This window comes from Cricetulus griseus (genome assembly GCF_003668045.3).
Source record: "Cricetulus griseus strain 17A/GY chromosome 1 unlocalized genomic scaffold, alternate assembly CriGri-PICRH-1.0 chr1_1, whole genome shotgun sequence".
NCBI lineage: Eukaryota > Metazoa > Chordata > Mammalia > Rodentia > Cricetidae > Cricetulus > Cricetulus griseus.
The window spans coordinates 158273389-158417567 of record NW_023276807.1 but is presented as its reverse complement, the minus strand read 5'-3'; the positions used below and the strand labels follow the sequence as shown (position 1 = coordinate 158417567).

At 41.6% G+C, this 144179-nt stretch overlaps 1 protein-coding gene, 1 long non-coding RNA gene and 1 pseudogene across 7 annotated transcripts; 1 reads left to right on the top strand and 2 right to left on the bottom strand.

Moving 5' to 3' along the window:
- The first annotated feature begins 23865 nt into the window (after positions 1-23865).
- On the top strand, positions 23866-129434 carry LOC103162502. 6 transcript variants are annotated; one of them, XR_004772494.1, is made up of 9 exons: positions 23866-24606; positions 75391-75523; positions 83526-83770; positions 84452-84646; positions 88792-88907; positions 92388-92481; positions 122826-122886; positions 124877-125000; positions 127391-129434. It is a non-coding gene; the product is annotated as an uncharacterized LOC103162502 (long non-coding RNA). The 6 variants fall into 6 exon arrangements; XR_004772495.1 differs by having other exon boundaries at positions 92385-92481; XR_004772497.1 differs by having other exon boundaries at positions 84275-84646.
- On the bottom strand, positions 42978-43865 carry LOC118237823 (annotated as a pseudogene).
- Cxcl13 (C-X-C motif chemokine ligand 13) lies at positions 71986-77401 on the bottom strand. The gene is made up of 4 exons (XM_027387681.2): positions 77253-77401; positions 75389-75521; positions 72982-73062; positions 71986-72726 (listed from the first exon to the last, which is right to left on the bottom strand). The coding sequence occupies exons 1-4, from the start codon at positions 77311-77313 to the stop codon at positions 72666-72668; spliced, it is 336 nt and encodes a 111-aa protein (XP_027243482.1). The 5' UTR covers positions 77314-77401; the 3' UTR covers positions 71986-72665.
- Positions 129435-144179: the final 14745 nt, after the last annotated feature.

Genomic DNA, 144179 nt, shown 5'->3' with positions numbered 1-144179 from the left:
TAAAATAAGACAAATGCACAAGTATTTGCTCACATTCATTTATGAAAACTAGTAAATCAGTTTAATTTAAAACATGGAATGGAATAGTGATTTCTGGAGACTGGAAGTACAGTGGGAAGGGGACATAAAAGTTGAATAAAATCAAAACAGAATAAGTTGTTCTGCTTTTTCCCCCCTATACCACAGTAGGGTAACTATTCTGCTAAAACAATATCTGATGTATTTCAAAAGAACTTAAGAGTACAAAATTTCCAACACAAAAAGGATTGCTGTCTGTTGGCTTTCTTGATACTTATATTTACACCTGTAGATCAGTGCTGCTGTTGACTTCCAGGAAGCTTCTCATTGCAGTGGTCATCAATTACCATAGAGACTTTAACAGGTCAAAATTCTGAGAAGGCGTGTTGATGACCAGACGGAAATAAGTCTTCTGCATCACTGTCTTCAAGGCTCAGGAACACCACAGAAGAGGAGCCAAAGAATGTAAGAACCAGAGGAAGGGAGGAGCATCATGCAATGTTGTCTTCTGGGCATGACATGGTCTCATACTTTTGAACTTAAAGCAACTGTGATTATGTCCACAAGATTTGGCCTGTGAACCATCCATCATGGGTGGGGGAGGGGCTTACCAGGCTCTACCAAACTGTGAATTTGGTCAAAGAAGTTTTCTTTGAAGTGGTTGGCAGTAACATAACTGGTTGAAGTTTTGAGGATGAATTGCTTCTGAATTCCAAGCTATTCAATGGGACATCTGTATTGCCCCTTCCAAGCCTAAGAGACATAACTGAAGAACATGAAAGGGTAAGTGTTGTAAAACACTGAATGGACATGGCTATTGTACACTTGAACTTGCAGCACTTGGCATTAATCTGTGCACAGTCTATATAAGGTTAGACTCCTTAACAGTCAACACCCTGTGTTGGAAGTGGGGAGGGAGTCATGGGGCTCCACCTCTTCTTGAGGATTTATAAACAGTTAATGGTTGTTAGGGGGGTGAGAGACATTTTCTTCAGCAGTATAGCCATGGCAAGGTACCCATGGTCCTATAAAAAAATCATAATAAACTCATTGGTCATACATCCACACAAAGACACAAAAGTAGGAGAGGTATTTAGAAACAAGAAGGGGATTAACAACAAAAGTGAGAGGAGGACAAGGGAAGGTAATGGGGGCTGAATGTGATTAAAATACAATTGTGTACATATGTAATTAGTGTATGCTAATTGAAACACTTAAAAATGTTCATGGCCTAGCCGGGCATTGGTGGCACATGCCTTTGAACCCAGCACTCGGGAGGCAGAGGCAGGTGGATCTCTGTGAGTTCGAGGCCAGCCTGGTCTCTAGAGCGAGTGCCAGGATAGGCTCCAAAGCTACACAGAGAAACCCTGTCTCGAAAAACAAACAAACAAAAATGTTCGTGGCCTTAAACCTATCTTTTTCTTTGTATAGACTCCAGAGCAGTCAGAAGCATTTACTTAACTCACGTTATCACTCATCCTTTGTCAAGCATAGGTACTGTTGTAATGGTCAGAGGAATGATGACTTAACCAAAGCCTTGCCTTCTCAGGCATGTGCTATGGCTCAGGAAACCACAGTGTACAGTTTCGACAGCTAAGATACCTCTGCATGCCACGAGTTACTGTTCCACTTCTAACCTATAAGTCCTACCACACTCCAAAGGATGATGATACTATCTTAGGGCTCCAGGTCAAATATGTTTCCTTGGACCATCCCTGGTATGAAGAGCTGTGTTGGTGAGAAGCCTTTCAAGAAATGAAAAGGGCTGTAGTGCAGAGGACATCTGCTGCAGGGATTGTTTATATCAGCAATGCTGACAGCCCATGGACGATGACACTGGAGTGATTTGAAATTAAGAAAATAGGAAACGGCTACCATTGTTTGAGCTGGTGGATGAAGGACAGGGTGTCGTTTACCAGAGTTCAAAAACTTAGTCATCTAGAAGGAGCTATAGACACCTATTAGCCATTATTTTGTGAGATACATGAAAACATAGGATTATCTTATGGAATCTGGTACAGAGGAAGTAGCCATTAGGATATGCCATGAAAGCAAAGAAACACTCTGGCCTTTTATCTTCTCCTATCATCCATGCAACCCAGGAAGCCTTCACATCTGCCAAACCCATGTACAAGTTATTTGTCGAGGGAGCTTGGGGAAGGTAGATGCTGAGATACAGTCCAAACTAGGAAAGGATGGGGCAGATTCAAATTCAGGAGGTGGAGTGGAGACAGAGAAGAGAAAAACAAAGAACAATTATAAAAAAAAAAAATCATCAGGTAAATGACAGCATAAGAAAGGTACCCACTCCTGTATTTATGAAATGTATTAGGCCATTAGTTGTAGCATGAATATTACATCTTGTCTATTCCTCTTTATTTCTGGTAACCCACATATATAAAATCACAATAGATAACCTTTTGTGAGTCCTGAAGTTAAAATAGCAAACTTTTAAATAAAATTAGACCTAAGTACTCTTTTATTCTGAGATCCAAAGCACAGCACATTTCCCCCACTATTAGCTTGCTTCTCATTAGTAATGTGTAACTAAAAAGCCAAGATGGCTTGTCTACATTTGGTAGACCAGAGACAATTATGAAAATGAATTGCTAAGCATATGGGGAGGAAAGAGACTGGTGAATCCTGCTTTGACATACTTGTTTCTGCTAAAATCATGATTTTTTTTTTAAATTTTAGTACTTTCACATCTATAAATATTCTGTGGGTGTATGAAGGGAACCTCTTGGTCAGTGTCACATAGTCCTGTTAATTTTTTTCTTATGCCCTAATTTGTGAAAAAAAAGATTTACATATAAAACTAAGACAAATTTGGAAAGTTTGAGTTTAGAAAAAAAGGACTTTATGTTCTGAATATGTGAATTTGTTACTTTGTGGCCAGGAATTAGGTTCATATATGAAACCAGGAATGAACAGTAGGACTTGAAAACTTGTATCTTTCTCCTCCATTCTAGGTCCACTGTTAGTAATCACTAGTCTGCTGATTACATTGTAATTGTTTGTAAGGAGTTTCTATAGGTTTATTATTAGACCCAAGGTCTGTCATCCTGTTTATCACTTCTGTTTAGGATTTAGGCTTTCCAGTTTCTCAGATGCTACCTCTTGGATCTTATGGATATTTAGGAACTTGATCTATAGTTGGGAGATAGGGGGAGTATGTGTGTGTGTGTGTGTGTGTGTGTGTGTGTGTGTGTGTGTGTGTGTGTGTTATACTAGAATAAGGATGGTTATGTATAATCAAGGGCAAGAACTTATAAAATTAGAAAACTTATCTAAGAAACTGGGCATAGTGGTGCATGCCTGTAATCTCAATGCCCAAGAGGCAGAAAAACATGAGAGTCTCCCATAAATTTGAGGCCAGTTTGATTTATGGGGTGAGTTCCAGGCCTGCCAGGTCTACCTACCTCTCAAATACCCTTGCCGTACATACCAAAATCTCATCTCAAGTACTCCTGCCCTGCCACCAAACACTAAGCAAAACAAAACACTTTCCTTGCATCTAAAGTTAATTTTATACCTCCTTTTCAAATTCCAAGTCACAGCAGATGGCCTTAGCTACAACCTTCGATGGCCCTTCCATTTTCTCCATTGCTTAAGGATGTTCCTTAGTTGAAATTCTAATGGGATGACTAGAAATGGTTCTCTGTCTGCCAGGACTGAGTGCTTGGAACACCTGCTGTCTAAATACACATTAAAGAAGCCCTTCTGAGTAGATGCCATGGTCTGTGCATGGAAATACTCAGCTGTCTGTGGAGACAGATGCTGTGTCGTGTGGGCTGTTGATGACTCCACATCCTGAAAACCAATCCTTTCAGTATGTGGCCCAAAGTGCTGAGAGTGCTTTGAGTTGTAGTTTTAAAAAAGCAACCTCAAGACTTTAACCCCTTTCCAGAATGATGCAAATTGCTATACAAAGGTTTTAGAACTACATAGCAGGACCATTGTTCTCTAGCGACCATGTCCTCACAGACCACCAGTGCCCCGTGTCTTCTGTGGCTTTTCTTTTCCTTAGAGGAGGAGCCTTGATGAACAGAGATGAGGGTAGAATCATCAGCTGTTCCACTCCTCCCTTACTCTCCTCTTTGTGACCCAGAGAGGTGCTAAGAAGGGGCTCTGGGAGGAAAAAAGGGAAGGAGGAGAGATAATAAAGGAGTGACACACACACACACACACACACACACACACACACACACACACACACACACACACCATGGTGTGTTTGCTATAGTAGAACAAGGGAAGTCATACACAGTGGAATAAAAAAAAGTGTCTAAGAACTGGAATCAAATGGTTTGCTCCTCCTGTTGGCTGTACATTTGTGCTTTTGGCATGTTGCACCCACAGCAGAGCTATAATGTTGACATTTATTACTATTATACATATATAAACTTGATTTTAGTTTTAATTTTGTTATTGGGTGTGCATACGATGTACATGTGGGCATGCACATGCCATAGTGCATGCATGTGGGGATCAGAGGACAACTCTGGAGCTGACTCTCTCCTTCTACTTCTACTTCCAGGGTTCAAACTCAGGTTGCCAGATTTGCCTGGCAAGTGCTTTACTAGCTGAGCCATCTTGTTGGCCTTCAGCATGATTTTTATACTAACAGTTCTTTTTCCATGTTTTAAAAACATTTAAAAACTAATTTTGTTGTGAAAAAATTAGAAATAAAATCTCACACTCCCAAATAAACCAGACCCAACCAGATCCATGGCTTTAAATATGTGTGTAGAAAATTGGCTGTTTCTTTCCTGATGAACATGAGTATATCTCCAAGTTATTAAATACATTTCAAAACAGCAGGCTATTTTGAAGCCTTGCTACAATATCACTCAATTTTATATTTATTAATATTTAAATTGATTCTAGTGTTTTGCTGTTGTGAGTGAAAATAGGCATGTGCTAGAACGTTTGCATTCCAGTATTAAATTTTACCTTCTGGTATATTACAGGGAGTATTCAGGGAGAGTTTCTAGACAGCTTCCTCCATGACTTCCCTGTGAGCCAGGGCTTAAACTCCTGACAGATGGTGTGGCCTTGAATGCTGTTGCTAACTGAGCATGCCAGGAATTTAAAGAGTTGCCTAAACAGGGTTAACACATGGCCTGTGGGAAAACAGCTGAGTTGGAACAGAATTAGAGGTGAGGAGGTTAGTCACATTTTCCTAAAAACAGACTGACTACATGGCGAAGTCCAGATCAGTAGAAGCCATTGTGGAAAAGAAAACAGCAGGAAGGATCTATTGAAGGGACAATTGCATGAGGGCGGATGGTGCTAGGGTACCATAGTGCTGGCAAATATGGAAAGGGGGAATGGGGAAGTGAAAAGGACAGAAGTACTACTGGAAGTGGAGAATTCTGTCCCCAGAGAAACTGTACCTCCCTGTTTCCCAGAAACATGATTTGGGGTCTCACACTTTGAGCAGTGTGTGGATGTGAGTTGGAGAACTCCTACCGTACCAGGGTATTAGGCATTTAACATGGATCATTCACAGGGAATAAGGATACAGTTGGAAAAGAATAACTGCCTGAAACTCCAACTTGTAGTAGCCATCCTTATCCAAAACCCTGACTCATCTATGGTTAGTAAAGCCTCTAGCTCCCTGTTGCCTACTGTTTCCTCAGTGCTGGCAGTCAAGCCCAGAACCTCCTTCATTCTAGGCAAGCCCTCTGTGGCTGAGCTCTGTCTCTTGCCTTCAGATTCCATGAAGGAAACTAGCTGATGACTGCATGTGCCTCAAGGATCTATTCTTAGTGGAGCACTGTGGGAAGTGCTATGGAAGATTAAAATGACAAAAAGCAAGACAGCTTCAGCTTACAGGTGAGAGTGACAGCGGGATCCACAGATGAACCCACGACTGTAAGACAAGGTAGCCAAGAAGATTGTTTCAAAGAAACTGTCAGGAAGATAAAAGCAAGACAAGGATCCATGAAGGAGATAGTTTTTATAAAGGATGCAAGAAAGGATGTCAAGGGTGTGTAAGGTCATTACCAGTGAAAGGCACCATATAAACACATGCACCACAGTCAGTTTCTCTCATCTGGGTGCATACACACCACATGCAATATGCTGAGGTCTCTGGAGTAAAGAAATCTACCTTCATGTTCTGTTTCTGGTGCAAACCTGTGTCCAATAAATACATTTTGAGTATTTGAAGACTTAACTTACAGAAAGCCTTCAGAACAACACAAAGAAAGGCCATGGGTTTTTCCCCTAGGTAGGTTTTAGTTTGGAGCAGACAAGGTGGTTCATCAAGTAAAAGTGCCTGTTGCCAAGACCGAAGACCCCATGCTAATCACCAGGAACCAAATAGTGGAAAGAGACATAGACAATAAACGACAACAAAAAGGGATTTAGGTTAAAAATTGGACCTACTTCCTTGCTATGTGATATAAAGTAAGTTTGCAGCCTCTATGAGTACTTATCTATAAAATAGGGGTTTAAGTGTAAGCTCTCCAAAACTGACAAGATTAAACAGGAAGACACTAAACACACCTGCATGCTAAGTGTTCTGCTCTTCCTCTCTTCACCCTTGCCGGGACTGGCTGTGTGGGTGCTCATTGCTTCCTAGGTAACAGCAGAGGGCAACATCACCCCATCTTCTATCCAAGGTTTCCTGGAATCAGTCATATTCCTTGCAGACAGGAGTTTTTAGAAATATTTGAGCAAGAGAGAAGGAAAGGAACTCTGTGTTCCAGAAGATAAAGAGGGCAGTGAGGGACAAACCCTGGGAGAAGCTGGGGACAGCTGCCACCATGTCCTGCTGTGAGCAACAGCTGTGTGTGCAGACCTCCCATCTTAGCAATCTCCTTTGCCAGGGCAGGCACCAGTGGGGGTGGGTGCTAATAGAACATCGAGCCATCCTGAGAATCTTCATGAAAGTCCCTATCCTGGGAGGCCAGCTCTGAGAAGTCTGCTGGACTTGGTTTGCTGTGAGGAGTCTCACCTGGCCTGAAGCTGTCCTGGGTTCAGCCCGTGGCTGTACAGTGACTGTTAATAGCATCTTCTCACTCTCAGAATGTCTTGATTAACAAGGTACATTTTCCTCAGCATGTTCTGGTGCATAGATGAACATCCTCATAGGGGCCATACTGTGGTTCTACTGCATGAACCCAGAGGCCACACCAGCCACTGGTCTTGGTCTTCTCTCTGCTTTCTGAGATCTGGTCCCTGCTGGGCTCAGAGGTTGTCTCTCTTCAAGGGAATGTGGGCTGGTAAAAGGGGCTAAGGCATCTCGTGCCCTTCTTTCTGTGAGCAGGGTGGGGCTAGTGAGGATCTCTTGAGTTGCCAGCCTGCTGGCAGCCAGGCCTTGCAGCTACTTGAGAATGACCACTCTTAAGGGGCCAGGAGGGAAGAGAGAGACATAAAGTTCCTTAGGACTGGTCATAATGAAGAAGAGATCCCACCTCATCTGCACTGGTTTTCTGACTATATGTGTCTGGTAAAGGAAAGAAAGCAGTAAACAAAAGATTGGGGGAAACAAAAAATAATAAAACCAAAAACCTGACCTACCAGGAGTCTTTGGATCTTGTTAGAACCACATGTGGACTTCTTCATCAGAAAGGGAGTTCAAATCCTGGATCTACTTACCTTTCCTCTTTCATCCTCAGATTCTGGATCTATAGTTTAGAAATAGTAACAAAAGCATCCCTTGTCCCATGTACTTTTCTAGATTAAATTGTATCCCAGAAGCTCTGGTGCATAGCTATCCACATTGCTGAACTCTGTTACCATTTTAAAAATACTCTCTAAGACCCAGGTTGTCATCTAAGCTATGATGACTGGTTCTCTATAGGTGAAAGAATGGAAACCCATAATAAAATAACCACCCAAGATTACAAGACCAACTTCAAGGGGGCTGGAGATATGCCTCAATGGTTAAGAGCACTGGCTGCTCTTTCAAAGGACCTGGGTTCAGTTGCCAGCACCCAAGTGGTGGCTCACTCCAGTTCCAGTTAGATTAGATGCCCTCTTTGACCTTCATGGGCACTGCACACACATGGTGCACAGACATACATGCAGGCAAAGCACTCACATATGTAAAATTAAAATTTCTAAAGATAACTCTTTCCACCAGCTGCCTGAGTTCTGCCGAGACGTTAGGGCCCCCAAATAACACACAGAGATTAATATTAGTTACAATGCTGCTAGCCAATGACCAGGATTTCTTATTTGCTAGCTCTGTCTTAAGTATCAACCATAACCATTAATATATATTTTATAAAGACTTATCAAGGATGCCAGCTGCATGTGTTCTCTCTTCCTGGGATCAAATGGTGACTCCCTTCTTTACTACATTTCCCAGAATCATCCTCAACTCCTAGCCCCACCTATCTTGCTTCCCTATTGGCCAACAGTGCTTTATTTATCAACCAATAAGACAAACATATACATAGAAGGACTTCCCCCATCAAAATATTTTTAAATCTTTAAGAAAATAAATTCAAGACCAAAACAAGCATTCATTATGCAGAACTCTCTGGCAGCTCCTGCATCTGAGGTCACTGGAGTTAAAGACTCAATTCAGCCGCTGTATAGCAGCCTTTACTGAATTGAGAGTAGGGGGTTAGTCAACATTTGCTTACTGCAAAATGTTTCTAATATAGCAGAATACATCTGTGACAAGCTTCAGTATATGCACCTTTATCAAATTCTAACATTCTTCCATACTTTTCAGAGAAATTAAACATCATAAATATAGTTAAGATATCCTGTGCACCCCATTGTGCTTATTAACTACTGTTACACAGTTTCAAACTTAAATCACCTAATCAAGATTTGAAACTGTTTAGTTGTTGTAGCTAACCTCACCAAAATTATATATATGTGTGTGTGTGTGTGTGTGTGTGTGTGTGTGTGTGTGTCTTTATTTGTTAACTAACATTTGTTTTATCAGCAGTTCTACAAAGTAGCTCCATTTATAAACTGTTTGCTGGGGTGGCAGGGGATGGCAGTGGAGGAGGCAAGACAGAAAAAAGTATAATGATATCTCTATGAAAGTAAAAATACCACAATGAAACCTGTTCCTCAGCATGCTAACTGCAAATTTAATAAAATCTATTTTAAACTAAATATTATAGACTGAAATGCATTAAACAAAAGACGGTATAACCACAAAAGCCAAGTAAATTTGTCCCCAGCGTGGGAACCAAACTGAATTTCAAATAGGATTCACAATAATGAGAGCTGTCGCTTCTGTCAGCATGAACTTCCAACCTTGGTTCCCTGTAGATGATCACAATGAGCTATTATTGGGCTCCCCGCCTTTGTCTCCGAAGCATCTGAAAACCTTCATACACAATTGTTATCGTTTAACACATTGAGACACTCTTCTGCTAATAGAGCCAGCATACCAAAAGTTCATGCTTCAAGGAATAATTGTAATATGATACGTAAGTAGACTTAAGGACAGAAATCAGATGGTCATCTCAACAGAGGCCCTTGACAAAGTTCAGCTTTTTTTTTCCAGACAAAAGCCCCTGAAGAAAATAAGAACGTATCTCAGATAACACAACTTATACATGACAAACCTATAGCCAACTGAATATTAGACCATTGGGGGATGGTAATGAAAGAAATCTCTAAAATGGAGAATAACACAAGACTCCTTGCTCTTACTGCTGTTGGTGAATGTAATGCTTAAAATTTAAGCTGGGAAATAAGTCAAGGGGAAAACATAGGATAAGTAGGAAAAGAAGTCAAAGGATCCACACTTACAGGCAATGTGGTCCTGCACATAAAACACTAAAGAGTCTACCAGAAAACCCTTAAACCCGACACACCTTTTCAGAAAAGTGGTGGAGTACAAAATCAATATACAAAACTCAGAAGCTATTCTGTGTACCAATAATAAATTTGCTGAGAAAGCACACACATGCACATCACACACACACACACACACACACACACACACACACACACACACACACTGATAACAAATTTTACAAAGAAAGGTCTGCTTGGGATGAAGAGATGGCTTGTGGGTAAAAGCACTGGCTGCTCTTTGAGAAATCACCATTTGCTTCCCAATACTCCAAATCCTTGTAACTAAAGATCTTGGGGATTTAATGCCCTCTCCTGGCTTCCTTGGGCAACCATACATGTGTGTAGCCCCCACCTGAAATTAAAAAAAAAAAAAGCTTCCTGGAAAAGAATTAGGAAAAAAAATCACAATATAGTGAATGGCACATGTATGAAAATGTCATAATGAAGCCTGTCACTTTATATTGCTAACTTTTAAAAATTAATTTAAAATATATGCTCAAAAACTAAAGTCTTGTACATTAAAATTGAAAAATGTACAGTTAATAAAATGAACTTCCTGAACGTGTGGAATGAAAACAGCAAAACAACTTGGCAGTTTGCTCTGTAAACTACACTTCTCTGGCTAATGTGTCAGCACTATTCTGCCTGTTGTTCATGTTGAACTGCTTTCCTTGGGCACACAGTCTATAGCAGCTACTCTCCTTTGATGTTAAGAACACCTTATTTTTTTGTTTTTAGTAATCACCTTTTTGGAGTATAAATCGACATCCTTGTAGAAAATGTGTAAGCTATTCATGAAACTTCAGTGAATAACTTGGGCCCGAAAGCAGAATAACATTTGTATTCCATTCTCTCTACTTGCCATGTGTCTCCCCCTAGCAGTAACTGCTATGTTGCTGGCTCTCGGTGCCATCTTTCCACATTACCCACTTTCAGCTTATATGCAACATCATATATTATGAATTTTTCCTGATTTTGGCTCCTTTCCACTGATAATACATTTGTGAAATTCAGTTGTGCTGCATGAAGCAGGGCTTCCTCATGGCTGCAAGGTATTTCTTTGTGGTGCCATAATTGATTTACTCCCTCTGCTGTATTTGTACTGTTTCTTTTCAGCATTGGGCCATCATGAACACGTGTGTAAGTGTGTGTATGCTTGTGTGTGTGTGTGTGTGTGTGTGTGTGCTTATGTGTATGTGCTTGTATATATGCATGTGTGTGCTTGTGTGTGTGCATGTGTGTGCTTGTATTTGTATGTGTGTGTATGTGCATGTGTGTGTATGCTTGTGTGTGTGTGTGTGTGTGTGTGTGTGTGTGTGTGTGTGTGTGTGCATGTGTGTGTATACTTGCATGTGTATGTGTGTGATGTGCCTAGGAATAAAGTTTCTGGCTCATAGGTTAGTCATGAGTTCAGCTTTAATAGATACAACAAAATGCATTCTCTGTTTCTCCACTCCTCAGTCTCTGCTTCCAATACACTTGTGTACTTATCATTTTGTACACTTCCTTTCTAGACGCCTGCCAGCTTTACACATCTTTCTTTTTTTAAATACTTTATCTTTTAAATTATGTTTCCATGTGTATCTGTGGAAAGGGATATGCATATGAACACAGGTGCCCACAGCAGCCATCAATCATCAGATGCTCTGGAGCTGCAGTTGCCTGATGTCATTCCTGGGAACTGAACTCAGAACCTCTGAAAGAGCAGAACAGACTCTTAACTACTGAGTCATCTCTCCAGCCCCTCAGGCATCTTTCAGGCTCTGGGGCCTTGCTTAATTAGCTGATGCAGTAGGTGGCCATCTGAGGGGGACAGCCCCAAATACCTTCTCTTCTCTTTGTAGAGTTGGGGTATGCTTATGTTCTCCAGGAAACCCAAGAAGAAAGGTGCAGTGAACAAATGGTTGGTGACTAATGTGTCTGTAGACTTTCCTAGTATGGCATGCTCTCTACCGCTGGGCTTGTTGACCTGCTTCTGATGGAGAATGGGAAAGGCCAGTCAAGATGTGTCATAAGAGACAGTGTGGGTCATGTCAGACTGCATAGGAAAATGCCTGTTTCCAAGCACAGATTGACCTGGCTCATACTTGGAAATCCTGTGGTTGGTTGGAACTGTGGAGCACAGTCAGGATCTGAGGATGGCAAGCTTGCTGTTCTAGTATGGGACTCAGGAGCATGAATGTCAAGAGAGTATAGCAAAAGGGCACTGACTAGAAGATGTATATGAGTTCTTCAGAGACCACCAAAGCTGGGGAAGCAGGTATGTTGGGATTCTGGCTCCCCATAGCATGTCCAGTATGGTGTCTGCTGTGACTGCATGATAAGAGAAAAATCAGCATTGTCTGAGGTACCCCACAACCAGACTTCTTTGTTCTGGGTCAGAACTAGGAGTGACTCTACAGAAGAGTGAGTGTGGTGTGAAAGATCTGAGCACATTCCATCTATATCCTTCCCTAAACTGCAAATCTAGTTTCATGGGATGGGATGGGATGGGATGGGAGTCTTGTTCAAGTAAATGATTTAAGTCTTGAAATATATGGAACTGAATATTAAGCAAACACATTCTGTTTTAATAGCTGAAAGGAACAAAAAAATTATTGCCTAGGACTAAGATCACATGAAAGGTCCCACAACCCAGTATCAAGAAAGATCCACAGAACAGACTCAAAAGCATTTACTGGAAAAATAAAATGGATGTGTTTACCCTGAAGTCGTTGAGACTGCTCAGTCAAGTTGGTTACATAATCCAACACAGGCTTCCCTGACTGACACTGCTCTGCACCAAGAAGACAGAGCCAGCATCTGTTATGCTCAGCATAGGGCCTGAGACATAGCACTTGCATGCTGGCAGAGAGTTGTCAGCTTATGACATGAATGACTAGTTACTACAGTTTGTACCCCCACTGGAAAACACTGCACAGTCCTAATAAACTCTCTGAAGGCAATCCTTTGCAGAAGCATATTATTATCTTATTCCATTTGTAACATACTTTGAACAAAAATCTCATTTTCCATACTAAAGTTTAAGAAGTAACTGAAGCAAATGCTATAGTGGCTCCACTTTCTTCGTAGAGACTGGCGTTAGCTCATTTATGGCTTATGTAAGGTGAGAAAAGCCCAGACAATGTGCTTAGTGTATTAAACATTTTATTTTACATGCTGAGAGCTTCTTTCCAAATTGATTCACTTTGTAATTAGGAGCCAATTAGGTGGCTAAGAACTGACTATTAGGCCTTTGCATCAGCCTCGGATACCCTGAGGCACTCTCTACCTGGAAACCCACTTAACATACTGGTAGGCAAATACTCTTCTTCCTCTCCTCCATCGTAAATTTGAAAATTCCCAGTCTCATCCCCAGCCATGTAACCCACCACCTTTAGGCTCCCCACTCTCTCTCCCCTCTGTGGAATCTGTAGACCCACTGGGCAAATCCAGATTTTCTCTTTCCTGTGGACACTCTCAGTCCACTTCCCTTCTAGCCTATCCCCATTCTTTTTTATCAGCCCCAAATACTTAGAGACCTGTTCTACCCGGGGGTCTCCAGTGTCCACACCTGCCAGGGACTCAGAAGCATTCCCTACCACTCAACCCACAGCTGCCACACACTCCTAAGATTTAGGGAGGGCACCAGAAACAAAGACAACACCTCCAATTACAGTCATTCCAAACCCAGATGTCTAGACAGCAGCACAAAAACAAAACCACAGCCAGGACACTATGTCTCCATCAGAGCTCAGCAGCCCTATTACAGTAGGCCTGAGAAATACAATGTAACTGGATGAAGCACAAGATAAGGACTTCAAAGTATCTATTATGGGTATGTTCAAGGACCTTATAGAGGATATGAATAAATCCATTCATGAATACTATGAAAACACAAACAGAATGAAATGAGAAAAACTGTTCAAGGCATGAAAGTGAAAATGGAATCACTAAAGAAAACCCAAACTGACATAAAACTGGAAATGAAAAATTTACAAGTTGAACAAAAACCTCAGAGGTAAACCTCATTAACAGAATACAAGAGACAAGGTAGAAGAAATGGATTATCTCAGAGCTGGGTGTTGATGGCGTACGCCTTTAATCCCAGCACTGGGGAGGCAGAGGCAGAGGATTTCTGTGAGTTTGAGACCTAGTCTACAAGAGCTAGTTCCAGGACAGCCTCCAAAGCTACAGAGAAACCCTGTCTTGAAAAGAAAAAAAAAAGAAAGAAAAAAGAAAAGAAAAAGAAATGGATATCTCAGTCAAAGAAAATCATAAATCTAAAACAATCCAGACACAAAACAGCCAAGAAATCTGGAACAGCATGAAAAAAAAAAAAACAAATGTATGAATAATAGGAATAGAGGAAAAAGAAGAATTGAAGGCACAGAAGAAAATATTCCTAACAAAATCATAGAAGATTTCCTTTACCTGAAGAAGGTAGTGCATATAGAATACCAAATAGACTGGACCAGAAAAGAATTTCCCCATGACACATAATAATTAAAACACTAGGTATACAGAACGAAGGAGAATATTAAAAAGCTGCAACAGAAAAAGATCAAGTAATGTATAAAAGCAGGCCCATGAGAATAACATGACTTCCCACTGGAGACCCTAACAGCCAGGAGGGCCTGGGCAGATGTTCTGTAAACTCTAAGAGACCACAGATGCCAACCCAAACTACTACATCCAGCAAAACTTTCAATCACAATAAATGGAGAAAGAAAAGCATTCCACAATAAAAACAAATGTAAACTGTAGACCTTCAAGTGCTACCTAGTAGGAAAACAGAAAGCACTTGAAGGAAAGCTTCAATCTGAAGAAATTAGCCACAACCAAGAAAACACAAGGAATAAATAATAGCAGACCAGCAAATCAGAATAGGGTGGAAAAAATAATTTCAACACTGCTCATTGATAATTCTCAACACCAATTTATCAATAAAAGGACACAGACTTAACAGATTGGATACAAAAACATCCTTCTGCTGCATTTAAAAAGTACACCTTAACAACAAGGATAGACACCATGTCAGGGTAAAAGGATGGAAAAAGATATTCCAAGCCAATGGATCTAAGAATCAAACTGGTACAGCCATTTTTTGTTTGTTTGTTTGTTTGTTTGGTTTTTCCAGAAAGTAACCATTTTAATATGTGATGAAATAGACTTCAAACCAAAACTAATCAGAAGAGATAGGGAAAGGCACTGTTAGATCTCAAACCCAGGATTAAGTCTCATACTGATATCTGTGACTCTCCCAGGGCCCCTCATCCTGAGCCCTACCCTAAACCTCTCTCTCCCAGGATTTGGGATCCTGCTTCCCTTCCCCCAGCCTGATCCCTGTATAATGTGTCAATTTTGTCTATGCCGGTATCTTGGCCTCTTGGCCCAGATACCTCTCTTGGTCAGTGGTTCATCTCTTGCTCTCCCTCTCCCTCTCTTCTCTCATGGTCCAGGTTAGTCTGCCAGCCATGTTCATCCTGGACTCTTCTGTCTGCCTGCTTTTTCTGCTATATCTACAATAAAAATCATCTCCATACTTTAGAAATGGTAATATCTTCCTCCTTCTATTTCATTTTTTTATTCAGATACTACATACTTATCAAATGAAAAATATACCAAGATAATATTGCAATTCTAAACATTTATGCACCAAACACAAGGACATTCAAGTTCATAAAAGAAACTCTACTATAGCTAAAATCATGTATTGACCTCACATGACTTCAGTACCCTACTCTTGCCAATAGAGAGGTATCAAGACAAAAACTAAACAGACATGCCCAAAATAATGTCATGAACAAAATGGACCTAACTGATATTTACAGAACATTTCACCCAAACACAACAGAATATACCTTCTTCTCAGCATCTCATGGAACTTTCTCCAAAATTGACCACATACATTGACAAACAAGTCTCAAGAGATATAAGAAAATTGAAATAACACCCTGCATTTATCTGACCACTATAGGTTAAAGCTGAATATCAAGAAAAGAAATACCAGAAGGCTTACAAACTTGTGGAACCTGAACCACTCACAACTGAATGAACAATGGTCAAGATGGAAATTAAAACCCCTTTATAATTGAATGAAAATTAAAACAATGCACCCAAACCTATAGGACATGATGAAGGCAACTCTAAAGGCAAGTTCATAGCACTAAGTGCCTACATAAAAAAAAAAATTGGAGCACTCTCATATTAGTAATATAATGGCACACTTGAAAGCCCTGAAACAAAAAGAAATAATACCCTAAAGAAGTAGATGGTAGGAAATAATAAAACTCAAGGCCAAGATCAATAAAATAGATAAAAGCAAACAAAATAGAAGTATAAATATACAAAATTAAACCAATACAAAGAATCAATGTAACAAAGACTTGATTCCTGGAGAAAATTAATTAGATTGATAATTCCTTAGCCAAATTAACTAAAAAATGGAGAGAGAAGATCCATATTAATAAAATCAGAGATGAAGGGGGAGGGGGGCTAGCAGACACTAAGGAAATCCAGAGAATCATAAGAACGTACTTTAAAAATCTAAGTTCTACCAAATTGGAAAACTAAAACAAACAGATAAATTTCTTGATATACACCACCTACTCAAGTTAAATCATGATCAGATAAGCAATTTAAACAAATCTGTTACATATCTCCTAGTGAAATTAAAGCAGTAATTACAAGGTTCCTGTGGTAGTTTGAATGTAATTGGCCCCCATAATCTTACAGGGAGTAGCACTATTAGGAGGTGTAGCCTTGTTGGAGTAGGTGTGGTCTTATTGGAGGAAGTCTGTCACTGTGGGGGTGGGCTTTGAGTTCTCATATATGCTCAAGGTACTGCCCAGTATCTCAGTCCACTTCCAGTTGCCTTCTGATCAAGATGTAGCCAGCACCATGTCTGCCTGCATGCCACCATGCTCCCTGCCATGACGATAGTGGACTGAACCTCTGCAATGTAAGCCACCACCACGATTAACTATTTTCCTTTATAAGAGTTGCCATGGTCATGGTGTCGCTTCATGGCAATAGAGACCCTAACTGAGACATCTCCTAACTTTAAAATAAAATAGTCCAGGGTCAGATGGTTTTAGTGCAGAATTCTAACAAGCTTTCAAAGAAGGATTAATGTCAATACTCCTCAAAACAGATCCAGAAGGAATATTGCCTAATTTTTTTTTTTGAGGCCACATTCACCCTGATACCTAATCAAATAAAGATCTGCAAGGAAAGATAATTACAAACCAATTTTCCTTATGAACACAGATATAAGCATGCTCAATAAAATACTTTCAAACCAAATCTGAGAACACATCAGAAAATTATCCACCATGATCCCATTTTGTTTCATCCCAGAGATGCAGGGATGGTTCAACATACGTGAATCAGTAAGTTTAATGCACCAGGAAAGCAAACAGAAAGACACATGATCATCTCACTAGATGCAGCAAAGACCTTTTTTTAAAAAAAGAAAAAACCAATGCCTTTCATGGTAAAAGTCCTGGAAAGATTTGGGATACAAGGGACATACCTAACATAACAGAGGTAATTTACAGAAACCCCACAGCCAGCATCAGTTTAAATGGAGAGAAACAAAGCAATTACACTAAAGTCAGAAACAAGACAAGGTTGTCCACTTTCTCCATACCTATTTAACATCATACCTGAAATCTTAGCTAAAGCTGTAAGATGGCTTTAATGTATCTATCCCAGTGGGTAATAAGTGGCAGCTGGTTGTAGTTCTGACCCATATTACCATTTTGATTTTGGAGTTGAACACCTGTCTATGTACTTACTATCCAGTTGTAGATCCCTGGTTTTAGAAATAGTTGTTCAAACCCTTTGTCCACTTTCATTCAATTGTCTGGAGATTATCATATGGGCTGATTATGAATGATGAGAAAGTCAGAGGGAGACAAACAGGTTTCTGGAACTGAGACCCATATCTTATGTGACCATCAGGCAATAACACCTGCTGCAAGAATGAAGCTAGGTCTTCAAAAAAAAAAAAAAACTAGAACTCACAAAATTACTAAAAGGGAAATGAGCCAGAATTTGAGCAGACAACACAGGGTAGCAGTATCATGATACTTGAATTTTCTACTTTCTGTTAAAAGGCTAATTAACCAGTTAAAGAAGAAGGAAAAGGGAAGGAGTTAAAACCCTGAATCGACAGAGAGTAAAGTTTTCATTTAGATTTAACTGAACTATTTAGTAAATCAAAGATGAAGCTATTCATTAACACCTGGCAGTAACTAAAGGTAAAATAAACAAAGCAAAACCCCTGGGATTGGGGCTGGAGAGATGGCTCAATCAAGTGCCTGTTGTGCAATCACCACACCCCCAGAAAAAGCCAAACACAGTAGTACTTGCTTGTAAGTATAGTACCTAGTCAACACACAGTATAGCCCCCCTTGTGTGTGTATGCATGTGTGTCTCTGTGAATGTGTTTGTGTCTCTGTGTGAGCCTCTCTGTCTCTGTCTCTGTCTCTCTGTCTCTCTGTCTCTCTCTCTCTCTCTCTCTCTCTCTCTCTCTCTCTCTCTCTCTCTCTGTGTGTGTGTGTGTGTGTGTGTGTGTTTGACATAAAGGAAAGTGAGGAATTGCCCTAGGTGGATAGATGACCCCCATGAGACTATGGGATTATTGAGCTGTTTTGGAATGGCTGTCCAGAACTTCAGTAAGAATCATGCCAATCACACTTCTTGGTTTAGTGTTGACTTTCTGAGGCAATAGGGAAGTTCACTAATGAGAGACTTAAGGAAACAAAAGAAGTATGTGCATAGTTATTGATGGGGGAAGTTCTTCTGTGTATGTGTTTGTCTTACTGGATGATAAAGTATTGTTTGGCCAATGAGGCAGCAAGTTAGGGGGTCCTAGGAGTCAAGGAGGATTCTGGGAAATGTAGTAAAGAAGTAGTGATCCACACAGGAAGTGACATATCAGGGAGACTCATAAACAAGGACAAGAAGGAAGTGGGCCCCTTCTGTCTTCCTCCTAGTCTCTGCTCTGGAGTTGCCATGTGATCCACCGGCAAGAGAGGGCATCAGCGGAAGGCATCCTCTATAAGATAAGTCTTATAAAATATATAGATTTATGATAATTAAGACTGAGCTAACAGATGAGAAATCCTAGTCTTTGGCCAAGCAGCATTTGTACCTAATAGAAGTCTCTGTGTATTATTTGGGGCCCTAACTCAGTGGGCAGAACTCGGGTGGCTGTTGGAAAGTGCCCACGTGGTAGAGGGGCTTGGGTGGCTTTTGGAGGAAAGATTTATCATAACAAGTTATGGAGTTAAACACACACACACACACACACACACACACACACACACACACACACACGAAACATAATGAAGGAGCCCACAGGGCCATGGAGAAGTAGAAGCAAGGAGAAGCTCAAAGTAAAGTTCTGGGGCATACATAGGGCTGAGGGGATTAAGGAGCAGGGTCTGAAGAGGGTGTCAGAGGTGAGGAGGAGCAGTCAAGAAGCAGAACAATAGAGCTATTGACAGAACCACTTTGTCTGGATGTTTCTGTTGTCAATTTGATGTATTGGTGTCTTCACGTTGGCCCTACAAATAACAGCCCCATTATTCAGTTTGAAACCCCAACAACCATGATAGAAAGAAGTTGGGATTTCTATGATTTGTAACTTTTTTTTTTAACTGAGAAGCTCTTCAATTTGAAAAAGGGACTTTCCAGTGGAAATAATAGAATGTAAATTGTTTACTTGGCAAAATACCATTGGACTAAGCTAAGGCTCTTCATATATAAGAATATGATAAGCGTTTACCTTCCCAGTGCTTTAGAATGGGGTAACAGGGAAAGTTTTCCTCATTTGCAAAAAGGAAATAAGCCTGACAAATGCTGTACTTAAGAAAAATATAGCCGTGAAATAGGAGCTTCAGAAATCTTGGCCAACTAATGAACAGACTGAGCAAGAGCTAAACACTGGACTCATTAAGACTAGCTTAAGTTGTTAGCCAGTGATGAAGCCTGCAAGTTTGCACAAATAGGACAAAGACTTCATGGCTGCTTTGCTTAGATTTGCTGCCTCATTGTCCTTCCAGGGAATATTTATGGCTAGAAAAAGTACAGAGAAACAGGTGCATACGTGCTTGGAGAAGTGGTGATAAATATAAACAAGAGTCAATATGAGTCTGCTTTTGCTGAATTCTCCCTAGGGGTACATATACTGAATCTTAATTTCTCCAATCCAGGTTGTACCAGCTTGGCATGATGGGGTAAAGGAATAGGTAGATAGATATCTATCCTCTTGGCACATCCATGCTCTTAGGACAATGAGAACTACAAGAGGGACAGAGACAAGCAACTTATTTGAATATTATGTATTTTGACATTTACAACAGTTAACACCTACATAGTTAAATCAGTTGCTTCTAGACTGATGTGGTGAACAGTGCATTTGGAAGATGTTGCTTGATTACACCTGAAAAACAATGCCTTTGAATTTGTGTATTAAGTCCCTATTCTAACACAAAGCCAGGCAATGTATCAAGCTATTTTCCCAGCATTTGTCCCATGGGAAGTCAGGATCCTGAGATGCTTCAAAAACAAAGGCCCTGTGGTCAAATTTGAATAATGTTACATATCACACCTTCTTGGGAATTCATAGTATACATTTTATACAGTGAAGCCTCCAAGAAATTCTGCAGCAAGGCATTCATATTAAAACTATACAGCCCTGTACTTCTCAAACACACTTGACTATAGAGTCTCCTCTACTTACAGTGTTCAGCTTCATAGATGCTGTGTTAAATGGTACACACGAGATACTCAGGACTTAGTGCCAGAATTTGATGACTTGGAAAGGCAAACAGAGACTAAAATTAATTCGCACCTGGACAAAGTGTTTATTTACCAATATACTGAACAGGTGCCAGGCCCTGGTGGCCACACTTCTACACAGAGTCCTAATAAATAAAACATAACTATGGCTCCAGGTGCGTGCTATGTGGAATACTACAGACGTCTACTGAGAGAGCTTACATAGCCTGATGTATAGAGGTTTTCACAAGTATTTTCTCGAAATCTTTCCATCTGCTAAAACTCTACATTCATGCAGCTACTGAAATATCTCTCTGCTCTGGTTCATGTATGTCTCAGTCACCACCTTGTTCTTCCAGACCTCCCATGTCCATTTTCTTCATCTCATGCCTCTTGACTCATCTTCCAGCTGGTAGTGATCACACTTGTTAGCCTCAAGGTTCCGTGTGTCGAAGCTGTAAACACAGATAATCCACTCTCCCTATACTCTTGCTTTCCAAAGTGGGATGCAAGTGACAGTGACACCTTTCTTCACTTCTCTCAAAGTCTTTCTCATGAAGTCAATGTATTTTTAGCAATGAGCTCCCCATATCTTTAAAAGGTAGAACTCCTAATTATATTGAATGTTCTTGAAGACATTTTTGTTTCTCCAAGTATCACTAATAAGACTCCTTGTAGTCAGACTTATGTCTGATAACCAGCTAATTCTCAAAATAAATTTATGAAGTCCTGACAGATCCAGATCTTTAAAATAGTATCTACTCTTCATTTTAACTTATAAAATATTTCTCTTTCAGCGCAGAGAATGTAACTCCATTGGTAGAGTATTTGCCTAGTATATTAGTTACATCTCTGTTTCTGGGATAAAATGCCATGACCAGGGCAACTTTTAGAAGGAAGGTTTTCATTGGGAAATGAGGGAGGAATATGATTAATGAAGGATGACTTGGATCAATATGCACTATATGCTTGAATGTAAATATCACATTGAGTCCCATTAATATCTATTAATTGTTATTAAAAGCTAGTTATTAAAATAAAGAGTGAATGGGGGAAAGGACAAAAGCCTCATGTTCTTCCTTTAGAGTAGGATCTAAAACAACTGAACTCCCAGGAGCAGAGAGAATAATGAGCAAAGGAAAAGGTAATGGGCAAAACTACAGAGTCTCAAACATAGGATATGGTAAACATCATCAATAATACACTTCAAAGTGCCCAGAGGGTGAATGTCAACATTTTATCACAAAACATGGCAAGGTTTGAGGTGATGTATCGATAAGTCAATAAGCTTAACAATGTATTCACAAATCAGTTACTTTGTATCCATAGACACATATAACTACAAGATGTCAATTTATAGTACCATCTTAAAATGAGAAAGAAAAATTTTTGTCTGACTTAGCCTAGATATGAATTAAAGCTTAGCGGGGAAACCCCTTTCTTCAACTTCACCCTACTCAATCAATGCATACATTCTAAAATTGTCTTGAGAAACACTTTAAGGAGATTTTTCAAAGGTTTCTTCCACTGCATCATTATTTCTTGGATTTCCAAAAAGATTTATTTATCTCTAATTTTCATGTGAATGGCTGTTTTGCTTGCATGTATGTCTGTGCACTGCTTGCATGCCTGGAGGCAATGGAAACAGAAGAACCACCATGTGGATGTGGGGATTGAACCTGGGTCTTCTGGAAAAGCAGTCAGTGTGCTTAACCACTGAGCCATCTATTCACTCCCTGCATCATCATGATGTGGGAGTTCTGCCTTTAGCTCTGATCTTCCTCATCCTTTTATTCTTTCTAAAATTGACATGACAATCATTCATATCCTTACACATTTAAATAACTTTTATATTGCAAGGTGTATTTGTGGTATCAGCACTGTGATGTCACAAGTTGATATTGAGATGGAATAACGGAACATTTTGATCTTGCTCAATCAAGCCTTGTGATGAGCCCAAAATAGCATTGTGGTGTTGCCGTGGAGCGCTTTGATGACTCAACGCCACACTGTGGTTTTCCAATGGTCCATTGTGATGTTGCAGTGATGTCTCAATACAGCATTATGATTGCACAGTAGCATTGTTACGTAGAAACAGACCGTTGTAATGTCACAATGAGGTATTCTGATGGAACAATGGAACATTCTGACATCAAAGGCTATACTGTGATTTCAGAAATGGATCATTTCGATTTCATAACTGAAAGTGAACAATGAAGTACTGTGATATCAAAATTCAGCATTCTGAGGATACAATTCAGCATTGGGATAGACCAATCTAGCATTCTGATGCTTCGTAATAAAGCACTGTGACTGTCTACTATGGAACTTTGTAATGTCAGCATTACAATAAATCACCATGATGCCACAATTCCCGTTGTGATGACCAAATCATACATTGTGATATCAAAATTCAGCTCTGTGATATTACAGTGGAGCATTGTACTGTTATAATGCATCAATGTGGTGTTAAAATGCAGGACTGTGATCGCACAATGCAGTATTGTGATCATACAAAGGATTGTTGTCATGGCACAATGGAACATAGATATGTCACAATTCAGTATTGTGATGTCAAGATAGAGCACTGTCATGCCACAATTAAGAATTGTGATATCATACATAGCATGGTGTTACGATGTTACATACAGCACTGTGATGTCACAATAGAGAATTGTAATATCTTAACTTAGCATTGTGATGTGACAACGGAACATTGTGATGTCATAATATAGCATTGTGATGGCTCAATAGGGAGGGTGTCATAATGACTCAGTTTGGAACTGTGATGTCATGATGAGCATTGTAATATCACAGCAGAGCACTGTGATGTCAAAATGTCACACTGTAGCACAAAAAACAAAAGACTCAGAGACTGACACTGGGATTCAAGCTTCAAGCTGAAGATCAGAAAAGCAAAGCGGCTAGGCACTAGCTCTTACCTCTAGCTCAGTCTGAAAGGTGATCCTGGCTCCACTAAACCTCAGACTGAAATCCCAGACTTCACTGCTCCTCAGATTCACTCAGACTGCTATGCTCTCCTCGATGTGTCTAGAGACTTCACTGTCTTTCTATCCTCAATGTGGCTGGAGAATGAATGCCAGCTCTGTGACCCTGTTCCTGTCTTATATACCTCTCATGAGTCCTGGGATTAAAAGCCTGGGATCTCAAGTGCTGAGATCATCTTTGTGCAAGCTATTTCTCTTTAGGACTGGATATATTTTGTGTAGCTCAGTATGGCCTTGAACTAACAGAGATTCGTCTTCCTCTACCTCCTAAGTGGTGGGATTAAAGTTGTGTACTACCACCACCTAATCTGTATAGCTTGAGGCTGGCTTTGCTTTTTGAATCCTCAGGCAAGCTTTAATAAATCATAAATAATATACCACCACATAACACTGTTGTCAAAATGGAGCATTTGTGATGTCACAATTCAGCCATGTGATAAAACAATGGAACACTGTGGTAACACAATGGATCATTTTGATGTGATAATGCAGCCCTGTGATGGCATAATGGAGCTTTGGAATGTCATAATGCTGTGTTACAAAATAGATAGGTGAAGTGTTGGGGGTATGAGAGGAGATAAAGGGGAGGGAATTGAGTGGATTTAGTCAAGACACATTGTAAATGTATATGGAATTCTCAAATGAAAAAGAAAAGACATAGATAGGCTCTTCACATAAGGCCTTTTAGTTGGAAAACTTCTAAGAATTTCTTGAATATGCTAAGGGAAGACAGAAGTAATGCCAAATCAAAAAAGGGACCAAAAAGAAAAACAAATATTTTTTCATGAAAAGCTAATGACTGGCTTAAAACTGAATGGCTTAGTTACTTAAATTTAAAATTTTTTAAATTTAAAATTTTCTAGTTTTTTTTTTTTCTTACTGTTTGGAATTGTATTATAAACCACCTGGAAATGCTCAAGTGCTTTTTTGCCTGCTTGTATACTGATCCTGGGAACATGGAAGAACTCTCAACTCCTTCTCCAGCACCACATCTGCCTTCGTGTACGCAGACCTCTGAATTGTAAGTGAGCCATCCCAATTAAATGTTTTTCCTTTATAAGAGGTGCCATGGAGCCGGGTATTGGTGGCACACACCTTTAATCTCAGCACTCTGAAGGTAGAGGCAGGCGGATCTCTGTGAGTTTCGAGGCCAGCCTGGTTTACAGAGCAAGTGTAGGCAAGTATAGGCTCCAAAGCTATGCAGAGAAACCCCATCTTGAAAAAACCAAAAAAGAAACAAACAAAAAAATACATTTGAATTTCATTAAATGCAACAGAAAAATTTTCAGAGTCTTAGGTGGAAAGTGGTTTTATAACTATTGTTATGTGCCCCTAATTTTATAATTCTTCCATTTCCATAGGCATTTTTGTTGTTGTTTTTTGTTTTTGTTTTTGTTTTTTTCAATTTGTCTGTCTATGTAGCACTGACTGGTCTGACATTCACTATGTAGACCAGGCTGGCCTTGAACTTGCAGAGATCCACTGAGATTAAAGGCGTGTACCACCTTGCCCAGCTTCTGTAGACATTTAAAAAGGAATGGGAAAGAACAGTATCTAGTTGCCCCAAGGCCTGACAGTGGTTAATCAGGCACTGGAAAACATTATTTGTCCTCAGGAATTTCTAATGACACATAGCAAAACTTGACTTTAAAGAATCCTACTAGCTGTTTCAAGCACTCAGAAGGGCTGTATGGCCTCAAGAAAATAGAAATAAGAAGCATCTTTAAGGCTTTCATAGTCCATGAAGCAATAGGAATGCCAAAACGAAGCTCAAGTACAGGTTTTAATTGTATGTTATTGAGAATGATATTAGTCAATATTTATGGTGCAATATGAGAGACCAATATTCTGTGTAGTGACTTATGGCATGTTACTCAAATCTCTGCAGTCATAACTTTCCCAGGAAAAGAATGTTTATGAAAATGTAGAGTCAGCAGACAGCTATTTATTTTCTTGTCTCTTTTACAGCCATGAGAAGGTCAGAAGGAATAAGATTGCTCTGAAATGTTTTAGTTAATGGCCACTTCACAATGTCCAGATCCAGCTACAACTATTTGTGTGTGTGTATTTTTAAATAAGAAAGTGTGGTGAAAGAGTCCACTCTAGAACCGGCTTGCAGGGTTTAGCTGATGGTTTAACTGAGGCTTGCTGCAAACACTCAGCAGGTTCTTTGAGCTTTTAAATTCAAATTGCTTCAATTTAAATTCTTGAGTTATCCATATGTAAAATAGAAGTGGTGATAGATAGTGCTTTCTTTCCTCCTCGGGCTATTATGAAAATCAAATGTGTTAATGTATGCAGAGTACTTAGAAGAGAGACTCACACCTTAATACACTTTGAAAAATATCAACTTGAAAATAATAAGTACATACTAAGGCCCTTTATAATGTTCTGTGCACACTCTTGATGGAGAACAGCTTCTAAAGTGGGTCCCAGCGATCCTGGCTCTTCATGTTAATATCCTTAGGTAACTTCCAGCTCCCTTTAATGTGACTTGGGCCAAAAGACTTGATCATAATTAATGTCCCCTGAATGGGGTGATGAGATGCCATTTCCCAGGTTAGGTTATAAAAGGGGCATTTATGGAACTCTTTGGTCCTTTTTACTTTTTTCACTCTGACAAAACAAGTAAGTCATCACACTGTGAGCTGTCTTACCAGGAGAGGGGGGAGTGGGGGTGCATGTCAAAGAATTATGGGTATCTCTAAGCTAACAGCAATGAAAACCCCAAAACATTGCAAGCCAAAAGCTATCAGAGGACTGAATTCTGCCAAGAATCAAGTAAATGAAGCTGGATGAGGCTTCTCTTTGGTTCCCTCAGAGGATGGAAGCCCCTCGGACACCTCAGCTGGATATTCTCAGATCCTATATCAGAAAACCCTGCTAATGACACCTACATTCCTGATCAACAGAAACCATGACATAGAGTCTAAATCACAAGTTTTTAAATAATATTTATGCAGTAAGTAATATGTAACAAATGTATATTTTGGTATCATATATGGGTGCTTTGTGCTAAAAATATTGGAACTGATTTGGGTATGGGATTTTGAAAAGCTTTCTATTCAATTCCATTCTATTTATCTATTTATTTAGTATGAATACATACACACATGTATGTACACACACGTGGAGAAATCAGAGGATAACTTGCAGGATTAATTTTTCTCTTTCTACCATATGGTCCCTGATTATTGAAGGCGTGCCTTATGCCACTGAACCATCTCATTGATTCAAGACTGGAAATGATTTAAAGAACATGATAATGGGACCCCTAAGGACCAAGCAACCCTGAGTCTGCTGAGATCGCTGGACTACTCCTGCCCCCCTCTGAGCAGAGGTGAGCTGCTTTGGCACCTGCCTTGGGCCCAACTTCTGCCTGTCCACTCTGGGAACTCCTGTCCTGGGGTCTGCAGGAAGGTCGACTCGGCCCCTGAGGACCAAGCAACCCAGAGTCTACTGACATCTCTGTGCTAGTCCAGCTCCCACCCACCTGCACCCACCTTGAGACCCATCAGAGTATCGGACCTTCTTGCACCCACTGGAAGAGAACCTTGGACCCATACACACCAGGAAAGGAAAAGACACCACCTGCACCCACTGGAAGAAGAGATGGGAAGACGACAATATAAGAACACATCCAACAACAGAAAAAACAATATGACACCACCAGAGTCTAGGGAATCTACACCAGCAATACCTGAACATCCCAACACAGATGAAGCAGAAGACAGCAACCTTAAAAACAACTTCATGCAGATGATAGAGACACTAAAAGAGGAAATGAGAAAATCCTTCAGAGAAATGGAAGAAAAGACAAACCAAAAGATGCAAGATATTAAGGAAAGCCAAGAAAATACAATTAAACAACTGAAGGAAACAGCTCAAGACCTGAAAACTGAAACAGAGACAATAAAGAAAACACAAACTGAGAGAATGCTGAAAGTGGAAAAGCTGAGTAAACAATCAGGAACCACAAATGCAAGCATAACCAACAGAATACAAGAGATGGAAGACAGAATCTCAGATGCTGAAGATAAACTAGAGGAAATAAATTCATCAAGCAAAGAAAATCTTAAGTCTAACAAATCCTTAACACAAAATATCCAGGAAATATGGGACACCATGAAAAAACCAAACCTAAGAATAATAGGTATAGAAGAAGGTGAAGAAACCCAACTCAAAGATGCAGAAGACATATTCAACAAAATCATAGAAGAAAACTTTCCCAACCTAAAGAAAGACATGCCAATGAAAGTACAAGAAGCCTACAGAACACCAAATAGAGTGGACCACAAAAGAAAGTCCCCTCATCACATAATAATTTAAACACCAAATGTACAGAATAAAGGAAGAATATTAAGAGCAAGCAGCAAAGGAAAAAGGCCAAGTAACATACAAAGGCAAACCTATCAGAATTACACTGGACTTCTCCATGAAAACTCTGAAAGCCAGAAGGACCTGGATAGATATTCTACAAACTCTAAGAGAACATGGATGCCAGCCAAGACTACTATACCCAGCAAAGCTTCCAATCACTATAAATGGAGAAAACAAAATATTCCATGACAAAATCAGATTTAAACAATATGTAACCACTAATCTGGCCCTACAGAAAGTACTGGAAGGAAAACTCCAACCTAAGGAAGTTAACTACACTCACAAAAACATAGGCAATAGATAGTTCCACTTTACCAAAACCCAAAAGAAAAAGCAGGGTAAATCCACATAAATACTACTACCAACAACAAATCAAAAACAAACAAGAATAAGCACTCAATGGTCCGTAATTTCCCTCAATATTAATGGTCTTAACTTGCCTATAAAAGACACAGGCTAACAGAGTGGATACAAGGACAGAATCCATCCTTCTGCTACATACAAGAAACAAACCTCAAATTCAAAGGCAGACATTACCTCAGAGTAAAGGGTTGGGATAAGATATTCCAATCAAATGGACCCAAGACACAAGCTGGGGTTGCTATCCTAGCATCTAACAAATTAGACTTCAAACTAAAATCAATCAAAAGAGATGAAGAAGGTCATTTCATATTCATCACAGGAAAAATCCATCAGCATGAAGTCTCAATTCTAAACATCTATGCACCAAATACAAAGGCACCGACGTTCGTAAAAGAAACATTATTAAAACTCAAATCACAAATAAGACCTCACACAGTTATAGTGGGAGACTTCAACACCCCACTCTCACCACTGGAAAGGACCACCAGACAGAAACTTAACAAAGAGACAAAGGAACTAACAGAAGTTATGACCCAATTGGGATTAACAGACATCTATAGAACATTCCATCCAAACACAAAAGAATATACCTTCTTTTCAGCATCACATGGAACCTTCTCTAAAGTCAACCACATACTTGGCAATATAGCAAACCTCAACAGGTACAAAAAAATTGGAATAATCCCCTGTGTCTTATCAGAACACCATGCTTTAAAGTTAGAATTCAAAAACAACACAAATTGCAGAAAACTTACCAACTCATGGAAATTGAACAATGCACAATTGCACCATTCCTGGGTCAATGAAGAAATAAAGAAAGAAATAAAAGACTTCCTAGAATTCAATGAAAATGAAGACACAACATACCCAAACTTATGGGACACTTTGAAAGCAGTACTAAGAGGAATGTTCATAGCTCTAAGTGCTCACATGAAGAAACTAGAGAATAGTCACACCAGAGAGTTGACATCACAACTGAAAGCTCTAGAACAAATGGAAGCAAATTCACCCTGGAGGAGTATATGCCAGGAAATAATGAAACTGAGGGCAGAAATCAATAAAGTCGAAACAAAGGAAACAATTCAAAGAATCAATGTAACAAAGAGTTGGTTCTTTGAGAAAATCAACAAGATAGACAAACTTTTATCCAAACTAACCAAAAGCCAGAGAGAGAATATGCAAATTAACAAAATCAGAAAGGAAAAAGGGAATATAACAATGGACACTGAGGAAATCCAGAGAATTTTCAGGTCATACTTTGAAAACCTATACTCCATAAAATTCGAAAATCTAAAGAAAATGGACAATTTTCTGTACAGGCTTCACTTACCAAAATTGAATCAAGAACAGATAAGCAACTTAAACAGACCTATAACCCCTAAGAAAATAGAAGCCATCATCAAAAGTCTCCCAACCTAAAAAAGCCCAGGGCCAGATGGCTTCAGTGCAGAATTCTAACAGAAATTCAAAGAACAGCTAATACCAATACTCCTCAAAGTGTTCCAAACAATAGAAGCAGAAGGTTCATTGCCAAACTCTTTTTATGAGGCTACAATTACCTTGGTACCCAAGCCACACAAAGTCGCAACTAAGAAAGAGAACTACAGACCAATATCCCTCATGAATATTGATGCAAAAATACTGGCAAACTGAATCCAAGAACATATCAGAAAAATCATCCACCATGATCAAGTAGGCTTCATCCCCGGGATACAGGGTTGGTTTAACATTTGAAAATCTATCAGTGCAAGCTGCCAAATAAACCAACTGAAGAAGAAAAACTCACTAGATGATCATCTCACTAGATGCTGAAAAAACCTTTGACAAAATACAACACCCCTTCATGATAAAGGTCCTGGAGAGATCAGGGATAACAGGAACATACCTGAACATAATAAAAACAATATACAGTAAACCAACAGCCAACATCAAACTAAATGGAGAGAAACTCAAAGCTATTCCTCTAAAATCAGAAACAAGACAAGGCTGTCCACTCTCTCCATATCTCTTCAATATTGTCCTTGAAGTTCTAGCTAGAGCAATAAGACAAAAAAAGGAGATAAAGTGGATACAAATTGGAAAGGAAGAAGTCAAGCGTTCACTGTTTGCAGATGATATGATGGTCTACATAAGTGACCCAAAAAACTTTACCAGGAACTCCTACAGCTGATAAACACCTTCATCAAAGTGGCAGGATACAAGGTTAACAAAAAAAAAATCAGTAGCCCTACTATATATGGATGATAAATGTGCTGAGAAAAAAATCAGAGAAACATCACCCTTTACAATTGCCACAAACAACATAAAACACATTGCGGTAACACTAACCAAAAAAGCGAAAGACCTGTATCATAAGAATTTTGAGTCTTTAAAGAAAGAAGTTAAACAAGATACCAGAAAATGGAAGGATCTCCCATGTTCTTGAATAGGTAGGGTCAACATAGTAAAAATGGCAATCTTGCCAAAAGCAATCTACAGATTCAATGCAATATTCACCAAAATCCCAGCACAATTCTTCACAGACCTTGAAAGAACAATTCTCAACTTTATATGGAAAAATAAAAGACCCAGGATAGCCAAAACAACCATGTACAATAAAGGAATGGCTGGATCACCATCCCTGACTTCAAGCTCTATTATATAGAGCTATAGTCCTGAACACAGCTTGGTATTGGCACAAAAATAGATAGGTAGACCAATGGAATTGAGTTGAAAACCCTGATATTAACCCACACACCTGTGAACACCTGATTTTTGACAAAGAAGCTAAAGCTATACAATGAAATAAAGAGAGCATCTTCAGCAAATGGTGCTGGCATAACTGGATGCTGGCATGTAGAAGACTGCAGACTGCAGATAGATCCATGTCTATCGACATACAAAACTTAAGTCCAAATGGATCAAAGACCTCAACATAAATCCAGCCACACTGAACTTATTAGAAGAGAAAGCAGGAAATACCCTTGAATGAATTGGTACAGGAGACCATTTCCTGAACATTACACCAGTAGCACAGACACTGAGATCAACAATTAATAAATGGGACCTCTTGAAACTGAGAAGCTTTTGTAAGGCAAAGGACACAGTCAACAAGACAAAGTGACAGCCCACAGATTGAGAAAACATATTCACCAACCCCACATCTGACAGAGGGCTGATCTCCAAAATATACAAAGAACTCAAGAAGCTAGTCTCCAAAACACCAAATAATCCAATTAAAAAGTGGGATACAGAACTAAATAGACAATTCTCAACAGAGGAATCTAAAATGGCTGAAAGACACATAAGAAAGTGTTCAACATCCTTAGCCATCAGGGAAATGCAAATCAAAACAACTCTGAGATACCATCTTACTCCTGTCAGAATGGCTAAAATCAAAAACACCAATGACAGTTTATGCTGGTGGGAGTGCCAACTCATTCAGCCACTTTGGCAATCAGTATGGCGATCTGGGAATGAGTCTGCCACAAGATCCAGCAATTCCACTTTTTGGCATATACCCCAAAGAAACATGTTCATACAACAAAAACATCTGTTCAACGATGTTCATCACAGAATTATTTGTCATAGCCAGAACCTGGAAGCAACCTAGATGCCCCTCAACTGAAGAATGGATAGAGAAAATGTGGTACATTTACACAATGGAGTACTACTCAGCAGAAAAAACAAAACAAAAACCAATGGAATCTTAAAATTCGCAGGTAAATGGATGGAACTAGAAGAAACTATCCTGAGTGAGGTAACCCAGTCACAAAAAGACAAACATGGTATGTACTCACTCATATGTGGATTTTAGACATAGAGTAAAGGATTACCAGCCTACAATCCACACTGCCAGAGAAGCTAGAAAACAAGGAGGACCGTAAGAGAGACATATATGGTCCCCCGGGGAAGGGGAAAGGGACAAGATCTCCTGAGCATATTGGGAGCATGGGGGAGGGGAGAGGGAACTAGGAGAATGAGAAGGGGAGAAGAGAAGAGGTGAGGAGAACATGATGGGGCAGGGAGGTTGAGTTGGGGGGGAAACAGAAGAGAGCAAGATAAGAGATAGTATAATAGAGGGAGACATTATCGGTTTAAAGAGAAATCAGGCACTAGGGAAATGTCTGGAGAGCTACAAAGATGACGCCAACTAACAATCTAAGCAACAGAGGAGAGGCTACCTTAAATTCCCTCCCCTGATAATGAGATTGATGACTGACTTATATGACATCCTATAGCCCTCATCCAGCAGCTGGTGGAAGTTGAAGCAGACCCCCACAGCTAAACCTTGAACTGAACTGGAATCCAGTTTCAGAGAAGGAAGACTGATGAGCAAAGGGGTCCATACCAGGCTGGTGAAACCCACAGAAACAGCTGACCTGAACAAGGGGGAGCTCTTGGTCCCCAGACTGATATCTGGGAAACCAGCATGGGACTGATCCAGACACCCTGAATGTGGGTGTCAGTGAGGAGACCTTGGAAATCTATGGGGCCCCTTGTAGTGGATCAGTACTTATCCCTAGCATAGGAATGGACTTTGGGAGTCCATCCCACATGGAGGGATACTCCCTGAGCCTAGACACAAGGGGGTGGGCCTAGACCCTATCCCAAAGGATATGACAGACTCTGAAGACCCTCTGTGAAAGGCCTCACCTTCCTGTGGGAGCAGAAAGGGTAGGGTGTTAGTGAGTTGAGGAGTGGAGGGAGAGGGAACCAGAATTGACATGTAAAATAATCTTTCTAATTCAAATAAAAAAATTATTAAAAAAAAGAAAGAAAAAAGAACATGATAATGAAAGGAAAATTGCGTCAAACAAATGGTATAACTCTAGGCCTTGAAGATGTTTCCTATGAATTCTCCTAGTGATGCTGGGTGAGTATGTAAAAGCATAGAAAGCAGGGTCTTAAAGAGTTGTTTGTATACTTGTGTTTACAATAGTATTATCTGTAACAGCCAAAGGAAGTGAACGTCTAAAAATACAATAAAATCTGACAAAGGTTATGGTCAAAGTAACTACATGGACTTTCATTGACCAACATTTATAATCAAAATAAAATATTGAGCTAACAAAATGTCGTATCTAATTAGGAAGATTACTCTCTCTCTCTCTCTCTCTCTCTCTCTCTCTCTCTCTCTGTGTGTGTGTGTGTGTAAAGAAAGCTGAATATTTATTTTAAATTATTAGAAGCTATTACATAAAATTCCCCCAAAGTCAAGATACAACAGTTCAAACATTAAAAACATACAGCCAAATAAGAAAAAGATTTGAATTAAAAAATAGAAAAAAATGCAAGAAACTAATACATGTACTCTTTGAAAATTGTTTTTACTTTTCTAAACCATGTTTATTTCTAATTCTGAAAATAAACTATGTGATGGTATTCCTGGTCAGAAAGAAGGGCATTCATAGAGAATATAACTCCCCTAGACAAGGCATGTATTTGGGGATAACACGAGTAAGGGGCATGGGAGATGGGAAAGTTGGATTACCAGTGTGAAGGGCCACGCTAAGCTAGGCAGTGGATCTTAATCTTGAAAGATGTAGAAGAGCTATCAAACCTTTATAAGTGGGGGAGCAGCATGATCATAGTTACTCCAGTCACTAAGGATCATGCTCTTTGGACCATATGATAATTCTCTAGAGAGGTGATTTGCCCAGGATGGTCATGTCTGTGTCCTCTGAAGGTGGCTGATCAACAATGAAGGGACCAGCACCCCCCCCAGTTTTGGCAGCCATGAGAGGCTAACATGTGCTCGCCTGACCTTGCTGGGCCTTCCCTGGTCACTAGGAGGTCAGATGCCCTCCTTGTGGCAAGGAACCAGTCAGAAGTTAGCTGGTGGGGCTGTGCTTTAAGGCTCTGAGTGTGCCTTACTACAAGTGCACAACAGTGACGTGCAGAGCATAGCAACTGCCCTGGGAAGGCCTATGTTCCATAACAACCAGTTGACAAATCAACATAGGGTAGGCCGTCCAAGCCTGGAAGTGCACCCCTAGACTTTGCCCTATAAGATCCCTGTCTCATGGTTTCTCAGTTTTTTTTTTTTTCTCCAACCATCTGCCATGGTGGATGGATGAAGGTCCTGAGTTAATGGAGTTAGCTAATTAACCAACAGCAATAAAAGACTCCATTTGTTCCTGAACGAATGGGGTCCTTGCTGTAGCTTGTATCCTCGAGTCAATAAAGAAACCTTTGTCCTTGCATTCGGTGAGTCATCTCCTTGGTGGCAGGTTCTTTTGGGGTTCCGAAATCTGGGCACAACAACCTAACTCTATGGAAAACACCAGTCTTGGGATTGATTTCACCTCTTCTTAGATAGCACTCAACACCACTGGAGAGGTGCCAGGTCTAGTGTTCTCTCCTAAAACTGGCTTATTATTGTTCTTTCACAATGTAGTCTCTCCTCAGATATCTCAGCCAACCAAACCTGTCATAAGCAGCTGTGGACTGGAGGATGAATGTACAAAGTACACACAGGTGGCATCTCTTGTCAACTTGCACATCATGGTAAGAAGTGATGTGACGGCTAGTGGCAGCAGAAGCAGGTACAGATATAAGAAGTTCAGTAGGCAGATTCCTCAACATCTAACATCTGACACCTGTGGGAAATCAGTGTGACTGTGAGATATTGGAGTTCTTGCTGTAGTAGAATCCTTGTCTGATTATCTCAAGGAGACGGGTATTCACTAAAAGGACCTTAGTGCTGCTCAGAATTTAAGTAGAGAATAAGAGCTGGGAGCCATACAGTACCTGTGTAGCAGTACACCAGTCAGTGATGGCACACGCTTTTAATCCTAGTACTCAGGAGGCAGAGGCAGGTGAGCTCTGAGTTCAAGGCTAGCCTGGTGTACAGAGTGAGTTCTAGGACAGCCAAGGCTACACAGAGAAACTGTTTCACAAAATAAACAAATAAAAAAAAAAACAGGACAAAAAAGAACTAGCAATGCAAAGAGGAGGGAGTACAAGAGTCTTACATCAAGAAGAGTCACCAGGAGATCATTCACTATCAAGGTCTCGACATCCCTATCTCTAGGGACCAACCTAGTTGGCTCCTAATGAATGTGCAGTATCTCTTCATGTTTGTCTCTCCTCAGGTTCACAATCCCAGGGAATAGTGTTCACTATCTAATTCTGGATGCTGTACCTATAGCTCTAAGAGTGGAAACCAGGATGACTATTTCCCACTTTACAGTGGAAGAAAGTGAAGAGACCAGACCCTCACTCAGCCCCTGCTTTAGCAGCCATGACAAGCTACAGAAAAGACACGTAGGCTTCTGACACAAAGAAACTCCAGATCCTCTGGCCTCCAGGAGCCTAAGGCCAAAACTGAACACAAAGAAACTCCAGACCCCACCTAGCCTTCTAGATACTTGGTTCCTGGGAACTGTTTGGCCACAAAAGAAACTCCAGGGGATACCAAAACCTCCCCTGTAGTCTCCAGGATATAGTTCTTAAAACTATTGGTATCTATGTACAACTGGCCACCTGCAAGTAACAAGACAAAGCCATAGAAACCACAAAATGTTCCCTTTCAGCACTGACCAATGAGAATAATTGGTACACAGGTATTTCATGCCAAAATATGACTTTGAGAAATTCTCCTAATTGTTCCCAAATGTCAACAAATCAGAAACCAACCATACTTACTGATATAATCCTGTAACTTTTGTCTTTAAAACTTAGCAGTAGACAGGGAACTTCGCTCTCTCTAGAGGCTGCTGTGTTAGATAGCCAGACAGGGTCCCTGTCATGGTTGGATGAATAATAAAACTTTGCTTTAACAGTTCAGTGGGTCTGTCTCCCTGGTGGTCTTTGGGGATCTTCAAGACTTGTGCACAACAGAAAGGTACTCACTGGAATAGACCAGAACTATACACAGGATTGGTAGGGCATTACTCTTTAATAACAACAACAGAACAACATGAAAAGTGACAACCTGGCAGGTGACCATGGTTTGAGGAAAAGCCAAGGAGCTGGGTACATTTATTTACATTATTTACTCTTTCTCTTGGGGGAAAAATAAGTAGACATTTTCCAAGTTTGCATGCCTGTACCTAATTTCAAAAAGTCACACAGATATATGTATAATAAAAATTTCCTTAGTTTCACTGCTAGTTAAATACTCATAAGCAATAAAAATTGTTAATTAAAATGTGTAGCACAATTAGGTATCAAATACATTCCTGCTATTTGATAAAGATATGATTTTATTTCCAAATGTCAACATGTTCAGAGCAACATCAGGGCAGATGGATGTCAGATGCTGGGGTGATAATTCTACCTATTTTCAGTAGAATCATCTTTTATAGATAATTTCCTATTTTCTATGACTAGTATATTTCTTGAATTCAGGTGAGTACAAAATGCTCTCTCTCTGAAGTTATTAAACCATTCTTCCATGAGCTTGGCATTATAGACCTCCTGTTACAGATAAAAAGACTTGGACAAAGGGCTCCAATTAAATTTGAAAAGTTCAACCAAGATTCCATAACTCAAATGCAATGGTAATTGTACAATCATTAAATCAGAATCATACAATTTCAGAGGGCAATCAAAAATTTCTCTTAATTTTTTGAACTGAAAAGAATTTCACTTCAGCTAAATTTGTAAATGTCGTGGATTGAGTAATTGCTATTGCTCTGGCACTTCTAGGAGATACACAGCAAAACTGTCACTTTCCTTTGTCTCTGTGAACAAAAGTTAAGTGTAGCCTCAGTGTTGACCCTGCACAAGTAAAACCAGCCAAAGAGATATTACTCACTCACGCATGCAAAGTCCTTTTAAAAAAATGTTTCCATGGGAACCATCAGGAACGGATTCATCAGTAACAGTGATATTTTCTAGATCACATCTCCAAAATTAAAATGGAAAAATTGGCAAAATAATATAGAAATAAAAAGTCAGCCCCTCCAATTAAAATGTCCTTCTCCTTTTATATAAGGCACTTGTCACAACAGTGAAACACAGTATGAGTAGTAGTGACCCTTATGGTAGGAGCAAAGAGGTGTTTTGTTATGTTTTTGGTTTTGATGAGACAGTGTCACACGTAGCTCAGGCTGGCCTCAGACTCTCTATGTATCAAAGATGACTTTGGGTTTCTGACCTACCTGCTTTGACCTCCACATGTTGGGATTACAGGTGTGCACAATTACACTCGGTTTATGGAGTATTGGGTATTATCTTAGTTAGGGTTTTTATTGCTGTAAAGATACAACATGATCATGGCAACTCTTATAAAGGAAAACATTTAATTGGTGTGGATCATGGTTTCAGAGGTTCAGTCCATTATCATCAAGGCAGGGAGCATGCAGGCAGACATGGTGCTGGAGTAGTAGTTGAGAGTCCTATATCTTGCTGTCAACAGGAAGTTGACTGAGACACTGAGAAGTATCCTGAGCATAGGAAACCTCAAAGCCTGCCCTCACAGTGACACATTTCCTTCAACAAGGCCATACCCACTCCAACAAAGCCACACTTCCTATGAGATTATGGGAACCAATTACATTCAGACTACCACACTTGGTAATATTCAATCCCCAGATGGTAAAACTTTACATTTTCAGTTAATTTGAAGGTGCTTTAGAATAATGAGCTGTAGAAATGATTCCTGAAAGTATAGTCATTGGTGCTTTGGACTAAAATAGAATGTATTGTAAGGAATTCTTGAGTGAGAATACATTATTTGGTTAAAAAGATATTTCTCAATAAGCTACTTAGAGTAGCAATGGAGATTTCTGGAAGGTTTAGGTGTAGGCAGAGTTTCCCAGCATAGAATGAAAAGACTCTTGTCTGAAGGTAGTAAGGAAAATGGAAGGGGCAAGTGAAACATAATGCCAGAGAGGATGGAGTGAGACTCACGTGTATTGTCCAATGTCAGCATACTCTGCAGCCCTAGTTATCACCCCTTAAAAGTTTCAACATCTGCCGCTCACTCTAAACTTGAACTAAATAAATGCTCAGAAATAACACAGTCTTATAGCTATTTTTATGTGTTCTAAGCAAATGATCTTTTGAACATTTACTTATTTAAAGTTTATGTGTGTCAACAGTGGGACTACATGTGAAAGCTTGACCTATTCCCAGGCCAATGAACTTTTGAGGTAAGGTCAGATTATATATCAACAAAGAGACAGATAATGTTCAAAACAGGAGAAGTTGCTTGGGGATGAAATTAATTTAGTCAAGTAGAAGTCTAATATGCTGACCATCAGTAAGTGTGAGCTACTGGAAATACATATTTAGTAAGCCAGGGCCACATGGTTGCCACACACCTGACAAGTCAATCTTTAACATCAAGCTTTTCATACCAGTCAGACCTGTGTCACTATGTCTGTCTAAAGTAGGACAAGAACAGACATACACTGTACACTCTGTATCTTTCTGAGCACTACCTGGACCACATAGCACTCCAGACCCTCTCAGGCTCTCTCAGCCTCACCAGCCACTGGTTCTGATTTTGCCTGGCTACTACTGACCCCCGTCTGGGAGCAATCTAACATTGTTTGGCCAAGTCCCTCTTGCCTGTTACTCTTCAGTTACAAAACAGAAATAAGTTTCCTTTCATACTCTAACAAGTACCACCCATTATAACCGAGAGTACTGAGTAGTGCAAAGGAGAGACAGAATGTCAAACCTACATCTTCCTATTGATTATGCCAAGGATATGCTATGGGTGAATCTTTCCCAGGCCTCAGCTCTCATCTGCAGAATATGATATGAAAAGTCTTGCTGGGTCCTCTGGCAGTCAGGGCTGCCGGAAGGGCCAGTCTAGCCGGTTATTTCCCGGGGCTGAGAGGGATGGTGAGTGTCAGTGACCCAGACCCCTTCCTAATCACCAGAGAGAACAACACACGGAGTCGGGAGACTTGTGGAAGCAGAGTCTCACTTTATTGTAACAGGCATGCGCTTATATAGAGTTGAGAAAGTGGGTGGGGACCTCAGGATGGGGTGAGGTATAAGAGCCAATAATATCTCACCATGCCAGCTGTAGCTAGGCAGAGGCAGTTTTGCTGAGTCACTCCTATGCAGAAGTGATAGCTCAGAGACAGGTCTCCAAACTCTAGCTAGGCTCAGGAAATTCCACTAGGCCTTGTGTCCAGGCTTTTTTAGGCCCAACATCTTATGGCTTCATGCACTTGAAACTATTTCAGTTTCTAATGCGAAAAGTGAGTAGAGAAGGAAACATTTCCTGGGATAGGGTGAGCCCGAGGCCAGGAGCAAAGCTTGTTTGAAGTCACCCATTTCTGAGCCCAAAGAGCACACTGACTGTCCGTATACTCTCCTATACTAGGGTTCAGGGAAGAGCTTTGTCTTGAACCAACAGTACTGATGAAATGTAAAGAAGTCTCTTCTGCTTTATCAGAAAGAGAGCTGTATTGCTATGGTCAAGAGACAAAGACATACAGCAGCATAATGCTATGCAAATGTCTCTATGGCAAAGAGAAGATGTCTGAGGTTAACTTTCCACAGTGACCTGGAATCAATACTATAGACAAATAGGAGTATATTTGATAATTAGTGCTGAAAATTAGTCAATATGAAATGGTCAAGTCTCAAGATCCACAGGGAAGCTTACTATGTTTTGTCCCTCAGACAATTAGACCAATGATTTTGAAATATGATTTATAGCCTCATCTCCTCCAAGACCATTTTGTTCTTGTTTTAATAATCGGTTCTTGGAACAGACACAGTCTTTCCCCAGAGGCACAGACACAAAGGCTATAAGAGGATAATCTCATTGAACGATAATTAAAAAATTTCAAAAACCTTTCAAGCAATATCGCTGTCATCAGCGATATTGATGGAATATCGCTGCCATGCTGTTTTCTTCAAAGTGAGAAAAGGGACACGGTGAAGAAAGTATAGAAACTCATGACTGCTTGTTTCTGCCAGGGACAATTCAACCAAAACACCAGTCAAGGATGAAGACAAAAAGCACATTTTAGACATGTAAGAACTCAGTAATTAGTGTTCCCCAGGGCCCTTCTTGAAAATAACTGTTTGTGAGTGTCCTAGGAGGCCAGAAAAAGGGTGTGGAGCTGCAGTTGTGAACCTCCAATACGGGTGCAGAGAAATGAACTCTGGTGGAAGAGCAGCAAGGACTCTTAACCACTGAGCCACCCGGTTAGCCCCTAAAGCACCCTTCTTAAGAAACCAGCTTCAGCTCGCCAAGAGGTAGCTGGGAAATGGATGAGCGAAGCTGTATTTGATTACTGTTGCTGCTGCTGCTGCAGCTTGAGAGGATTAAGTGCTGTCCTGAGCTGCCTCTGTCTAGTATACACAGACTGCTATCATGCTGACAGTGACAGAGACAGTCTGTTTAGGAATAGAACAGGAAAACAATACTGTACTACAAAATCAGCAGATGAAAAAATCCATTAGTGTAATTCATACAGTGTGCTATTTGAGCCCTACTTCTGGGTGAATGCCTGAGTGAAATGCCAGCTCAGATCCTTTTCAGGGGTGAGCAATGATTACTTTGGGGTGCTTTTGCTTAGCATAAAACACAGACACTTGAGGCGGACTGTCATCATTTCCCCCAAGTTGCCATGCACAATGAAGTTAGTGCTGGTGAAACACATTGTAAAAACCAGGGTTTGGTGTCACCACTTGCATTATCATGGCAGACCCCGCACTGAGGAACTGCTCTGAGAATTCAAGTGCCATTCTGGGAGTTGGGTCAACAGAAGACCTAAGGTGTCATGCCCTGAATCTATCCTAGAAACATTTCACTGCAATTCTTTAATTTTTTTCCAGAAAATACCGAGAAAGAAAAATTGAGTAGAAATGACTAATGCCCCAGAGAAAGCAATTTGCTAAGTTAGAACTATCCCAAAGATATCAAAGTTTTTCACTACCCCCCGCCCCTTTTACAGACATGGTCTTGCTGTGTAGCTCAGGTTGGCCTAGGATTTTTGTTCCTTCTGCCTTTACCTCCAACAGACTGGGGTTACAGGCATGCACCAACGTGCCTGACTGGGCAATTGCTTTCGGCCTACTACATTGTGTTCTAGACATTCATTTTCTCCAAGCTCCTGAGCATACACGCTGCCTTCCTATTCAAGCTGGACCAAGTGGATGGGTATAAATGACTTTCTATCTCGCAGAAACAAAATAAAAATGACAAGGAAAGCTTTCTACTACCTGGGGAAACTTTCTTTCTTCTAGGAAATGGAGGCTGCATTTCTTCTCTTCACAGGCCCTACTCTCTGTCATTAAGCTGCTCCTCTATGCTATGCCATTATTTTCTTCTCAAAAAACTGCCAGGAGCACCAGTCACCTTCCAGGGACATCAGTCCACCAATTATGCCCTCACTCGACTGCAGCTTTAAGTTGTCCTTACCCCCTAAAGAAGCTCCAACTTCACCTGTTATGTTTTGTGTCTTTTAGTCACAACAACAAAGTAAGATTTGAGGTAAACACCACTAAGTGGTAGCATTAGTTGAATCTGGTGATTTTTTTTTAAATAAGAATTTGTTGTTTTTTTTTTATGAGCTTTGGGTTTTTATTTTAAGATAACCAGCTAGGAATAATTTTAACTGTAGGAGAATTATAATAAATTATTCAAGATCAATGTTTAATTGTTCAGCCAGGCATTAGGGCTCATGCCTGCAATCTCAAGACATTGGAAGTAAAGGATCAGGAATTCGAGGATAGCATGGAATGCACGTGACAATGCTTCATACAAACAAGAACTATAACCACTTACAGTAAATTAAGCTTTTGCAAGATCTGGACACACTTTCTCTTTGAAAAGCTTGTTAACTTCTGAAACTTTTACAGTAACTGAGTTTAAGCTGGGCACAGTAGTCCCACCTGCCAGGAAAGCTAGAGCTCAGGACTCAAGGTCAGCCTCACAACCACCACCTAGAGCAAAATACAAACCCCTATTTCCAGTTGTTTATGTGGCTTATATAACCATTGAGTAAGTTTTCTTAAACTGAAGTGTCTTGAAATCTGAGACAAATTTTTATCAGTTGGCTAATGGCTTGACCACTATCTATACTTGCAAATGCTGGGAAAATTAATTCATGATCTTCCTTTCTCTAGCTCCACTGCTGATATGCTCCTTTGTGACTACTCAGCAGCTGTCAGTTACATTCTAAGCATCTCCATGCTGGGACTCACTATTCTAACAGTGGGTAGCAGAGCGTCCTTGGGGCTACTGAGTAAAAGAAGCCGCAGCTCTTCAGCACCCACTCCCAGGCCTACTAATCAATCCTCTACACTTGCCCTTCATTCTGACAAAACAGGAAAGAAAGACCATGAAGGACGGACAGTAAAAAAATGTTTTAGCCGGGCGGTGGTGGCACACGCCTTTAGTCCCAGCAGAGGCAGAAGCAGGGGGATCTCCGTGAGTTTAGGCCAGCCTGGTCTACAGAGTGAGTTACAGACAGCCAAGGCTACACAGAAAAACCTTGCCTCAAAACAAAAAACAAAAATGGGGGAAGGTGCTTTTAAGTAATTAAAAAAAAAATCACCTTCTTAAAGACCATCACCATTTGACTTTTTGAGGCGTACACTCCGAAAGGTTTAGTTCCACTGCCTGGGATTTCACTTCAGATCTGACCACAATGATGCGGGGGATCGAAGCAAGACTTGAGACCCTCAAGAAGCCTCGTTTCAGCCTGAGTGGCTCTCAACAAGTCTGCTTCACTGGAAGGGAGTTCAGGAGCTGTAGTACTTGAGGAGATTCTTATCTGTAGGCTTTAGAATTCTCTTATCCGCCATATTCACCACCCAACCAGGAGCAAGACCAAAGAAAATCTGCCTAGGATCCTTCCGAACGCTGAGCATTCTGTAAAGTTCATCTTTTGTAATATTGGGAAGAACGTAGCCATACTTCATGGCGAGTTCAATTCTTACTTCGGGAAACTTGGCAGCGCCAGCTGGGTAACCCCGGTTTTTTGCATCCATGTAATTCGGCATCAGTGCTTCAGGTGGGAGCATTCACTTTGGAATGGGCTGTTCCCGAAGAAAGAAAGAAACAGGCTTGCACAGGATTTCCAGACTTCTTGGGTCATAAAAGGCTGTAGTAACAACACCTCCATTTCTTTCAATTGCAGCAATGGCTAATTCTGAAGCCAGCTGCACCTCAATATTCACTTTTGCTTGAAAAGTATCAGCACCGTTTTTAACCAGCTGGACCCCATAATCCCTTTTAAGTGGTTGGATGGTCACACCTCTCCCATTGACAAGCTAAGTTAAGTCAATAGGTTGTGTTGGATCAACTGGCCCTAAATCAATGAGATACTGCAGTCTCCTGAGACTCAAACTATGTCCTTCCTACCTGAAACTATGTCCTTCATTGAATCCATATTTTGGGATTCGGATGTAAAATGGAGTCTGCCCTCCCTCAAAGCCCAGCCAGGGCCGAATTCCTCTCTGTCTTTCTCCTTTATGGCCTCTGCCACATTTCCTACCTCTTCTCTGATCTCTTGGACATCGTTCCCATTTTCTGGATTCAGCGTTGGGCTTTAGGTTGGCCAGGCTCACTCGTGTCAGGGAGAAGAGCGGGTCCAGGCTGCCCCCGCCGCCGCTCACCACGCCAGCCATGACCCGGGGTTTCGCCAAGGGCACCCTGGAAGTGAGAATTTGTTATTTTAATCTCCTATGTTTTGTACCATTATTACCTTCAGAGGACACACATTCATACACGCGCGCGCGCGCGCGCGCACACACACACACACACACACACACACACACACACACACACACACACACACACACACACACAGAGTTAAGTAGCATTTGTTGAATCTGGTGATTTTTTTAAAATGGGAATTTGTTATTCTAATTTCCTATGTTTTGTACCAATATACTTTCAGAAGGCATACACACCCACAGTCAAGGTAGAGACCATAAATGCAAAAGAGCCTCTGTCTGTGGCAGCCACACAGAGTCACTAATTTTCACACCAAATATGAAGTAAGTTTTGGGTCTAGCTGGCTGAGATTTAAGAAAAAAAGGAAAAGTAAATTTTAGAGGATGTTCTGTTTACATTTGAGTAGGGGATTTCCTAACTGCACTGTAGTAACTGTCAAATGATTTATTCAAAGGTGACCCCAAAAGCTGGCTGGAAGTGAACATTTGGAATTTTTAAAACCTTTTCAGTTATTTTACTAAAAACATGATCAACTGTTATGAAAACATAAAGGGCGTCAAAGTTCATTCATCTGTTGGGTCCTCAAATATCTGCTGAAAGCTCGTGCACAACATAGCGCCAAGGCAAAGATAGGCTGATTTTTATTTTCTACTCTGTTATTTCTAACAGAATCACAGCTGCGATAGAGAACCCACCCACCCCCCTCTCCCCTCTTAGATACGTTCCTTTCCTGGTGGCCTTTATAGCTACTCTTTCCTCCTTTGTCATTCTCCATTCTCCCAAAGTCACCCTTGTATCTGAGATCCACCCTTCCTCCCCTTTGGAATCTAAGCCTTGACTATAATATAACCCTTGCTGGCCATGAATTCACTCCCCCAGCATTGTAAATGTCTTTCCATTTTAACCTCATCAAACAAGTACAGCAATCAGAATAAACCCCTTTCTTGGTCTCAATCACTATTTCCATGACTGCAATCCTGATTCTTACTGTTACAAACTCAACAAATAGGAATTAAGAAGACTAAAAGGAGGGTAAACCACCACCCTGTTTCTAGTTCATTTTCTGTCACCCCTTCACCCTAGCCTATCCTTCCCTGTGACTTACCTGGCTTGTGTCACCACTGACCTTAACATGTCCCCTGTCCTCTATGGGATGTGAACAGCCCTTCAGAGTTGACCAAAAAACAGCTCATCTTTAACATTTGTGCATATCAAGACTTGAACAAATTTTAGAAAAATGAAAATTTTTTCTCCTTTTTAAAGTAATTTTTTATTCAGTAATTTGATGTTTTAGATGATTGAATTCTTTTAAAAATAAACTTAACTGAACATCTTCTCTCTAATGCAAATCCAGTATTCTCCCTTGACCAGGCCAGGCAAGCTGGGGAACCTACAGTAAAGAAAGTGCTGGGCCAATTCTAGTCTTTCTCTTTCTAGACTCTTCAGATTCTTCTGGGTTGGTATGCCAAAAAGCAAGCAAGCAAGCAAGCATTTCCCTCCAACCAAATGGACATCTTTAGGGGGTAGTGGAGTAGGGGCAGAATTCAATTTGGCTATGGGAACAAAACTGAAAAGGACAATCCAGAGAGACACAGTTCTGGTTTGTAGTTAAGTAGCAAGAGGCCACATCAGTAAATGTGTACCAAAACACTTGGTTTGTGGAAGAATTCTTTTTTTAGTGCTTATACTTTTGAAAGTCCACCTCTTATCCAACAGACATACCTGCAGTGTTTGAGGCAGCTCTAAGAGGTATGAATGAACGCAAGACTTGACTGCAGAATTCTCACGCAACCGTATTTACATGCTCTCCAGGAGGTTAGCTTGGCAGTCTTGTGAGAGGTTCACATCAGCAGCTGGTGGAATTCTTGGAGGTGGAACCCATGGCCAGAGGGTGCTGGCTGTGTATTACAAAGAGATGTTGTTAAGTTGTAGGCATGGAAAGTCTGGAATTTTCAGGTTGGCTGGATGGAACCTCTCAGGCAGGAGCTGTGTTTCTTTAGTAGTCTGCAGGCAGAATTTCTTCTTTCTTGGGAAGAACTCAGTATTGGTCACCAGTATTGATTAGTTTCAATCGGGGCTCACCCTGACTATTAGAGACAATTTTCTTACTCAGAGTCTATCAGTTGTAATGCTAACCACACCTATTAAATGCTGCTGTGGCCTGCTGTCCTCTAGGCGTGACATGGCTATTACTCTCTTAAACTGTCAGTAGCTGTGATGGTCCAAAAGAGACCTATGCAAGATTGAGTCCATTCATTTTCAATTATGGTGGAAGGTAGTGGATTAAAAATCCCTTCCTATCCTTAAGGAGTTATACATAGTTAATGGCTACTAAGGGAGAAGGCTTCCAAGGCCATGGTCCACCCCATGGATATATGAACAGTTCTAGAGGAGAAACTTTTCTTCAGTGGTGTAACTGCCATAAATTGCTCATACTTTTTTTAAGTGGCCCCTCATCTACATTTCAGTAAGTAACCCTAACTAATCTCACCATTTGAGCAAGCTAGATTTTTTATTTTTAGATTTATTTATTTTGAATGTGTTTTGCCTTTATGTATATATGTATACCATGTGCGTGTGTGGTGCCTGAGGTGGTTTTGTGAGCTACCATGCAGGTGCTGGGAACTGAACCCAGGTCCTCAGCAAGAGCAGCCGATGTTCTTATCTCTTGGGCCATCGTTCCAGCCCTGAGCAAGCTAGATTTGAGTGAAATGTTTCCTTGGTCCATGGTTGTGCTCTGCCTGACGTGAGTGAAAGTTTGTTCTCTTCAGGACAAGTTCACAGAACAAACAGCTTCATAGTAGTACTTAGATTCATGTTTAATGGAGTAGCTTGGTACTATAATTGATTGTGTTCACTTATAAAACTATCAATCACACTCCTTTCTCCCAAGATGGAAGGATTTGGATGCATAGTACAGTGACAATGTTCTTGGCATTTTAGGAGCAAAACCAAACCAAACCAAAAGAACGAAAACAAAAACAAAAAACCCTGGGCTTCCACAGCTATTATGATAAATCTTTCCACCAGCAACCTGAGCCCCTCTGCCATGTGGGCACCCAAAATAACACACAGAGTCTTATATTATTTACAATGCTGTTGGCCAATTGACTATGATTTCTTATCTGCTAGCTCAGTCTTAATTATCAACCATAATCATAAGACTTATGGAGGACACCGGCGGATTGTGTCCTGTCTTCCTGGGATCACATGGCGGCTGCAGAGCAGAGAGCAGGAGGAAGAGGAAGAGCAAGAAAGAGATTTTCTGCTTATATTCTGAGTCTGCCTGCTATGCCACTTCCTGCCTGGATCACAAGACTTCTTTACTACATTTCCCAGAATCCTCCTTGACTCCTAGTCCCACCTATCTTGCTTTCCTATTGGCCAACAGTACTTTATTATCAACCAAACAGACAAACATATACACAGAAGGACCTCCCCCATCACACAGCCTTAGAAAGCTAGGCTGGTATTGGCCCCCAAACGCTCACAAAATAGATGAGGAATGATGAGAAGTAGAGGGAGATTTGTTAAATGAGGGAAGAGGAATAAATGAAGAGACCCAGTGGCCTCCAGTCCATCTTAAGGGTCCTGGCATGCTTCAGGTTTAAGCAGAGAAAGAACTGGGGGAGAAGGAAGGGACAGGCATAATTTAGCAATCGTGGTGAAAGTGTGGCATGGTTATTATTCTCTCAGTTCTGGTTCTTTGAGACCAAGTCCTTAGAACTGTGATTACTTGAAGGGAGCAATCTAGTTTCCGAAAATGAATGCTTCTGCTTTAGTGTTCCAAAACAAGGGCCTCAACATCATGGATAATTGTTCTCATCTTAATAGAGGTGGGGGGTGTCCCATGAGGTTTTGTTCATTGTAGAATCCAGGGTGTCTCTAGAGTTAGGACAATGATTTACCTGTGTCCCTTCAGCCACAGTAAAGGAGACAAACAGACACAAAGTAAAGGCAAAGACGTCCAACTTTCATCCTGCATTGTTAACATTGTGGGCCTGGGAGAGGAGCCAACTGTTTCTTGAGAGGCAGCTTCCAGTGCCCTTTGGGCAGCTCCTGATGAGTTTTTAGCAGTCCTGCAGATGGCCTCGAAGTAGCCTCATGGTGGAAGAGGAAGGCTTAAGTATTTTCAGCTGGAGTAGGGAGTCTAGCGCTCTGTTTTAAAACTGGGGCATTCATTAGGCAGTGTTTTAGGGACACAGATGTGTTGGTGCATGCCTTTAATTCCAGCACTGGGGAGGCAAATGCAGGTGGATCTCAGTGAGTTCTAAGCCAGTCTGGTCTATAAAGTGACCCTACTACTGGCCTTCCCGTGTCTCTAACTTGCAGATGGCTATTGTGTTATTTCTCCAATTTTGTATCATGTGATCCAGTTTGTCATCAATCTCTGTCTCTCTCTGTAGGTGTGGCTGTATATATGCATATACACATACATATGTATGCGTTTAGTTACTATAGGTAATACTCTTTTTCTTTATGTACACACACACACACACAACACACACACACACACACACACACACACCACACATATATCCGTATCTGGTTTTATTTCTCTGGAGAACTTCGACTTACACAACTAGGAATTGTCCTGAGTTGGGCCTTCAGTGTGCTTCTCATAAGAGATTACGAACACTGTATGTGTTTGTTCCACTACGGTCTAAGTGGAGATATGGCATAGAGGGAATTCAAATATGGCATGAGCTTTTAAAATCATAGGTAAACATGTTCAATGATTTCTTAGGTCCATTTCTTCCATTTACAGGACTCATAGCACCTGCCTTGCATACTTCACCGGATTGCCTTAAAATTAAGTTCCTTCAGTTAGTGCATGTGACCTAAATTAATAAAACAAAAGTTACATGAGTCATTGTTTAGATAAAGATAATGGCATTGTTTATCACACAGGACAGAAAGACAGGACAGGGAATTTATGGGGTGGGGGACATGGGCATGAAAAGGAGCTCTTCACTTCAGAGTCGAGCTGAAGCGTCTTTGTGTTTAATTATGTGCATGTGTAAGAGTCTCTGTGTGGGTAAGTGTACATGTGTGAAGATGCCCACAGAGGCCAGAGGCATCATATCCTCGTGGAGGGGTTACAGGCTGGGGACAGGACTTGGCTCCCCTGCAAGAGCAGTATGTGGCTTAGATTCCCCGAGGCTTCCCTCAGTCAAGACTTTGTTTCCAATCTTCAAATCATGAGGGTTTCTTGCAACATCTCTTAAAAAATAAATCTAGTGTTGAGAGTTTCAGGGTTTGGGGATGTAGGCAATAGCTACAAGTATTTGAAATGTTAAGAAGCTAAACAGATATCCTGGAAACTGACCTAGAAGCTCCCATATGCAAGTAGTCTTAGGTGATTTCTTCTCTGTTTTCCAGCGCTGCACTTTGTCAAGTGGGTGAGATGAAAGAGGATAATCAGCAAGATGACAAAGGCTGGCAGAGGGGATGACAGTAGGATTAAGAACTTAGTGTTTTAAATTCTCCCACTTTGGATATAATTTTTTAGTTTAAAAAATCCAGCTCTCTAGGAATGGATAATACCCTTAAATCTCAGGCTGTCATAAAATTATCAAGTGGAGTAGAGTGGTCCTGGTCCCAAAGGGCATTTTAGAGACTAGTAATAAATAAACTCCAAGTGACATAATCAGCCACCATCAAACACCCTGCAGTATAAAGAAGCTATTAGAAGCCTTCTCTGAAGTCCCATGGAAATGAAAGCTCACAACATGAATTTGGTTCCTGAAGCTAAAATCATGATTATTTTTCTCATCATAACTTTTGGACTTCCATAATATTGCCAACCTTTTTGAGAAGAATTCACCCCCAAAATATTTCTGTAAGGAAAGAGTAATGGACATTTCTGGAGGGACACTGTGTACCAAGAGTTCTGTCAGGTGTTTGCAGCTCCCTTGGTACCTCTCAGGAGCTCCAGAACTAGAGAGTACTGTCACTGCTTGGTAAGTAGGGAAGTTGAGACATAGAGGATCTCAATAATATCGAAAAGACCAGACCATAACGCTGTTGAAGAGCAGAACTGAAATCCAAGCCCATTGTTCTCTGTGCAGATAATACTGGCATTTCTCTTGATAACCCTACACTCCACTTTAACCTGGAGGAGCTGCGTTACTACTGGGCTTGGGCTGTGAGATTTCAAGAGCCCACACCAGGCCCAGTCTCGCTCTCTTTGTATCCAACTCATAAATCAGGATGCAAGCTTTCAACTGCTGCTCCAGCGTCATGGCTGCCTGCCTGCCTGCTGCCATGCTCCCCACTATGATGGTTATGGACTCACCTTCAGAAAGTGAGCCGCCATTAAGTGCTTCCTTCTATAAGTTTCCTTGATGACGGTGCTTTGTCACAGCAGTAGAAAAATGACAAAGACACTGTGTATGCTGACTAATATGTCTGCTGGTAGCCCAACTATCCCATCCTCATGGATGATATGTATGAGCTTCAGTTCTCTTGCCTGGGTGCCATGCTGTTGTAGTTTCTCATTATGCCTGCCTTTCTCTCAGCAGTTAACTCTGTTGCCTCACTTCTATCATTTCTGGAATATGTCATACCACGTTTTACAAAGGAGCAGAGTTCTGTAATAAACTCCTATGGTGTGTTCCGTCTGACCTATGGAGTAGAGTCATTCGGTGATGTGAGAGGCTTTCTCAGCAGTAGCCCCTAGCATTTTTTTTTCAGATGGCATATTCTCAGGACCTTCTCACTAAATGCATTTGTGTGATGGATTTTTATGTATACTATTTCCATTCTAGCTTGCCTGCTTTATGAACTTTTGATCCTTGCTCTCACTGTAGGCCACAGCAGATCTAGAATTCCTATTGCACTGAGAAATGTGGAGTGTGATAGCTGCAGCGTGGCAGAAAGGGCACTGACTCCTTTTCTACCCACAGATGCACCCAATGTCCCAATCAATGGGTCATCTCTACCTGAGAGGCATCAACGCACCAGAAAAGTGAAGACTATCAAGTGGGTGACAAAGCAGAGACACATGAAGGCAGACTCGGCTCTAGACACTTCCCCACACATTTGGGAAACCCTCAGCACTCAGTTTCTCCCTGAAGTGAGAGATTGGACTATACATACAGTACCCTATTTCCAACAGTCTCTATGGGTTGACACCCATCCCACCAATTTTGGGAGTGGAGAAGGTGAGGCATACGGGAATGTTGCCATCACAATGATTGGCAACTACTTCCAGATGCTTCTCATCTTGAGATGGGAGCAGAAAAGGGGTCAAAACTCAAAAGTCCCAATTTGTCTGGAAAGGATTTTTCTCTCACACAACTGCTGCTATTGACAGTCAAGGGGCAACCCCATGTGTCAGGGAAAAGGCTGGACAGGCAAACAGAGAGTTCTGGAAGCTTGACTAAGTACTTAGCACTTCCTGGTCCTTCTCCAAGATGCCCTTATGCTCACTACCAAGATAGAAGGCATTGAAAACATGCCCATTATACTAACATTTCCAGGTTTCTACCTTGATAGCCTTGGGATGCTGACACACTCTAATTTGGGGGTTACCCAAAACAGAGACAGTTGTTTGGAGAAATACAAGGATCTAAGAAGAATGTGGGAATCTCTCACCATTCTCCTGCACTGATTCTAGACTGATAAAATTGCAAGCAGACCTTACACATTTATTGTGTGGAAACAAACACGGGCCAGGAATAGAGAAATAAAGAAACATGTTCCAAATAAATGCAAGGCAAATTCCAACGAGTTGACCTTGGTGAAAAAGGCATGCCATTTGTCAAATTAAAAAAAAAAAAAGACCTAAAAAAATGAACACTGAGGTCAGAATATAAAGGCAAAGACAAATGAGAATTTTAATGAAGACAGACAAAGTGTAAAAGAAAAGCAAAGAGAAACTATCCATCTGAAGAGCATTACAATGGAAATGAAAACTGGAGGGTCTCAACAGCAGAGAGCCAGTCAAAGGAAGGACCACTGGATTCAAGGATAAGTCACTAGGAAACACTGGTTCTGAGCAGTGGACAGGGGCTGTGATGAGGGAGAAGAGTGAAGGTAGCTAAAGGGATTTGTAGAACACCATCATGTATCCAGAAAGAGCTAGAAAGAAGAGTAAAGATGAGGGACAGAAAATATGTTCAGAGAAGCAATTCTACATCACTTGGGAAGCCTAGCAGGCATGCCAGCCTTGGGAGGCTGAGGGTGGAAGACTGTTATGTGTTCTAGGCCATCCTGGGTTACCTAGTGAGTACCATATCCCGGGCTATGGAATGAGAAGAAGGAGGTGGGGGAAGGGCAGGAGGAAAGATCTGGCTAGGATGACAGTCCAACCAGATTAAACAGGTTAAACCCTGGATCTAGCTTTGTATTCCCTGTCTGAGAGATCCTCATAATAGACTTCAACAAGGCCTGTGGCTCCACAGTTTCTCTGTGTCTGCTCTCTGCAATGGGCAGCTTATGGGCAACAGAGATCAGCTCCTCACTGTTTTAGAGACTCATGTCTGATATCCAGGAGGCACCAGTCGGTGTCAGAGGATCCACTTCCTGTTAGGAAAGCTATCCTCTCATTGTAAACTCTTTCATGTCTCAATGGGCCCAAAAGCTCTCTGGGGTCTCTTATTAGGGCGCTAATCTCATTCACAAAGGCTTGACCCTCGTGACCTAATTGTCTCCCAAACCCCCATTTTCTAATGCCATTACCATGGGAATTGGATCTGCACGTAAGAATTAAAGAGGTACATGAATGTTTAGTCATGACACACAGCTGGTCTTTAATGGCTAACAGCTACTTTTCTACTTTCCATTATCTTTTTGTTGTTGTTGTGAAACACCTAATACCGCCAGAAATGGCCACCTGATTCCATTTTTTCTCAGACCCTCATTTCTCAAATACTTGATACATTGCACCTGCTGACACCTTGTCTTTTGCCATTCATGACCCACCTCAGTTAACAGTTTCTACTACCATCTGTGTGGGGACTGCATTTAAGCCTTCTAGGGCCACCAAGGTGGTCCTTACTGCTTTTTTAGCTTTTAACTTTTGCTTTCTTGAGCAAGCCGTCAGACCCACCCTTGCAGTCTAGGTTCTGGGGTAAGCATATCAGTAGGCATGCCATTAGGGAGATTAGTAAGCAGAGGGTAGCTGGGGAGTGTTTTCAGGTGTAGCTCCTTTGGGGAAGGAAAGGCAGCTGATTAAGAAGAAAGCAGCCTCGTGAATTGACTGGGAGACCTGAAGCTGGGGTACCATTCAGCTGTGACTGCAGGAAGGAATGAGGCATCATACCTTTGCATCAAGCATGCCTGTGTCCAGGCTGCTGGCATGCAACCAGGGCCAAAATCAATTCCTAGAGTGCCCCAGCTGCTGTCAGCCACATACCGAGTAGCTGAGGAGTAGGTACCACATTCCTGAAGGCACATCTGGTGACTCAGCACATCCTCCAGCATACTTTGTCACTTCTAGATCTCCACTGCATTCTTGGGCCACCTCTTGAATGAACATGCTTATCCGTATCCTTGAATCATGGTTCCCTTCTAGAGAGCCCCGAACCAAAGCTGCTTCCCAGGGGACCGAACCATTTTTAGATGGGTATTAGAATTGCACCATTTACTAATTATTACTACTGGAATTTTGAGGGCCCACCTGGGTCATCCAATTATTCAGGGGAGATCAAAGTTTTTTTCTTGGGGCTCTTTTGTATCATTAATAGAAGAATTTAAGAATGGATCAAATAGAAGCCTGAGGACAATTTTAATACAGTTTAGGGAAAAACCCCACAGCAAGCAAACTGTAAATTCTGGCAGCAGATACCTAGAGGAGGAGAACAGAAGAAAGAAGGGCAAAAAGACCACTCCATTTAAACTGGCATGGAGGTCAGATGTGGTGTAGACAAGCAGCTATGTGGTGGGGAGGGAGACTCTGGAGAAAGAGTAAGGAGGTGTTCAGGGAAAGCCCAAAGTGTTCAGGAAAACATGCTTAGAGAAGAGATAGAAAGAAGGAAATGAAAACTATCCAGAAAAGCAGGCAGACTTCAGAGCTTTTCTTTGTGCAGGTTTGGAGCCTATCCTGGCACTCTCTCTGGAGACCAGGCTGGCCTCGAACTCACAGAGATCCGCCTGCCTCTGCCTCCTGAGTGCTGGGATTAAAGGCATGCGACTTCAGAGCTTTGTAACTGTGGTTCAGTGAACTGCTTGAGGATTCTGGGTAGAAAAGTTCACTATCTCATGGAAGGACTAAGCATTCACCAGCTCATTGGCATGACTTGCCTTCCCAGGGGTGGTCCCTTGGCCCAAGTAGAATAGTAGGTCTCCACTTGATCAAGTAGTTTTTACTCTAATAGCTAACATTTGGGGCATGTTGCACTGAATTACACACCCATTTTCCTCACTCCTAGAAGGACATTTGACTAGGTTATTTATCCCAAGCTTACCTCCTAACCCTAGGATTCTACACATTCCTTTTCTAGCTCAGCACCTTATGACAATGGGTCCTGATCCTGGCTGGTCATGGGGCTTTGTATCTATTGGCCAAAGGATGAGATAAGAAGTGGAGTTAGCTTTGGGGCCATTTGGTTAGAGTACACACAACAGCCAAACTGTCATTTTGCCCTCAGCAAAATGTAGCATTACCCCACTCCCTTCCTGGGATGAAAGCCACTGGCCAACTACTAACATCATACAGCGTGTTCCAAGCTTGCAGGACACGTCTGCATTTTTGTTACTAATTTATGATGACTACAGTATTGCCCCCCTCTCACAAAAACAACCTCAGATTTTGGCCAAAGTTTTCCCCAAAGTTTCATAAATTCTTCACTTTGAAGTGGAAGGGTGATCTTAAGGGTCAAGGCCAGCCCAGAGGCTGCAGTTAGGTTTGGAAGACAGTCCAGAATGCAAAACCAGAGCACACAGACAATGGAGAGAGTGGAAAGAAAGTTGGAAGACTTCCTCAATTTTAATCTTCCTTGGAATTTTAGCTTTCCTTAGGCCTCAGAGGGACATTCAAGGTCCCTGTCAGTCAGTAGGCTTTGGAACTGGCCAGAGTTTCCAGAAGTCACAGGTCTACATAGAAAGTTGAACCCTTGCCCTGACTGTCAGATGGCCCCATTGCAACTGGAGATGGACAAGCCAGCTTCAGTGAACTGACAGGGGACCGTCAGCCCACTCGATTATCAGGTCATTCCCTCTTCAGTCTGTCTAAGAAGTAATTAGAGGGGGCGGGGACCATCCTTTTCATTAATCCTACAGCAATAGATGGAAGGTAACAGGGAACATATAAAATTAGGAGGGTTGCTTGGCTTTTAACAGGGAGGAAAAACAAAACAAAACTCAAACCCCAAAACAACAAATAAGCAAACAAAAATCCAGGAGCTTGAATCCAGGTTGTATTAATCACGGCAAAGTTAATCCTGTTCACCCTGGTTTACACTCCCACCTCTTCCCGCAATTGACACTTTCAGTTGCATGACCTTCCACGAAGTGTGTGTCTGTATATAAGGTTATCACGGTGAGAAAATGTGGAGAACGCGCTTCAGTTAAACAACAAGAACGGAGAGGGTGGGCTGTAGTTTGTAAATGGAAGTGTGGAGTTGAATCCAGCTGAGGGACTCTATGAAGAATACAAATGTTAAGCAAGAATAAAAGATGTTATTCTGACATGTGGTTGCTTACCAGTGATGTCCGTTGTTCTTGACTGACAGGGAACACCTGTAAGGATTCAGGCATTATGCTGGCCTGTCCCTGTGGCAGAATGCACTCATGCAGTACCCTGGTCAGCCCGGGGTTCTATGACTGCTACTTCACCATGTGGTCAGCATGCAGGTGCAAAGGACCCTTTAAAAGAAAAACTCCACCCACTCTTCCCCCCTCTGTTAGGTCCTCTCTCTCTGAGGAGGCAACTCTCTCAGTCCCCCTTTCTCTCTGTCTCTGTGCCTATTTACCTCTTTTTTTTTCCTTTCCTTCCCTTACTTCCCCTTTCTAATAAAACTTTCCATATGAGCCACGTCTGCAGGTTTGTTTCCCATCCACTGTCCCACCCGCCGCGTGGGACTGCATTCTCTTCGTTTGTTTTCCTAACAACACTCGCTCCCTGGAAGAGATGCTATTGAAATCAGTGCGCGGCTCTTTGCTTACTGTCATTCTTATTTCTTATGAGGCGGAGGCATAAAGCACAGGACATGCAAGTGAAGCAAATGGCAAAAAGGTGTGTGAGCGTGTGCGTGGATTTGTGTGCGTGTTCGTGCGTGCGTGTGTGTGTGCGTGTGCGTGTGTGTGTGTGTGCGTGTGTGTTGTGATGATTCAGACTAGAAGCCAGGAATTGCACCAGCCATTTGCTAATTTAGAAATACTAATTTACTATTGAATAACAGATCTCTGTTTACTTAAACTGTTGGCAATTACTCCCCACCCAATTTTAGAGGAAGCACAAAAGAAAATCTTTTAGCTTGGCACTTGGCCGTGGACAATGAACTGGTATTCATCTCCTTAAAGGGAAGAATTAGGTTTCAGTTGATGGTGGCCGGTGGACACATTTCTTACATTCCTCTTGTCCCTTCTGGGAGCCCTGGTTTTGGGCTCCAATCTCCCTGGTCATTATTATGAGGGCCAATGAGCCGGATGTTTTAACAATTGCGCCACTTACCACTGGATGCCAGTAGAGGACTGTAGACTGAACTTGGGGTTGCCTGTGGCACTTCTAGAAGACCATTGAACAACATGAGGAGCTGGAGTAATCCCAACTCTTTAGAATGTCTATGTCCCAGCACCTACATCATATTACAAGACCTGATCTAAAGATGGCTTTAGTCTTAATTCCCTCTGAGGTTAATGTTCTTTTCATCTGTAAGTGTAATGATTCTGAGACTCAGACTGTAGCCAGCCTGGCAGAAATGAAGACTTTCTAAAGAGACACTTGTGTCCCCCAATTTAACCATCAAACTGTTGAAACAATGGTTCCCCAAAGAAATGGTAATTTCCCCAGCAATTTCATGCAGGGAGAAGTGAAGAGCACCAGCCAGAGAGGGGTTCTTGTCTCCCCCAAAGAGACTTTAAGTGGTTCTAGCAACTCCTCAGAGCACCTCACAGGACCAGATGGAAGCATACCCAGATAAAGTTGGGTCAAAGGTCGTCAGGATCATTCCTTGACATGGATTGCTTGGATCTGCATGTCCTTGGCTCTCTATTTAAATTTTGGTCTCGCTTCAGAACCCTGAAGGTGGACTTGAGAGGTTCCTTGGATCTATTTGTTCTATGAGACCACATGGAGTAAATCTCTCCTTTCTGGTCTGCACTATAAATTTGGCTCCTTTAATTAGCTTCTTGAGAACAAGTGATTGGACCTGACTTGGGGCACAGATTATAACCCCTAGGTCTGATAACAATATGATTTAATTATATTGGAGTTAGTCATAGAGATAGCAGGACCGAATCTTTTAAAAAAATTTACATGTATTTATTTTGTGCATGTATGTATATATACCTGTGTCATGGTGTGTAATATGGAGGGTGGAGGAATTGGTTGTCTCCTTCTACCATGTGCATCAGCGATTGAACTCAGGTTGTCAGGCTTGGTCACTACTTGGCTTTACATACTGAGCCATCTCTCTTGCCCACATGGTCAAATCTTGATTCCTCTTCTCCCACCCATCCTCTCTTCATCTGGCTACAAGCCTCGCTGGAGGAATGCATGTGGTGCTTTGTAGTGAGGAGTATGGAAGACATGAAAAAGGGAAAACACAGGGGCAAAAGCTTCTCAGCATTCATGCATAAAGACCATCCGGGTTTTAGCCTCAGGATTAGCTATCAAACTCAAACACTACTTAGTAAGAATTCCAGTTTGGGAGGTGAGATCCTGGACTTCTGAATTTGTCTGTTCACTGAAAGGATTCACAGGATTTACTTGTCCCCAGACCTAGGGATTTGACTAAATAAGAGGACAAGTGGGAGAATGTTACCCCCTCCAAGGACCTCCTTCTTCAATTTGAACATATTTCCTCCATAGGCCACCAGAGGGCAGTAAAGAACTTCTTTGTAGTTTGTGAAGTTTACCTCAAATCTCTCTACAGGTGGGAAGGAGTTGACATCTGGGTTGAGGGAAGCAGGGTTGTTCATTTAGGGTGCCAATAAGAAACAAGAGAATCTCAGCTGAGACTTTAAAACACCCTATCCCTCTGTCTCCTTTAGACCTGACTAGATATTCCCAAGTTCCTTGCCTGCTCCATGAACTTACTCATGCGTCTGCTGGTTCCTTCAAAGACTCATTCCCTTCAAGGGACTCTTGTTTCTTGTTTGTACACTGAAATGATATCATTCCAGAGTTTAATAAATGTTAGTCATCTTAGCTTTATGATAAATGCATTTACACTGATTTTTCATTTTCCTGTAATATATCATAGTGCCTTAACCCCATGACATAATTTTATTGGAATTCAACTGGGAGGTCTCAGCATTGTATCATTACATTAAATTTCAATGACAATTATCTGCCAGACGCTCACATGCACAATGGTCGTTAGAAACATGTGGTTAGGTTGTACTGTTTCCTGTTCACATGTCCCAAGTAATATAGAACAAAGTGTGTCCTAAATATTTTAAACAAGCACATTATACAAGATGTTTTAATTCTGTACAAGCATCGCTTACTGACCTTGGTCTCTGCCTACAGGAGACAAATAAGTTTGTCTTGCTGTCTCCAATAGGTTTGCGATCCAGTTAGAAAAACAAGACAAAGTAAGAAAATGTAATGATGAGTGAGATTGTTGAGACATCAATCATTCACATATTTGTTCAATATATATTTGTTGAACATCTATAAGTGGCAGACTCTAATTGAGGCTAAGATTCAGGGAATGAGCAAAGCTAGATGGCTTTTTCTCTTTCTATCTATCTATCTTTCTTTCTTTCCTTTTTATTTTTTTTTTTGCCTTTACAGAGTAACCTAATGAGGATACAGATGGTAGTTAGATGGTCAGACTAGTGATGCTGATTGAGGTCATGGATAAGGTTGTGCAACAGCACATCCTAAGGAAGCTGATCCAGGCTGACCAGCTGATCAGCTGATCCAGGCTGACCAGCTCATCAGCTGATCCAGGGTACGGAAGGCCTTCCTGAGGAAGCAATCGTGAGCTTAGAAATGAAGCAGGAACAGCAGAATGAAAACCCCAGCTTGGAGGGATACTAGGGTACATTAAAGAAGGTTACCAGAGGGCAGAGGAAGGCAGCTTTTAAGCTATCTAGTCTAGGTGGACCTGGATCTTGGACTGGGGTATGGTAAAGCTGAACGAAGAGTATGGCTGGAAAGCAGAATGGATAGTGATCCTCAGATTTTTGTGACTAGAGGTAGATCTAGTGGTGAGAGAAGTCTTGAAATGACCCCGTTTTCCACTTTGCACAATTAGACAAGTTGTGGGCATCATTGATGTGGGACGTGCTAGAGCTGGGCCTGACTGGAATTCAGCCATTGATTTGGTTCTTGACACTGAGTTTTGGGTAGCTTCAATAAAATCCAGAGCAGAGATAAAACACTCAATGTAGTGGGACTCAGTGAACGTGGGATGGAAGATGGAATGGAACTAAATGCTTACACGCTAATGAAGTCTGTAGTCTTAGTTGTTTCTTGGGAAGAAAGTCTATAGCGTTAAAACGAGGGTGAAGAAAAGTTAGATACTGAGAGGCTGGAGAGAGAAGGGTGAACAGGAAAGTGAGTCTGAGAAGGCAGAGAGGAAGAAGGAACCTGGAAGTGTGGTGTTCTGAGTGCCAAGGGAGAGGTTTTAGGTGTGGACTGGTTGTTTCCCAGAAACTGTTGGGTTCCCTAAGAGAAGCACAAAATGCTGACTCTACTTGGTAACTGTAGCAGATTTATTATCAGTCCCAGTTCTCTACCCTTCTCAGCACCCATACCCCCTTCCATGTGGCCTGGCAGTTGTGTTAGAGATCCAACACGACTAGCTAAGGATGGTGACCATAGGCAATAACATATTGTGTATACCAGAATTGTTAAAAGTGTCGACTTTAAAGGTTCTCACTGAAGAGAATGAACACAATAGGTGGTGGATGCTTTAATCAGCTTAATTTAATCAACCCATGATGTATACATGTATCATACAATCACAATTATAACTTATATCTATGTACAAGATAAGTATTTTGTATTTTGTATAGATATTTTGTATTTTTTTTGTCACTGTAAAAAACAAAAGTGAGTGAAAGTGGCAAGTTAGACCACAAGAGGCACAGCATGTTTCTTCGTCTGGGTATCTGCAGTAACTGTGACAAGAATACATGCTGAATACCATTTGATTTCCTCTAAACAAGAGGCCTAGCTCGAAGCCAAATTCAGCCGAGTCAGCTGAACCATAGTTGACCTGAAGACAAGCGGGCAAGAGATAAATGTTTTGTTGCAAACCATTAAACTCAACCAGCATTGTCATAGAAACAGCAGCAGCTTAGCCTGCTTTACAAATGGTCATTGGTGACCTTCTGGCAGCCAATGATGAGGAAGTGGTGTGGCAGAAGCTGGATTGGAGAGGGCTTCAGAGTAAGGAAGGCACTGGGAAAGGTAGCCAGAAAGCAGCCAGGTAGACTGTTTTTAAAAGTCTTGCTTTTTTGAGATAGAACTAATTGACTGCCGGGTGGTGGTGGCACACACCTTTAATCCCAGCACTCGGGAGGCAGAGGCAGGTGGATCTCTGTGAGTTCGAGACCAGCCTGGTCTACAAAGAGCTAGTTCTAGGACAGCCTCCAAAGCCACAGAGAAACCCTGTATTGAAAAACCAAAAAAAATAAAAAATAAATAAAAAAAGAACTAACCTATTTGGAAAGGATAGTTCACATCATGTGGTGTCTCAGATGGGAGCCAGGGTGATTTAGAACACAGGTGGAGAGGTTGGCCTTGGTGGGAGGAAGGGACATGTGTCTGTGGCAACGCAGCAAAAGGAGCTGGCAAGGGTGGGAGAGGTTCAGAGTAGATGTAGGGATCTGGTCGCCCTTTTTCTGAAATGAAGAGGGAAATGGGGAACTATTGCCTGTAGGGAGACACTGTAGCCCCGCCTCCTAGTAGCCCCTATAGGTGTGCCTGGCCACGCCCATGGGGGCGTGGTTAGGGGAGGTCAAAGATGACAAGGGGACAATTCTTAAGGGACTGCGCACATGTGGATGCCCCTTCTCTCTAGCCACGATAGCTTGCAACCTCTGGGCACACGCTCTGGCTTGCATTTGGGCTGGTGTTTATCTGAATAAAGAAATCTTAGCCTTACGGACTATACGGATCATCTTTGAGTGCATGCATCACGTAATACTCAGCAATTGCCAATAAAAGCTAAGACAGAAACCACATCAGACTGTCTGTCGTTCAGATGATGTGGATGGTAAATACTGGCTTCGACAGAGGGATATCTCTCAAATGCTTCAGCTCATAGTTTGGCTTTGGGAGCACTGCAAGATGCAAATGTGAACACCTATAAAATATTGCTGAGAGAAACTAGAGAAAAGTCATGTAGAGAGAAATACCATGTTCGTAAACTGGAAGACTCAATAGTCAGATGTCAATTCTCCCCACACTGACCCACAAATTTGATGCAATACTAATCAAAATCCTCTTTGGGGGCAGAACCTGACAACTCTAAGCTTTCTATGGGAGAGCTTGCAATTAGGGCTTGAGTAAGCCAAAACATATTTTTTTTTCAGAAGTACAAAGCTTAAGGGTTCCTAATATAGAGTTTTGAGACTTACATTAAGTTGCTCCAATCAAGGCCATTGTAGCACCAGGAAGAGGAAAAACACATAGATGTCTGAAATATGAGACAGTTGCAAATAGACTCATGCACACAGTCATTTTCCCTTTGACAGCTTAACGCAATGAAAAATGATTTAAGGCTTATTTCTTCTGTAAGTAGGTAAATCTCAAAGACACACAGGTAAAAGCCTACTCAACAACTGTGGCCACTAGGGAAATATAAATTGAGACTACGAAAGTCATTTAAATGCATGAAGTTTAAAGTCTCCCATTGCCAAGATGTTTTACCCAAGCTCCTGGAGCTGAACAACCACGGGCAGAATCCCCTGAAGCCATGAGTCAAAATAATTCTTTCCTATCATGTTGTTCTCTCTGGTACTCTGACACAGATGCACAGAAGTGATTAATGTGACAAGCAAAGCCCTTTCCTGACTTTTGTGACTCATCCTAACAAGCTGTCCAACCTGGTGTTGGCAAAGTGATGAAGCCACTGGAACACTGCCGCAAGCTGCTGTGCTGCTCATGGAGAATAGTATTTGTATAAAGTTAAACATACATACCCCACACGATGCAGAGATTCCACTTCTAAGTACTTAACGGGGAGCAAATTTCTCTTTTACCAGACAGAAACAAGAATGTGTTTGTGCAAAGACTTGTGCATATATATAGTCAGCAGTTAAATTCATCAGAGCCCAAACTGAAAACAATTCAAGTATCTATCAACTGGTGAACCAATAAGCCATTTGTGGTACATCCACTCGATAGAATAGTATTAACAACGACAAAGAAACTGGGAATACATTCAACAACATGATGTATCTCCAAACCCGTGTGCAAAGGAAAAGTAAGTCAGGCAAAAGACTGCAGATAGATAGTATGCTTCTGTTTATGTGACGTCCCGGAAAAGCCAAACTGTAGGGACAGGGAAGGGATTGGGTTGTTCCATACAATTCACTGGACTGAACCCTTAATGACTAAGTTTCAGTGTATCTAAACTATGATTTGATTAGCCTGGCAAGGGGGAAACAGCCCCCTAGATCGTTCTCATTGTGTTAGTATGGATGAACAATGTCTTCCAAGCGTTACCAGCATCATAATTGCCTAGAAGGGAAGACTGCTTTCTTGAGTGTTACTCGTATCAGTAGTTCTTAAATTAAAGCTCCTCTGCCCCAGAGAGAGAGAATTCTGGAATATGCCTGAGACATTCCATAGAGTTGGGAGCACTATATGGGAGCACTACAATGGACCTTTCTGTGCTGAAAGAAGCTGTGGGAATATGGAAGATAAGAGAAGCAAATCCGCACAGTGGTTTCAAGGGGAGGCCAGTTGTGCCCTTCAGGCAGAGTAGGAGAATGTTCTCCTCCTGGGACTCTGGAGGTAGGCGGGTCGGTGCATCGCTCAGTCTGTTTCAGGGCTCTTGTGTTCTGCTGCTAGGACATGGTTGTACCTCTAGGTCTGTGGCTCCTTTGCTTAGTCTCCCAGAGCAATCACTTTGCTTCAGTGAGCATCTCTTTGTACTTTCCCTTCAGCTCTATTTACTTTGACTTTTGATGAACTGGCATATAGGTGTGTAGATGTGTGCATGTAGTCATGAATGCCTAAATCCTGTATTTATATTTATTTATTTATTTATTTATTTATTTTTGGTTTTTCCAGACAGGGTTTCTCTGTGTAGCTTTGGAGCCTATCCTGGCACTCTTTCTGGAGACCAGGCTGGCCCCGAACTCACAGAGATCCGCCTGCCTCTGCCTCTGGAGTGCTGGGACTAAAGGCGTGCACCACCAACGCCTGGCTAAATCCTGTTTTAACAATCTACAGTTGCTCCCTTCCAAAGTTTCCTTCAGACCCTCTACTGATTGGTTCAACAACAAGTTCTCTTACAGCTGCTTATGACTTAAGCCTGCTTCTAAATCAGCTGAGTGCTCATAACGTTACGGTGACTCCTGAGGAATGGGTGCTGGCATTCTAGAAAACCAGTTCAGGCCTCACGTGTGTCTCATTTTCTCCCTTTTCCACATTTACCCACAGCCTTCAGGCCTCACTGCTCAGCAGCAGCCCAGACGTCCCCACGGGACTGAAGTATGAGCAACGGATGTGTCACCACCACCCATCAGTCTTCAACACAGAGAGGGTGCCCCCACCCTTCCCTAATCTGCAGCTTTTTTTTTAGCCTTTTAAATTGATGCTTAAAAACCATACATATTTTGAAGGAACCACATGTTATGTTTTGATCATGTATACACTGTGTGAGGCTCAAATCAGGAGAGAAGTTCATCTTTTGCCTGAAGCATTTATCATTTCCTTGTGAAAAAAGTCAAAATGCTTTTAGCTGTAAAACAATATACAGTATATTACTGTGATCTACAGTCACGTCACCAGTGGCAGGGAGCATGGCTCAGTGTTGCTGACTGTGCAGCCTGAGGCCCTCTCAGCTTCACAGGCCTTCTAGACTCCAGCATTGTGGCTGTACAGTCTGAGAATTCCCTCAGAATTTCAGATGCCCTGTCTATGCAGTCTGAATTCCCTCAGAGCTTCAGACACCCTATCTATGCTGTCTGAGGTATCCTTCAAAGCCTCAGACACTTCCACTAGAGTACAGCTGGGATTCATGACTTGCCACTGCAAAGAATTTCTTCATGAGTTAGAGCAAAGCAACATCAGCAAGTTTACTGTTTAGGAGAAAGGACAGTCAGGTTGAGTGTGAGACAGGAACTACCTAAGTGTTTCAATAGTGGCTATGTTGGTGATTTGGGGACGTTGGAGTTACATTGTTTGAAGAAGATTATCTATAACTGAAGCTGAGGAAGAAGAAAAAGATGCCAGTCTACTTCTGCCTTTATTGAAAAATGTATTTTTGTTGTTTTTTTTTAAAAAATGAAATTAAAGGTGACTTATGAATGTATAGGGAAGGCTTACATGTGAGGAATAAATTCGAATGAGACAAAACATTCATGAAAATAACACATACACGTGGTTTTGCTTTGTATAGTTCATGCAAAGAGGCTAAAGCATGCATTTTTATCCAGAACATGGTTAATTTGTCAAATTAATAACCTTGTAGGGTTTTTAGGAAGCATAATTTCTACATGAAGTTTCTGTGTACGACGACCTCTAGTCAAAGATGCCAAAACTCGTGGCTGAGTCAGCAAGAGTCGTAAACTGAGTCTAGGCAGGTGAGGGGCAGGGACTCTTTCCCCTTCCCATTATCCCTTAAGTACTTCCTACCACGCAAAGTCCTCTGGCTTTGATAGGCTCTGAGGAGGAGGGCAAGCAAGGGGGCTGAAGCCAGAAAAAAAATCTGAATGTATTCTGAGTCTACTGTGATGATGAGGGGCATCCACTTAGGAGTCTGGGAACCCTGGGTTCAAATTCTGGTTTGTCTTTGACTAGTTATATGGATGAAGTCAACGAATGTCGATTTGTTTCTATGTCTACTGATGATATTACCTCCCATAGATAGTAGTGCTACAGGGATGGTTTCTGGTGCCCACTTACTGTACCATATTTCTGCCAGCCATAGCAGAATGGTTAATAGTAGCTGCCTCATGACAAATGGCAGCATTGATTGTTTTGAGGATCCTGAATATTTCTTGAACTATATGCCATAATAAAACTGAAGCCCAGTTCCCAATCTCTAACCGCTGAAGTAAAAAAAGCACTTGGCTGTAGTAATTTGAAGACAGTGTATATTTCCTTCACATATCTGTAATAAAAATGCTAAATTATAGATGACAGAGAATATAATATTTGTAATTAGCTTTTATTCCTTCTGAAAATACTTATTAAAAAATAAGAAAAGGAGAAAGCCAGGCATTGGGGTTCACACTTGTGTTCTCTGGGTGACTGAGGCAGGAAGACTGCAGCAATTCAAGGACAGCCTGGCAGACATAGTGGGTTTCAGGCTAGCACAAGCTACAGACTGAGATCCTGTCTCAAAAAAGAAAAAAATAGAGCGACCCTGCTCAGAGGCATCTGTCGCCAGGGTTTGCTCCCCGGATCTGAGATCATCAGCGGGACCCAACACACCAGGACACTGCCGAGGCCACGGTGGCAGTTCCACCTCCATCCATGACAAGAGGACAGACATCAGAGTATTGGAACTGTTTGCATCTACCAGAAGGGATCCATACCCACCAGGAGAGGAATAGACTCCTGCTACACCCATCAGAAGAAAGGATGAGAAGAGGTCAATGTAAAAGCACATTCAACATCAGAAAACCCAACATGACACCAACAGACACTAGGAACCATACACCAGCAAGACCTGAACATCACAATGCAGATGAAGCAGAAGAGAATGACCTTAAAAACATCTTCATGAAAATGATAGAGGACCTCAAAGAGGACATGAGAAAACCCCTTAAAGAAATGGGAGAAAAAACAAACCAAAAAATACAAGATATCAACAAATCTCTCAAGGAAACAGTTCAAGACTTAAAAACTGAAATACAGACAATAAAGAAAGCACAATCTGAGGGAATGCTGGAAATAGAAAAGCTGGGTAAATGATTAGGAACTACAGACATAAGCGTAACCAACAGAATACAAGAGATGGAAGAGAGAATCTCAGGAGTTGAAGATACACTAGTGGAAATAGAATCATCAACCAAAGAAAATCTTAAGTCCAACAAATCCCTAAAACAAAAAAAATATTCAGGAAATATGGGATACCGTGAAAATACCAAACCTAAGAATAATAGGTATAGAAGACGGTGAAGAAATCCAACTCAAAGGCACAGAAAACATATTCAACAAAATCATAGAAGAAAGCTTTCCCAACCTAAAGAAAGACATGCCAATGAAAATACAAGAAGCCTACATAACACCAAATAGACTGAACCAAAAAAAGGTCTCCTAGCCACATAATAATCAAAACACCAAACATACAGAACAAATAGAAAATATTAAGAGCATCAAAGGAAAAAGGTCAAGTAACTTATAAAGGCAAACCTATCAGAATTACACCTGACTTTTCTATGGAAACTCTGAAAGCCAGAAGGTCCTGGATAGATATTCTACCTACACTAAGAGACTATGAATGCCAGCCCAGACTACTATACCCAGCAAAGCTTTCAATCCATATAGATGGAGAAAATGATATTCCATGACAAAACCAGATTCAAACAATACATATCCACCAATCCAGCCCTACAGAAAGTTCTGGAAGGAAATCTGCAACCCAAGGAAGTTAACTACAACCAGAAAAATATAGGCAATAGATAATCCCACTTTACCAACAGCCAAAAGGAAAAAGAGATAGAATCCCACACATAATCTTGCCACCATCACCAAATCAAAAACAAACAAGAATGAACAATCAATGGTCATTAATATCCATCAACATTAATGGTCTTAACTCCCCTATAAAAAGACACAGATTAGCAGAATGGATAAGAAGACAGAATCCATCCTTCTGCTGCATACAAGAAACTCACCTCAACTTCAAAGACAGACGGTACCTAAGAATTAAAGGTTGGGGAAATAGCTTCCAATCAAATGGACCTAAGAAACAAGCAGGGGTAACAATCCTAATATCCAACAAATTGGACTTTAAACTAAAATCAATCAAAAGAGATGAAGGAGGTCACTTCCTACTCATCACAGGAGAAATCCATCAGAACGAAGTCTCAATTCTGAACATTTATGCCCCAAATACAAAAGCATCCATGTTTGTAAAAGAAACATTACTAAAACTCAAATCACACATAAAACTGCACATACTTATAGTGGGAGACTTCAACACCCCACTCTCACCACTGTACAGGAACACCAGACAGAAACTTAACAAAGAAACTAATAGAAGTTATGGCCCAATTGGACTTAACAGATATCTATAGAATATTCCATCCAAATACAAAACAATTTACCTTCTTCTCAGTGCCACATGGAACCTTCTCTAAAATCGACCACATACTTGGCAACATAGCAAACCTCAATAGGTACAAAAAAATTGAAATAGCCCCCTGTGTCTTATCAGACCACCATGCTTTAAAGTTAGAGTTCAACAACAACACAAATTGCAGAAAACCTACAAACTCATGGAAATTAAGTAACACCCAATTGCACAATTCTTGGGTCCAGGAAGAAATAAAAAAAGAAATTAAAGATTTCCTATAATTCAATGAGAATGCAGACACAACATATCCAAATCTATGGGACACTTTAAAAGCAGTGCTAAGAGGAAAGTTCATAGCGCTAGGTGCCCACATGAAGAAACAGGAGAATAATCACACTAGAGAATTAACAGCACAACTGAAAGCTTTAGAACACAAAGAAGACAATACACCCCGGAGGAGCAGACACCAGGAAATAATCAAATTGAGGGCTGAAATCCATAAAATGGAAACTAGGAGAACAATACAAAGAATCAATATAATGAAGAGTTGGTTCTTTGAGAAAATCAACAAGATAGACAAACCTTTATCCAAACGTACCAAACAGCAGAGAGTGATCATGCAAATTAATAAAATCAGGAATGAAAAGGGGGACATAACAACAGACACAGAGGAAATCCAGAGAATCATCAGGTCATACTTTGAAAACCTATATTCCTCGAAATTCGAAAATCTAAAGGAAATGGACAATTTTCTGTACAGACTCCACTTACCAAAATTAGATCAAGAACAGATAAGCAACTTAAATAGACCTATAAGCCCTAATGAAATTGAAGCAGTTATCAGAAGTCTCCTAACCAAAAAAGCCCAGGGCCAGATGGCTTCAGTGCAGAATTCTACCAGAAATTCAAGATACAGCTAATACCAATTCTCCTCAAAGTATTCCACACAATAGAAGCAGAAGGGTCATTGCCAAACCCTTTTTATGAAGCTTCAATAACCTTGATACCCAAGCCACACAAAGACACAACTAAGAAAGAGAACTATAGACCAATATCCCTCATGAACATTGATGCAAAAATTCTCAATAAAATACTGTCAAATAGAATCCAAGAACACATCAGAGAAATCATCCACCATGATCAAGTAGGCTTCATCACAGGGATGCAAGGATGGTTCAACATACGAAAATCCATCAATGTAATCCAACATATAAACAGACTGAGGAAATAAAACCACATGATCATCTCACTAGATGCTGAAAAAACCTTTGACAAAATCCAATACCCCTTTCATGATAAAGGTCTTGGAGAAATCAGGGATAACAGGAACATACCTCAACATAATAAAAGCAATATACAGCAAGCTGACAGCCAACATCAAATTAAATGGAGAGAAACTCAATGCAATTCCTCTAAAATCAGGGACAAGACAAGGCTGTCCACTTTCTCCATACCTCTTCAATATTGTCCTTGAAGTTCTAGCTAGAGCAATAAGACAACAAAGGGAGATGAAGGGAATACAAATCGGAAAGGAAGAAGTCAAACTCTCACTATTTGCAGATGATATGATAGTCTACATAAGTGACCCAAAAAACTATACCAGGGAACTCCTACAGCTGATAAACACCCTCATCAAAGTGGCAGGATACAAGATTAATTCAAAAAAAATCTGTAGCCCTACTATATATGGATGACACATTGGTGGAGAAAGAAATTAGAGAAACATCACCCTTTACAATTGCCACAAACAACATAAAATACCTTGGGGTAACACTAATCAAAAAAGTGAAAGACCTATACCATAAGAATTTTGAGTCTTTAAAGAAAGAAATTAAAGAAGATACAGGAAAATGGAACGATCTCCCATGCTCTTGGATAGGTAGGGTCAACATAGTAAAAATGGCAATCTTGCCAAAAGCAATCTACAGATTCAATGCAATCCCCATCAAAATCCCAACACGAATCTTCACAGACCTTGAAAGAACAATTCTCAACTTTATATGGAGAAACAAAAGATCCAGGTAGCCAAAACAACCCTGTACAATAAAGAAACTTCTGGAGGCATCACCCTCCCTGAATTCAAGCTCTATTACAGAGCTATAGTCCTGAATACAGCTTGCTATTGGCACAAAAATAGACAGGTAGACCAATGGAATAGAGTTGAAAACCCTGATATTAACCAACACACCTATGAACACCTGATTTTTGACAAACAATCCAAATTTATATGCTGAAACAAAGAGAACATCTTCAACAAATGGTGCTGGCATAACTGGATGAGGACATGTAGAAGACTGAAGATAGATCCAAGCCTTTCACCCTGCACAAAACTTAAGTCAAAATGGATCAAAGACATCAACATAAACCCAGCCACACTAACCCTATTAGAAGACAAAGTGGGAAATACCCTTGAATTAATTGGTACAGGAGACTGCTTCCTGAACATTACACCAGTAGCACAGACACTGAGACCAACAATTGATAAATGGGACCTCCTGAAACTGAGAAGCTTCTGTAAGGCAAAGGACATAGTCAGCAAGACAAAACAGCAGCCCACAGACTGGGAAAAGATATTCACCAACCCCACATCTGACAGAGGGCTGATCTCCAAAATATACAAAGAACTCAAAAAGCTAGTCTCCAAAACACAAAACAATCCAGTTAAAAAGTAGGTACAAAACTAAATAGACGATTCTCAGTAGAGGAATCTAAAATGGCTGAAAGACACATAAGAAAGTGTTCAACACCATTAGCCATCAGGGAAATGCAAATCAAAACCACTCTGAGATACCATCTTACTCCTGTCAGAATGGCCAAAATCAAAAGCACCAATGACAGTTTATGCTGGAGAGGATGTGGAGAAAGGGGAACACTTCTCCACTGCTGGTGGGAGTACCAACTTGTACAGCCACTTTGGTCAGTATGGTGACTCCTCAAGAAAATGGGAATCAGTCTACCACAAGATCCAGCAATTCCACTCTTAGGCATATACCCCAAAGAATCACATTCATACAACAAGGACATCTGTTCAACGATGTTCATAGCAGCACTATTTGTAATAGCCAGAAACTGGAAGCAGCCTAGATGCCCCTCTACCGAAGAATGGATAGAGAAAATGTGGTACATTTACACAATGGAGTACTACTCAGCGGAAAAACACAATGGAATCTTGAAACATGCAGGAAAATGGATGGAACTAGAAGAAACCATTCTGAGTGAGGTAACCCAATCACAAAAAGACAAACATGATGTGTACTCACTCATATGTGGATTTTAGACATAGAATAAAGGATTACCAGCCTACAATCCACACTGCCAGAGAAACTAGTAAACAAGGAGGACCCTAAGAGAGACATACATGGTCCCTTGGAGAAAGGGTCAAGATCTCCTGAACAAATTGAGAGCTTGGGAAGAGGTGGAAGGGAGCTATGAGAATGAGAAGGAAAGAAGAGGAAGGATGCAGAGGTCATGAGGGAGCAGAAAGGTTGAGTCAGGTGAAGAATAGAAGAAAGGGTATGTGATAGGTAGGGTTTTAGTTGGGGGGGTTGGTAGGGGAGGACAGGAGGGAGAAGGGAACTGGGATTGTCATGTAAATCAATCTTGTTTCTAATTCAAATTAAAAAATTTGAAAAAAAGAAAAAATAGGGAGAAAGAAAGAACAAATGAAAGAATGAGCAAATGAACGAAAGAAAGAACAAATGAAAGAAAGCAAGCCTAAAATAAAAAGAGGTGGGGAAGGACTTGGCTCAATGAGTAAAGTCCTTGCTGAACAAGCCTGGGGACCTGAGTTTAGATCCTCAGAGCCCCATAATCCCTCCCCTGGGGCAAATGTAGACAGCTGGCCTAGCCTACTTATGAGCTAGTTCCTTGTCAGTGAGAGACCCTTTCTATAAAATAAGATGGATGCTGACTCCTGAAGAATGATATTGGGGTTTGAACTCTTCCTTCTCTCTCTCACTCTCTCTCTCTCCCCACACACATGAGCACATGCACAAACCCATACAAAACTAAATACTACCACCACCCTGACAAAAATAAACGAATGAATGAATGAATGAATGAATGAATATAAATGAAAGAGTGAGCCTGAAAGAGTGAACCAGATGTGATGGGAACAAACCTCAAAGCAGCTAAGGAAGGTCAAGAGGCAGAGTCAGGCTATGACCTCAGAGCAGCGGTGGGAAAGAATGGTGTTTAAGTCCTCTGCCTGTCAACTCAGTGCAACACTTTGTCAAACAAAACATCGGAGACTCAGGGAACCCTTGTAAACAGGCAGTGAGAACGGATTTCAGCAAGAGTTTGAAGTCTGGAGGAAATCACATTTAGCATGCCTGGGGAAAGAGCCATAACTGCTCTCGTGGCTGACATAATTTGAGGTCATCTGTAAAGGGCTCTGATATGCAGAAAAAATGAACATGATTGAAACCGTACGTCTCCTTAGGGACAGCTGAAGAGCATCTCACTGTGAGAAATTTGTCTGTTAAAAATGAACTGGTCATAAGCAAAGTATTCATTAAGTTTATTGAATGACATTAGATGAATAGGAAACATTAAAGAATTTGATACAAAAGACTGTTATGTTTGTCTGTGTGAAAGATGTGATTATAAAAAAAAATCATCAGGGCCACCACGGTGCAAAGGAATGCATTTGTATACTGCTGGAGAGCCTGGTTAAGCCTAGGGTCTTTCAATGTTACTGGTTTTAATCTAAGACAATAAATTGTATACAAGAAACCTTTAAAAGTAGAAGTACTCTATTTTCTTCACGAGGCTTTTCACTATGCATCGTGTTAGGTTGAAACTGCATGGGCTGCCCAGGAAACTTCTGGAAACCTGCTTTTCCTAAGCATGTAAAACAATGGACATACACCCATTCATTTCTTGTTAATACAAGCTACAGGTTCATGTTTTATAGGTGAGTTTCCATTCCTCTAGGACGGTTTAACATTAAACATCAGGTCCATTATCAAACACAGGCCAAGTGGATTATAACTAAACTCCCATCCCCAGACAACAAGAATGGAGGTTCAGTATGCAAAGGATCTCGGGTTAACCCTTTCAGCTCCTTCAGGGCTTTTGTTACAGACAGTCATGTTTGTTTGTAAAAGGAAGTTATTTTCTTGGAAATTCTTCAACTAAGAGCACAGCTAGAATTCAGAGCAGGGAATAAAGGAGGCTGCAGGTGTCCTTTGGAGGATAGGGCCTTTAGGCAAAGACAGGCTTTTTCTGAGTCACTGGAACTGGGGCCTTTGAAGCCATAGATTTGCTGTGAATTAAAAACAAAAATAAGTCACACTTAGAAGAATGTACACAAGAAACCAGAATTTTCCCTTGACGACATGGAAGAAATGCTATTGTGCACACTGGGGACAGCTTTCTGAATTGCTGGAATGAGTCAGCCCTGTTCTAGCCAATACATGGTAACAGCAAAACAGACAATTGTCCTACAAGCTCCTCCTGTTAGTAAATAAAGTATTCCCCAACTCGGCTGGCTAGAAAAGCTCTTGGTATGTTCACTCACCTCCGTATAAGTTTCAACACTATTTGGAGCCATTTGGCTTGAGGATTCACACATACGATTGTCTTAGACTTAGTCCAGATCCTGGAGAGAAATAAAAAAAAAAAAGAAAAATGAATCAGTGGTACATTTTGTTCCATCCTGTATTTTTTTTTATAATGAAGAGAGTTGATTATGAAAATAATTATTCCTAGAAGAGTGAAATTTGAGCAAGAAAATTTGAATCTGGAATAAGTGATTTGTGGTGTGAGGCCTGAGGAACAAGAGGGCTTGTGGAACCCAAAGTTAACAGAAGCTCATATGTCATAAGAGACGGTCCTTTTGTTTTTGTTTTTTTTTTTTGTTTTTGTTTTTTGAGACAGGGTTTCTCTGTGCAGCTTTGGAGTCTATCCTGGCACTCGCTCTGGAGACCAGGCTGGCCTCGAACTCACAGAGATCCACCTGTCTCTGCCTCCCGAGTGCTGGGATTAAAGGCATGCACCACAAACGCCGGGCTAAAAGACTGTCTTGTTGATAATCTTTGTATGAGTTTGAGAAGGGCCAAATAGCAGACTCCAAAGTCGGGTCACTTCTAAACTTATACCCCAGTATCATTCAAATGCTTTGGCCATTGAGCTCAGAAGAAAAAATAATGGACTAGAAAATATTATCTTGAAAATGTTTTATCTGAAAAACTTGAATATATTTAAACATGGAAGAAGTTTCAAAGCAGGTTGGTCTCAGTGATTCTTCTCCAAGCCACATTGTCAAGGCTTTTCCTGATCTAAGAAATTAATCAACAACAAAGTCATCTCTCATAACTAATGGGCAATGTTTGTCAAATGTCCTCACTGTGCGCCATACATGAAGCTCAACAAGTCACGTGGTTCCCTCAATTCATCCCACACAAGCCCAGTTCTAGAAGAACTAGACTTTCTCTCCATCTGATGTACTTGATGCTCAGAGACTTTAAACAAGTCCAAGATTGTACTGCAAATGTACATACAGCAGGATTACTTGAGCTACTGTAAAGGTTGTCTGACTCCAGAACCCACACTTTTAGCAACCACTCTCCAGGAGTTATGATCTGAATAGTTATCAAGTTCCAGACATGGCATTAAGGTTTCTCCCCACAACAGAAAAGAAAGATCTCCCAAGCAATAGAAAAACAGGAGACTGTAAACACTAATTTGTGTGACCTTAAACAAAATACATTTTCTTGATGTATCAGATGTATAATCCAACAAAGAACAAGGAGCCATCCTCTCTAAGTTTGAATTTCTACCTCTTTAGGTGAATCTCAGAGAAGTGAGAAGTGGGTCCTCAAGACAGCATCTGCCAGGTTGATTTTAGAATCATAATGGCAAAACATATTTATGCCAACTGGTATTTTCATTGCTGACTAGTGGATTTCTCACAATAACTTGCAGCTTTTATTCCTGTATCTGTTTAATGCTCAAAAAATGCTGAATTTTGCAAGAAGACATACACCAAAACTTTCATTGTTTCCAAACAATTGGTGTTAGGTAAGCAGAGACAACTAGGGTGTGTTACTTCCATTGATCGAGAGGTGAGAGCATTGACTCAAGGGAGAATGCTGCTGAAAGTTAAGAGTTCTCCTGCTCAGTCCCTCCATTAGGCCCCATGACTAGACTACTGTGGAGATCGAAGGAAGTAACTGTGGCTTATTTAGAACTCTCATTGGTAGAGACATTGGTAAAAGTATCATGCCATCATAGTGAAAACATTTCACACATTTTTGAAAACCTGTATTTCTACTTTGCAAGTCAAACACATCTGATTCCAGCTACAAAGCATTTGTTTCAAAGTGGAACAAACAAACTTTCCAAAGCTGGAGGAAGTTCTTGAGGGCGGGGAGTGTAGCTTAAATGCAGAAATGTGCTCTGAGGTCTATGAGGTCCTGTGTCTCCTCCATAGCACTGTCCACAGAGATGAATGAAGGGGAGGAAAAGAAGCAAGCTGAAGGAGGCAAAGGGCAACTGTGGGAAGAGCGGCCAATAAAAGTGAGGTTCCAACATGGAGAACGAGGAGGCTCTGTGTAAGCATCCTTCAGGGTTATGTAGAATAGGGACTCCTGACTCCATCCCTGTCTAGGGATGCTGTAGGCAGGTTAGCCTACTGATGCCTCAGTGAGTTAACCTTAACCCCCACTTCCAGCCTCTGTAACCACAACAGACAGACCTCGGTGGAACAGCTTGAGAAATAAAATGAGTGAGCAATGGTTACAGTTTTGGATGGCTGAAAACAAGTCCTTAAATATTACAAATTTTCATTTATTAACCTCAGATACTTAGCAACATCAAACTGGTCTCTGAGACCTTGGTACCATACTATTGGTAATTACAGATATATTTCATCTGCTTTTCACTCAGCAAAAGAGATACATAATACTTTTTTTCTTGAAACTTACAGGACTTCATCCTTTGGGCAGCCATTCCCACGAGGTCTGATTTGAATCCGTTCTATGAAGCTTGGATGGATAACGCCTGAGACTATTCCGGCACATCTACACTTTAAGTTTGTGTAATTGGCCTCCAGGATACCTGTAAGTGCAGAATCAGTCACTTCAACCCATTGGGCCTATAACTTAGAAGCAGAACTGAATGATAAATCTTTAATATCATGAATTTGAAGAGGCAAACATTTCAAGCCAACACTTCCAGCTGCATATACTTTTAGTTTGTATATTTCTGTTTGTTTTGCCTTGCATGTTTATAAATGCTTTCCACCAAAACCTTAATTGAAGTGAACTTAGCTTTTCAAAATCGTAACATTCATTGACTGTCCTATTATGTTGGCACTCAGGTGATTTGACAACTAATGCTTCAGGGACATACAACTATGTTACAACTAATGTGATGTGAAATCAACTGAATCCACTCCCAACCCAAAAGCAGAGTTCATTGTCCTGCTGAAGATTGGTGGATACTTTAAACATCTCTCAGAGTCCTTTCTCTTAGCATACCCCTCCACCCTCCCTGCCTCTCTACCTCAGCACATGGAGGATGCTTCTTCATTTATGTTCAATATCTTGGTTCTCGATCTTAGACATAAATTATTACCAATCAAAAACGAATAATAAAAATTTGAGACTGGGGCTAGAGAGATTGCTCAGAGGTTAAGAGCACTGGCTGTTCTTCCAGAGATCCTGAGTTCAATTCCCAGCAACCACATGGTGGCTTTCAACCATCTATAATGAGATCTGGTGCCCTCTTCTGATGTGCAGGCAGAACACTGTATACATAATAAATAAATCTTTTTTAAAAAATCGAGGCTGTATTCAACCACAATACTTACTATTTATAAACATTTTATTGGTAATTCATCTCATGCATTTTCATGAAGTCTAAGCTTTTTTAATGCAATCCAAGCATTTGAGAGACTGACAAAGGATGATATTTATAAGTTCAAAGCTGCTTACTGAGACCTTGTCTCCCAAAACAAAACAGAACAAACAAAACATATTTAGCAAATCCTTTGTATAAGTAAAAGTGTCAAGTTCCCAAGGTGTTTACAGTTTTGTGGGCTGAACAAGGGAACAATAATTAGACAGCCACTGAGGTAGCATTACACACAAACTGTATGCTTAGGACAGAGCATTTCCAAGAGGCTAACCAGCAGCAAGAAAGCTTCCTGAGAGAGGAGAGAAATGAGTTTTGAAGAGTGAAAACAGTATGTGAAGAGTAAAAATGGGGGTGTGAGGACTTCCACATCTTAAGAGTAATTATCTGTCCTGTAAACACGAGAGCTTCTTTCTGCCCACGCATCCAACCCTTCAGCTGTATATACAACTTGCCACTTCCGTGAAGAATTGATCCATTCACACAGGCAGCTGCCCCATTCAGGCTGAAGCCAGCTTCTTGCCTCTGCTTTATTTAGAGTGTCAGGCCTTAGCACGTGCAACTGTACTGGGAATGTTGGACTGAGAGACCAAAGTTTGACAACAAGAGGCATTAAGAGGCAGAGCAGACAAGAGCCATGCAAAAAAGTTTTCCTGTAGGGGGATGAGCTAACAGCCTAGCAATGCACGCACTAAACATAAGTCCTATGAACACTCACCGTCCAGTACCTCCTTTTCTATAAATAATATTAACACTTTGGAAACTTCCATTTTTAAGGAGTTAAATCCCTGAACATCTCACACTTCAAAATCTAGTAGCAGCCGAGCATTTCCCCCGCTTTTCTAAGACTTCCTTCCCAGTTTTAATTGAAGAAGAAATGGTAAGGACCATTTCTGTTCAAAGGCTAGTGAAATCATAAGTGAAAGTTCTCACCGTAGCCTGGAGAGAGGCAGCTGGCAAGCAGGAGAAGCAGGGCTGCTATGCTGAGCCTCATTCTGCCTGGAGGTGGAGTTCAACCTTCAACTCTGAGTCCAAGCCGTGGGTTCCCAGCTCCAGACTCTTATTTATTTATACCAGGAGGGCCCTCCCACTGCCTCTCTCTCCAGTAGGTCAGCTGCACTGTCAGTTTTCAAATTCCCCGAAGATTGCTGAGTTTGCCTTTACAGAAAAAGAAATTCATCTTGCAAAATTTATGACTTTGCCATAGAGCACTGTTAGTATAGCAAATTATTTCTTGAAAATGCAGATTTAAAATGTCAGAGATGCTGTGGAAATTTGAGGGTGGAAAACACAGGAGAATGGTGTTAGTTTGGAGACCCCCATCCCAACCCCTCCACCAAGTACTCTCTTTTTTTAGTGCTAGAGATCAAACCCATGGTCTAGAAGAGGCTAGATGAACAGTCTATGACAGAACCCCTGCCCAGGCCATAAGGTACACTCTAGGAGTGAGACTGGTGATTGTGGCTTTGATTGCTTCCCACAGTGGAGGGTCTATCAAGTTTCTCCATACATTCAAATAGAAGCTCTGTGACACTAGGACCTCCGTGCATCATTTCATTGTGTCCCCAGCCCTTGCAAAAGTGTTTACCCTTGGTACATGCTCAGTCAGTATTTATACACCTGGCAGACACTCCTTCATTTAGAGATCCTCAAGCTGGCTGTGCCATAGACTTTGCTACCAAACTTTTCCACCTCCTCATTTTACTATCTGAGATAATGGTTACATACAATGAAAATCTTGAGAGGGGAAAATATGTGTGTGGTTCTTGGCGTACCTGTGTCATGATGAAAGGGAACAGCTTTGAGATCAACATCTTTGTGGCTGCACTTGAAAGTTAGTAAGCCAAGAGCCGTGTGTCAGTAAAGACTCAGGGCATCAGTTGTGGGACCTTGTACGTTAACTCTTCAACTTAAGCACCCGTGAGGCTTGGCTTGGATACTACCAAGGAAACAATTAGCCTATAGCTCTACCCAGTTGTCTATGGGTTCTTTGGTCTTAAGGAAAGTATTTGTGTAATGGCTAAGCCTGGTTCTGCACGCAAATGAACTGACCTGGATAAGTATAGCTGTATCACACACCTTGGATCACCAAGAAATCAAGTTTAGTTTTCTTGAGTGACTTTCTAAATAATGTGGTGCTATGCGTCAATTACTGAAGGCTCAGTGTCCTCAGTGTTCCATTATGTATGGGTGTGTGTACGTGTGTGCGCGTGTACTTGTATGCACTCATGTGTGCGTATGTGTTCACATGTGCATGTGCATGTGCGTGTGCGTGTGCGTGTGTGTGTGTGTGTGTGTGTGTGTGTGTGTGTGTGTGTGTGTGTGTGCCATGTGTGAGAGAGACAGAGACAGAAAGAGAACCCTTTGTGCAACAAGAAGTTCTTCCACTGGGCGTTGGTGGCGCACGCCTTTAATCCCAGCACTTGGGAGGCAGAGGCAGGTGATCTCTGTGAGTTCGAGCCAGCCTGGTCTCCAGAGCGAGTGCCAGGATAGGCTCTAAAGCTACACAGAGAAACCCTGTCTCGAAAAACAAAACAAAACAAGCAAACAAACAAACAAAAAAAACAGAATTGAGGCATTCATGACTGCATGCACACATTGGGTCGAATAGGAAACTTACAGTCTAGACCATCTTGTCTTTCTGGCAGGTCTAGCTATTTGAAAGTCCCCTCCCCACCCTGTAGTGGGAATCGAATGATCCAGGGCCTTGACCATACTAGACCAGTGTTCTATCATTGGGCTACACTCCCAACTCAAGTTTTTCCCTTTGAGTGTGTGACAACATATTTTCTAGTAGTTCATGCATTGTGTCCTGCTTCCATTTACTTTCACTGAATGAAATAATTCTAAATGATCAGAAATCTAGCAGCTTTGATTAATAGAGCCACCAGGCTTGAAAGGCAAGTCCAGAGAATCCCGAGTCTGACTTTAGTCCCTTCAAACTCAGAATTCTGCCTTTATTTTATGCTATCTGTTTTGCCTCAAGATGGGATTGGTTGGACAGTTCTGGTGGCCGGATGGTTCCAGAATCTAGATTCTCTAATATCATTTAGAGTAGAGGTACGTACTCTAAAATCTGAGAAACCCGGGAATAAGAAATTTGAACTGATAGGGCTAGATGAAAACATTCTATTTTAAAATTTTAAGTTGTTGTTGCTCTACCCCCTCCCTGTGTGTGTGTGTGTGTGAGCACCCGTGCACATGCTCATGGGTGTGTGTAGGCATGTTTGTAGCCTGGCACATGTGCAGACGTCAGAAGACAACTTGCAGGAATTGGTTCTTTCCTACCATGTGGGTCCCAGGAATTGAACTCAGGTAGTCAGGCTTGCCGAACTATCTCCTCAGCAAGGCCAAAGAACTTTATTTTTAAAACAACTTTACAGGTGTCTTTATTAAGAAACACAGATGCATCCGAAATGTGGAGGAAATCAGAAAAGTAAGGAAAAGTTTTCTCCTTGACCTCGTAATAAATCAGATTCTCTCACTCGAGACACATTAGGACTGGGACTCTTCCTATCTTGGACCTTAGTTTGTTGTCTACAAACTGGCATCATCAGTTTAACATAAGAACCAGTTTAAAGGGGTCTGCTGGCTGGCAGGCCTATAATCCCAGAAACTCAGGAGCCCAAAGCAGGAGGATTTAAATTTCAAGGCCAGTCTGAGGAGTCAAGTTGAATTCCAGACCTGTCTGGGCAGTGAAATGGGACTGGATCTCAAAATAATTGAAGGTCACAAATCAAGCTGAAGATATACCTCAGTGGCCACGTTTTCCTGTCATGCATGGGACGTCTAACCCCTAGTACCACCATCACCACCACCACCAACAACAACATAAAGCAAGCACACCCCCAGGGCCTGTCTTTTAACAAGTTTCTCAGGAAGTTGAGAACATTTTAAAGCCTGAGAGGCAGAGTCTGGCAGACCCTGGACCACAAGCTGCAGTGTGCTATGGCCTGCCTTTCAGTGGGGCCCTATGCATATTCAAATCACTTTCAGAGTTCATTTGCATAAGTTGTCCTTTCAGTGTGATGCACAGAAACTCCAGTGACAGAGGACAGACAGGACAGAGTGCCCTAACCACCTAATGCAGAGTAGGGTCTGCAGCCAGGGTGCTCTGTGGAGTCACTGAAAAGTGGAATGCACTTTTGAAGTCGGGAGATGGCAAAGGTGACAAAGCATCTGCTGGTATAGGTTGTCAGTCATCAGGCACACCAGAGTTTCAAATGACTGATGATGAAAGTTCCTTTCACTTTTAAAGAGGGCTAAATAACTAAATAACTAGGGCTAAATGTCACTGTGACAAAATTAAAAAAGCATTTAAAATTTTTTCCCCTCATTCCACTCCACTTAGCTAGGAAACAGAGACTGACTTTATTTTGTGAACAAATGTTTTTTCATCTGCTGCCCATCTGCCACCTATTTGCCTCCATATACCTTTTGGCAAGATAGCAAAGCTTTGCAACCTAGGGGGGAAGCCCTGTGTGCCACCCCAACACCAGCGCTTACTAGGTCTCTGATTTCTCCAAGCTAGTGCCTCTTGTGACAGTGACGGTGGAACTAGGACCAGCTACACCATCCCAGAGAGTCATGTGGACTATATCATAATTTAGAAAGTGCTTCTAAATCTCTGGGCAGATTCCATTCAATTATGGACAGATTTTGTTTTTCACCTTTGTGAAAACACAAATATTAAAACATATGATGGAATGGCTGTGGTTTAGACTGTGAGTCACCCCCCACACACACACACACACACATGAGTTAAGATGTCACAGGTTCACACTGGACACCTTCATGTTTGCAGAAGTCCTCTGGATAAAAAGCTGTCCCTCTTCAAGAAGAACCTATCACACTCTCTTAATTCCCCCCCAAAAGACACCTGGAGAAATTCGTATTTGTTATAAATGTACTGCAGGTCTACAAAGGGAGTGTTCTTTTTTGTTATAATTTTCTTACTTCTAGTAGATTTTAGACAACCCTACTGTGTTATAACTGGTGTGCAAAGGACTGCACATATTTAATGGGAGCTGTTGGGTATGTCTGGACGAATATTAACATTGACATTGGCCATCATTTCCCCCTCGAATGGACTGCTTCCAAAAACCTACTGTTTGCCATGCAATGATCCCAAGACCTCTACTTTCGGAGAAGTCACTTGTAAAAAGTAACTAACTCCACGTTTAAAGTGCCGTTCAGAAATCATCTCACATGCACAAGGTCCCACACAAATCTTGAATCCCACACATAAAGCGATTACCTACCGACCGTTGTGATTCCCCCACTGAGTGCTAGGTGGCAGCATTTCTTACAGAAACAGTTTGCAGGGAGGAAAAGTTCCAGCCTCAGGTAAGGAGTGCTCTGCCACTGTGGGTACAATAATCAAAGCAATTTGAAAATCTTGTTCATTGCTTTAAACAACATCATGAGGGTTGAGGCTTTTTCATTAGGGCTAAAATGTTCATCATTTTAGTGGAGGGGGAAAAAAAAACAACCCTAAAAATCTGAAACAATTCAGCAAAATCTGGACCAAATCCAGTTTCTTCCTCTTGAGGTTGCAAAATCAAATTGCACAGCAGTGCTCTGGCTTGTGGTCACATTTGGCCTCTGCAGCATCTGGTTTCGAACCTTCTGTGATTAGAAAGCCTTCTGAGTGCAAGGCTTCCTTCCACACACCAGTGTCAAAGTGGTTGACGATGGAGAGCAGTGGACACCAATGCAGTATTCGTGCTGTTTCTCCTGTTTGGATTCTGCGGTGCATACATTGTATTACCGTTTGTGTTCTTCAGCTAGGAATGGATCCCGGACTTTATAAATAGAAGTCAGTGGATTCATTTTTCAGAAGACATGTCCCTACTAGGACTGGGACTATAGTTGGGGAGCACAAGCCTTGCTTGGAATGTGTGAAGCCGAAGGTTGAGTCCCCAGTACACGTTCACACTGAAGAATGTCCCCACCTAATGAGGAAGGTTTGGGGGCACATCTCCTGTTCCCGAGTAATCTGTCTCACATTATTTGTCAGTTTTTCTTACCTCTAAGCAACCGTCAAGCTCTTCTCCTTGTATATTTTCTCCCTAGGCAAGTATGTCTTGCCGTGACTTCAAACTTGTATTTAAGTATGTTACACATGCTGGTATCTATCCAATAGCTTACTTCTGGTCATTTATTCACACAGACTTCTTAGGTACCTAACAAACCATATTCAAAAACTGACTTTAGTTTCCTTGCAGCTTGATCCATTCTAGTATTCTAGGTTCTGGAAAATGGTATCATTTACCCATGTGCTAAAAAACCTGAAAGTCACTTGTAACTCCTACGAAGCCCCTATTTGGTCTCTTTGTAGTTCTTAAAATATCTTGTCTATGTTCACCTCTCTCTAGGTTCATTGTGCCTTTCTATTCCTAAGCACTATTGGTTTTTTTCCTTAAGTTTCTTTTAACAATAATTTTACCAATTTATGGGTACAATGTGATATTTCAATATGTGTATAGATTTGGGTAATGATCAAGTAGGAACAATGAGCAGATTTGTCACTGCATGTATTTATCATTTCTTTAAAAATATTTTATTTTTTAAGATTTATCTCTATGCTTTTAAATTTATGTGTATGCTGAGTACATGTAGGTAACCTCAGAGGATCCTTTGGAGCTGTCATTGCAGGCAGGTGTGAGAGATCCAATGTGGGTGCTGGAAACTGAACCCAGGTCCTCTGGGAGAGCAACAAAGGCTCTTAACCACTGAGCTATCTCTCCAGCCACCTAGTTATCATTTTTTTAGTGGTGAAATATTCAAAACCAATCTCAATGAGATACCGCCTTATTTGAGCCTGTTAGAATAGTGATTATCAAAAAGACCAAAGAAAACAAGTGCTGATGAGGATGGAAGAAAAGGATACTCCACAAGATGGTGGTGGGATTGAAAATTACTATATTGTTACAGAAATCAACATAGAATTCTCACAGAAGTCTAGAAATAAACCTATCATATGATCAGATGCACTTCTCAGCATATACACAAAGGAAATAAAATTAGTACATCAAGACATCATGCTCCCAAATTCATTGCAGCACTATTTAGAATATAATAGCCAAAGTATGGAATCAACATAAGTGATGGTTTAGCAACGAATGTATTAAGAAAATGCAATAACCATAAATAGTGTGATGCTGTTTGGCATAAAAAGGTGAAACCTGTCATTTGTACCTACAGTGGTAACATGCCAACAGCTCCCCTCCTAGGACCCTTCCATTCTGTTTCTCACACAGCAGTGAGATCAGCTTCTCCAAATGAAGGATTCTGCTTCAAAGGCTTCCCATTGTTCAAGTGTGAAGACATCCTTGTGTAGACCTTGCTGTTCTCAACTTCATCTGCTGTATTGGCTCTGGCTGTCCGGTTTTCAGGCATGCTGATTTGAAGAATTGAAAATCACCCTGCTGGAGGTCTGAAGTCCACAGGTTGAGTATCTTCTGCAGAGACCCTAACTTTACATTCTGCGTGAATATTTCCTTCCTTATTCACAGAACTGAGATGCTAGGCTTTCTCCTCCTTGAAATTTATTAATAAGGCTTCATTTTTATCCACCCTCGGTAACATCAATTGAGAACAGGCCAGAAATGGAACACGGATATTTTTGAAGCTTTGAGTTGGGCCACAACTCACCTTCCTTCTGTATAGGATGTGTTCACTATGCAGTCGCAAGTTGGTATAAAATGAAGAAAATTGCCTCCAATAACCCTCAGCTATACTGCATTGTCTCCTTCTTGATGCAGAGAATTCCACAAGGCATTGTCTAGATTCTATAATATCTCGGCAACACATCCTGCTATTTAAACAAACCTAGTTGTCTATTGAGTAAATATCAGCATCCGTATGATTCAAGGACCTCCCTTTGAGCCAATGTAGACTTTGAGTCTTGATGCTTAGAGGGATCTGTTTTACCTATTCCTTTCCTCTTCCAGGCATAGTGAGATAGGGAAACAATGGTTGTTTCATGGCAAGAAGACAGTTTCCTCCCCAGCCTTGCTGCACGGGATACTTGGAGTCTCACTAACTTGCTGCAGATCACCACTTGACTCAGTACCAATTCCTCCATCACATCTTAACCCCTTATTGCTTGGATATTTGCCCCATGCCAGACCCTGTGAAGACAGAGCACTGACAAGAAATCCAAGCCTGTTGGTTTCCTGAACTCCACCCCTAGAAGACTGAAGGATGCTTGCCATACTGGCATGTGAGAAAGTGATCTGTCTCAGTGGTACCTCTTCTTTCAGCAATTTGTTTTACTGTCTTCTCTTTAGACAAGCTCTAATGACAACAAGCACACTGCTCACGTGAGTTGAGTTGTGGGGAAGGCTTCTCTTGTACCTCTAGCTATCCCACCACCTTCCTTTCCTTTGTATTGACTGGTAAAGTAATGGAAGCCAAGCACCTCCTAGTGGCCTTTCTAGGGAGGTGGGGCCTGAGGCTGGTGCTGCTCTGGGTAGGAATGAGGTCACATTAGCTGATCCCAGGGGTTATGCAACCAGCGTAAATATTCTTGCTCTTGACCTTTCTGAGAGAACACTATTTATTGTAAGTATCCAAGTCATCTACACAGCCACACACGAGTATTCAAGCTTGTCCCACACAGAGATGTGTGAGTATTCAAGCTGTCCACACAGTCACACACCTTAGATGAATTTAGTTCAAGATGTTTGCACATGAGGGGATGGGGTGGATGGATGGTCTCACTATTTTAAGGCAATCATGATAATTCATTTTTTCTAAAGAATTGAGACCTGGATTTAAGCAAAACACCTCAAGACAGATAATGAGAAAGGAGGCCTCTTTCTGCCTTCAAACATTGTCCTCAGTCTAGATTCACTCAACAGCCCTGGGACCGCATCAGCCATCCCAGCTATCATGACAGATTCCCAAACACTAATACATGGAAGGGTTCCTTCCTCATAGGCCTGCTGACACTTAACTTTTTATCTTTTTGGTAATAGTTCCAGGGAGCATTATATCTGTGCTAATGAGTGTGATGTGATACACATGGTCTTATTATTTGAGTCAAAACAGTTCTAATGGTTAAGTCACTTTAGATGCGTTTTTGGTTAGTTAAAAAAATCATCTGAATGGCACATATCTTTTTGTTTCTCAGTTTTAGGCCATAAGGAAAACACTACTTTACTTCCTGTTACACTGTCTTCTCTCTGCTCCAGCAATATTCAAAAGGACTTGTTTTGTTTTTGGTGGTTATGTTTTTGTTTTGTTGTTGTTGTTGTTTTACAAAAATGTAGAACACATTTTGTTTTAGGATGTCAATAAAGCCAGTAACATGGTGGTGGCCAGTTCTTTTTTTTACATTAACCATAGTATATTCAGGTGGGGAAAGGGAGATCAGGAGAGATGAGACAGAGAGAGAGAGAGAGAGAGAGAGAGAGAGAGAGAGAGAGAGAGAGAGACAGAGAGAGAGAGAGACAGAGATAGACAGAGAGAGTAAGAGAGCAAGGAGAGAATCAGTGAATAAGAGAAGAGAGAGAGGAGAGAGAGGAAGGCAAGAGAGAGAAGAGAGTAAGAGAGCATTAGTGGTCAGGGGTCTATCTTTTAAAGGGGTCCTTTACACCTGCATGTAGACTCAGTTCCCATGGAACCCTGGGCTGACCAGAGTACTGTCTGAGTGGATTCTGCCAGGTGACAGGGCCAGGTCAGCCTAATGCCCAAACTTTTCATTCCTACCTTTACTTAGTATTAAAAAGGTGGGTGTTAGACATGGCATGTTAGGGAATAAGGTCATCAAGTTCTCAAGACTGCTTCCTGCTGACCTGGGGGGCACTGACCATCTTTATGGGACCTGAGAAAGCTGGGGTGTTACCACATCCTGGGGTAGCTGGTTGTTTCATCAAGGTCCAGGCTGTATAGAACTCTCTGGTGCCTCTTAGACCTGGCAAGATGTTAGCAGAGTAGAGGACAAGGTTAAGGTTAGAAAAAATTCTTTTCTTAGGCCCTGGTACTTGAAGGGAAGATTGTAAGATGAGAGAGGGGTTCCCAAGGGATCCCAAGATGAGGGAAGGAAGTCCAGGACCAGAGTTGAATATCTGGAGTGAATCTGACCTGTTTGAATGGGTCCAATTTGGCTCCCTGGAACTTATAAGACACATTAGCAGTGTATTCATGTTAGAAGAGACTTGGCTGAAAGCATTAGCATTTTTAAAACTGACAGATATGTTTACGGCAATGAAAGGTACCTTAATCTTGACCTTGTAGTTATGATCATATAGTGGTATTGTAGAACTTTATTGACTATGAACAGTAGCATAATGAAAAAGAAATACAGAACATGTTTCATTCTTTTGAATGTAAACCTTAAAATACCTGTTCCTGAAACCTGTTCTGCTTTAAGCTGACAAGACTACCAGTCATCAAAAGTGTCAGAGTTCTTAAGAAGGATAAATTTTTACCTGAGTTAATGATTAAAGAATAACAGAGACTTGCCAGCAGGCTGCATGGACAGCCACCCCCAAGGTCCTCCATGGTTGTGGGCAACAGAACACCCACCTTTTTGCTGATAGCAGGTGACCTGTGGATTAGGGACTTTAGGAAGACTTGCCTACCATATTGATCCAAGCAATGTGGGGAAAGTTGATTCCACTGTCCTCCTGTCCACCATCTGAAGAGTCCTTTGCAGCAGTTGAGGTGAAGGACAGGGTTGCTCAGCAACTAGTGTTGCCATTTTTGTGGCTGGAGTTTCTTCAGTGCCCACCAGTCTTCTTGGAGGAAATGGGGTGGAGCCAGCAGCTGGCCTATCTCTCTGTTATAAAAAGCAGACAGACATGCAGACGTGGTGGTGGTGGATGGAAGAATCCAGAGATCTTTAGTTGAAAAAGCGAGTTGAAGTTTACAGGGTTCTGGCATCTCAGGCCGCCACAGGCAGGAGGAAATGCCAGGAAAAACCAAATCATAGCCGCTGAATGGGTGAAATGTAAAGTGGGTTGTTTGGGTTCTAGGATCCCAGAAAGTTCCCACACCCCTGCCACTGGGTGGCAGGAGAGGTTATGGAGACAGCCTATCCTGGGTTCCATTGGGCGCCAAATGTTGTTATCTTGTTTAAGTTTAAAAATATAAAAAGGCGAAAGATGAGATGTGAGAATGAGATATACATTAACTATAGTTTATTCCAGGTGGGGAGGGGGTCAGTGAGAGAGACTGAGAGAGAGAGAGAGTAAGGAGAGAGAGGAAGGCAAGAGAGACAGTGAGTAAGAGCAGTGGCCAATTCTTAAGTTGAAGTACTTTTGAAAACTTCTCAGAGAGATGTTTGAATTCCAAATCAAGGACAGTGTGGAACCCGCTGTTTAGGAAATGGAATAGAAAACTGGAAGAGGAGCCATTTCCTTAACTTCCCTCTATAGACAATGGCACAGTGCCAAGGCTACTACGAGTACTGGCAACAGAGCAGTGTCCCCACAGAAGGTCCCAACAGAAATCCTCTGGTCTTGCAGGACAGGTCTCAGAAACCACTAGTGCACTTAGTAAGTGCAGAGGTGTAAGTTATTGGAGATATTGAAAGTTATTGTAAACACCAAGCCCAGTCTGGGTTCTGTTCTGTGCTGTACTTGCCAATGGGTTGTGAATGAAGAACAACATATTTGCCCATTGTTTTGGGGGTCTACAGATGAACTAAATTATCACCATTGCTTCATCCCAGTCTTCAAATGAACAAACATTTGAGTGTTTGACATTGTGCAATGTACAAAAAAGTTGTTGACTTTGGCCTTTGAAAGTCAGCTGGACATTTAGCACCTTCGTTGTGTATATTTGGATCACTAAACTCAGTACATCCCGGCCCTGAGATTAAAAGCACAAAATAAGATCACTTCCACAAAGAGTGTCTTAGGGTGTTGACTTTTCCAGTACTATGTGTTTTCTTGATTACAGAGAAAGAGATCTTATTGCTGAACTCAAAACAGTAGTTACCCATTCTATAGGAGAGAGGAGAAATTAAGGGTGATTTCCACAGACCTTCTAGTTGCCTCTATGACATACAAAGGGACTGTTTAGTGAGGGAAAGGGACACATGAGTAACTGTTTTATAACCAACTCCATGGAAATTAAGGTTTTGACTTGTGGCCTTTACGTATTTCCATGATGTAAATACTCACACCATGGTGAATGTCAAGCTACAGATTCGAGGCCTTTGTATGTGGTGCCGAGGAGAGAATAATGCCATCAGTCCATGCCAGTAGGTCAGCCCAGTGACCTTATGAACATAACCAGACTACTGCCTCCGGGGTTTGCAACATCAACAGTTTAAAGCTGTACCTTCCTATTAATCTCAACAGAGCCCTGGCTGGGTTGAGCTGCTTTTTAGTAAGCTTATAGCCAGGAGCGGGTTTTGAGCTATGCCAAGGCTGTCAACACTAGTAAGAGAGCTGATAAAGTGGATTCTTGATAAGCCCATTGTCTCAGCATTTTTTTCTGTTGTTTCTGTTTGCAGAGTGGGTCGATTGTTTGGCTGATCTTATGTTTTGGGGAAGTGTTGCTACCAAGGCCTTGCTTCAAGCTCAAAGCATTTGGAGCAGCTGCATTGATTCAGATTTCCCGGGGCAGGAGGTAAAGCCTGGTCTTGTGCTCTTAGAACCAGTTACCTAAGCTGTGTCTCTTCTATTTGTCTTGAAAATCTGGTAGAGCCTAGAGACACACCTGCATGCCTCACCTTGGACCTTCTGAGTCCAGAGTTAGACTCCTTTCAATGCAATGGAATCTGTAGTCCCATGCACACGTGTATTCAGCACATCTTAATAAGAGGTAGCTTTTCTTCTCAAGGCAGAACAGACTTGCTGGTCTGGTCATGGCTTTCAGTAGACTGCCATAGTATCCAGCAGCAACAATGACCCTCTGGGTCTCATCTGCAAGAGCAGAAATGCCCCCTCCTTTTGTGTCCCAAGCAGCTCTCTCTTTGGCATCACCACTGGGGTAGTGTAGGCCCATATCTCATCTCCAGGGGCTGATCACAGGGCTTTTTGCCCAACCAGTAATGGCACTGAGGCACAGGTTCCTCTACACAAGAGCATCTGGTCTTAAAACACAGCAGGATTTTCACTGGAATTAAGGGACCTAGATTGGGGAAGCTCATGCTTCTTAAACTAATTGCTTAAACTCCGAGCTTGAAATAGTCTTGTCTAAAGAAGAGTCATCAGGATGCTCACACAACGGATGCTACTGGAAGTTTAGTGTACCGGAAACTCCTTTGTAAAGGATGACTTGGAAGTTTAAGGTAGTTTTCTATTTCATCAATGTTCCCTTTATGCATTTCTGTTAACATTCATTCCCAAAGTCAACTTCCTCAAAACCACTGGACTGATCAGCTCCACTCTGGAGGGCTGGGTCTCAAGGGAACAGCCATCCACTCATTCATCAGGGCAGCAACATTTACAAATCTCAGACTTTGTGAGGAATCCTGTAAGAGGGCAGGCATGGGAGATGGTGTGAAGTGATGCCTATTGTTATTCCTTGCTGTAAATCAAGGCCAGTTTGCTGTGTGAAGTTTACTTGGCTCTGCACATATTTAATTTGAGCTGAGAGTTTCATTTTATTAGCAAGTGACTCATTAAAACCACTCTCAGGGAAATGGGGCAGACTTTCAGTTTTCACAGTCTCTGGTCAAGAGTTTCTTACTTTGTGGCTTGGAAGCATAGACAAGGGGAAAGAGTTACCCCAAATCACTGAAATCCAAGGGAATTCTGGGAGAACAGAGCCTCAGAGTTTGGGGGATACTGAAGAGAAAGATCCCATTAATATCATCTGGATTGCTAATTAAGAACCACTTGGAATCTCTCCCCCCTTTAAATTTTAGCTAATAAAATTAATACTATAATGCTTCATTATGGAGACATCTGAACCTTGAGAGACAGTGAGGCCCATTGCCACTATAGGCTTTAAAAATGCCCCCAGACAGCCAGGGTACCAGTCCAAGGATGGCCAAGTTTGGGCTCTTACCACAGACTGAATTTTGAGTGATTTAAATCCATGACTTAAGAGGAGACCACCTGTGACATGATCTTAGCTTGATTCCTGCTGTCTGTATACCAATAATGTCCTCTGCCTCTACAGCCTCTCCATGGATTCTGGGAGTTTTCCACTGTCCTCCCAATAATTTCTTTTATGCATTTTTCAATTGTATATTGGAAAATTATCATGTATGTAATTATCAAGTGAATAGTGATGATGCCATAGGCACACAATGTGGAATGATTGACTCAATATATCTGTCACCTCAGATATTGTCATTTATTCCTCCTGTGTCATTGCAACTTTGTACCTTTTGGTCAACATCTTTCCATTCCTTCTACTTCCTAACTTCTGGTCACTAGCATCTATGAGCTCAACTTTTTAAGATCTCAAAATGTAAGTAAAGACATAAGATGTTTGTTTCCCCAGGCCTGAGTTACTTTGTTTAGTGTGCTATCCCTAATTTGCTTGTTAAGCAACTGAATGACATTTCAGTGTGTGTCTTCAGACCAGCATTTTCCTTACCTCTTCCTGAATTTGAGATTCATTTAGGTTTGTTCTATGATGTGATTCTTGCGAATAATGCTTCAGTGAATATGGGGTGCAGATACCTCTTCTTTTGGCCTACCTTGCATGGCAATGGAATTGATGGGTCAAATTGTAATCTAATGATTTCTTTAATGCCCATAGCAGGCAGCATTGCTCTCCTCTAGAGCTTGGGGTAAGTGTGTATCAGGGCCACCTGAATTTATACTGCCATCATGATCCGGCTTGGAAGAATCTAGTGTGTAGAATCGCCACAAAGGAGGATGACCCAGAGGCTATATCACATAGCAGACCTTGTCTTGGCTGTTTAGCTTTAAACACAGGAAAAGAAAAGGAATTTGTGTCACAGACAACCTCGTCTCTAGGCTTGTGAAAGTTTAGCTTGTCGGCAATATTCTGATATTGTGCCTTGCTTTGCTGAATTGTTGTGACATATGCAAGTTTAAATAATTTCTGAAAAAGGACTATGCAAGCTGGGCAGTAGTGGCCCATGCCTTTAATCCCAGCACTAAGGAGGAAGAGGCAGGCTAATCTCTGTGAGTTCCCGACCAGCCTGGTCTACAAGAACTGCTTCCAGGACAGCCTCCAAAGTCACAGAGAAACCCTGTCTCAAAAAACCAAAAACAAACAAACAAACAAACAAGACTATGCAAGAATGAATACCTGTGTTTGAGCCCCAGTATCCATGTAAAAATGCCACTTGCAGTGGCATATGCTGCGGATTGTAGACAGAAGTTTTTGTCCCACCAAGTCCTGCAGCCTTTTAGTCCCAAATAAACACACAGAGGCTTATATTAATTATGAACTGTTTGGCCAATGGCTTAGGCTTATTATTGGCTAACTCTCTCTTAATTATTAACCCATTTCTATTAATCTATGTATCTCGATGTGGTCTTGGCTTACCAGAGAATGCCTGGAACTCCTACCTTCCTGGTAGTTACATAGCATCTCCACCTACTGCCTTTATCCCTGTTTGGATTTCCCACCTGACTATTGCCTGTCCATTGGCTGAAACAGCTTTATTCATCAACCAATAAGAGAAACATATATTCACAGCATACAGAAGGACATTCCCATCATCTCCTCTTTTCTGTCTAAATAAAAAGGAAGGTTTTAACTTCCACATGGTAAAATTATATATAACAAAACAGTTATTAAGCAAGAATTATAGTTAAAATATTTAGTTCATTAACATTTGGCAAAATTTAAAGAAAATGTTTTATCACCTATCCTGTCTTTGTGAGTCTAAAGTTTTATAAGTAACTTATCTTTTATCATAGCTAAAGAAAACCATAATCATAATTATCTGTCTTCAACACCATGAAAGACCCCAGAAGGATAATATATAAACTCTATAATTGACAGAGTCATCTCACTTCCTGGACAGTCAACCAAAGTCTCTCTGTAATGTTGGGGCATCTATCTTCAGCCCATAAGTCATAGTGTCTGGCAGATATTTTAATGGTGTAGGAAATTTGAAGATCTGTTCTGTCTTGCATTGACAAAGTTCATCAGTTGCTTTCTTCTGTAAAGCAGGAACCCTGAAGGATCATCCTGTCTCTTGGCAAGTCACTTTCCTTTGTAACCTGCTTATCCAGTTTGGACAGCATGATTACTGTCAGCATTTAAGGTAAGGGTAGTTCTTTGCCCAATAGGCCAGTTTTGCCACATTTAAGGCAAACTTTATATTGACTTTCTTCGATGCCCATCTTCCTCTCTGACATAATTGGTGTTGCTAGGAGCAATTGTGTCTCTTTGTCATGAAAAACTCTAATTAAGCATTTTAAATGCCATATGCTGTAGTTCTTTGAAAGGTTTTGAAGAATACCTATCCATTTGAAATATATATCTGTTTATCTAGAAAACCTAACATAAGTTTTGACTATTAGAGGTGACTATCAATAATCTGTATTTAACTATACATTACATTAAAAAAAACTGTATAAACACAATACTTAAACAAGAGTAGAAATACACATATAACAAACTGACCTTAAATTTGTATCAATAAACCAAAATGCATACCCATGCAAAGTATTCATTTCCATATCATATTCTCTGTTTTTCTTTAGAAAGAGATTGACTGTGATTATTAACCATTTATAACCAACCCAATTTAAATGAAAACAAACATTTATAAACAACATTTGGGAATGTGGGCATAGTTCTCTCCAAACTACTACCTGCTGTTTGGGGGCACTGTCAATCCCAAGAGGATCTTGAGAAAACCCAGAACCATGCCCAAGTCCTGGTTGTAGTAGTCTGTGAGGCTGCATGACCTCAGCTGTTTTGAATGTTGGATCACCTGGGCCACTGCATCAGGGGTTCTTGTTTAATGAAACCATATTAGTCTGGAAGGAATTCCCAGTTTTCATCTTCTGTGGAAACAAAAGCAGAACCTCTTTTCTAAAGCAACAAGTTCTTAGACTTAAATTTTGAAGTAAGGCATTTTCAAAATATATAAGTTGGATTAATCCAGCAGCATGTATAATCTAATGTCTTTTAGCAGTTATTGTTCCTTTCTCAGCAATCAAACAATTCAAAGACAACATAATAACATACAGTATCCAGACTCTGTGTATTTTTTATGGCTTTTTTATTATTTTATTTTTTTACTTTTATTTTTTTTTGTTTTTTTGAGACAGGGTTTCACTGTGTATCATTGACTGTCCTGGAACTCATTCTGTAGACCATGCTGACCTTGGAATCATAGAGATCTGCCTGCCTCTGCCTCCCAAGTACTGGGATTAAAGATGTGTGCCACCATGCCCAGATACTCTATTTCTATTTTAAGGACTTTTTAAATCCTTTTTATTTTCTCTCCAAAGCCTACATATGTTTTTAAACAAACTTTAAACTGTTTAGAAGTTTTGTTCTTCTGAATCTGTCTTTACTATATACCTCTATTTTTCTGACCTCACGAGTCTTTATTCTGCTAAACAGCATGGCTAAGGATTAAAGAGGTGTCTGGCCCCATCCTATTTCATGGCTCCCTGGGAGTCTAGCTTCATGGGGGAGGTACTGGTGGGAGCCATGCTTATTGCCACAACTCTGTGGAGTTTCTAGGTGCATTCGACCACCGAGAAGCATGCTGTCAGCTGCTCATAAACACCATTTAAATGTATGGTGGCACCATAAAAGTGTTTAAGGCTCTTTCAAAGGAGCCAGAAGCTAGCACTGTGGAAGGCAAAACCAGAAGGATCCCTGGGGCTTGCCATCCAGTATGAATTGATGAGCTCCAGATGTAATGAGAGACCCTGCCTCAAAAAGCAACATGGATAGTGATGGAGGAAGTAACCTGAAGTCAACCTCTGGCCTCTATGTTCATGCATGCACACATGTGTGAATACTCATACATGCGTACACACATCTCACACACACACACACACACACACACACACACACACACACACACACACCACATGGAATAGTTCTTTCACAGATTGAATTTATTAGAGTTCAAACTTCCCATAAATTGCCTCTGTGAATTCCCCTGACTATTCATTTCTTTGAAGTGAAATGGCAACTTCAACAAGCACTTTTGCCCTTGGCTCACACACTGTTCTCTTGGATGAAAAAAAAGAATAGAACTGCTACAACTAGGACTGATTTTTTCCTTCTGTGGAAGTTGGATTCTAAGTACTAAAGAGACATTCTCCAAAATGACATTTCTGACATGGGTAGTAGGTGGCTAGCAATCTATATATAAATTTAGGATGGTATTCTCTTCCAAATTAAAAATATATCCTACCTACTTCAAATGCTTGTGATTATCTTGGAACTCCCCTGTAACCCTGAAAGGCTGTGATCATAAGTAATAAAATTTTCTTCTGCTCATGACCATCATCAGCCATTATTTATAGAGCATTTACACGGGCCATGCATTCTCGGTCCATAGGAGATGATAAATAGGTGTTTCGGAGAATGAAGAGAAAAGTGATGTCACTATCCTGGTAGAAGCCACACACCTGTCAAATCTGCAGGAAGAAGCAGCAAGCACTTGAGACACATGCATGAGCTTCCTTCTAAGTTTCTTTATGACTCAGTGAAAGAGCTGGTCCTTCCCAAATACCTCCAACTACAAGCTTTATATCAAGCACTTAGTGTTCAGCCTTGAAGTCATGAAGGTTTTGATATAATTTTGGCCAATTTCTTCTATCCCACCTGCAATTCAAGAGAAGTCTTCCCATGCATTTCTGTAAATGACAAAAGGGATGTGATCTATGGCGGTCTGTGGTTTTTCCAGCCACAGAAACCTTAAATAGAAATCTTAGACAGGCTGGAAATAGATGTGTCTCAGAGGAAATTGTATCAACCATGGGGCCCAATTTTCATTTCTGGTAGTTGTAAAGGGGAACTTTTCAACTTCGTCTTCCTGGCTTTGATTTACCTATGCAACTTCATAGTCATTTTCATGGTAGAGATAGGGGATGGCTTTGGAAGTGCTAGGAGGATTGCTTATGTTTGAAGAGGCATGGGTATAAGCCTGTTTGTCATTACTGTGGCAAATGTCTGAGATGTTCATAAGGAAGAAAAGCTTATTTTGGCTCAGAGTTGGAGGTTCTAGACCCTTGCATGATTGGTCCCACTGCTTTTGGGCTCATGATGAGGCCGTAGCTCATGATAGGAACCTGGGGTAGAGCTAACTCCACCCACTTTAAAGCAATCGAGGAAACAAAGAAGTGAAGGGACAGGAACCCTATAATCCCACCAGGGGAATACCTTCAGTGACTCAGAGTTCACAGAGGACACACCTCTGCAAGGTTCCATCATTTCCAAACTGTTACATTCATGGGTCTTTGTGGGGGATGGTCAAGACCCAAACTATGTCTGAAGAACTAGGGATGGAGCATCAAAACCTAAGGAATTAAACAGAAAAATTATATGAGAGGAAGAATCCACGAGAATGCACAAAGAGGCAAGATTTATGTCAAAACCTAGAGCAAGCAGCTTGCTTAAAGGCCAGAACACCATCTGATAGTTCATTTTGCAAAGAAACTTCACTGATGACATATGTACACAAAAATGACAAGTCAGACAAGGTTACAGATTCCAAAGAAAATTCCTATGGGCTCGTGGTGTTCTCGTGTAATCTCAGCATGTGGGAAGCTGAGACGTGCTAATCTGGAGTTCAAGGCCATCCTGGGCTACAAAACAAAAGCTGGTGTTCTGTTAGGTCCAGCGTAATTGATAATATGCCTGGCTGTACTAAGCTAACTGGAGTATGAGGGAAGCAATGATGCTTTACTACCAGAGTACTGGCTGTAGTCTGGGTGGGCAGGAGGTGTGGTCCTAGAGGTCAGGCCCAATCTGTTCTCCTCGTTATTAGGAGCCATTGTTCTTAATAGTGGTTTGGGTTCTGCTTCATGTATAGGAGTGGGGATGAGAAATAGTATAATCCAGTATTTTTCCAAATCTACATTTGATTATTCACTAGAACTTTTTATGTAAAGATTAAAGTTGCAAAAAGGGGTGGGAGAACATGCTGGATAATCCATGTGGATGTCACAATATCAGTGAAAGAGACATTTCTTTTTTATTCTTTGTAAATTGAAGACAGAGAAAAAGAGTCAAAGGAAGTGAGGTAAAATACTCTTGGCACATTCCTGATGCCTTACATAGTCTCAAAGTCCTTTAAACAATGAAGTGACAATGGAGTTGAGTGCAAGAGTCCCTTGGAAACAGCCAACTCAAGCTGGTGACAAGTATGGGTCAGAGTTGAACCAACAGGAATAGAAGAGGTTGCCGCCTGAAGCCAGTCACACACTGCTATCTTTCCTGGAGTCACCCTCCCTGGATGATTTCCTGCACAATGCCCTTGCATTCCATCAATTACGGTAGAACCCCAGAAATGGAAAGGACAGGCAAGTTGGAACCCTGCTTCTGCTTGCTGCTTCTTACTAGTTTCGTGGCTATCCTGTCTACTTGTTTCCTTGGCCCTTGGTTTTCTAACCTTTAAAGGGCTACTTAGTGCAGAACTGCATGAGATAAAGCAGAGGAGCTGTTTGAAGCTGCATTGGTCACACACAGAGAGTTTGACACAATATAGGAAATGGTGGCCATCCTTTGGAAGGGGCCCAAATAAAATAGTGGGTCTTGCCTTCCTTTGAGTGATGGGTATACTGCACACCATCTCCATGGAGACGACAGTGGCTCTCCATTCTTACACATGTGTTTCCTCATTGAGGCTCTGCAGGAAGCATGTAAGCCATATGTTGTTGTCTTCCTTTCACCATACCCCGGCACATAGCACACACTCAGTGAGAGTTCCTGCTACCCCCTGGGCTCTCTGCGGACTGACTTCAAATGAATGATGACATGGAGAAGTGAAACTAGGGACCTTTATTAATGGAGAGGAATGTTCCGACTTAGCAGCCTTTTCTTGTTTTGACTGGGCCAGCAAGAAAGACACAAGATTTACTGGATTCTATTTCAGCATTGTTGACTAACTTAACAAAGCATGACTGTGTGTGCTTTCAGAGAGTCAGGCAGGAAAACCTTGTTGGGGGTTTCAGTACTAACCCCCTGAGTTAGGGGTGACTAAGAAAAAGAGGCCTCATCCTGCTGAAACACAGTGTGGTTTCATATTATCTGTCACCTGCTCAAGAGGACCGAGCATCTATCTCACCTCCCACCTGTCAGCTCTGCCTACTGTAGCCGGGCTTACCGTTTGTGTGTGGGACCTATGATGCCACACTATACTATTTGTTCTTGTTGTTGTTCAATTTAAAATTGCTGTGTAGATTTTCTTCTCTGTTATAAAAGTTTCCTTAATCTGCAAAATTATCCCACAAAGGGCTAAGCTTACAGAAGGCTGCTTCAGTATTCTATTCCCAAATGGAACAACCAGTGGCTTGACCAAAGCCTAGAAAATATGGCTTCCCAGCAGTCCATCAAAGGCCACTGTTTCTCAGTGTAGGGCACTGTCCTGAGGGTGTGCTCTGACATTCACCCCAGGGTAAAGGACTGATGGCTTCACACCCTTTGCCAGAGCCAGTTGCTCTTACTTCTAGTCAATGTGAGGAATAATTGCTGGTAGATGTTGCCTCTTTTGTGCCTCTCCCAAGTTCACAGTAGCTGGCCTTCTTGAAGGTCAATAGTAAATTAGTAGAGCTCAGAAGGTAAAGAACATATTGTCAGCATCTTGGGATAAAGAAAACCTTCCTCTCACTGAGGTAAATTATCCATTCCATAAATGTGCAATGGGATTAGCAAGATGGCTCAGCAGGTAAAAGTGCTTGCCACACAAGCCTGGAGAGCTCAGTTCTGTTCCTGGGACCCATGGTGGAAGAAGAGAATCGGCTCTTAAGAAGTTGTCGTCTGAAAACTCATTCTAGACAGATGTAAATTACATTTGCCTTAAAAGCAGGCTGAGGCCTGGAGTCACTGAACCGACAGGCTTGGACTGTGAAGCATTATCTATCTCCTTATCGGGTTTTTTTTTTTTTCCCATGGAGAAGGGAAAGGGAGAAAAGTATAGGAAAGGAAGGATGTGAACTCCCAACTTGTCTCCTGGCACTGACTGAAAGGGCAGAAGATTCTGGCAGCCCCTCCAGCTCTTCTCGGTGGTTCCTTCCTGACAGCAGCTCCCCCAGGCAGTTGATAGCTGTTCTGAGGCAGTAATCCAGTAATCAGGTTCTCTCAGCCGATTCCTGGGCATCCCTCAGCCCCAGGAAGTCAGATCTGACATGTAACTTTTGCTGATGATGTAGAAACTTAGAAGGCTTTGAAACAAGTTGGAAGAACTGTTTTCTGACACCGTAAATTAAGTTTGATTGCACATAGCCACCGAGGAAAACATGGATTTCCCATTGTTTGCCTGTTGAAACCATGTCATTACAGAAGTTTCCTGGCATAACCTTCGTTCCTTCATTCCTTCCTTCATCCTTTCCTTCTTTGCTGTATGTATTTATGTATCTAGTTTGTCTATCAGTGTTCTACCTACATATATATCTGATGCCCAGAAGAGGGCATCAGACCCCATTACAGATGGTTAGCGGCCATGTGGTTGCTGGGAATTGAACTCAGGACCTCTGGAAGAGCATTCAGTGCTCTTAACTGATGAACCATCTCTCCAGCCCCCTGGCATGGCCCTCAGTAGGCTGCTAGTCTTTTAAAGAACTCACATTACTTTCATCAATTAACTGATGAATATAAAGTTTATTGGTAAAATGACAAACTAAGGTGGTGTGAACAGAATTGTGCCATTTGAGAAGCTGCAAAGCTGAGTGTCCATCAGAGGTTGGGTTCCAATCCTGGGTAGCCAGCTGTTTTGAGAAAGTATTTATTTGCATGTTATGGTGTTGGGGATGGAACCCAGAGTCTTGCACACTATCAACAAACATCTTATTACTGTAGTACAATTATAGCCCAATAAATAATATTTAAAGGCTACCATAGGCCTCATGGCAATGTTACCATTCTGAGCTTTGAATTAAACATGAATACAGTGTCCTAAGTCAAGGACATGGGAAAACCTGCCACCATAAAAACTGCCTTTGAGTTCCATTGTTGGGATGTACGGTTTTAATCACCAAGGGGGTGGGGAGTGGGATTTATAAGGAGAAGGTGGCCTCATTGTTCAGTAGACCATCTCACCAAACCCCTAGGCAATAGCAACAAAACACAAACTAACTCACACCATAGAAAATAATAACAACTCCAACCTTTAAGGGTCCATTCCAGGTGGGCAGTTTTCCTTCTACTCCATCCTTGCTACAAGCTGGTTCTCACAGTGCTTAAAGAGAGCTGCAATGGTCCTCTGCCAGTCTGATTGTGCACTGCCCTGCAGCCCCACACCCCCTGTCTGTCTGTCTGTCTCTGGGGTTGAAGGAGAGGACAGGCTAGCACTAAAATGTGCAGAAGGTGCATAGTGTATGAAGGGCCTCACCAAAGTACGAAGGCAGCACAGGGGAAAAGCATGCCAGGTGAGGGTGGGGCACATTCAGAACTGGCCCCCTTCTGTCCCATGCGCCTCTTCTTCCTCTGCCATTGGAGGCAATGCCTGATCAACCACGAGTCTAGCTTGAACAAGGGACAGGGAGGGAACTGTGTGGAAGGAGATAATGCTGGAAAGGCAGCCCTAGGAACTGCCCGTCACCACTCAGCTGAGTACAATGTCTGTATTGATTGCTGATCAAATCCCAGAGCTGAAAGCTTGGACCTAAAGCAAGCCAGAAGAGCCCTGTTTGCTAATCTAGCTCGAGACCCGAGCCAGAAGATCTCCCAACACCTTCCTTCATCTGACTCTGGTTCTTCTCTGACTTCTGACCTGGAAGGGATTCTATCATTGTTAAATTACTGTATTTGTCCAGAAGGAAACATTTTAGGTCTTTGTTCTTTACTTCAAAAGCTGCGACCCTGACAACACTATAGCCAATAGTGTCTTTGGCCTTAACCCAGACATGAGTATTTCCCAGGGGAGCTGGGAAAGCTGCACATGGTTTGACGGTTTCATGGCATCCACAGAACTCGTATTTTTGCTATTGATTTTACCACCTAAATATTTGTAGACTCTGGCAACATGATCAGCTCTCCCCTATCCCACATGAACAATCTATTTCCAACGTCTCTTTCTTTTCTATGGGTCCCTACATCTCTAGATGCCGCATGTGGCGGTGGCAACTTTGTAGTTGTTGGGGGTGCTGTAGTGATCATGTTTTTATTGCTCTATACTTTCAACATCATGCTATGCCCTTGGGATAACAAAACTGTGCTTATGACCAAGGAGACTCTGCCTCATCTCTCCTCCACTTCTATATATTTTAGTCCCTTTCTCATGCTGTTCATATAGTATTTTGGCTGTTTTCCCACTATCCAGAATGTTGTCTCTCCCCTCCTCCCCTTTCTCTCCCTGTCCCTCTACTCTTTGAGAGTTAAAGGATTAATAGAATCCAACTGTGACTTCCAGGTGTGATTCCTCCAATCTCACCACCCACCTGGCACAAGTCACCTCCTTTGCTGTATGTTCTCTGAGAAACGTGTTTTATTCAGCAGTTATATCATGTTGGCAATTCTACATCCTTGTAGTATTTCAGCTGGCTGAAAACTCCATGAGGACAGCCTTTCTCCACACAGCATGACTTTATTGATTGTTTATTGAATGAGCTGTCAGACCCAGAGCAGTTAGTCCCAGAAAGAGAGCTACAAAATGTCAGGAAAGTTATGCCTGAGAAACGTAACATTCCATAGGGGTTCAAAATTCCTACACTAGGTGAGCACAGGGAGGGGTCTTTTCCATTTAGTTTTTCTGTATTTCTTAGTGGCAAGGCATTGAGACTCGAGAGACATGTATTAGACTGGATTTCTTACTAGTCTCTCATAGTGAATTGTAACAGGAGCTTTCAGTACAGTAAGAGAAGCCAAAATCGGAACCAGCTCACTGTGTGGGAGGCAAAGAAATGGCAGTGAATATGGACTGCCCTTGGCCATGTTTGTGGGCTAAAATGAATGGGAGAAATGTACCAGTTGCCTTGGAAAAGCAGCAGAATCGACAGAAGATGGTTTAGTTGAGTGAAAAACTTCACAATAATAACAACAGAAGAGACTTGTGAGATGAAGGGGAAGGCAGAAGGCTGTGGTGAAAGCTCATGCAGACTTGTGAGCAGCAAAGGGAGGAAGGGCACACTGTACAAAGATCTGTTGAATTAGTAAGGATCTAATTGAGCAGATAATAACCCCCATGTAAGTAATAGTTTGATAAAGACACATCAGCAAGATGAGGTGCCTGTGAGAGCTCAGGTCCCATCTCAAGGGACCCCAAGCCACCAACTGCCAGGAGCTTATCTGCAGGCAGGAAAGTGTAAATGTTTATACTAGAGATTCTGATATCAGGAAGTTGGCTTTTTATAGGAGCTGTCTCTACTTTTCAAATTTAAGCAAATTCCAACCCAGGAACTAGAATTCAGCCCACTGGTAAGCTCTAGATAGCATGTACCCTCGTCATAATGCTCATATGGTATTTAGCTGTCCTATTAATATGTAATTCATAAGTATAATTTACCCATTTGAAATATACTGTTTAGTTGTTTTTAGGAAATTCACAGATACTTAGCCATGACCACAGACAACCTAGAAACACTTCAATAACTCAAAAGAAACCCCCGGGTCCCCACTGTAAACACCACTAGATTATTTTCTGTCTGTGGATATGTCTATTCTGGACATTGCATGCATTCATAAAATGCTATGGGATTTCTGTGTGTGTGTGTGTGTAGTTGACTTTTGCCTTCTTTGGGGAGCTGGTATTTTTTTAAAGTGAAGAAGTCAAGATAACAAGGATTTGGATGAGTTGGAAAGTAAAAGCCAGGTTGTCAGGTTGTGTCTAGGAGAGTAGATGTCGAGGGAGACAGGAAGGAGACCTGCAGCTGGGACAGAAAAGGAAGCTCTGACTTTGTCCCTGGTTTTTTGTTTGACAACAACAAAGCTCAGAAGGGCTGTGATGTTTTTCAAAATTATTTCAACCTCCAGCAATTAGCAGCTGGGACTGATTCCCATCTCAGTGAGACCTCATGCCTTACTGATGCCCAAGGTCCTGCAGGTAGGAGAGATTTTTGCAGTGTTGGAGAGACACTGAACATGTAAAAAGGTTGTTCATATTCTAGGTGACAAAGAAGAAGACCAGGAGATGGTTCAGTCAATAAAGTGTTTGTCACTAAAGCTCGGAGACCTGAGTTTGATGCCAGGTAACCATGTAAAAGCCACAGCGACACGTGCCTATAACCTGCTGCTGGGGAGGCAGAGACAGGAGCATCCCTGGGCTTGCTGGCCAATCCAAGCTCATCAGCAAGCCCCACATTCAGTAAAATAGACTGTCTCCAAAACCAAGGTGGGGAAGTGATAGAGGAAGACGTCTTACATTGACCCTGCCTGGCCTCGACATGCATACACATATGTGTGCGTGCACACCCACACGCACCCCTACACACACTACATAAAGAAGCCAAGGAACTAAAACAGAATTGCTGTCTCTCACTCTGGTGTCACTGGCCAGATCTGGCTGTCTGAGGCGAGCCTTCACATTTCTGCCTCTGGACACATCCCTGAAAGTGATTTTTGTCTCTTCTTGGGGCCTCTCTTTTGGTGATGGCACAACCCAGTCACAGTGTTTCTGTTCTCTTGCTTCAGCTGCTGCTTACATCCTTGTGTAGAAGAGGAAACATTGTCTCTCCACTCTATAAAAGGTCTCTGGATAGATTACAAACCATGTGTTTATCAATTTGTAGAGAGAGGGGTTACTATATTTAATATCAGTGTTTGAAATCAGGTAACAAAAGAGCCAAGGAATCATAGTCTGAATCTGGGAGATTGAAAGATAAGACGCCTTGAAGTATTTTATGTTTAAGTGGAAGAAAATGAAGCTATAACTTGAAAAATAACTCTTAAGTTTCTTGATTTCACACCACAAGAATATATTTCCTTTCACTGAAGGTGGGAAATTCTGTATTATTTAAATTTTATCACAATAGTATGTCTTTTTAAAAATCAATTAGTGGGGTTAAGAACACTTGACTGCCTGGTGTGAGATCCAGGCTTAATTCCCAGGACCCACATAGCGGTTCCAGTCCCAGGGGTCCTACCACCCTTTTCTGGCCTCCCTTGGATACCAGGTACACACATGGCACACAGACACACATGCAGGCAGAGCACCCATACACATAAAAAAAGATTTAAGTTAATTCATTATTTGTGTTTCTCTGTGTTCATACGTGTGTGTGTGTGTGTGTGTGTGTGTGTGTGTGTGTGTGTGTACATCTGCCGGTTTAAGGGAACATGTGGCGGTCAGAGGGCAATGTTGGGTTACCTTTGGCTGCTCTTCCAGAGGACCCATGTTCAATTCCTAGCATCTACATGGTTGCTAACAGCTGTCTGCAACTCCAGTTCTGGGGTTTCTGATGCCTTCCCACAGACACAAATGCAGGCAAAACACCAATGAACATAGAAAAAAAATAAGTCTCTCACCAAACCTGGAGCTAATCAGTTGGTTAAAGCGGCTGCCCAGCAAGCTGCCAGGACCCTCCAGTCTCTGCTACATGGAGCCAGAATTTTCCCCAGTAAGCTGTCTCCCTTTCACCAACAACCATTCTTTTAAAAGGAAAAAGAAAACTAGAGCCTGAGAGGTGGCAGCTTATCCGTAGCTGCTGAGCTGGCATGGCTACAACAGGCCAGCTCAGTTTCTAAGCCACGTGGTCTGAAGAAGGATGTTCACTCTTCCAAGTTTTATGCATTGATTTGCTTTCATAACAGTTACACTGTCCTAAACCCTGAATGGGCTGGTAAGCGAGAGTTGGGAGCGGACATTTCCTACCCTAGATACTTCAGGGAACTTTTTGTATCTATTTGCAGTGAAGATTAGGTTGTCCCATGTGGCCACCCACATTTCACTGTACAAACACTCCTTGCTGATACATCTTTTCACTAGAATTCTTTCTACAGGAGGAATTCTATTATCCTTCCATTATCAAACTGGAGCTGGATTCTCCACTTGAATCATAAGCTGAAGGTCTGAGAATTTGACAACAAGATTCTGATATCAAACAAATATGTGGGATAAGAGAGGCCTCAGGAGAAATACTGGGGAACCCAAGTTTCTGCCTTCCAAAAGCTTTGTCCCACAGTGGAGGATTTGTTGGTGATCTTTGTCTCTCTGTGTGGGAGTTATTTCACTCACCTAGTAGTTTTCATTCCCATAAGGCCAAGTCTGACTACTTCCTTGCCTACAGCTGTCTACACTCTTTGGTATCACTGCCACATGAAGTGGAACATGAGAGCTGCCACGGCAGGTACAGAGAATTATTTAGTTTCTCTTACCTTCTAGATCATGTCTTTTGAGGGAAAGATCCATTGTGTTTTATACTTGGTGGATTTCGGATAACTCTTGGATGTGGTAGGGAGGCACAGAAAAGAACAATTAATTCTGTCTCTGACATGGATGGAAGACACAAAATACTTTGACTACATCGTATCTGAGTTATCCCAGCAAGGATTGTTTCTCTTGATATGAACACTTGATAAAACAGACTCATTAAACACAGAGACTGATATAAGCCTGTTGTATAGAGAATATTGAAATCTAAACACCAAGATTATCATTGTGCCTGGTCGGGGGAACAAGGTGAATGTCTTAGTAGTGCCTATGTGTAACTCATGGGCTTCTAGCTTGAAGTGACAGCCCAGAGGTGTTTAAGAACTTGATCTTCCCAACCAAGTGGTGGTAGCCCACGCCTTTAATCCCAGCAGTCCGAAGGCAGATTTCTGTGAGTTTGATGCCAGCCTGGTTTACAAAGCTACTCAGAGAGAAACTCTGTCTCCAAAAAACAGAACACCTAATCTTCCCTTCTGCAAACTGATTCTTATCCATATGTCTATATTTAGATGATAACAGGAGAGAGCAGAGCTGTGTGGGTCTGAGCTGTGAGAGCCTGGCCCTCTATTCAGCTTCTGCTCTCTCTGGAAGGCACTTTGAGCCACAGCACATGGAAATGTGTAGAGTCCAGACATTCATGCTGAAAATCCCTGGAAAATGTGCTTGCACAGCACCACGGGCACAGGAAAAACCCCACACAGGGTCCCCAAGGTCTGTGCATGTTTATGTTCTGCTGCCCCAACCTCCAGCCCCCACAGCTCAGGAATGGGGAACTTTGTCCACCAAGGGTTGCACCATAAGCACACAGCCTTTCCACTTTCACTTCTTCCCAGGTTCCCTTCCTCACAGGATCTGCTTCATCATGCCTTTTAGGGCACAGGACTGTTTTGATTGATAGGGAGTTCCATGTTATGGTCAAGACCTTGTGAGTTACAGGTGAGATTCAGGTCCCACTTCAGCACCTTCCAGAATGTAGGGCCTGGAAAATTAATCTCATTTGTGATAAAGAGGCAATGACAGATTTAGTGAAATAAGACAATGACACCTCCTTCTATTGGAGCCAGGTGGAGAGTAAATCGTTGGTAAATAAATGCTTGATGTCTTCTGGTAGGCAGTCTGTTCGCTTGTCTGAGGCAGAATGGCTGTCAAGGCAGGATATCCCTTTGCTCTAAGTCTCTGGGCACCCTGAGTAGTCCTTCTGGCTTCCAGTGAGCATACTGTCTCTGCCATCACACCTTTTTCCTGTGCAAGGGTGAATTTGTGATGAACTGCAGGGCATCTAGTTGCTGATGCCTGCCTTCTGCTCTCTGCTGTTAGCCTACCCGGTCTGCTACTCCTGCTCCTAGCCTTTTACATCAGCTTCCGCAGATATCCTAGAAACGCCAGCATTTGTTTAATCTGGTTTTTCCAGAAGATAGTTTGCTTTTTGTCTCTTGCAGCTCTTTTAGCCTGACCTCTTCTTCTTGTGCCAGGAAAAATCTGGATGAGGTTTTCATTAGTACAGACACAACTGGCAACATAATTACCCTGCCTGAGTGTGAAGTGAAAGTGTATGGCCTTGCATTAAACTCACATCTGCCGCACTAAACCCACATCTGTGCACTAAACACACATCTGTGCACTAAACACACATCTGTGCACTAAACACACATCTGTCCTAATGCTGGTGCTGAGAACAAATGTCAGCACTTGATGTAGAGATGAGATGCTCGATTTTACATGTTGAACTTTTGCTTCTTTGTATAATAATGGGAGGGACAGAGCCACACATGTCCCAGTGACACTTGTCTGTTTCTTTCAGAGAAAATAATTGTAAGCAAAAGACGAGAGGGTCAGTGTTTTGATCTGCAGAGATGGCAGGTCTGAACCCATGGCAGATTCCTATAGAACGGAGGAGGAAATAGTTCAAACCTTTCCCTTGGGTTCCCCTACGATACACACTTCACTTAATAAACATGACAGACATGTGTCTTTCAGCTGTTGTCCGTCTAAAGTACATCTCTATTCCTAGGTGTGAGGGAAGCTAGCTGTTCGTTTGACAGTACTCTTTAGAAGTATGGTATGACTAGTCTCTCAGGAACCCAGCTTACTTTTCTGAGAGGTGAAAGAAGGACTAGTAAAAGGTTCATCAAACTGGTGGTCAATTGGAAATTAGTCTTGCAGGAAACCTGAGCAATATATAATGCAAAATGTTGCACAAAGGTATCTCCCAGAGTGCTCAGGAAGTTGGGGCATGCAGGTCCTAAGCCTTGTCAGCCACTGGTTTGAGAGCTGCAGAGGACAGAGGTTCAGTGCTCTTTGTGTGTTCTGGAGCAGTAGTCAGGAACACCCATGGCCAGGTATCATCTTCAGGATAAAATCTAAGAGATAACTTCAAGGCAGACAGAGAAGCATCCAAGATCAACATTATTAGTTATACGATGGTTTTGCACAAGTTAATGTCTGAATTTCAGATTCCCATCTATAAAGCAGAAATTACACCTTCAGAGTTAATAGGGTTGTTAGAAATGTATGAAGTATGAAACATAGTGCCTGGCCCAGGACAGGGACAACCAGGAACCATCCTACTGCCTGGCCCAGGACAGGAACAGCCAAGAGCCACCCTTACATAGACTCCCCACAAAATTATTTTATTTTTTAAACTCATGCTTCTGAAATGTAAATATTCATGGGAACAATCTACAGATTGTACCAGAATTCAAATTAATCCCCAGTACCTGGGCAGGGCATGAGAAACGTCTATCTAACAAGCTCCCAGATAGCATGGATGCTGTTGGACCATGGTCCATACTTTGTGCAATAATATTTTAAACCATTTTTTAGATTTGTCTTTAGCCACTATAGACAATAAATCATAATTTCCCCAGATCTGTTGGACTTAATCATAGTAAAAAAAAAATTGAGCATAGCTACAAGAGCTGTTAGCCTTATATGGAACTTACCCAGTTTGTGTTAATCACCACTAATAAACTAAACTGCCTAGGGTTCCCAGGGCACAGTTACACAAGAGAGGAAGTACAAAATGAAAAATATATAGGATAGATAAGGATGTCAGCATCATGGGAGACCTAAGAAAGATAAAAATTGCATCATTATTAGAGAATGCGGAAACACCAGAGAGCAAAGGGGCTTATTTCTAAAATATCTATGATACTAACACAAAATCACTCTACTTGCAGATATCTCCCATGCCCAGTACATTATGTAGAATAGCAATGTAAAGTGCATGGTGTGCCCAGTCTGTTTCAGAGGCTACACAAATGCAGGATGTTAAGCTGCAAAGGTGACGCTAGATAGCCCTCATCTGTGTGGTAAAGCTTCAAAGAGGTCTAAGAGATCATTCCAGCCTGTACTTAGCAGAAATACAGCAAAGGGAGTCTTTAGCTGGGCTGTGGGAGCAGAGCTCTGCCTTGAGTTTGAATATAGTAGAGTTGTATACACAATATGATAACAACCTTAATAAAATTTCTATAAAATATTACCCAGCCTATACTGTTATAACCTGTTTCCAAGATTCTCCCTGATTATGGCATGGAATTGCCTAGATTTTCTCCCAGTGCCAGAGACAGAAGCCAGGATCTTGTATATGTTAGCAAAGACTACCGAAGACCCAGAGCAATGATTTCTAGTCTCTCCAGCATCCTGCTTCCACTACCCACCCCTTTTGTGGAGAAGCATGGGTGTCAGAGCCAATAGCATTCGATAAGGACCCGGCGCCCATAGGGAAACTGTTTCTGGGAAAGATGGGAGACTACAGCTCTAAGCAGCCGACATCTGGAAGACCTGTTGATGCTGGCCCAGAGTATTAGCGCAGGCTGGGGAGTGAGCTTTCAAGCTGAAGCAAATGGGTAGAAAGCAGACACAAATTCGTTTCATTTCAAAATGAAAGAGTTTTCAACTTGAAACCATAAAAAAGGCACAGTTCTTTAGAAACTGTGTAAAATTAATCTGGCAATGTCTCATGAAATGGTTGCATAACTGGTTGGAAGTATCGGAATAAACATGTATTTCACAATGGTTAAAAAAAATCCTTTCACAAAAGCATTGTTCAGGCATTTGTATTCCCAGTAATAGAGACTGGTCAAGAAAGAGGCAACAACAAATAGAGTCATGGCTAAAAAGATGGAATTTGGAATAGGAGGGCGTTTAGGTACAGACTGGTGAAGAACTAGGAGAGGGGTTGGGTAACACTGCTCATCCTGAATTCCTCAATCTGTATTTTCTTCTTAAGGGCTTGCTCAGATTCCTAACTAGTAAGATGATAATCTCTGTGTAGTCCTTAGCACAGGGATAAACATGCTGCATTTGATAAAGAGCATATGCAAAACAAAGGAGGAGGGAAGACTGGAGGAGGGAGGAAAGCAAGAGGAGAGAAGTGGAGGAAGGAGAACTTCTGAAAGCTCTGGATCGCAGAGCAGAGCATATTGCTTGAAACTGGAATTTACCAACTTGGAAGACTCTTCTAGGATGCTTGACTTCAAATCCAAGCAAGGATGCCAGGGTGTGATGCAAACACACTCTTAGCGCGCCTCTTAGCATATAAAGAGCAATCCCTCGCACTAGTTGTGAAAGAAGTGCCAGAGTTTCCGGCAGATGGCAGATGAGAAGAATGGATCTGTGAGGAGTATATATGTTAGCATGGGCACTATGTGAAAATCCCAGATGGAATCCCTGCTCTGGAAGAGCCTCCCTGGAGAGAAGAATGCCAGCAGCAGTAAGAACTTTAGTGTTGGGCGGTAGCAAATGCCATTACAGAACTGGGCTCATTGATGACAGGACTTCTGCAGCCCAGCAGGCACTTATATAGTGGGCAGGTGGTGACACTTGATTAGAAGTCAGGTAGATGCAACTCAACTGTCTTAGTGTTTGACAAAGACAAAGGCTAACAGGCAGGTCTGATTTGTAGCAAACTGTGGCACTGACCGTAGAAAAGTGTCCTTGGGGAAGAAATACAGCTGAGATGACTCACAGGTTGACAGCAGTCACTCTATTGTCATGACTCAGTGTCTGGTTTCTAGATTTAAACTATTCTTTTAGGCCCAGAACCTGAGAGCTGAAGAAGCCAAGTTCCCGAGACGATGCAATGGCATGATCATGGTACTTCCCCAGGCATTTACACAGACAAATATACACTGTGAAAAGGGTGGGTAATGCTAGGTAGTGTGAGACTTAGTATTTATTTATACCAAGACCTGAAGCGTCATGCTGATCATATTAGAACAGACATATAAGGAAAGCAAGCTATTTTTATAAGTGATTTCAATGGATAAATCCAATGAATAAAAAAATCCATTGATAAAGCACTTCAAATTGAAGATTTGAGTTTTCCTTATATTCAGGAAGATCTCAGGGATTTTGGTTATTTTCCCTTCATTTTTCATTTTCTTGGACAGTCTATACTTTTGAAAATTGTCTTCCATATTTGACATTTTAATAATATGGAACATCTCTTCAGTCACACATTTTAATATTTTATGAGTTTATTTCTGTGATTTTGTTTTGTCTTTATAAAAACCCTTTATTATATTTGTTCTTTGTTTTTAAAATCATCTTATTGGGATTTAATACATACACAATAAAGCTTGCTCATGTGAAACAGAAAGTTATGATAGCTTCATGACTTTTTGGCTAAAATATCATGCAGTCTGGTGACTTTTACACACACACACACACACACACACACACACACACACACACACACACAGAACCCCTGTTCACTCACTGTCTCAATCAAGTATGGGGCATTTCTTTTCTTTCACTCTCTGAGCTTCCCTTTGACTCTTTATCATCCACAGATAATAAAGTAACCAATGATTTCTTTTCAGTCATTTGCCCTGGTTTGAAATTCACATAAAACAATTTTTTTTAATGCCTGGATTTTAGTTCTAAAATAAAAGCTGAAAATTGTCAAACATATTGCATAAATCTGTTTATAACAGCTTTCTTTTCAAACAAGGTCCCACATACTCTTGGCTGGCTTCCAGTCCCTGCTGTAACCAAAGATGATGATGGCTTTGGACTGCTGGTCCTCTTGCCTTCTCCCTGAGTGCTGGGATTACAGGAGTGGACTGCCATGTGGGCTATGAAGTACTGGGAAGTGAACATGAAAGGCAAGCCCTCTACTGGCAGAATTACACACCCAGAAATGGGTTCCTTGTCTTTTGGTGTTTGAAATAATGGCTCCTTATTCATTTATAATCACTTGGGTCTTTTTCCCCCCTTGAGTGGTTTAATTCAAAGGTAAATAATTTTTCAAGGAACCATCTTTATTTTCCCTCGTGAATGATTAGTTTATTGATTTAATTGATTTTATTCATATGCTCATTTTTTAAGCATTTGCTCACTTTGAGTCCATTTCTTTTCCCTTTCTCTAGATTCTTAATGTTAAATCTTGTAACATTGATTTTAAACCTTTATTTTTCATAATAGAAACCTGAATGCTTGAAATCTCCCTCGTGGCACTGTAGTACCTACATTCTATAAGTAAGGCCATGTTGCATTTTCATTATTATTCAGATAAAATCTAACATAACATTTCTTGTGATAGATTAACCAGTGAATCATTTGGAAGTATGTTTTCTATCCAAATACTTGAAGGTTTTTCAAAATCCCCTCATCAGCAATTACTGGTTTATTTTGTTGTGTTCAAAGAACACTCCAGGACTTCAAAGGTTTAAATTTCTTTGGGCTTTTTCTAGTCCATCCGAGTCTGTCTTAGTGAATGTACCATGTTCATCTGAAAATAATGTGAGTTTGAACTAATTATTCTATAAATGGTCTATCAATGTCTACATCAGCTTCCTTAATACTGCCTTCCCATTCTTCTAGACTCTTAGTTTTCTCTAGCAGTTATACTGACTGGTAAAAGAGATGAGTGGAAATTCCCAAATATTACTCTGAGCTTGCCTATTTCTATTCTTAGTCCTGTCCCGTTCCAATTTCGAGCATTTCTGAAGGCGAAATCAGGTATATACACATTTGTAGTTATGTGTTATTGATGACATGGTGCGTTTATCATGATGTCCCTTTCCCCTTTTTTTGTTTTATTTATTTATTATGTATACAACATTCTGCTTCCATGTATATCTGTACACTAGAAAAGGGCACCAGATCTCATAAGGGATGGTTGTGAGCCACCATGTGGTTGCTGGGAATTGAACTCAGGACCTCTGGAAGAGCAGTCAGTGCTCTTAACCTCTGAGCCATCTCTCCAGCCCTGTCCCTTTCCCTTTTATTGCTAGAATTCTTTCTGGTCCTGAAACATCACTCTGTTTAATTGATGTAGATGTTTCTCACATATAATTTAGCCTTTTGCTTTAAACTGTTTAAAAAGTATTATTTAATATAGTTCTTACAAACAGCAGGCAGCTGGGTTTTGATATACCTTCATTCTAATAATAGTTTTATTTTTTCTGTTATTGAATATAATATGGATTATAAAGATAAATAACACAAAGCCAAGGGAAATAATAATTTATAATATAGAACGTAAGAAATATTGTCTATTTTTTCTAAAATTAATTATTCCAAGTTAGTTTATTTTCTTATCAAAGTTGATAAGAATGCCTACATAGCTTCCGGTATTTATAGCCCTTATGGCTCAATGGCCATAGACTATTGCTTTCTAGTCACTGTTGGATGCCACTGAATTTGTCTTTGGCCATGGTCCAGTGTAAACCATGAGATATGTGTTGTGCCCAAATTCTGAATCCCCAAATCACCAAGAGGCCCATTTCGATGCAAAAGCAATAAGTCTTTTATTGCAGTTGTTTAATGAGCTAACCCCATGTTAGCTCGGCCTTTCATCCATCCACCATGGCAGATGTCGGGGACACACACACACACACACACACACACACACAACAACACATGCTGAGAAGCCACGGTATAGATATCTTATAGGGCAGCGTAAGGGGGGTGTCTAGGGGTACGCACAGGCTCAGGATTGGTGTGCCTCCAGGCTTGGAGGACTTGCCCTGTGTTGATTGGCCAACTGGTTGTTAGGGCCCATAGACCCTCCCAGGGTGGTTGCTATGCTCTACATGTCATTGCTGAGCACTTGTCCGTAAAACACACCCAGAGCCGAAAAACACAGCACCACCAGCTAACTTCTGATTGGTTCCCTGCCATGAGGCAGGCATCTGACCTCCTAGTGACCAAGGCAAGGTCAGTCAAGCACGTGTTAGGCTGTTATGGCTGCTGAAATGGGGAGCTGGTCCCTTCAATATGATCATCTCTTCTCGTAGTACTGAGCTGCCTTGGGCATCCCAGGAGCCACTTGTAACCAGTGGTTCTGAGAAATGTCAGATAACTTAGTTCAAATAGAATCTTCTGAGCTTGTATGTGCAGCTGGGCAACTGCTGCCCAGCAGGCGTCTCAAGTGTTTTCCTGGTTGTACCTTGTACTGCTACTCAGGCCTGGTCCCGTTTTGCTCTGTGCCCTGGGAGGTTGACATCTAAAACTCTCTCTCTCTCTCTCTCTGTGTGTCTCTCTCTCCCTTCCTTCCTTCTACCCCCCTTCTGTCTGTGTTTAGGAAGTAAGGAATATCCATCATATTGGAAACTGGAGTTGGATGGAGAGCTGCTGAGCAGCCACTTCCCTGTGGCTGGATGTTACAGGGTTTTGTAAACATGTTTTGATCTCCATCCTGGATGATGTAGCTCCTTTCTCTACTCCTTCCAGTATAAACTCTCTAGGTCCAGTAAACAGCCCTGCACTCTTGGACCTTCAGGTTGGAATGACAGTGTCATCCTTATGAATACTGGTTTCAAGGGAAATGGACTCTCCGTTGTAGTTTTTTTTCCTTACACCTTGTTCATGTCTTCCTAAAGATTCACTTTAGTCTGCTCTGAGACCCATCTTCTTACATGGCTCTCACTCCAGCTCACAGTAGCCAGTTTAGCTGTGTGTCTTCTCCATCATAATCGACCCCTTTCTGCCCATCCCTGCCCCCATAAAGCTAGGGTTCCCCAAATCTCATTTTTTTTTGTCTTGTTTTTGTTTTGTTTTGGAAACAGGGCTTCTCTGTGTAGCCCAAATCTCATTTTAAAAACTAATCCATTGCACAGCATCACTGTCAGCATCAAAAACACCAGCCCTAAGATCACCATCAAGGACATAAGAAGAGGAAGTTGTGTGGGAGGAGAGCGGAAGAGCGTCCCCACCCTGAATCCTTTCTTCAGAAGCAAATGCAGAACTGGAGGCTAATGATAAGATTCAGGAAAAAGGGTGAGGATGAAGACAGTGGTCAAGAAGAGGCTAAAGACAAGGAGGAGTGTGAGGCAACCACTGACAAAAGACTGCTGAAGATAACGATGTTGATTCCAAGCAGTTCCAGACTGATCAGGATGTCTAGACAGAAAACAAACAAACAAACAAACAAAGCAATGTTTAATTCAACACAGCAACACCCTATGACCTAGTCACTTCGCACTTCCCATCTTGGCAGCCAGATTTAGTTATCTTCCAACTGGAAGGCCCATGAATCATAGCTGCTACCACACACAGACACGTGCTTTCCACCATAGGGCATACCCTGTCTCCACCATTCCACCCAAACCACAGTGAATTTGCAAAATGGAAGGAGAAAAAGAACTAAAAATTCTAAAGCACCTTTTTGGTTATTTTTTTCCTTAAAAATTTTTAAACAGAAAAATGTATTGATTTGTATTTATACCTTTGGTCAGACATTTTAAAAATATTTCTTTTGTTTTTTGAGATTATAAAATACACTATATCCCCCTTTCCTCCCCTCCCTTCAAACACTCCCATATATCATCCCTTGCCCTCTTACAAATTCATTGGTCTCTTTTTTTCATTAAGAATTGTTACATATTCATACATACATATTCACATGTACATATTTATAAATACATTAAAAAACAACTGATATAATATCACTTGTATGAATAATTTCAGGTCTATGGTTAGTGTTTTTTTGTTTGTTTGTTTTTTGTTTTTTGTTTTTGTAATCTAGGATGACCAAACTAACACAAGGAGCTTCTTCATCATATTTGTGACTTAACTTGTGTGGGGCCAAGTTTATTAAGATCTCAAGAGGGTCTTGTAAAAACGAATTTGTTAAGATATTTAAGGGGTGGAGAAGCAATGATAAAATAACCCTAGTCTAAGAATTCAAGTAACAGTTTTTGATGCATGGGTAGTCTGTAAGTGGTTGATTTGATGGAATGGTCAAAATGGCCATTGATAAAAGTTTTCCCTTTTCCCTACTTTTGGCCATGAAGCTATTATTTTCATTTTATTTTGTCTTATTTGATGTATGCACAAAACAATGTTATATGGCACAAGCCAGAATTCTATTCTGCTGAGTTGTTCTAATAAGCATACTTTTTTATAGGTCTTTTCATTTATTTACTTATTTATTTGTGCGTATCTATTTGTGTGTGCACATGTAAATGTGCAGGTACATTTGGAAGCCATATATAGACAGTGGTGTCTTTCTCAGTTGCTTTCCACCTTATTTTTTGAGACTAAACCTAGAATTGACTGATTCAGCTAGATGGACTAGCCAAAGAGACCCCAGAATTCCACCTCTCTCTGCTTACCCAGTGCTAGGATTACAGATCCATCCATACCCACTGTGTCTGTTTTAAAACAACAACAACAACAATAAAAAAAAATAACTTGGACACTAGGGATCAACCTCATGTTCTTATACCTGTAAAATAGCTTATCTTAGACTTCCTTGAAATATACAACTGCCTTGAAATAGTGAAAGTATCTCCAAGAAAGTAGGATATACACAGAAATTTTATGTCTTAACTTTTGGAAGCTGTAGAGTGCCATTTCTATCATCTACTACTAGCCAAGACTGTGGAGGCTCCTGGGACTTGGTCTTTTTGGATATGTGAGCTCTTTGATATATCTTCAGGCTCCATAAGGCCTGCTAGGATATCCTGCAGGCTCTGTGCCCCCTCAGGTTTTGGAGGATTGGTGGAGAGGAAGCTAGGACACCGAGGAGGCTCGGTAACAGAAGTGTTGGCACTTATTCACCATTCATTTTCCTCCAGAGAAGTGAGAATTCCTGAATCATATACAACAGACTTTGTGTCAATATTTGATGCTAGAAAACTCTAGAAACCAGTTCTCCCCAGTTTTATTGTCTCTAAGTCACAACTGGCCCTATCTGTGAACTAAATGAAAGACTCCTGGGGTGTGAGAAGACAAGGGGGAGTAGCTGTAAACCCAAGGAACCACTGACATTCTGAGAATGTGGCCAGGTGGTTCACTCCAGAGAAAAAGATGGCTGGGCTCCACTCAGGTGATTTCCTTCAGGGATGCACTGCAGGAAGCTGTGGAAAGCTGGACTCTGTGTGTGATAACTTCCCTCTAGGATTCCTAACTTTGCCCAGAGTGTTTCAGTTCCTTCTATTATATAATGCATTATTCTGCAAGTTTCTGCTTTTTTAATTAGTTCCTTGAGGATTTCATGAAATGTGTTTTGGTCCTATCAAATCCCTCCCTTAACTGCAATACACATATGAGGTCAATGAGGAAGCAAGGCACCAAAGCCTGGATTTGGAAGCTGGTTGCCAATGTAAATGAATTTTGAGAAGCCTCAGTTACACTTGTTCTCTGAAACGGATGTTGTCTGCCCAGTGCTCTTAAATTACCCAAGGATTCTCCCTCCACTTCAGTGGCTTTCAATAAATTCATAAGAAGAGGCAAAGTTCACCTCATGGTCTTTGAGAACTTCCCAAATGATCTGTCTGAGCTTCCACTGACTTGGGACCTAGGAAAACCTGAGCATATTTCTGAAGACATCTATAATCAGCATTATTTATTTATTTATTTTTTAATCTTAGAGTCAGGGTCTCACTTATCCTAGCCTGGCCCCAGACATGCTATATGGATTAGGATGAACTTTAATTCCCGATATTCTTACCTCCATTTGAAGGGACTAGCTTCCCTTTTGGCAGCCATAACGGCCGAACACATGCTTCTATGACCTTGTTCTAGACACTAGAAAGTCAGATGCCTGTCTCGTGACAAGGAACCAATCAGAAGTTAGCTGGTGGCGCTATGCTTTACGACCCTGGGTGTGCTTTACAGACAAGCGCACAGCAATGACGCACAAAGCATAGCAACCACCCTGGGAGGGCCTGTGGGCCATAACAACCAGTTGACCAATCAACACAGGGCAAGCCCTCCAAGCCTGGAGGCACACCAATCCTGAACCTGTGCATACCCCTAGACACTCCCCTTCCGATGCCCTATAAAGATCTGTAGGCAGCGGCTTGGAACTGTCTTTGATAGCCATCTGCCATGGCGGGTGGGTGAAAGACCCAAGCTAACATGGGGTTAGCTCGTTAAATTACAATAAAGCCTCATGCAGTTTGCAGCAAGCTCTCGAATCCACCTGGTGATTGGGGTGACCGAGAACGTGGCCTGGGACCCCGGATACTTGAGTTTTCGGGGGTCTAACACATTTTCCAAGTGCTGGGATTACAGGAATGTATCATGGCTCACAACCATCTGTAAATCCAGTTAGAGGGTATCTGACACCCTCTTCTGGCCTCTGTGGCTGTGCATGCGTGTGCACACACGAGTGTGTGCACGTGCGCGCGCGCGCGCGCGCGCGCACACACACACACACACACACACCAAGGCAAAACACTCATACACATAAAAATACATCTAAAATATTTTCAAAAGATGATAGATGATAATGAAATAACAATGGAATTCCTAATGCCCCTGCATTTCATATGGAAATAATGTGCTCTTGAATATATTGTGCATGTCCTCAAAGAGAATTTCTTTCCTTCCTTGTCCTTTCTGTAGAAAGGAACCTTGTAGGACAGATGGGTGAAGACACTGTTTTACCCAGGAAAGAAGAGGTTCAGGATTTCCCCTTGTGTAACTTGAGTAATCGTGCTGAAGTACACAAAGCAGCATCTGGGAAGGTGAGAGGCAGGGCATCATTCTTCTAGGACTTGTAGGATAATTACAGAAAGAAGGCTGCTGCTATTTTCATAAAGATTATCAGATGATCTTTGATAAATAGGATAAGGCTAAAAACATGGTTCCACACATCTGTATCACCTATTTGGATGATGGAATTGTCAAAGCACTTGTTCATGGTCTGATCCCATCATTTGACAACTGTGAAGGCAATACTAGAGGGTTGTGCATCTCTGTATTGATTACTATTCACGGCAAAAAGATGTTTCTTTGGTGAAGGTTGAGAGACACACTAATCTAGGAATATAAAGATAAGTACCTAGGGGGTATTGTCTTGGTTAAGGTTTCTATTGCTGTGAAGAGACACCGTGACTATGGCAAATCTTTTTTTTTTTTTTTTTTTTTTTTTTTTTGATATTTTTGAGACAGGGTTTCTTTGTATTGCTTTGGAGGCTGTCCTGGAACTCACTTTGTAGACCAGGCTGGCCTCAGACTCACAGAGATCCACCTGCCTCTGCCTCCCCAGTGCTGGGATTAAAGGCATGCGCCACCAACACCTGGCTGACCATGGCAACTCTTACAAAGAAAGCATTTGGGATGGTTCACTTACAGTTTCAGAGGTTCAGTCCATTATCATCATGGCAGCATGCAGGCAGATGTGGTGCTGGAGCTGAGATTCCTTACATCTTGATAGGCAGACAACAGGAACTTGACTGACTGTAACACCAAGTGTAGCTTGAGTAAAGAGACCTCAAAGCCTGCCCCCACAGTGACACACTTCCTCCAACAAGATCACACCTCCTAATAGTACTATTCTCTTTGGGGGCCATTTTCTTTAAAATTACCACAGACATAAAGCCCATTTAGCAGTAGTCTCTTCCCTAGGGTCTGTGATCTACTCAGCCATGGATTCCTGGCCCAGTTATAGAGCCAGGCATGAGTTTTGTCTCATGGTGGGTCTTAAATCAAATTGGAAAAATGTTTATTTATTCCCATAACATTCATATCACTATTGTGCTAGTAGGCATTTCATAATATATAGGATTTATGATAGTTGTGTAAGACCCTCAAACAGCTGAGGCTTCCAGAATCTTAGCCCAGGACCATGGCCACCCCAAACACAGAGTGGAGGCGAAAGCTTGATGCAAATTGCATGAGGCTTTATTGTAGTTTAAAGAGCTAACCCCATGCTAGCTCGGGTCTTTGATCCACCCGCCATGGCGGATGGCTATCAAAGACAGTTCCAAGCCGCTGCCTACAGATCTTTATAGGGCATCGGAAGGGGAGTGTCTAGGGGTATGCACAGGTTCAGGATTGGTGTGCCTCCAGGCTTGGAGGGCTTGCCCTGTGTTGATTGGTCAACTGGTTGTTATGGCCCACAGGCCCTCCCAGGGTGGTTGCTATGCTCTCTTCGTCATTGCTGTGTGCTTGTCCATAAAGCACACCCAGAGCCATAATGCATAGCACCACCAGCTAACTTCTGATTGGTTCCTTGCCATGAGGCAGGAATCTGACCTTCTAGTGACTAAGACAAGGTCAGACAAGCACGTGTTTGGCTGTTATGGCTGCCGAAATGGGGAGCTGGCCCCTTCAGTTGTATGCCTTTAAAAGATTAATCAGGGTCTAGAGAGATGGTTAAATTGTTAAGAGCATTTTCTGCTTTTCCAGAGGACCTAGGTTTGATTCCCAGACAGCTAACACGTGTCTGTAACTTCAGTTCTAGGAGACTTGATGACCTCTTTTAGCCTCCATGGCACCATGTATGCAAGTGGTACACAGACATACATGCAGACAAAACATCCATGTACATTGTCGGGAGTGAGGAAAATTCCATTACGAAATTTCCAGGGGTTCCAGTAACCGGGAGATCCAGTTGAATAGATGATTTGCTATTGAATAGCATGGCCTCAGTGGGAAATGTCTCCTAGTTTGCATCTCTACAGAACTAAGCATTTGAATAGGCCTGCACCTAGGCGGAGGTGCTAGGTGTGTAAATAACATGTGAGGACAGAGAGTTAGGAGCGATGTAGCAGAGAGGGGTCAGGGGGAGAGAAATGGCCTCCTCGTGGCCATGGAAGCATGGTTAAGAAACAGCCAAGAAGATGCTAAATAAACAAGAGACTCTAGTTTTACAACATGGAACTGAGAGCTCTCTAAAGATGCCTGTGTTTGATATTTATTGCCATTGCGTTGCTAGGAGCTTTCAAGTCTCCACTCCCCATTCATGCCGAACCTCATGGCTTCCGTGGCTTGGTGCTGAGACATGCCAGGCCATGACAGTGCATAAAATAAAATAAACTACCAACCTGTTTTCCAAGGTATCAGTATCATTTTGCAATGTCTCCTACAGTGTACAAATGATACAATTTTCCCATAACCATGGTAGCATTTGGTGTCCACCCCTTGTTTTAGCCCTTGTGTGTAATGCTACCTTTTGTGGTTTAAGTTTACATTTTTCTGATTAGTGGTGTTGAAGGAACCAGCTTCCCTTTTGGCAGTCATAACAGTGGAACACGTGCTTGCCATAAACCTGCCTTGGTCACTTAGAGGTCAGATGCCTGTCTCGTGACAAGGAACCCATCAGAAGTTAGTCACTAGAAAGTCAGATGCCTGTCTCGTGACAAGGAACCAATCAGAAGTTAGCTGGTGGCGCTATGCTTTACGACCCTGGGTGTGCTTTACAGACAAGCGCACAGCAATGACGCACAAAGCATAGCAACCACCCTGGGAGGGCCTGTGGGCCATAACAACCAGTTGACCAATCAACACAGGGCAAGCCTGGAGGCACACCAATTGTGAGCCTGTGCGTACCCCTAGACACTCCCCTTACGCTGCCCTATAAGATCTTTTGGGAGCCCCTAGGAGCCGTCTTTTCTGGCCATCTGCCATGGCGGGTGGGTGAAAGACCCAAGCTAACATGGGGTTAGCTCATTAAATTACAATAAAGCCTCGTGCAGTTTGCAGCAAGCTCTCGAATCCGCCTGGTGATTGGGGTGACCGAGAACGTGGCCTGGGACCCCGGATACTTGAGTTTTCGGGGGTCTAACAGTGTTGAGCATCTCCTTGTTTCCTCCATAAGTTAGGCTTCTGTCTTTGTCTGTCCTATGGCTCTATTTTCTCAGCTCTTATGTTTATATCACGTGTGTTGTATTTTCTCATGAAGGTTTAGCAAATGACTAGCAGCAATTGATGATGAGAGAATTATGGGAATTTAGGCTTTGATCCTCTGCTTGTTCTTATTCCTATAAGGTTAACTAAAAATCTTGCAATTAACATTGTTTAATGCTATAGTTCACAATAAGAGGTGGTTTAGAATGAAATTAAAAGACAATAATGAAGAAGAAAAGAAACAGGTTGGCTGATGAGTCCCCCTTTCTTTGAGGCTGCCAGTCAGCTCCCAAATCATGACACGGAGACTTAATACTAGTTATGAATGCTAGGCCTTATCTTATGCTTGTCCCACTAGCTCTTATAACTTAAATTAACCTGTTTCTCTTCATCTACATTTTGCCCCGGAGCTTTTTACCTTCCTTCCATTATGTATATACTATTTTTCTGCTTTCCTTTGTGTCTGGCTGGCTGGCAACTGCCTGGATAACTGGCCCTGGGTGTCTCCCATTTTTTCTCCCTTATTCTTTCTCTCTCCTCATTCTCTCTCAAGCCTATATTCCTCCTTCTACTCATTCTCTCTGTCCCAAAGCACTGCATATCCCTCTACTGCCTATCTATTGTCATTCAGCTTTTTATTAGACCAATCAGGTGCCTTAGGCAGGCAAAGTGAAACAACAAAGCATCTTTACATAGTTAAACAAATACAGCATAGACAAAAGCAACACATCTTTACACAATTAGACAAATGCAGCATAAAGAAATGTAACACAACTTTACATAGTTAAGTAATATATCACAACATCCCTCCACATGCCATGGAAGAACTTGGAAAATTCAGATTCACATCCAAATTGATGGAACTTTAATCTTGGTCAAGGGGAAGTGTACTGAATGGTTAGACCTCTGAACAGACTATATTATGCAGCCATGATGACCTGTATTGATTGCCTGAAGTGGGTCTTCAGTATGCTCCACAGCATACAACTATAGTAACTACTTAGGGCGGTGGGGGTGGGGGTGGGGGAGGGTTTCCAAACCTTGACACCCAGAGAACCAAAAAATCATACATTCCTTCACAGGCACTTAAAAACAAATCCCACACCAGGGCTTCCTCACATTCCGTCAAGAGGAATGACGGACATCAACCCTAGAAGTTACCCAGGCAGCAGAGAGTCTGTGAGGTCGACACATTGAACCTCTCACCTCATTAGCAGTTGCAACTTGTTTATAATCTCCTCCTTTCACCCCCCTGAATCAATGGAGCAGGCCAAGAATGGTCGCAGATAATCAAATAAATCCTGTTGGACTTGGGGATCTTCATCAACTGCTTCAACCCTCTCATTTTACAAGGAGACAGCTAGGACCCTGAGGTACTCAAAGTAATGTGCACATATGTGCCTGCTTAATATTTACAGCTTTTTACCTCAGGCTGAAGTTGGAGATAAAGAATCCTCAGAGACATACGAATCCTAAAATTCTCATGCTATGAAGGGAACTTTGGGTCTCTTGATAGGTCTTGTCTTATATCTCAGAGGGAAATAATTTTAAAGGATGTTCCAAAATTAATTGCTTATCTTATAAAGTTGGGCTCGAAGTTAAAATCCTATCAGTACTACATCTGGAAAAGATAAAGAGATTGATTAACACTTACAGAGGGCTGTACTGTAAATGAGAAGTGTTTCAATTTTACCAGTGTGCATTGTTCTACAATGACTGTTGGAAAATTACCTTCTTTCATCAACACGGTTCACAGAAGCAGATACCCACTTTATGGTCCTTTAGAATATGTCAGGTAGGAAATGGATTCATTTGAAATCTACAGGAGAAAATATCTACTAAGCCATATGTATTTTTCTTACATGTAGTTGCTCTGACGTCAACCATGTGGAAATGCACTAAGAATCTCTTAAAAAGTAAAACTGGATAGGGCATACCCAGCTCATATGAAGAGTCAAGTCTGACAAAGATTCAGCCACATGAAACACGGTGGTGACTGAAAGGTGCCAAGGCTGTGAACAGAAAATATTCTCTGCAATTACTGTTATGACTTTCTTATTCTTTTTTTTTCCCTCCAGGTAAGAATGAGTAGCTCCTGCCTCTTGAAAGAAATCTAGGCCAGGTCTTATGACTTTCCTGGTAAGTCATATATCATGTTCTCTGGTCAGCCCTTTGTCTATTGACAAAGAGCCTTGTTTCAGTAATTTATCTATCCAAATTTCATATTTCATCTAAAGCTGGAGTTTGGGAACTCCAGCTACACTTTACTCCAGAGGCATGAGCAGTGCCTCCATTTCCGTGCTTCCCTTTACCCATTTACCATGCTGCTTTTGGTTTCTCCAAGGCCAGACCCTCATGCAAGGTGATGGTGAAGGGTGGAGTGTCACAAGGCAGGAGGGACTTGGCTGGCACTTGAGTAGCCTTACACTGGCTTCCTTGCACAGGGGCAGGGGTTTGGCTGGTGGAATCTCACTCAGGTTGTATGTAGGTGCCTGGTAGCAACGCAAGGCAACCTCTTCCAGTATGAGTGGCACATTTTCTTTTGGATAGATATTTGTAATGCTGTATCCTCAACCTCATATCCTGCCAAATGGTGGGCCCATAACCCAACTAGAGTAACCACCACTCAACTGTGTTTTTTGGGGGTGGGGTGGGGCATAGTTTTAAAGTTCTCCCTCTTTCCTTTCCTCCTCTTTCTCCTTTTTTTTTTTTTAATTGTTATAGCGTCCCCAAATGTTCATGTGTTAAAGACTTGATCACAAATGCAATGTTCAGAGGTGGGGTTTTGAGGAAGTGATGGGGTCAATGATTGGTCTGCTGAGAGATTTACAATTTGATGGCATCATTAGAAAGTGGTAGAAAGTAGGAGATGGGGCCTACTCAAAAGAAGTATATATTTTTAGGCTGTGCCTTTAGAGAGTGTATTTTGTTCCCATACCCTTCTTGTCTCTTTGTAATGATAAGGTGAGCGGTTTAGTGCTGCCATGCCCCTCAGTCATGGTATTCTCCCTCACTATGGCTGAAAACAGCAGAGTCAGCTGACTGAGCTGTAACCTGTGACACTGTGAGCCAAAACAAATTACTCCACATATTTTTCCAAGTATTTGTCATTGATGGAGCTAAGTATTGGACCTGATGAGATAGTTCAGTGTGCTTGGTGTGTAATTGTGAGGACATGAGTCTCAATCCCTAACACCCCACCAAAAGGTCAAGTTGGTGACATGTGCCTGTAATCTCAGCACCAGGAGGAGGGAGGGGGAGGAGGGAGGATGAAGTAGGGAGAAAGAGGGAGAAGGTAAAGGCACTTACTTGCCTACAACTAGAGTTTGCTCTCAGGGACCCACATAGTAGAGGAGTTAACTGAGTATGTCTCCTGATCCTCACATATGCACTATGGATAAATAATTTTTTTAAGTAAACAAAGTGGACAGCAATAGAGGAAAATACCAGATTTTGACTTCTGGTCTCTACATGTATACATTAGGTCAAGAAGGAATAAGCCATATGAACGACCCATTTGAACTACAAGGCCTTTTGTCTAGCTAGAGGAATGCAAGGGAAGGTTGGAACAGAGCATCCAATCACCATGAAGGGCATTTGTGTCTCCTGGTTTGTTGTCAACAGCATTAAGACTTTGAAAAAACTGAGGCTGAGAAATGAGGGTTTCAACTAAGACGCACTGAACAGACTAGAGAAGAACATTAAGTTCCCACCACGTAGCCCATGCAAAATGATTCTCATGCTATGAGCCGATGAACTCAGGTGCAGGAGATGATTCCCTGTGGAGTGAACAAACAACAGGACAGGGAGCTAAGGGGAGGCCCTGGTTTGGGGGCAAAACAAGAGGAAAAGTGCAAGCAGGGCTACCAGAGGTCCCTTCTGCCACAGCATCTCACCTCTACAGTCATTCATTCATCTCTGAAAGGTGATAGGAGAACTCTGGATGCTTTCTCCACCCTCCTCCCCATGGGAAGACCAGTGATAGTAGCATCATTTATTACAGAAAAGATGATGGAATTTGTTTGACTGCCAGTTTTCCTAAAGTATATCTGTTATGTGAAGCGAGAAAGTTTGAAATTTGTAATGATAAATACTATTTTCTAAGACACATAATGATTTAATGTTGCAGACCACCTCTGAAATATCCCCAAAGACGCCAATATTTATGCAGAGTAGGAATGAGGTCTGGGCAGGAATCTTATGTCTTCTCTTCCTCATGTTCTCTTCATGGAAATTGACACTATTATCTTCAGGTAAATGAACCTTACATCATTATATATTTGTATAATTATTTCCAATCATTCACTTTAAATATTACTTTGCTCTATTTCTTTCCGTTTAAAGTATTTTGAGATTTTAACATCAGAATTCCAGGATCGGATATGTGAATGATAGATATGGGTTTTCTATCAATTTTGATCTTAATTGTGGGCCACTAGAAGAAATTTTGAGTGTACATGTTCCTATGAATGCACATGTGCACATATGTACATGTATGTAGAGGCTGAGGGTCAATATCACTTGTCTTCTTCAATCACTTCTTCACCTTAGTTTTAGAGACAAGGTATCTCACTGAACCTGGAGGCCACCATTTTGGCTAGACTAGCTAATGAACAAATCCCAGAGATCTTCGTTTTTCTGCCTCCTCAGCACAGGGATTACAGGCATGCAACACCATTCCAGGCTTTTACATGAATGCTGGAAATCCAAATTTGAGCGTGTGTGGTTATGTGGCAAGTCCTTTACTGGCAGAACCATCCCCTAGCCCCTGAAAGATAGTTTGACTTCTTCCATTAAAAGAATGTGGGTTGTTTTACGACTGAGGGAGCAAAAGCCTGTTTCTGTACTTCCCTTTTTGGTAAAGGTACTACAAGTTCATAAAGATTTTAGAAGGTCCTATTAATTCAGACCCTTGAAAATGCCCTCGCTGGCTCACCCACACCTCCGCTAACTGGGTTGTCACTATTCTGTCACCCTGGTGAGGTACAGGGCCTGTTCTCCCAAGTGTTGCAGCTGGTGGGGGTTAGAGACAGCTCTATTATTCTTATGAAATGTCCCCATTACTCATCTGTCTTGGGGTGGCATGGATGGAGGAGAGATGCCCCTACCCCCATCAACACCTGAGACAGGTTAAGGAGCTGGCCATGGGGCCATAAAAGCAGGAGGGCTATCCCAGTCCTTCTCCAGCTGCAGCACTTGGGAGAGTGGGCCCTGTACCTCAGCAGGGCAATACAGTAGAACTGGCCCTGATGGTGTAAGGGTGGGAGAGCCAACTCTGGGGGCAGGAAAGCAGGAGAATTCCCTCCCATTGCTGAGAGAGGTGAATTAACTATGGAGTTCACCTTTGTGGTGAGTACAGGGGATAACTGGACATTGAACCAACCCTGCAGCTGCTCAGGCCTAGAACCAAGGTTATGACTGATCATTCTATGAATGGCTTTAGCACTGGTCATCCATGAATGGCTTTAGCACTGGTCATCCTATGAATGGCTTTAGCCATCACAAGCATGAGCAACACTGAATAGGCAACATGCTATGAACTTGGCATTCTCTTTTCTGTTCACTGTATCTTAGGAGAAACTCTCATTTCTACCCTCAGTAATGTCAAACCCTTCTGATGAATCTTAATACTGTGACTCTTATGGAACCTGCCACTCAGAAATCCTGCAAGATGAGATGGGAGCCTAGATGCTTACACTGTCATCTGCCCTTCCTTTGGATCTCTGTTGGTGTACTTCATTAGCTGAATCTCACTGAAAACCAAGGCCAAGGGAGCTCTGTCATCCTGAGGAGACTTGGAGGAGGGTGTGTGTGTGTGTGTGTGTGTGTGTGTGTGTGTGTGTGTAATTAAAATGCATTGCCTACATATATGAAAATTTCAAAGAATAGTGGCATTTAAAGAAAAAGAAAAAGAAATCACCCAGTGTTATTGTCTACCTCAAGAATTGCTTCCTAAATACACACTGGTTTAGGATCTGAGCCTCTGGAATAACAGAAATGTGTGTGAGTTCACCACTATTTCCAGTTTATCATAAGAAATCTCAAGTGTGGTTCCTTTGCTTTCATTTGGAATGATCAGAAAGTTGTGGTAGCACCCACGATCTGATCAGAAGTCATGATTAATAATAACTTTCCTCACTCATTTTCCACTTAAATGTTTTAATGGGACTTTAAAGACATAACTTAAGATCCAAATTAGCTTGAATATATAAGAGGTTCCTGAATTACAGGGGTACTTGTAGGAAGTAGTAGATTAGACAATGTAGTGTGATGGGACTGACTCAAGCTAAATTCACACCGTGACTGTTATGGGCTGATTAATTCATAAACACAGGTAATAATTCCCACTGGAGAGAAAAGCAAATGAAGGAGCTTAAGCAGGTACTAGTTTTAGGGAGAAGATAGAAGAAAAATGATAGGACTGCAAGAGATCCCTTCTATCACAGGGTCTTGTTTCGATGCTCACTTATCTATCATCACATAGATGAATTCATATACAATATGAATATGAGCCAAAAAGCCAAGAAACCATTTCATTAAGTTGATAACAGCTGGAAAGATACCAGCCTCAGATATGAATATGCATAGACCGAGTTCCCTTTCTACTTCTTGGCTTCATGCTTTCCTCTTTGTCTCCATCTAGCTCTTCATCCTGCAGGTCAAGTCAGAGCTTTTACTCAGCTTTCTTCCTGGCTGAAAATCACCAAAGCAATCAAGTAGCATTGTCCAATTGATGAATAAACAACTGGCATCCATGGAAGAATCCAGTAGAGAAACAATGCTCGCCCTGGACTGACAGAAAACCTGAGGAATTGATGAACTAGCAAGCCCAGGTGCTCAGAACAAAATTTCATTGATGCTACCAGAGATCATGCTTGATAGGCTACCAACGAGTGAAAGATTTCCACATCTGTGGGAGGAAGATGTCTTCAGCATTGTTTTTTAAAATACATGGACATTTGGGAAATGAGAATGTAAAGCCTCTTCATGTTTCCAGTCTGGAAAACTATGTGCAAATAGTGGACACATTTGTCCCATATATCTTCTCAGTCTGAAATGATAAATATGCAAATACTATTCTATGGTATGGCCTGAGTGCAACTCAAAGTCATGCAGATGCTTACATTGTTGCATCTACAGATTTTATTAGGCTGACATACTTTGCTACTGTTTTGGCCATTGCTTTTCTTTTATAAATTTGTGACTTAAAAATCAACCCCAATTCTAGGACAAAAATCTTCCTAACAAGTGTTAGGCTGCCAATTGTAATCTCTTCAGTCAGCAAGAAACCTTCCCCTACAGATGGAAAATGAGTTGTAATTGATGAATTTTGAGAAACTACTTCTTGTTTTTTTTTTTTTTTAACTAAGTTCTATTATTACAGTTTTACAAATCAGAAAAAAAACCAGACATGAAAATGTTATAATTTGCATTATCTTGGTGAGATTATGAAAATACTCCAGAGTATTGGAAAAACTGTTTCCTAATAAGGAAAGCAGATAACCATCTTAACATAATGTCAACACTTTTTATTCATTGAGTTTAGAAGTCTGCTAAACCGAAAAAAATAAAAGTTAATTTGGGTATCACATAATATTTTGGACAAAGTTGTTCTTAAATGAAAGTGTTTTGTCTTCCCATTAGATAGAAGTGAGCCTTTGTTTCCTGCTAAGGGAAAACAGCATAAAACTTGTAAGATGTGCAATAGAATCCTAACAAGTGGCACTGCTGTAAGTGTGACCATAAAGCAGTTATAGCTCTCTATAATCACACTGTAGTCATAGTAAGTCACAGTGGATTACTTAAAAGTATTAAATCACAAAGCACAGAAGCCCAAGTGGAATCTATGACTTGAAGAAGCATGGTGTTGTGGACTTTTCCAGGGGAGAGGCAAACACATATCTACTCACCCCAGTTAGGGCACTAATGACAGATCAAAGAAACAATTCCACTAAATCCTAACTTCGTGAGTCAACAAGTTTATTGAGGTTAATTACAAGATAAGCTATACTACAAAAAAAGCTTTCAGGCAAATTGACAGGTTGTAGAGTAACCTCACTCTAGCAGTCCTTAGGACTTAGCTTTCGACCCCACCTGGGGGAGGGACATTTTTGATTCTTGTAAATTTCAGGACTTTTGAGACTTGTGAGTTGTTTACTTTCTGGGACCTGTAAATTCTACTTCCAGAGTTTTAATGAGCTTCCCTCTAAGAGAGACTGTTTCAAATTGGGAGATATTTCTATATGACACACGAACGTTCAGACAGCTCACTGGAACCATTGCATAGGTTGTCTGTCATTCCAGGAAAAGAATATAGAAAGAAAAAAAAAAGGAAATGAGCAGCAGGGAATCATGGAATTGGCTTGGTCTGACTGCCACATGTCATGATGTTTATAAGGTTTGAGCAAGTGGCTCCTGGGGCATTTTTTGTGACTTTCATTTCCTGAGAACTAGAGGCACTCCCTCAGACAGTGAAGCATACAGCAGGCCACCTATGTGTCTCTCTGTGTTCCTTCGAGGTCAGCAAAGCATATAGAACTTGGCTGAACAATTAAGTGTTAGACATTAATCTTGCATACCCTGTCTAGCTTGCAACCAACATTATATCATAGCAATTGTCATTATTTTCTGCTTTGATAAGTGTATAAAGTGTCTTGAAATAAACTTATCTCAGTCTGTCTTGCTGATATCCCTCCAACTGGCCTAATTCATTACCACAGACCACGTCAGGAGACCCTGGTTCAGTAAGCAAGCAATCAGCGCCAGCACTTATAGCTTAGTATCTTGGCTGATGATGCAAACGAAAAAAAAAAAATTAGGGAACCCAATGTTGGGGCAGCATGGGTTGTTTCTCTCCTTACTTGAAAACTAGGAGCATCTTCTCTGCACCTGGATATGTGACAGGGACTGGGATTCAGAAAAAGTAAGGTAGTTCAGGCCCAAGGAAATGACTAGGGCAAGTACACATGTGAGTAGGTTTTAGAAGAATGGGCCCATGTGAGCCAGGGTGAAACTACGGGGGAAGACTGTTTGGAGACTCTTACTGAAAAAAAGATAACACTTTGCCAGGGTATAATTAAGTGGAACATTCCAGAATAGAAACTAGAAGAATTTTTTTTTTTTTTTTGGCAGCAGAAATGCAGTTGGCTATGACAACAGCAAAAATGTACAAATGAAGGAGTCAGAAGTAGTGTTCTGAAGGGCACAGAGTGTGGACTTGGAAGGTCTGGTGCAGTTTGGGACAGAGCTTAACTTCCATAGCATAGACAGATGTGGGAAAGGTGGAGGTTTATGGGCTAGCGTGGAGATGCGCCCTCTCGTTTATCCAGGAGCATGTCTGAAGCAAAGGAAGGGTATCATCCCATCCACAATTGTCGCTCATGTTGTTAGCCAAGCAGGAGCAGATGCTGAAGGCTCTCATTGTGTGTATCACTAGTAAATTACTATGACATCATAGAATTACAATTCAGGCTCCATGACTGTGTTTGAGGCGAGACTGCTGTAAAGACACATTAAAACAAACAACAGCAAGGAAAGTGAGGCTACTGTAACAGTCCTGTCGCTCCCTGTGCCCAGTTTTATAAATTGTGTTTCCCAGGATGATTCTGGGCAAGGCACTAAGGATAATTAGGCCACGGTGGTTACTTTTCCCAACACCTCATGGTGTGACTCCAGAATCTCAGCCTAATGCTGTTCACCAGGCATGGACGTTCTGGCTCTCAGTTTTGTCCTGCTTCATCCAGGAACATTTACAATATTCAGGGTTTTCTTGGTGTGTGCAGCTTCACAAGAGCCTAAGATTAGAATCCCAGTAACACTACCAGACAATGTCTGGAGCCCTTATTTGGTAGAATACCTCCAGTTTGAAAAGGGAAACCCAGGCACCTGTGATATGAAGCTATTAAACAGGAAGGCTGGTTGCCTGCCTGCCTGCCTGCCTGCCTGCAGGGGTGGAGTTGGTGGAGCTGGGGGAGTCACTCCTTGGGGTGAAGTTGTTGGAGCGGCAGGGTCTCTCCTTGGGGTTGAGTTGGTGGAACTGGGGGGTTACTTCTTGGGGTCAAATTGGTGGGGCTGAGGGGGTCTGTCCTTGGGGGAGTTGGTGCAGCTGGGGGGTTACTCCTTAGGGTGGAGTTGGTGAATCTGGGGATCTCTCCTTAGCGTGGAGCTGATGCAGCTGGGGGTCTCTCAGTGGGGTCTCTCAGTGGGGTGGAGTTGGTCTCTTCTAGAGAAACCATCCACCACCAGAGTTGGTCTCTGCTAGCTTGAGCCTTAGACTTAGAGCTGTCACTTTTCAGATGCTTTTCCCCCTTTTGTAGCCTCTGGCCTGCTGACCATCCTCTGTCTGAGTCATCTACTTCAAGCCAGGAATGTGCTGGAGAGTGCACTGAAGGCATTGCTTATGCCAGAGGCTGTGCTTTTATGCATGAAAAATAATCTGACAAAGTGTCTTGTTGAAGTATCCAGAAGAGGCTGGAATTGGATCAAGCAACAGGCAGACAGGAAGTTGGAGGCACTGTGCCACACACCTTCCAAAGCTCCAACAAAAATAGTCTCGTGGGTATGGGCATTTGGCCATCTACTTTTTCTCTTTGCTCTTTAATGATGTGAGTTGGTAGATACTATTATATTAGAATCTAGATGCTAACATGTGGTATGCACCCAGGCAAAATGAAATAGCAGGTAACTGGCTTTCTTGGAAAGATTCTAACTCCCAGGTTACTATACTCTGAAGGGTTACTTTTAAAGTTTTCTATATCTTCAAGGTAAAAACAACACTTTAAGCAGCCATGAGATTGGAAACAGTTCCATAAAAAGCTCACTTCTTTGTCTAGCATCCACGGCATCTAGCATCTAGATGGGGAAAGCCTTGCAATTCTGATGTATCATGACATTTGGGGATTTTCCAACTCTGTTTCTAAGTTTAATGACAGTACTTCTAGGAAGCACCCATCAAAGTAAAGATACTCCATGGACCACCAGCTAGGAACACAGAGTCTTTTGACCAGCAATCACAAAGACTAGTACATTTTCTGCCATAGAACTTTTCTTAATTCTAGTAATGGCCCAAGTGTACCAATTATCTAAACAAAATTGTAAAGAAACTCAAGGAGGACAATGATCTGCTTCTATCTTTTTTGGCACCAAACTTCAAAAACTTATAATCAAGGTTTCTTGGTAAACTAAGCAAAACAGTGTGACTTTTGAAGGAGGATGCAAAGATAGTTCTATAAGTCAGGCTCCTAAGTCATTTCAGCTGTTCATCCATGTGTATTTTAAAAATAATTGGAAAATGCCTAGATTCACAAAAAGTGGAGTCACTATCCTTCAAACACAAGAGTCATGTGTGAACTCTCCCTTTAATCCAGTGACATTTTCCTGGTCACTTCCTTTGTACAGAAGATGTGCATCTTCTCTGGTTAGCTCAGTGGCTGTGGACATTGCAGCTTGGGGTGGTTTGAAAGAAAATGCCCCCAGACAGAGTGGCACAATTAGGAGGTGTGGCCCTGTTCTTTTTTTTTTTTAAGATTTTATTTATTTATTATGTATACAACATTCTGCTTCCATGTATAGCTGCACACCAGAAGAGGGCACCAGATCTCATATGGATGGTTGTGAGCCATGTGGTTGCTGGGAATTGAATTCAGGACCTCTGGAAGAGCAGTCAGTGCTCTTAACCTCTGAGCCATCTCTCCAGCCCCGGCCCTGATCTTTTTTTTTTTAAATAATTTATTATTTTTATTTTATGTGCATTGGTGTTTTGTTAGCTTGTATGTCTGTGGGGTGTCAAATCCCCTGAAACTGGAGCTCCAGACATTTGTGAACTGTCATAGACGGGAACTGGGAATTGAACTCAGGTCCTTTGGAAGAATAGCTGGTGTTCTTAACTGTTGAGCCATCTCTCCAGCCCCTGATTTCATTATTTTTGATACAATCGTTGGTGCTGCCAATGTAAATGCATCACATCTGAGACCCATGGCACTGTAGGCTGAAGCGGCATCTATCCCACATCTACAGTGAGCAGCTGCTGTTTACGGGGCATTGAAGAGAAAGAACCAGTGCTCAGCCAGGATTTTGAGATTCCAATTCTCTTGGTGAATATTGTATAGTTCTAGAAGCTTAGGTCTTAGAACTGGGGCAATGGCTCAGTCATTAAAGTATCCACCACATGAGCATGAAGGCCCGTTTGAATTTTTGAATTATGTTAAGAAGAAAACCCTGGGAATCAGGGTGCATGCACACCTGTAATTCCAGTGTTGGAGACAATGAGACAGGAGGATCTCTGGGGCTTGCTGGCTAGGTCAGACACTCTAGCCCAATCAGTGAGCTCCAGGTTTAGTGAGAGATGTCATCTCAAAATAAAGAGGGAAAGGAAAGAGAGAGAGATAGAGAGAGGGGGGGAGGGAGAGAGAGAGAGCATGGAGAGCATGGAGAACATGGAGAACATGGAGAGCATGGAGAGCATGGAGAGCATGGAGAACATGGAGAGCACGGCAAGCAATTGAAGATGTGGCATCACCTTCTATTCCTCTACACCCACTGGCACACACATGTACAATCATGAATGCACACACAGTCATAACAAACTTAGATCTCTTTTCCTTCAGCATGTTTTCTTTCTAAGATTAAAATTTAGCGTGGTGTTTCATTGTTTTATACAAATAGTAAATAAATAAGAGAAAATAAGAATTATCTGACCACATTATTGTACTGAAGCATCTCTACATTAGTGGAATAGCATTAAACACTGACAGCAGCCAGCTGTCCCAAATGCTGAAATGTCGGTATGCAATTTGACTAAACTGTTGAATTCCAACACTATAGGGGATTAATTTGATTTAGCCTTCTGTTTTATAGAAGTTATTACAAATATGTGATGTTTGCATTTAACTCAAAGTTTTAGAGTGGAAATGCTAATGATTATAACACATGTATTAAATGGCTTTATGACATAGGCTAATTGGAAATTTTATCACATCTAGAAAACCAGACTCCTTCAGTGAAAATGGTTACTAAGGATTATTCCTCGTGTCTGTCTGTCCGTCTGTCTCTACACTCACACATGTGCACATTCATGTACACACAAATGACACTGACTCACAAATACAATTTTTCCTTGAAGGAACAAAAACAAGAAACAACCCAGAGATTAATTAAACCTGACACTTCTTAATTAAATATAATGATACATTTCACCTCACAAATAAATCATAAATTCAATGACCCTTCCAAAGTTTTTTCACTCTCCTCAGCATTCAGGCACAGTGGAGCTGAGTGTATACTCCTTGCCATTCTTTCTTCCGTTTTATTGAGCATCTACCACATTCTTACACAGCAGTGGGCTTTGGGGGATGCAACACTAGCCAGCCACCCTGTCGCACAGAGCTCAGCTGTCCGACTCACCACCAATCTGGCAACTACACTGTCCAATCAGTGTCACTGCCACTATCTCAGGAAAGTGAACCCAAGGCAGGATCTCACATTTTCCATTTCATTTTTTTTTATTTTGGTTTTTTAAGACAGGGTTTCTCTGTGTAGCTTTGTAGACCAGGCTGGCCTGGAACTCACAGGGATTTGCCCGTCTCTGCCTCCCGAATGCTGGGATTAAAGGCATGCACCACCGCCACCACCACCGGCTAAATAGCACTCATTCCCTTTCATTTCTAATTGAAGTTGCTGTTGTATTAACGGTGTATGTGTCAAATTGTTTCTGGTTTCAAGCATTAGAATATTGACATTTAGGGTGTACTTTCCTCAAGAAACAAGAACCCCACAAGTGGTGGCTGCGGTGCTGTCTTGTGGCTGACAATGTCTCCTCTCTCTGTCGTCTTCAGATGTCTCATTATCAAAAAAGAGCTAAAAGAGAATCCTAGGAGCTTGGAGAACCACTTCCTCACAAAAGGAAGTCCAGTAGCAGAAAATGAGATGTAGGGTCTCTTTGCTGCCCTCTCTCACATTTCCCACGGTTTTTCTGTATTTCTTCTTGGATACATTAAGCCAGCCTGCAGGGAAGTAGAGGCACTGAGTATCTGCTATGATCAACTCCTACTGTGAAACAGTGGGGGAGGAGAATATTTACGCCAAAGGTAAACAAGAATTTTGCCACAAATGGGTAAGTGAAAGCCTCAGGTAATAGGAAGTAGACAGACAATGGAGCAAACAAATGAACAAAAACCCCACACAAAAGAACATAAGACAGTAAGAAGGTAAGCATACTTAGGATGACAGGGGTCAGAGGCCATGAGCAAATCAGGGTCCCCAGTCCTCAATGCATTTGGAAGTTTCGGGAGGTTTATTTTTTTATTTGCTTGCTTATTTATTTATTTATTTATTTATTTATTTATTTTCTGTGAGTTTCTCTGTGTAGCCCTGGCTGACCTGGAACTCACTTTGTAGACCAGGTTGTCCTTGAACTCAGAGATCTGCCTGCCTCTGCCTCCCTAGTGCTGGGAATAAAGGCATGCACCACTAAGTCTGGTTGGAAGTGGGAGGGGGTGTTAAAATAATAGCCATGATGGCAAATGTAACAAGTACCTGAGGAAATTTATCAGAATGGCTGAAGACCTGAGTCCTGCCCTCCAGTAGGGAAGAGCCCTGTCATAGACACTCAGTTCTACCCCAATCTTGAGGGCTTTTAGGAGAATGGGCCAATTCTTCCCAAGCGAACAATCAAGACATTGGCATATTCTGGATCAAATAGAGGAAGAAAGTTTAGACAACGTTCATTTTTTTATGAAATATACAGGAAATTTTATTTAAAGAAAACAGGGAGCTTCTCTGGTAGTGAAAATGCTGTCCAGGGCAACACTGTTCGAGAAGCAGCGGCGTATAGGGTGGGGAGACAAGGGGGTAGAACAGATGGGTACAAATAAGTTTCCTGTAAGGTTTCAACTCTAGATGTTGGCAAGATGACAGGAATCCAAGAGAGCGGGAAACCAACGATAAAAAGAAAGATTAGGCCTAAACTTAACTAGCCAGTGAGTTATGACTCTGGTGTCAAGCAGACTAACTCCAACTATTTTTTTGTTTTTAGAAAAGAGGGGGATGTTAGCACTGCTGGGCCTCAAACAGTGACAAGAAGGAGATCTTGGCAAACTTCCAGAACCTTCCCATCTGTTTCTATACATTCTCCTCTCTCCCCCAGGCTATTGACAGAACACAGCCACCCCACACTGAAATTTACATGTCGTATTTCTTCCCATCCTCTAGTGCAATGATAATCCCAAGACCTTGGAGAATATCTTCTTGACCTTGGAGAATATCTTCTTTAGGTCAGGTAGAATCTATCCCACCTCAGCAAATGCTAGGGAAACACAACTGTGTGATGGGAATACAGTTTCCAGGACTTCACTGCTAAAACTAGGGGCAGGAGGCATGTTCTAAGAGAAAATTCTGTCATGTGATATGAAAACATCCCAGGTATGTGCTCAGCCTCAGCACAGGTGTCTGCTGGGTAGCACTGAACACAGCAGAGGTTGGTATAGCAACAGGGCTCTTGGGTGATCACTAAGCCTTGCAGCAGGACTTCAGTCTAACCTTGTGTTGTACTGGGGTTCACATTTCCTCCCACCACACTCATGGTTACCATGGAAGGTGAAGAACATTGAAAGTCCAGGAGTTTTTCACATATTGTCTTAATTAGGGTTTCCATTTCTGTGAAGAGATGTCATGACCATGGCAACTCTACATAAAGGAAGACAAACTGGGGTGGCTTATAGTTCAGAGGTTTAGTCCATCATCATCATGTTGGGACGTGGTGGCTCGAAAGCAGACATTGTGCTGGAGAAGGAGCTGTTGAGTTCTACATCTTAACCCACAGGCAACAGGTGAACTCTGTCACTGAGTAGAGCTTGAGCACAGTGAAGGGACCAGCTCCCCTTTCGGCAGCCAAAACAGCCGAACATGTGCTTGCCATAAACTTTCCTTGGTCACTTAGAGGTCAGATGCCTGCCTTGTGACAAGGAATCAATCAGAAGTTAGTCACTAGAAAGTCAGATGCCTGCCTCGTGACAAGGAACCAATCAGAAGTTAGCTGGTGGCGCTATGCTTTACGACCCTGGGTGTGCTTTACAGACAAGCGCACAGCAATGACGCACAAAGCATAGCAACCACCCTGGGAGTGCCTATGGGCCATAACAACCAGTTGACCAATCAACATAGGGCAAGCCCTCCAAGCCTGGAGGCACACCAATCATGAGCCTGTGCGTACCCCTAGACACTCCCCTTACGTTGCCCTACAAGATCTGTACGCAGGGGGTTCGAGCTGTCTTTTCTAGCCATCTGCCATGGCGGGTGGGTGAAAGACCCGAGCTAACATGGGGTTAGCTCGTTAAATTACAATAAAGCCTCGTGCAGTTTGCATCAAGCTCTCGAATCTGCCTGGTGATTGGGGTGACCACAGTCGTGGCCTGGGACCCCGGATACCTGAGTTTTCCGGGTGTCTAACAACAGACCACCTCAAAGCCTGCCCTCACAGTGACACACTTCCTCCAGGAAGGCCATACTTGCTTCAACAAAGCCACATCTCCTAATAGTGCCACTCCCTATGGGGGCCATTTTCTTTCAAATCACCACACACAAACAAAGAGGTCAAACAAAAAACAAAAAACAAATGCAGTTTGGGAAGTGACCAACAACACATTTCATAAATTTGAAATAATCTTTTAGTAAATTCATAACTCTCTTTTAATAAACTTTTAAAAGAGGTCAACATTCTGGACCATCCAGTCATCTAGATCTGGTAAGATAGCATGAAGCAGTAGACAGAAACCAGGCTTTATAACGAAAAACCTCTCAGTTTGAAATTCTAGCTGGCTAACTGGGAGAATTCGTTCCTTTTGTTTTATTTATTTAGTTTTCTCTCATACATTGCATCCTGAAGGCAGTTTCCCCTTCCCCTACTCCCAGGTCTCCCCTCCCCCCACCTCCTCTCTCCCACAGATCCACTCCTCCTCCATTTCCCTTCAGAAAAAAGCAGGTCCTCCCAGTGATACCAACCAAACACAGCATAACAAGACGCAATAAGACTAAGTATAAACTCTCATATCAAAGCTGGGCAAGGCAACCCAGTAGTAGGAAAGAGAAAGTTTCCCAAGAGCAGGCACCCCCACTCTCACTGTCTCATTGTCAGGAGTCCTACAAAACCTCAAGCTAAACAACCATAGCATATATACAGAGGACCTAGCACAGACCCATGTGATTGCAGCTTCAGTCTCTGAGCCCCTATGAGCCCTACTTAGTTGATTCTGTAGGTCATGCTCTCCTGGCCTCCTCAATCCCCATGGCTCTTATAATCCTTCTTCACCTCTTCTGTGGGGTCCCTGAGCTCTGCCTAATGTTTGACTCTCTGCATCTGTTTCCATCAGCTACCAGTGGAAACCTCTCTGAAGATGATTGAGCAAGGCACCAATCTATGAGTATAACAGAATATCATTAGGAATCATTTCATTGACTTTTTGTTGTACTCAGGTCTCTGGGTCACCCAGCTTCTGGTTTCTGGCTAACCAGGCAGGGCTGGCATGGGATCCCTGTTGTGGCATGGGCCTCCAGTTAGACCACTGGCTACTCCCACAAGCTCTGAGCCACCATTGCCCCAGCACATCTTGTAGGCACAACCAGTTGTAGGCTAAAGATTTTGTGGCTAGATTGGTGTCCCAGTCCCACCACTGGAAGCCTTGCCTGGTTATAGAAGTTGGCTAGTTCAGGCTCTGCATCCTCCGTTACTAGGAGTCCTTTTATTAAAATAGATAAGTAAATAAGCTAAGGGTGGAGATTGATATCATTTCAACAAGAATAAGGGCGTAAAGACCAATTTCTGTGAAGATGAATTTTTTCATAATGGCAGATGGGAAGCAGCATTAGTGATTATTCAAAAACTGAAAGACAAATGTTTCTATAATAGACCAAAGAGATGACTCTTTCTAGCTAGTTGGCCTGTTGTAGCAAGTGAATGGTATTGGGGGACAAGGGGCAATAAAGTGGGAGCAAATACTGAAAACAGAGGGCTAGTCTGTCCAGGTCAGCCTGATGTCATCTGGGAAACTTTCTCTTCTAAGAACATTTCTTCACTATTGGTAGAGGAAATGGCCCTTCAGGTAAAGGTACTTGTCACCAAGCCTGCCAACCTGCTGATCTCATTTTCATCTCTGGGACTCACAAAGTGGAAGGATAGAACTCTGAAAATTGCCCACCCCAAATAAATAAAGTAATTTTTGTTTTAAAAAGGAACATTTCATAATTATTGAGTAGGCTTCTTTGCAATATTTCCAGGGGTAACAAAACGAGTTAGAAACACTTGGAAACTCATCTGATATACATGAGGTGGACTTTATCAAACCCCAGGGTCCTCCCAAAGCAGTCTGTTGAGGCATAGAGAATTCTGCTCCAAATATTTGACTCATGGAGGTGGGAAGAAGGTTGGGGAAGGATTCAAAGGGCCTGACTCAATTTCTCTTGGTCAGTTGTGCTCAGGAGACTGTGGGTGGGAGTGATGTCCTAGAAATGAAGACTTGGGGATTTTTTTTTTTTTTTTGCTGTTGTTTTTGTTGATTTTTGTTTTTGTTGTTTTTCGAGACAGGATTTCTCTGTGGCTTTGGTGGCTGTCCTGGAACTAGCTCTTGTAGACCAGGCTGGTCTCAAACTCACAGAGATCCGCCTGCCTCTGCCTCCAAAGTGCTGGGATTAAAGGCGTGCGCCACCACCGCCCGGCCCAAGACTTGGGGATTTTCATTTGGCCATACATCTGTTTGCTCTAGAAGTCAACCAGGACACAACAGGAACATCCAAACAAACATACTTGCAGTGTGCAAGAGGAAGCCTTGCACAGTGAAATCTGCTTGCTGGGTGCAGTCCTTCCAGGAGCTACTTGGGTTTCTCCAGGCAAAAATATATATATATATTTTTTTTTTCACTTTGCTTCAGCTCTCCTCAAGATAATGGGCCATTCTGTGGTTCTTTGACTAGTTCACTGGCCACAATTACAATCCTCTCAGAAGCAAGAAGTTCTACAGAGCCACAGAGCCCTCTGAGTACAACTCCAAAATGCCTTACTCTCAGCTTCTTTTCCAGTATTCTAAACATGAGTGGTAGACAGTATAGATGTCAGGATGGTTGGTGGACAACCTAACCATTTGCATTGCTTATTTTTAAAAGAGAGGAAAGGCTAACAGGATTAAGGCAAGAGGAGAACTGAGGAAGAAAGGATATGTTCGGAATAAAGGGTGAAGAAATCCACCATGAGACAAAAGGGGAATCCCACTCCTTTTGCATGATCTTAGTTCCTCTTTTACATACTTAGTCGGATGGTATAATTAGCTTAGGAGACAGAGCAGCTTCACGGCATTTGGAAGTCCCCTCGAGTCTTCATTTCAGAAGGACCCTCTCAATCTGATACCGACCACGAATATGCTGAATCAGGTCCTGCACGCCTTCTGTCTGCCAGCAAGGAAAGGGACTCTTGGAGGTACTGGTTATCAGGAAGTTCCACTCACTTTCTGGTAAGGAAAACACAGGGAATGACCCTAAATTTTGGACTATCCAAGTACACTCAGATGACCATTTTTCAATTGCTGAGTGTACACATTTTGGCCCAATCATTGCTACCTCTTCCCCAATCAAGGGGACCGAATCCCTCATCAAAAAACTGTGCTAGTTATATCAGCAAAAGAAATCAGACACCACAAGAGTCAGATTGAAAGCCACTAAAAGGAACCTTGCTTAAATTGCTACCTAAATACTGCAGACTGCATTCACAGTGCACATCCAAGGATCTCACCCAGTAGTGACTATACCTTCCCAGAGATATATGGAAGACATCAAGTAAGTTGGTGCCCTTCTAATCTGTTGAATCAGAATGGGTTTTAATGATTTGGGAAGCCTACAAAGGAACTATGTAGCAGCAAGGCAAGCTGAGAAAGACTCCAGCAGTTGGCAGATGAGAGCCATCTAGACATAGCTGACTCATCTGGGCATCAGTGTATTTTGCTAACATGAAGGCAGCTTGAGGAAAAAAGCTATCGATTTGGATGATAAACCCAACTCTAAGTGAATTGGGGTAAAAATGATCCCCAAAGGGTAGACTATGAAAAGGAAGGGTAAAGGCTTCATCTGTCCACAAGCACAAGTGACAGCAGATTTTCCTCAGGCCTTGTTGATGGCCTTTGAATATTTAAATTAAGGCACATTCACGGAGCTTGAGAGATGATGGCTCAGTAGTTAAGAGCACTAGCTACTTATTGTTCCTGAGAATCCAGGTTCAACTCATGGCACCCATGTGGCAGCTCACAATTTTCTACAACAGGATCTGATGCCATCTTCTGACCTCTGCAGGCATCAGGCATATACATGGTGCATAGAAATGCATGAAGGCAAATGCACATAAAATTTTTTAAAAATCAAATTATATTAAGGAACATCCTTATTGGCAGTCTCATCTTGCTCCTGGGAACAATGTGTTTCATGAATCATCTACAGAGGCTACTATGGGGTCAGGCCTCTCTGGCATCCTTCTGACTGGCTCACTACATTCATTTTGTTCCAAGGATTCTTGATCTCTGCTCTTCTGGGATCTCATTATCACCATTGCTGCCAGAGAGTTCAATTGTATGACAGTCTACTGTCCATTTCAGTTCATTAGTAAACTGCTCACCGCCAATGTACCAGCACATTCATTAGGGCATTGTTTGAAAAAAAAAAAAAAGTATCCCTCTAGGTTTTTCTGAGGAATCAGATCAATATTTACAGAGTGGATCACAGACTCGGGTCTTTATACTAGATCTAGCAATTCTAGCAAAGTTCCTTTCTCTATATCCTCTAAGTAGTTCTGGCATTTCTACTTCATTTCATCATCATTTTTGAGCTTCCAAAAGCTATCATAACACATTAACTCAGGGTCCCGTCCAGGCATGGGATCCAAGGTCAAGGATAAATGGCCTCATATCAACAAATTTCCATGTACCCAGGCTTGTATTTCTGCAACCCTGGCTGACTCTTCCCCACTCCATCCCCAGGATTCTTTGCTGCCATTTGTCTTCATCTTATGCAGGTTCTATGTCTCTTTGACAACCTTAAGTTCCTTGGGATGCTTCTGCTGTCATTTGGCCCTAGTTATGTATTTGGTGGATAGGGTAATTGGGTGGAGGCAGAGTCTGGAATGGCAAGTGTTTTGTAAGGTGTGTTTTTTATTTGAGGCTTCACTAAACTCTTCTGGGTAAGGAATAAGTCTCGAATTCCATCAGAGGGTTGAACTACTTCTACAAACCAAGAGGACTTCAGGTATCAAGGAAGACAAAATTCTTAAGTCTATCTGATCAGATGTTCTGACCCCAATTCTCAGACTTCTTCTTTCCCTAATAAGGACAAAACTATGTTGTGCAAGATTCTTTTCTTATTTTTATTTTGTATAACATTGGTCTCTTAATCTTTGTGTTACTGTATGTTATCCAAGCCTTTGTCTGAATGCTTACTAAGAAGTATATGATGTTAAGTGTTTTAACATTTTTATACTATTTATCATTTTTTTCTAGTACATGTTCTATGCTATTTTGTTTTGGTGTTAAGAAATTCAGACACCATTGTTAGTATTCAGGCATCTGTACTGTCCTGTCCTTGGGGTTCTGACAGGATATGCTCTCAGATGCAGCCACTAAGAGCACTACCTGTGTACATTCACTGTGTTCTGTTTTAAAGGGGCCTTTGTGCAGGATTCTTCAGCTAACTGAGAAGCCAGCCATTTCTGAAGTTCTGTCTCTAACATTAACTACTGTACCCAGTCTTCACTTGGCTATAGAGCTGTAGCTAGGCTGAGACAAATAAAGATGCCCATGATACAGACTTTAAGGAGGGCATATCTAGCAAAGAGACTCATATTTAAGCGAAGGAGAAACAGGAAGGGCTCTCTTTTCCCCTCCGCTCCTGCTCCAGCGGCAAGATATGATCCACCGACAAGGAGGGACGCCAATAAGGCGTCCGATAAGTCTTATAAAATATATAGATTTATGATATTTAAGACTGAGCTAACAGATGAGAATCCTAGTCATTGGCCAAGCAGCATTGAACCTAATACAAGTTTCTATGTATTATTTGGGCCTAACTCGGGCAGGCGACTAGCATAAAGCTCACACATGGCGATGGGGCTTAGCGGCTTTTGGCGGAAAGATTTATTATAACACATATCGACAAAAATCATACAAATACTGATCTTGCAGCAGCTTAACCCTAAAGTCACTAAAATGTTGTCCTTTATTGTGCTTTAGGTGTCTTGGCCTACCTCTGATCCCTGTGCAGCTATGCTGGCTTCCAGATGCAAAAATCTTTCAAAATGTCAAGGAGGGGCTGGGGCTAGGCTAGCTCAGTCAGCTTGCCTAATAAACATAAGGACCTGGGTTTGATTCTTGGAACCCACTTTTTTTTTTTTTTCAAAACAGGGTTTTTCTATGTAGCCGTGGCTGTCCTGGAACTTATTTTGTGGGCCCTGAACTCACAAAGATCCTCATGCCTCTGCCTCCCAAGTGCTGGGATTAAAGGTGTGTGCCACCACTGCCAGGTGGAGCATACATTTTTTAAAAAAGAAGAAGAAAAACAAGTTTTATGACACACACTTTTAATTCTAGCACAGAGGAGGCAGAGACAAGTGGGTCTGTGGGGATTGCAGGCAAATTCTAGGCCTGTAAGAGATCCTGTCTTAAAAAAAATAAATAAGTGGTAGTTGAGGCCTGAAGAACAGCACCTAAGGTTGTCCTCTGATTTATACAAATGAACTCACTCATGGACCCATGCACACACAAAAATGCATATACATACAAAATATCAAGGCCGTGTGAATCCTGAACTTCCCTGAAACTATTGGCTAACATATTTGAGTCTGTCTTTTTATTTTTCTACCAAGTCAATAGTACTAAGGGCATAGAATGGATGGCTGTTTTCCTCTTCCCCTTACCTCACAAATCCTCGAGATGCTGAATAGGCTACAGTTTCTTCTTCTTACACATAGCTCATTTCAGTTGGTTTTATCAATCCTACTGTCCTCAAATTCCGGGAACTATCGTTGTTCCATGCACTTATTGCCACACAGCTAGGGAGCTATCCAACTTCACAATCTTATCATTTGAGTCAGCCTCCTTTGCCAATGGTCTTAGTTTGAGTTCCCTAGAAACAGAGTGAAGATGGTCATCCTGAAGCGCTTAATGAGGTAAATAATCTTAGGAAAAAGGACATGAGGGCAAGAAGATTGTGTGTGGCAGATAGGCAAGAATGTCACCTTGGTGCAGCTTCTCTTTGGTCTGGTGCCAGAGAAGTTATGAGGCACAAATTGCACCATTAAATAATCTCCAACAAAAGTAGGCTGGCCTTTTGTGCCTATAGACCATCACTGGTCAAGGTCTGGCCCCATTGTGAGGGTGAAGGGACTAGAGAGCTAATATAACTATCTCTAAATT

Bases quoted from the DNA above. Each gene is read 5' to 3' on its own strand.
- Cxcl13 (XM_027387681.2), bottom strand. From the start codon at position 77,313: ATGAGGCTCAGCATAGCAGCCCTGCTTCTCCTGCTTGCCAGCTGCCTC. The intron at 73,063-75,388 runs GTAAGTTTCAAG...ATTTCTCTCCAG, and splicing joins TGCCCAAAGGATGAAGTCCT to GATCTGGACTAAGTCTAAGA. The intron at 72,727-72,981 runs GTGAGTGAACAT...TTTAATTCACAG, and splicing joins GTGTTGAAACTTATACGGAG to CAAATCTATGGCTTCAAAGG.